At 45.3% G+C, this 126,463-nt stretch overlaps 3 protein-coding genes across 3 annotated transcripts; 1 reads left to right on the plus strand and 2 right to left on the minus strand.

Annotated features, from left to right (window-relative positions):
* The first annotated feature begins 394 nt into the window (after positions 1-394).
* LOC137666045 (solute carrier family 22 member 13-like) lies at positions 395-6,650 on the plus strand. Its single transcript, XM_068405626.1, has 10 exons — positions 395-784; positions 1,965-2,068; positions 2,854-3,008; positions 3,126-3,294; positions 3,666-3,786; positions 4,365-4,459; positions 4,971-5,185; positions 6,019-6,127; positions 6,237-6,446; positions 6,557-6,650. Exons 1-10 carry the CDS (start codon positions 413-415, stop codon positions 6,648-6,650), a joined length of 1,644 nt encoding a protein of 547 aa, XP_068261727.1. The 5' UTR covers positions 395-412.
* A 4,214-nt stretch (positions 6,651-10,864) lies between these two features.
* LOC137665866 (solute carrier family 22 member 13-like) lies at positions 10,865-17,143 on the minus strand. Its single transcript, XM_068405326.1, has 10 exons — positions 16,772-17,143; positions 15,394-15,497; positions 14,900-15,054; positions 14,157-14,325; positions 13,664-13,784; positions 12,950-13,044; positions 12,426-12,640; positions 11,833-11,941; positions 11,469-11,679; positions 10,865-10,960 (listed from the first exon to the last, which is right to left on the minus strand). The coding sequence occupies exons 1-10, from the start codon at positions 17,141-17,143 to the stop codon at positions 10,865-10,867; spliced, it is 1,647 nt and encodes a 548-aa protein (XP_068261427.1).
* Positions 17,144-22,139: 4,996 nt separating this feature from the next.
* Positions 22,140-119,071, minus strand: OXSR1 (oxidative stress responsive kinase 1). The gene is made up of 18 exons (XM_068405040.1): positions 118,906-119,071; positions 99,382-99,494; positions 88,084-88,192; positions 75,947-76,088; positions 59,982-60,037; positions 50,376-50,485; positions 46,775-46,876; positions 44,049-44,182; positions 41,501-41,549; positions 38,239-38,304; positions 37,869-37,991; positions 33,187-33,222; positions 31,371-31,526; positions 28,741-28,814; positions 27,868-27,920; positions 27,363-27,431; positions 25,717-25,781; positions 22,140-24,824 (listed from the first exon to the last, which is right to left on the minus strand). Exons 1-18 carry the CDS (start codon positions 118,973-118,975, stop codon positions 24,750-24,752), a joined length of 1,602 nt encoding a protein of 533 aa, XP_068261141.1. The 5' UTR covers positions 118,976-119,071; the 3' UTR covers positions 22,140-24,749.
* Between the last annotated feature and the right edge of the window lie 7,392 nt (positions 119,072-126,463).

The raw sequence follows: 126,463 nt of genomic DNA on the forward strand, positions 1-126,463 counted from the left end.
TGAGAGCAGCAATTTTACTCTGTTTGCTTCACCACACTTAGGAAAATGAGCCCATATTTGCAGAGTCACAGCTTCATGTCTCAGACAAAAACCTTGTGCTGCAGCACAGTTGCCTTCAGCAGGCCTGGGGAGACACTCCAGGCTGGGACAAGACAAGTTGTCTACATGCTGTCCCCAAGAGTGGCAATGCTCTGGGCACCTTTGTTCTGGGCCCAAGAACAGGGAAGGGAATGCCGGTGACAAAGTACACCCGTGAGGATTACAGTATATCATCGTAACGGATGAACATGCTGATACAAGTGCTCATTTTATCACACCTGATTAGGGCTTTAGTGCTCATATAGTTTAAACATTAATATTTGCCTATTTAAGCAACGTGCCCTAGTGCAGCCTGGCCATAGAGGCAGTCGCCATGACTGAGTTTGGAGATCTTATAAGTGCTCTGGGAGAGTTTGGGCTATATCAGAAATTGCTGATACTGTTCCTCTCCCTTCCACTATTTCTTAATCCTTTCCAAATGATTGGCCAAGTGTTCATGGTTGTGGATGTGCCACATCACTGTGACACCAGCTGGATCCGTGCCATCGGCCCCAACTTGACCGAGGAAGAGCAGCTGAACCTCACCCTGCCCCGGGACGCGGACGGGGAGTACGAGCAGTGCTCCATGTACTCACCGGTCGACTGGGACCTCGGCTCCATCGTGGCGTACGGCCTGAACGCCACGGAGAAGTGCAGCAGTGGCTGGGTGTACCCCTCAGGACAACCGCCATCCCTGCTGACCGAGGTCTGTAATTGCCTTTTGATGTGCTGGGGATGTGGAAGGGAAGGGATGGGCATATTCTGTCCTGCAGTTTGGTAAGCCAGTGCCAGCTGTGGTGCAGTCAGGCTGAGATTTACACCAGGCACTGGGGCCCTTGGCTCCATCACACAGATATGGCAGCTGTAACGCTTGGGAGGTTGTTGCAGGAAGACCATGAAGTAGATGCCCAGGGGTGCCTCAGGCAGAGATGGGGGGGGTGGTGAGTCCAGCACATGCTCTGCCCACTATCCCTCCCCTTTCCAATATCCAGGCCCTTGAACCCATGTTGTGTCTTGCCTGGAGGGACATTTTGGGTCTCCCTGCCACAGTTTCCCTTATTCTTCATCCTGGTTCTCCTCACATCACCTTCTCTGTGAAAGACATTTACCTTCCAAGGGCTTGTCGTTGCTATTTCTGGGTCCTCCAGAGACCTTCAGGCTGCAACAAGACATCCCATGAGCAATGCAGTTGAGCAAAGGCTCTATCTCTCAGCATCCCCAGCTTGTCCCTCTCTGGACTTTTATTCCTCTCTCACCTTCCCTCATTCCTTCCTTCTTCCTCCCTCCACCCCTCCTTTCCTCACTCCCACCTCCAGCACTTTCTCACCAATATCTTCCTCTGAGCTGAAACCAGAGGAGCGAGTGAGTCCAGCCTCTGGCATTTGCAAAGGCTCCTTGGGGTTCCTAGGGCACTCTGCTCATTTCATAGCCAGCTTCTCTAAAGGCTCCTCAGCAGCTGCTGCATCCCTTCCCACTCCTACGCCAGTCCTCCTTTACCTGAGAAAACAGTGCTCTCCTTCCTCCCTGTCCTGCCTTTGCAGCCAGAGAACCAAGATGCTAAGACTCTTGTCCCAAGGTCCCACCTTAAGCAAAACTTGCCAATCAGGAGGCCCCCTCGGTGATGCCTGGGCTGCAGGGGAGTCCTGCAGGTCCCAGTACTCGGGAGATGTGCACCATGATGAAAAGGCAGGCTGAGTACCTCGTACGTCTCTCTCATCTCTGACTTGTGTCCTATGTGCACACCACGGAGACTCGCATTCCCAGGGGCTGCAGTAAGAGCTCGGGCACTCAGTTCCTGGGTCCGCCAAGGACCAGAAGGGCTGCCCACCCTCAGAAAGCAGCTGAGGTCTGTCAAGAACAAAAGTGTCTGTGTTTCCTTCCTCCAGTTTGACCTGGTGTGTGACAGGAAGGACCTGAACGACATCTCCCAGTCCATCTACATGCTGGGGCTTCTCCTAGGAGCCGTGATCTTTGGGCCACTAAGTGACAGGTGAGGAAACACAGTCACCTTCCCAGAGCTATTGTTGAGCACCCAGGGATGGCCCAGCTGAGAGTTCAGGATGTCCATGCACTAAGCATGAAATACTCCCTCCACAGGACTCGATCCCTTTGCCTGAGCAAGGGCATCTGGGGCCACCCGACATGTCTGTAGATGTCTGAGCGTTGAACAGAGAGGGAAGCAGATACAGTCTTATGGGGAGGGGTCCTTCAGGGATCACAGGTTTAGCCCCAACTAGTGTCTCAGCTACCCAAGGGTGTCTCCAGGAATCCCAGAAACCTACATTTGGGCACAAAGTTGGACACAACTTCAGCTGTGTTAAGCAGACCATGCGTCCCTCTTTCCTGTGGCCCTACTCTGCTCATGGTGACCCGGACCAAAGTCCTCAGCTCCCTAAAGGACACGGTCACACAAGGAACACGGAAGGGAGAAGGGCACATCATGTGCACAGGGTGTCTCACAGGGGAACCAGCACTACAGTCCATTACAGTCTGATCCTCACTGCTCTCAAGAGAGGGGACATGGGGCCCTTCAAGGGCTGGTTCTTTTAGCAGCATCTCTTTTTGCCTCTGCTAGCACAGCCATGGGCCAAAAGTGGAGCTACTGCTTTTCCTGCCAGTTGCTTCCTGGGGTGTATAGAGGAGCTTTGTTCACAGGGGTGTCAAATCTCCTCTGGTGTGAATGGTTCTCAAATCACTTTGTATCCCACCTGGGCTCTTCCCCATCCCCATGGGGTCTCTCTAGGTACCAACTATGTCTTCCCTTTTCCTCCACAGGATAGGCCGTCGGCCAATCCTTCTGATCACAATCCTCCTGCACGGCTTGTTTGGTGTAGGAATTGCCTTTGTGCCCCATTTCTATGTGTACATGGCCTTCAGATGTGTCGTGGGGGCTTCGGTGTCAGGAATTATGATTGCTACCTTGGCCTTAGGTGAGTAGGATGCCCTTGCCCTGAGGTAGACAGACGTGGTCTCACAAGATGCCATAAAAAAAGATAGTCCTGCATGTTTTGAAAAGGGTGACCCTGAACCTTCATTCTTCTTCTCAGCTACAGAATGGGTTGGTGTCTCCTCCCGGCCAAAGGCAGTGCTTATTTCTCACTGCTGTATCGCCATCGGACAGATCCTTTTGGCTGGCTTGAGTTACGGTATTCGCAACTGGAGGCTGCTGGAGATTGCAGGATCTGCTCCAATGTTCGCCCTTTTCTTCTACATCTGGTAACCAGGAGCAGGGCAGAGTCCTTGCAAACATGACAGCAGTGGGTATGAGGGGCGGCAGTGAGGAGGCAGCAGCTCAGGAGCAGGCTGGGTCTTTCCCATTATAGTGCAGATGCTGGAGGGGCTTCTGCAGAGCTCAGCACATCTTCCTGGGGCACTGGACTCCTGAGAGCAGCAGCTGCTTTGCTTCAGGTCCTCAAATGTGGCCTTTGGGGCCTAAATGTAGGCCTGGAAAAACTGACCGGGGGAGATATTTAGACCCATCCATCAGATGTAATGCCCATGGTTTGCTGGATGTGGTCGCAAGCAGCTGGGCTGTGGGGAAACTCAGCAGGTCACAGCAGCATCTCCTGATTTCACCTCCTTGGCAGGGTGCTACCAGAATCGGCTCGGTGGCTGGTGACAAAGGGCAGAATAGAAGAAGCTAAGAAGGTTCTTCAGAAGGCAGCAGCCATCAACAAGCGCACCATCCCACCAGGACTCCTTGAGCAGGTACCTGCAAGGGCATGCAGAACTGCTTGTTGTCTTCAGAGACTTTTCTCTGTGTTTGGGTTTGTAACAGCCATTGGAGCCACGTTCATCTGACAAACGTCTTTCCATGCCTGCTGGGAATGATTTGGGCATGGCCTGTGGGTGACTCCAGCTTCAGCTGTGTTGTACAAAGACAAGGTCAGGGAAGAGGCACAGCTTCTGCTGAGGCTCAGCCTGGAGCTTTCTGGAGTCCACCTTGGGATATGGAAAGGACCCAAATGCTTCCCTGGCTTTTCTTCTGTGAGGATTGCAGGAGTGTTGAGGATGAGCACGAGGTCTCTGTTTAGTCTGTGGTTTTCCATGCATAAATGCCTCAAGGGTGGTTACCTCCTTGCCCATCCCAAAGTCCCTACATTGCGGAAATGTCCATGTTGAGGAACCTCTTAGTCACCAAACTACTGCATTGGGCACCCAGAGCACAGGCACAGGAGCCCAGCCCCACTGGGCTGCCTTCCTTCCAAGAGCAGTATGGGGTCACAAGCCTGTCCCGCTGGGTTTCCTTTGCCTGGTTTGATTCTTTGTCTTTCTATGTTTTGAAGTTGACACCTGAGAAACAGACCAAGTCTGGAAGTGCTCTGGATCTCTTTCGGAAGAAGCACCTCCAGAAGATTACTTTAATCATGTCGTGTGCCTGGTAAGAGATCCCCTGGTCCCCTCTTTCCAAACTTCTAGGTGAAGAAGAGATTGCAGGTTGACAAGAACTATAAATTCACTTCATGTTATTTTTGCAATCATGTTTATCTCTATGTGTTCATCTGATATCTTTCTGTTTCCCCATACTGGACCAGATCTACCTTGTCAGAACATGGGGAGAAGTTGATTATTCAAGATGCTGTGGGTTTTGTGAGAAAGGCTGGAGTAATTCCAGCTTTTGGCAATCCCTGGGCCTTGGGGTAGTTTTGTGCCCCCGTAAAAGTTTTGGGTACAGTCTAAAAGTTGCTGACCATATGGGGATCCATACTGCTTTATCTCATGTAACTACGTCCCACAGAATTGTCACAGGTGGACAATTTCACTAGAAGCAAAACAGAGATTGCTGGGAGTTTAAATAAGTTGTGTGTGGTCTAATCACCCTAATATTTGAGGATAAACCCCTGGAAAACCCATGTGGTTACATGTTCTGTTCCACTTTACTTGAATTTCAGGTTTGCAGACAGCCTTGTCTACTATGGGCTGAGCCTTAACGTGACAAGTTTTGGTCTGGACATCTACCTGACGCAGCTTGCCTTTGGGGCAGTGGAGTTGCCAGCTCGAATTTGCTGCATTTTCCTGCTGCAGTGGTTTGGGAGGAGGAAAACCCAGGGCTTTCTCCTGCTGCTGTCGGGCCTGATGTGTCTCGTCATCACTGGCATCCCTGAAGGTGAAGAACCTCTTCCCAACCCAAGAGCACAGCTGGTCAGAGCCCCAGTCAGCTCTATCCTGGTTCAGACCCATCCTCCCAGCCCGGCTGCCCGCAGACCCACACTTGCTCTCGGGGGCTGAGCTGCCTCAAGTGCCACAGCCCAAGGGGCTGCACTCCCAGTGTGCTGGCTTTCTCTCTGCATTACTTTCTTCTCCTTCAGAGCTGTGCCTGGTCCTTCCACAGCTCCTGGCCCTTGGCAGGCAGTGTCCATTACACATCACCACCCACTAGACACCATCACCTCCACCTACTAGACACCTCCACCTACTAGGCACTACCATCTCCTCTCAGAAAGGTGTAGCAGAAGAGGTATTTTAAAAGCCACCATGTCTCCCTTCTTGAGATGAACAAGAAAAGCAAATACCTCCCCCCCTTATCTGTTTCTGCCTACCCATTGCCGCAGTCCATACCTGCACCCCTGCTGCTGTGCTAGTGCTGTGAGTAAGGCTGAAGGAAAGAGAGGGGCTGCATGATGCTTTCAAGCTCATGGATGTGGTATTTCCAACCGAGCACTCCCTGTAGACCTGCAGTGGCTCAGTGGCTCACTCCAGCTGCAGATTTAGGAAATGTCCAAGGCCTCAGGAGAAATCTATGTTGTCTTTGCCAGTTGCCCAGAGGGTATTTTCCAGGAAAGGGTGCTCTAGGAATGATTTCCAATGAGCTGGGTGGTAGATTTGCTTGGTAAGTCCATTAGAAAGGGCTGTCCCAAGAAATTCCACTGCAGAGACCTTTGGTTCCGACCGAACCTTCTCCAGGGAGGTCACAGCAGCAGTCTCTCCTCTTTCCCTCAGACCAGCCCATAGCGACCACAGTCCTGGCCATCATCGGCAAGTTTACAGCCACGGCCTCCTTCTCCACCTCCTATGTCTACACCGCAGAGCTCTTCCCCACGGTCGTCAGGTAAGGTCTCCTCATGCATCGCAGCTTCCCTCTGCCGTGACTTGTGGTAGTGGTGGAGCTGGGCATGCTGAGCCCCGTCCATGCCTCCCACTGCCCCTTCCTCCCCCAGGCAGACTGGCGTGGGGCTGTGCTCGATGTCAGCACGGGTGGCAGGCATCATAGCCCCTCTGATCCACCTCCTGGAGCAGTACCACCGGGCCATCCCCATGGCCATCTTTGGGTGCGCCCCTGTGGTGGGGGGGCTGCTCTGTGTCCTGCTGCCTGAGACCCGCGGCACCGACCTGGTGGATGACACGGGGGCAGCCTCTCCCCAGCTGAGGTGGGTACCTGGAGCTCTGAATTTGAGGTAAAAAAAATCCAAAGGTGCAAATTTAGGCAAAGAGAAATATGTCAGAAACCAGGAAACAGTATCATCCCTCTTGCCTTCAGCAGCAGGAGACCAGAAATTTTGTCCACGAGAGACATCACAGAGGATGGAGTAGACTTGAAGAAGGACGTCTACAGATCCTCGGAGAGCGAGTGATGGACAGGCATATACCAACGATCTAGTCTGATCCAATCTTTCTTAAAGCAGACCCATGAGGCATTGCTGTCTGGAAAACTGGTCTTTCAGAATATCAAAAAAACTTTCATGGTCAGAGGGAGAGGAGATCCCCTGGTTTGGAAAAGATGCACTTCGAACTGTTCCTGAAACCCAGTCTGTTATCCCTGGCTGTGCAAGTCCTCCCGACGTGTTTCCCAGTCCTTTGCAAACTGGTACCCGTGGAACCATCCCTGTCGTGTTTCACAGCAATAAAGAATCGCCAGCAGAGCGGTAGTACTGGGCAAGCGGGCGCCGGGCTGTGTCCCTCCTGCACTAACCGCTTGGGTCGACAGCCTGCTCGTCGGTCCAGGCCTCGACGTCTGATCAGGATGTCACTGAATCCCTGTCACACACGTATTTAGCTTTTCTTTCTATGTGGTGTTGAATTTGAGTTTCTACATGAATAATATAAATTATACTCTGAGTTTGATAAGAGACACTTGTAATGCAATATGTGAATAATAAATGGTGTTGATTTCTTTTTTTTTTCCCTACTGTTTCACAGTTGGCCTTTGTAACTGCTATTGGCTCTGGAGTGTTTTCTACACAGAAATTGTAAGCCTGTAATTTAACACGCAGATGGAAACGTGTTTGGTTTCCATCAGCCACCAACAATGCAGAAACAGAGTGTTAAAGCAGAATGACTGAGTTCAACTAGGACTTTTTGTTTTTTTCAAGTCTTCTGATGAACAATCTGTATTTATTTTCTCTACTAGCAGCTGTGGAAGCTTCCTGGATTGTGTGGTGTACGCTGCAGTTCAATGTCAGCTAAACTGAGTGAGCATCTGGACAGCTTTCCCCAGTCACAGCTCAGCCCTTAACAGTGACCTTGGCTGGCTGCTGCTAGCTCAGCCACAACATTTTAATGTCATCTACTGTCACACAAAAGAAAGAGAAGGGTGGCCTCCTCTCCTACCCTACTTGTTTGCAAGCAGAGAATGTATTTGGCGCCCTTTCGTGAAGCTACCTCCTCAAACCACAGCACAAGTCTTGGTCGAAGAAGAAGGCTGGTCACTCAGATTTGTAGCATCCTTTTGTTTCCAATTGCTTTGTGCTGTAGTAAATGGTGTTTTGAAGGCTGGAGTGTCCCAAGTCTGGGCCAGACATGCCTGGAGGTGATATTCATTTTGTGTGTTGGCTTTGGTGTACAAAATCTCCCCAGTGTCACAAGAGACCTGGCAATGGCTGGAGATGGGGCAGGGCATTTGCAGGATCTGGGCTTTGGCACTGACTCATTGCACAGAGCCATGACAGCAGCATTAGTGCTGCTTCTCCTCACCTCCTCAGCCTTTCCCTGCTGGGTCCCTTTCTGCAAGCTTTGCTCTGTTCATGGACCAGGGGCCTTCCCAGCATGAGGTTGGGAGGAAGGAGAGGATGATATCCTCTAGTCAAAGGGCAAGGTCCAGGATCCTGACACCCCTGCCCCACAGCCAGAAGTCAGGGTTGCAGCACAGTTTGTTGGTGTCACTGACACTGAGGATGTGCTGATTGTCTCAGTGGTCTCTGTGGGGCTCCTCTGGCAACAGGAGTTGCTTCACCCCATAGCTCCTCACCTCGGGGAACAGGGCCAGGCCAGGCTCTGCTGCCCCTCCATCCCTTAGATACCTCTGGCACTTCCTGACTAGCTTCCTCGGCAGTGGGGATGTTCCGATACATGAACCTGGGTCTCCTCCAAAGGGGAAATGGAGGTCAAGAGGTTCTGACCTGAACACAGACAGGCATAAGTGAGGGTGTAAGTGCAGGAGCCCAGCCTTGCTCCCATGTCTGATATAGGAGGGCCTGAAGAAGTCTTGGACATTAATCGATATGCCTTAGTAAACCCTTCCCAGTGTCCCTGGCATTTGCTCACCATGGCCACCTTCGGCACCTTCCCATGACTGGCCCTCCAGTCACAGCTTGGTAAGACACTCTATTAAGGTCTTGCATCTACTCCTCCCAGCTAAACCTTGCTACCCCATTTTGTCCTCACCTTCTCTTCAGCCATTTGTCTCCCTCCCCTTGGCTATGGGGTCATCCTCTTTCTGTTAGTTAAGCCTTTAGGTCACCTGAGGCACTTTTTGCCCTTTGCCCACAGCCTCATCGTGATGAGAGCCCAAAACATCCCATTATATGCTTGCAAAAGTGCGTTTGCATCCTCACATGCTATTCCACCACACCTTGCTTGACTCTACTGTGAGCTCTATTTATTACAATGCAAGACCATGTGTGGCCCAGCTAGTAGTGACATTAAGGCACAGCAAAATCATTGGACGTATTCCCATTTCTGCTGAGCTGGGCAAAACACCATGAGCCAAGCTCTTCAGGTGTTCTTCAGTCAAAAGTGTACCATCCAGTGGTCTTCAAACTAACCAGGTGCAGTGGTCTAGAGAAGAGCAGGTGAAGTGGATCTTCAGCCTGCTGGAGGAAGGAATGAAATCGAAGTAGAAGTACATCAGATGTGTTTGGACACTTTTATTTATGAAGTGAGCTGAAACAGAGAGTCTCAGAGCAGAATTCCCAGAAGGAGCCGTGGTTCACTCAATATCTGTGCATTTTGCTCCAAGCCCTTCCCTCAGCCTTTACCCTCAATGCCTTATTTTCCACAAAAGCCCGAAGGAGGCAGCGCCAGGCTTTGCCAAGAGCGCCCTCGGGCAAAGGACTGAGCTCCTCTATACTCAGGGCCACTGAACAAGAGCACCACAGCAAATCCTTTGAAAAGCAGTTCCAGAGAGAAGATGGCACCACAGGCAGCCCTTCCTGGCGGGGCATTGTCACATGTCACTGATATTATCCAAAACTCTGTCTTCATCAAACTGCATATCCATGGGGTACTTTGATCCATGCAGGCATGACAACAGAGAGAGGAGATAAATTCTGCTTTAAAAGCTTCTTGACACTACCAGAAAACAGCCTTTGGGCTGTATACAGACAAAGCTGGAACACCACCACTGTATAACTTCTGGGCTTCATCTGTACCAAGACAGTGGTAAAAGAAAGTCATCTTGAGGGACAGGAGAGAAGAGGAGGGGAAGCACAGGAAAAGTACATCTTTTTTCTTCATAGTGAAAGACAAAAGTGGTCCTAATTCTTCTAAAGACAGAAATGGATACAGCAAGAACGAATAAACTAGAACAGAGAATAGACTTGATAGTTCCCAGGAAGATTTGCACTTTCCTCTAAGAGACCAGCTGCCACAACATCTCTCAGTTTCCTGGAACAGACAAATTAATGTGGTCCTGCACCACAGCCCGACAGCACAATTTTCTGTGCACAAAGCATCACAGAATCACAGAATCAATCAGGTTGGAAGAGACCTCTGGGATCATCGAGTCCAACCATTGCCCTGACACCACCATGGCAACTAGACCATGGCACTAAGTGCCATGTTCAGTCTTTTCTTAAACACATCCAGAGATGGTGACTCCACCACCTCCCAGGGCAGCCCATCCCAATGTCTAATGACCCTTTCTGAGAAGAAATTCTTCCTAATGTCCAACCTGAACCTCCCCTGTCGAAGCTTGAGGCTATGTCCTCCTGTCCTATCATGACATGCTTTAATTCAAAGCCACCAGCACTAAGGCAATAATTCTGCTGCCTGTTTGTGAGCATCCCTGCTCACTGCTTGCTGTTTCTTCCATCACATCTTTTTTTTTCTCAGCTGAGCACCTCAAATGAAAAAAAAAATAAAAAGGAGTGTTTTTAAGAGAGGATGAGAAGATCATGCTAGACAGTCAAGAGAAATCACTCCTTCTTGCGAGTGTGAGATTGTTTTCAGTGCTGCATCTGCTCTGGCTTTCTCTTTGGTGAGTACAGTACTCTGATGCAAGTCTATTCAATGCTCTAGGAGGTGTCTCACTTGGACAAAGTTTACAGTCTCATGTTCCTGGAGACAGGACAGGAAAAAGGAAGAGAAAATGTTGCCTCCATCCTGGTTTCTGATTTCTTTCTTTTTTTCCTTAAATGAAAAACATCAGATTTTCTCCAGCAAGAGCACTGTTGAACACCAGAGACAGCATGCAGCGCTTGGGGACGTTATAGAGGGAGATACAAGAAGGGAAAAAAGAAAAGGGAAACCAAGAATTGCCAGTGACCGCTTGAGAGGTGATGGTGTCCTGCAAATAGAGACCCCGCCTGTCCTCTGTGCTGGCACAGCACTAGGTTGCCTTCAGCCCCAGCTAGAACTGAGTGGTCTTTGTGTACTCATTGTCTTGGCCACCATCTTTTGCTTTCACGTGTTCATTTTCAGAGCTGCTGTTGGCATTTTCACAGACCTAATGAAAGGGAAAAGAATTTAAAAGCAAAGAAGGACCCACAATGAGCTGATGGCAGCCTTGTTTGAGAAAAGCAGCCTTTAGCAACCTGGCTTCCCATTCACCACCCATCCTCTGGGCCTCCTTGGACACCCTTCTCCCAACAAAAGTTGGGTGCAATTCTACCCTGTCCCATGGGCAATGGGGTGCTGGGAGCTATGCAAGGCTGAAAGCCAGAGGACGTGGCCACATGCCCTTCGCTGGTGTAAGGACAGGTGGGAAGCCAAGAGAAGCACTGGCCACTCCTGTAGTCTTTCCATTCCAAGGACAGGAACGAAGAGATGACCACATGGGCAAGGTTATGGGGCCTCCTCTCCTCCCTCTGCAGTGGGGCCACCCCGCTCCCTGCGTTCCTGCCACTGTAAGCCCTTGAAGAAACCCCCAGCCCACGCAATGCTGATGACCTCCCACAGCAGAGGCACCCCATGTCCCTGCCCAAGAGGCACCACGGGCACCGCGGGGCACCCACCTCAGCTGGGGGGCAGCTGCCCCCTGTGTCATCCAGCAGGTCGGTGCCACGGGTCTCGGGCAGCAGGACACAGAGCAGTCCCCCCACCATGGGGGCACTCCCGAAGATGGCCATGGGGATGGCCCGGTGGTACTGGCCCAGGAGGTGGATCAGAGGGGCCATGATGCCCGCCACCCGTGCCGACATCAAGCACAGCCCCACGCCAGTCTGCCTGGGGGAGCAAGGGGCAGTGGGAGGCATGGGCAGGGCTTGGCCCCCTGGGCCACCATGGGACCAAGTGCAGCCATGGGGACAACCAGGCTCTTGCCCCACCACTGCCATCAACCATGGCAAAGCGAAGCTGCAATGCATGGGGAGACCTCACCTGACGACTGTGGGGAAGAGCTCTGCGGTGTAGACATAGGAGGTGGAGAAGGAGGCTGAGGCAGTAAACTTGCCGGTGATGGCCAGGACAGTGGTTGCCACAGGCTGGTCTGAAGGGAGGAGAAGAGACTGTCGCTGTGGGATGAGGGAGGGCCTAGCAATGCTTGGGGACGGAGGCTGGGGACGCACGGTGACAACTGTGTCTCCTGCAGGGAGCCATCACATCTGAACAGTCCCTGAACGTGACCGAGGAGGAGCTCTGGCCTTGGGGCCACCTTCAGTGCACTTTGTAGCCATCATCTCACCTTCCCACATATTAGTTTTCCTAGAGGACAACTCTGCTAATAGGTGGCCTACCAGGCTCAGCTCTACCCTCTCCTATCGCAATCAGCAGGGAAAGGTTTGCTGATCAGAATGGGCCTTCGGGAGTTGACCAAGTCCCTTGTGGTCTTGGCACCAGGGTCAGCTCAAGCCCTGAGAGATGTGAGCTAGCCTGGTTAGGAGGACAGGACCTACATCAGCAAGGGAAGGGTTGGGGCTCTGTGCCTCCTTGTCCCAGAGCTTGTCCTCTCAGGATGGGAAGAGTTTGTTCACCTTCAGGGATGCCAGCAATGATCAGACACACTAGGCCACTCAGCAGCAGGAGAACAGCCTGGGTTTTCCTCCTCCCGAACCACTGCAGCGTGAAGATACAACCAACACGGGCTGGGATTTCCACTGCTCCAAACGCAAGTTGTGTCAGGTAGATGTCCAGACCAAAATTTGTCACGTTCAGACTCAGCCCATAGTAGACAAGGCTGTTCACAAACCTGAAAGCGGGGCAGGGTGACACTGAGCATATCTATTGGCCATGAGCATAGACAATATTGATCTCCAATGAGAACATTTTCACCAAACCACAGCATTTCCAAGGGGCCATAAAACCAGACCAATACCACAGGACTGCCAAAGCTGGAATGGCTCTAACCATTCCCACAAACCACATAGCATCTTGAATAGCCAGAAACAAAACATCTATCAATAACACCCAAAAACGAGGAGGCGAATTTACAGTTATGACTAACCATCAATCCCTTCTTTTCTTCACCTAGAAGTTTGGAAAGAGGAGAATGACTTACCAGGTACATGACATGATTAAAGTCACCTTCTGGAGGTGCTTCTTCCGAAAGAGATCCAGAGCACTTCCAGACTTGGTCTGTTTCTCAGGCGTCAACTTCAAAACATAGAAAGACAAAGAATCAAACCAGGCAAAGGAAACCCATGGCTGGCTCCTTTTCCAGCTGCGCTCAAAGGAAAGCCTCAGCGGGACAGGCTTGTGACCCCATACTGCTCTGGGAAGGAAGGCAGCCCAGTGGGGCTGGGCTCCTGTGCCTGTGCTCTAGGTGCCCAATGCAGTAGTTTGGTGACTAAGAGGTTCCTCAACATGGACATTTCCGCAATGTAGGGACTTTGGGATGGGCAAGGAGGTAACCACCCTTGAGGCATTTATGCATGGAAAACCACAGACTAAACAGAGACCTCGTGCTCATCCTCAACACTCCTGCAATCCTCACAGAAGAAAAGCCAGGGAAGCATTTGGGTCCTTTCCATATCCCAAGGTGGACTCCAGAAAGCTCCAGGCTGAGCCTCAGCAGAAGCTGTGCCTCTTCCCTGACCTTGTCTCTGTACAACACAGCTGAAGCTGGAGTCACCCACAGGCCATGCCCAAATCATTCCCAGCAGGCATGGAAAGACGTTTGTCAGATGAACGTGGCTCCAATGGCTGTTACAAACCCAAACACAGAGAAAAGTCTCTGAAGACAACAAGCAGTTCTGCATGCCCTTGCAGGTACCTGCTCAAGGAGTCCTGGTGGGATGGTGCGCTTGTTGGTGGCTGCTGCCTTCTGAAGGACCTTCTTAGCTTCTTCTATTCTGCCCTTTGTCACCAGCCACCGAGCCGATTCTGGTAGCACCCTGCCAAGGAGGTGAAATCAGGAGATGCTGCTGTGACCTGCTGAGTTTCCCCACAGCCCAGCTGCTTGCGACCACATCCAGCAAACCATGGGCATTACATCTGATGGATGGATCTAAATATCTCCTCTGGTCAGGTTTTCCAGGCCTACATTTAGGCCCCAAAGGCCACATTTGAGGACCTGAAGCAAAGCAGCTGCTGCTCTCAGGAGTCCAGTGCCCCAGGAAGATGTGCTGAGCTCTGCAGAAGCCCCTCCAGCATCTGCACTATAATGGGAAAGACCCAGCCTGCTCCTGAGCTGCTGCCTCCTCACTGCCACCCCTCACACCCACTGCCGTCATGTTTGCAAGGACCTCTACCCACATCCCACTTACTGGATGCAGAAGAAAAAGGCAAATATTGGAGCAGATCCTGCGATCTCCAGCAGCCTCCAGTTGCGAATACCATAACTCAAGCCAGCCAAAAGGATCTGTCCGATGGCGAAACAGCAGTGAGAAAAAAGGACTGCCTCTGGCCGGGAGGAGACACCAACCCATTCTGTAGCTGAGAAGAAGAATGAAGGTTCAGAGTCATCCATGAAAATGGTTTCCCCTGACACAAGCAGGGTGTTTCCCCTGGAGAAGAGCTCTCCAGGAGGTTAGGAGAGGAGGCCAGCAGTCAGAGCTCTGGCATCAGTCAGACATGAAGTCACCAGTGTTTCATTAGATGCATCAGCTCTCCTTATCATTAGGGTGTCCTGGTCCTCTGCAAGAGGACATGAAGCTCAGGTATGTTACCTCTCTCCAGTCAGCATCCACAGAGCCCCTCACTGGGGCAGAGTTGGGTCCAAATCCATCATGTCACAGAGCCATGGGGCTCTTTCCCTGCACTGACCTCCTGAGCTGGGGGACTGTCCCGTTGCCCTCCTCTGAGCACTGGCATGGGAGAGATGTTTCCTGTGACTCTCACTCAGGGCTGGAGAGATGCCAAAGTGCCAAAGGGCAGTGCAGAGCAAGGCCTGTCCTCACCCTGGTGTTTTTCAAGTCATACATGATGATTTTTATTTCTTTACAGACCTTTCCTATTGCATCTCGTGAGGCCCCGTCTGTCTGCCTCAGGGCAAGGGCGTCCTACTCACCTAAGGCCAGTATCGTCATAGAGATGCCTGTCACTGAAGCCCCCACAACACATCTGAAGGCCATGTACACATAGAAATGAGGCACAAAGGCAATTCCTACACCAAACAAGCCCTGGAGAAAGACGGAGATCAGAACAACTGGCCGGCGACCGATCCTGTGGAGAAAGAGTGAAGACACAGTCGGTATCTAGAGAGACCCCGTGGAGATGAAGAAGAGCCCAGGCAGGATACACAGTGATTGTATTGCCCTCTCTTGAGGGTGATAAGGCTCAGACTAGGCTCTGGGTTGACAGGTGAAGCACCCTGAGCACACACTGTGCTCTTCTTCCCTCCACCCCTCATCTGGCCATGTCCTCACGGGACCTGAGTGGTCAGGGCCCCTGTTAGTGAGGAGCGGTGATGACACACAGTGCCCAGCCAGGCTGGAAGCAGCATGCCGCTCTGCGCACTGCCAGCTTTGCACAGACCCCAGAAGGGCGGTTGTCTCTCCTCACCTGTCACTTAGTGGCCCAAAGATCACGGTTCCTAGGAAAAGCCCCAGCATGTAGACGGACTGGGAGATGTCGTTCAGGTTCTTCCTGTCGCACACCAGGTCAAACTGGAGGAAGGAAACACAGCTGCTTTTGCTCTCAACAGGCTCCAGCTGCTTTCGGAGGGTGGGATAGCCCTTCTGGTCTATGGTGGACCCAGGAGTTGGGTTCCCAAGCTCTTGCTCCAGCCCCTGGGAGCAGAGAATCCACCGCCAAGAATGCAAGTCTCCATGGTGTGCACATAGCACACAACTTAGTGGTGGGACAAGCCCATGGGGCACTCAGTGGTGCCCCTGTCCCAAGCACAGGGACCTGCAGGAATCCCCCCCAAGCCCAGGAACCCTCAGGGCAGCTTCTTGATTGGCATATTTTGCTTAAAGCAGGACAGAAGTCCCAGCAGCTTGCACCCTCCTAGAATGCCTTCCCTCCCAGAGGAAAAAGGATGAGTGCAACACTGATTCCTGGGCCAAGCAGTTCCTGTTAAAGAGATGTTCTGCAACTGCCAGCGTCCAGAGAGCATCTATAGAAAGAGTCACATGGGAAAGAGCATGTATAGGAAATACAGAGAGGTCAGAAAGCACTGGGAGAAGTTCAGCACTGCTCTCTGGAGCATTGCTGGTGCTCCTGGAGCTCTTGGTGACAATCAACTACATCTGTGGCTTTGCAAGCTCTCCTCTCCTCATCAAACCTGGTACCTCCGCACAGAGCGAGGAGCAGTGAGGAACTCGAGCTGTTTGCGACAACCCTGAGCTGGAGTCACCATGCTGAGACCCCGAGGCAGACACCCCACAGCCACTCGCCCTGACAGTTCCGCACCATGCGAGAGAGCAGAAACAGAATCACAGAATCAGTCAGGTTGGAAGAGACCTCTGGGATCATCGAGTCCAACCATTGCCCTGACACCACCATGGCAACTAGACCATGGCACTAAGTGCCATGTCCAGTCTTTTCTTGAACACATCCAGAGATGGTGACACCACCACCTCCCTGGGCAGCCCATTCCAATGTCTAATGACCCTTTCTGAAAAGAAATTCTTCCTAATGTCCAACCTGAACCTCCCCTGGCGAAAACCAAGCGCTGAGCCCTGTTTCCTTCCTCTGGTCAGGGTGTCTGAAGCACTAAGCTGTGCACAGGGACAAGCATCTACTTCATGGTCTTCCTGCAACAACCTCCCAAGCGTTACAGCTGCCATATCTGTGTGATGGAGCCAAGGGCCCCAGTGCCTGGTGTAAAGCTCAGCCTGACTGCACCACAGCTGGCACTGGCTTACCAAACTGCAGGACAGAATATGCCCATCCCTTCCCTTCCACATCCCCGGCACATCAAAAGGCGATTACAGACCTCGGTCAGCAGGGATGGCGGTTGTCCTGAGGGGTACACCCAGCCACTGCTGCACTTCTCCGTGGCATTCAGGCCATACGCCACGATGGAGCTGAGGTCCCAGTCGACCGGTGAGTACATGGAGCACTGCTCGTACTCCCCGTCTGCGTCCCGGGGCAGGGTGAGGTTCAGCTGCTCTTCCTCAGTCAGGTTGGGGCTGATGTTGCGGATCCAGCTGGTGTCACAGTGATGTGGCACGTGTGCAACCATAAAAAGTTGGCAAAACTGGTGGAAAGCCACACTGAGGCATGGAAACAAGGTGATCAGCACCAGCCACTGCTGAAACGGCCCAAAATCACCAACCGCTTTCAGAATTTCCCCGACGTCTGACATTGGCAGCTGCGTCTGGAACAAGACAGTGCTGGGACAAGACTTTCCAGAGGGCTGCAATTAATGTTTAAACCTAAGATAAGCTCTGCAGTCATGAGCAACCACCACAAATACGTAAAGTCAGGATAGACTTAATGCCTGATGTTTTACGTGTCCCAAGTACACCGTGTAATATATTAATCATCCCTGTGCCACTCTCAAACATACGATGTCTGCTGCTGGCTGAAGAAGAAGGGCCCCTGTTTCAGGCAACCTGGGTCACCCCCTCTGCCAGGGCCAGGGGGCATTGACGGGGGAAAAGACTCTTCTCCAAAGCAACTGCAACTGCAGCATTTGCTGAACCGCTGGGACGGTCCCCAGTGGTTCCACTCTGGTAAGCAAGGTTCAGAGGGGCCAAGGCAACCCTGCATGATGCAGAGCTGGGAAAAGTCCAGGAGAACAAAGGGAGTGATGCTAATGGATGGGCAGAGCTGGAGGTAAGGAAGGGCAGCCAGCTGGCTGCAGTCCCAGGCAAAGGGAGACTCCTTTTCCTTCATCTTTTGAAGCTTCCCAGTGCAACCACGAGCAAGCCACACATGGGATGACCACCCTTCCCACCAGTTCTGGGCCACCCTGCAGGCTAATGGGGGCTATATGCAGGAAAGACTTGGAGAAGGCATACAGGGATGGGAGAAATCTGACACAGGGCAATGCCGCTTGAGGGAGGTTTGGCAAATCTCAGCTCAAATGCCTTCATGCCTTAAAATGATCACTGAGAACATGAAACCAACTCTGTTCAGCCCATCCCTGATGTAGGAATAGCAATAGGTGTCCCTGCCTGTGGCAGGGGTGTTGGAACTAGATGATCTTTAAGGTCCCTTCCAACTGAAACCATTCTATGATTCTATGATTTGCCTGGGGTCCCTTTGGGATGTTCGTGAGGCAAAGCTTCCAGAGGTGCCCAAAAGCAACTTGGATGCTCCTTCTCCTGCCCACAGATCTGTGGGAAGAGCATTGTATACGCGTGATGGAAACCAGATCATGGCTGCCCTGTTTGGGTTGACCAGGGCACCTGCACGGGTCAAACCAGGCCGTACACCAGCTCCCCAGGCAGCGGGAGGAGAGATGCTGCCCTCGAGATAAGCCCAGCTCAGCAGCCACAAGCAGGGATAAGCAGGCAGACACTGAACCAGGCAGAGGTGCTGGATGACACAAATTGGGTCTGTTCAAGTCAACTAGGAAACTCAGATGGAGGATGAAATTGAGGTGCCCCTGTTCACCCTGGGCTCTGCGTCATCAGCAGGAGATGGGACAGGCCAATCCTTGCTAAAAGCAGAATCAAGCACATCCAGGAGCTCAGGAGCCTTTCCTAGGCCTGATCCTGCCATCTCCCCTGTCTGTCTCCTGGCTCCATGCTAGAAGGAGTCCCAGGCACAAAGCAGCCTCATCCACTCTTTTCTGTCATGGTTTAAACGGGGAAGCCCAGGAGGGTCAGCCAGTCACCAGTCATGGGTCTCGTGGATCTGGAGAAGCAGGACCCAGAGGACTGGCACAAAACACTGCCAGAACTTAAGACAGGTGAAATGAGGTCTGTTCTGCTCTGGCCAGCATTGGCGAGCCTGAGCTGGGCATCACATTTACAGGAGGCTGGAGGATACTGAGGCCCTAGACCAATGACCAAAGGAAGGAGTGGGAACCCCATTGTTGGAAGTTTCCAACAACAGGTGAGGAGGCAGCGATGGCTGATTGGAGCTGAGTCACATCTCCAGGCTGAAATGATCTCCTCAGGACCTGACCAGGGCACGTATCCATGACACACCTTTCCATGGCTTTTGGTAAAGGTCAGGAGGAATCAATCTGCTGCAATTTGGGAAGACATTCTGCACCAAGGCCAAAGCAGAGAAAGAGCATCACCTCCAGGCATGCCTGGCCCAAGCTCAGCACCCCAGCCTTCAAAACACCATTTACCATGGCACAAAGCAATCAGAAACAAAAGGATGCTACAAACCTGAGTGACCAGCATCACCTCATGCTCTGAGGGGTACACCCAGCCACTGCTGCACTCCTCTGTGGTGTTCAGGCCATATGCCACGATGGAGCCAAGGTCCCAGTCAACCAGCAAGTACATGGAGCACTGCTCGTACTCCCCATCTGCAGCCCGGGGCAGGGTGAGGTTCAGCTGCTCTTCCTCAGTCAGGTTGGGGCCAATGGTGTGGATCCAGCTGATGTCACAATGATGTGGCATGTGTGCAACCATAAAAAGTTGGCAAAACTGGTGGAAAGCCACACTGAGGCATGGAAACAAGGTGATCAGCACCAGCCATTGCTGAAACGGCCTAAAATCACCAACCGCTTTAAAAATTTCCCCAACACCTGACAGTGGCAGCAGTATCTGCAGAGACAGGCTTCCCCCAGGCTGGAATCGGTACTTAAGCCCAAGATCAGCCCTGCAGCTGCAGGCAGCCCCAAGGAGTATGCAAATTTGAAGAAAAAACAATGCTCTGGGTTGGGATTTGTACTCACACTGAGTTCCCAATAAGTGAAACGGACATTTCAGGAGGTGCACGTCCTCCAGGGGAGGTTATTTCCCATTTGGAAACTCATCAGCTGGGAGGAAAGATTGCGAGGAGGTGATTGAGATGCGGTAAGAAGAGCAGGGAAGCCCAGAGGCGTGGGTAGTATGAGACACATAGGGAAACATCCAAGGATGAAGGTAAACGGGGTGGACTTGTCAACCACAGGAGGACTATGAGGCACTGGACTAAGGCAGCATGGAGAGCCTTTAGGAGTATCCATAAGGGGATTTCCTACAGAGGCAGAGATGGGAGGTAAAACTGGGATATAATTCTCTGGGTTTTTTTTAATTAGGGTTTGGCCAAATACTGGAAAGACTGCAAAGAAGTTGGCTTAGATGCAGAGGATGAGATTCAGCAACCCAGAACGTCCCTTACAATCCCATGACTTAAACTTAGAAGTTACATTCACCCGAGATAAACTTTTCCGGGTCTGCGAGTAAAGAGGAACTCCTTAAGAGAAATAAAGAGCCAGAAAATGGCAAACTAAGCCCAAGAGCCTTAGAAAGTGAATGGAAGAAGCAGCTTAGAAAGTGACACCATCCGAGACCACATTTTTTTATTTGTTTTTGTGGGGTTTTTTTGTTTGTTTTTAAGCAAGAACATCCATATTTTTAAGCAAACACAGATAAGTGTATCCCAGTCAAAAGGTCTGAAAAACATGCCTAGAACTGGACCATCCCTACCGCCTCCCAAAAGACACACACTTTGTCCTTTATAGTCCCTGAAGCTTTGGAGAAACTTCTCTGTTCCCACACTCTGAGCAGGAAGACCCCTTCTGCTTCTCTTAACGGAGACACTATGACCTTGCTCAAACAAAACTGGGTAAATCACGTCAACAAAGCTGTCAGGGTTTGAATGAACAGGGCACCTTGGGAACAGAAGCCATACACTAGGGAAGAGTTTCCAAAAGGACCTCCAGTGAGAAATCATAGAATAGTTTTTGTTGGAAAAGACCTTTAAGATCAAGTCCAACCAGCACTGCCAAGTCCACCACTAAACCATGTCCCTGAGCACCACATTGACTCGTCTTTTAAATCCCTCCAGGGATGGTGAGTCCACCACTGCCCTGGGCAGCCTGTTCCAATGCTTGACAACCCTTTCCATGAAAAAATTTTTCCTGATATCCAATATAAACCTCCCCTGGTGAAACTTGAGGCCGTTTCCTCTCATCCTATCACTTGTTACCTGGGAGAAGAGACCAATCCCCACCTCGTTACAACCTCCTTTCAGGTAGTTGCAGACAGTGATAAGGTCTCCCTTCAGCCTCCTTTTCTGCAGACTAAACAATCCCAGTTCCCTCAGCCACTCTGCATAGGACTTGTGCTCTAGACCTAGAAATATCAGGGGTTTTTACTTCTCAGGTAACCTTTGCCTTCATTTTACAAAATTTCCTTCCTTCATGGAAGATGGGCAAGAAATATTGAAGGATGTGAAGGAAAACTCTAGGGTTTCTCCAGTGCAGTGCTTCAGAGTTGGCTCTCCACGAGGGAATCAGGCAGTCTGTTTGCAACCAGGCACTTTCTCTTTTGCATGACATTAGATGACACTAAAGGGTTGTGGCCAAACTCGCTGTTAAAGGATGACCATGACGGGGGAAAGCTGTCTAGATGCCCGCTCAGTTTAACTGACATTGAATTGCAGCACTCACCGTGACAAATCTACTGCCACAACCACGGCAGTGGCTCAGCGCCAGGTCACAGAAGTGTTTTCAATCTCGTGGCAAGAGATTTACTGACAGCCTGCCAACAGCCTTGTCACCTGCACTCTTGGACAAGACCTTTCACTTCAGGCACCTCCTTGCTCTCGCAGCCCGAAGCATGACCACGGGCACCCGAATATGCCGCAGCAGCAGATACTGGTGCTTACAGAGGAACAGCCCAGCTAGAGCTAAAGGCTGTCAGGATGATGAGATGGGGATGTGCCTGGGCTCTACCTCACCATCAGTGCATCTTCTTGAAGTCCTGCCTCCACTACAAATGTGAGGGAGAGACCTCAGAAGCACCTCTGGATCAGATCTGCACTGAAGCTTCAAATTCAGGAAGAACAAGTATTGTGGAGGTAGAGAGGTGGGAGTGCAGTGCATGCTCCAAACGCTTCTCAGGGTATAAATGATCCCACTTTAATACCAGCCAGTGTCACCCTGAGGCATTCCCAGACAGGGGAAGCCGAGCCCCAGCTGCCCAGGGCATGCAGAGCTCAGAACAAACTTTTCAACTGGAGACAAGCCCCCAGGGTACAATCCTAAGCGCCATCCTGGCTCCATTTCTGCACACAACTTCTGCAGAGCATCCCCATCCCTTCCTCACCGAGTCCTCCTGGGGGGTGTCAAACTTGGCACCACCCCAAACAGAAATACCCCAGCGGCTGCAGACACCACTCAGACAAACCCCCTCCCCAAGATACACCATCCAACCCAACGACATGTAAACCACACGCCAAACATGTGGCAATGGACAATTTGTTCTTTATTGATTAAAAATTAGAGACATGCAGTAAAATACAAAGTCCAAAAAAGGAAAAAAAAGCCTGAATATTTTACATCTTTCATTATAATCTACAATACACCAAAGTTGTGGAGAGGATCCGTTTTCATTAACAGAGCATTGTCCTTAAAAGTAGGAACTAACTTAGAATTATCACCCGCTTCCAGGTTCAGATCAGAAATTTGCACAAAAACCAAATTCTTAATGACACTGGAAAACAATTATGAACAGCATTGGCACTTACTGGAACAACATCAGAAAAGACAGGTGTCTAGCACTGTAATAGCCCAAGTAAATTTTGGATCCCTACCCAAAACATCTGGAGATCTACAGAGCAAAACACATCAGTTTCTTCCTTACTTGTTTTCTCCATGAAGAACTAAGGAGCCTTGGGTTAGTGTGAGCTCCAGCTCTCTAAGTCCTGGCTTTGGGAAGGTGGGGAATAACTTAATAAATAGATGCTGCATTGTTCCATTTGAGCAGTTCAAGTCCTACCTGTCTCAGCACCAGTACACAAATGAACAAGGGGGTCCCCACGGCATGCAGGCAGAAGGGAAAATAATACTGTACCAAGACTACCTTGTCTCCATATCCTCAGGGTTTCCAACACATCCACATCGACCACAGGGTGACACGAAAATTGAGATGCCAGCCTGCTCTTCCCAAGCCAAGAAGTTTGACAGGGGAAGCTGTAGGGAGTGCTTTCTGTCAGACAACAGGAAAAAGTGCCAGAGGTGCCACACACACGTGCATGCACGCACTTGGCCAAACCCAGCCACCACCAACTCCCTGGTATCAGGCACCCGCTTCCTGGGCTCTTGAGAGCACCTGCTCAGCACCCTGGGATGCTCTCGCTCCCAAACCCTCTTTCTGCTCTCCCTCCCCTTCACTCACCAGCCACGGGGCTGTAAATAGCCCATGGGGACATACCCACCATCCACCTAGAGACTAAAAGCAACAAGGGCGGTATAAAAGGAACATGCACAATTCAGGAAGCTTCCACAGCTGCTCATAGAGAACAATATATAAATACAGATTGTTCATCTGAAGACTTGGAAATAAAAAAAAAAAGTCCTAATTGAACTCAGTCGTTCTGCTTTAACACTCTGTTTCTGCATTGTTGGTGGCTGATGGAAACCAAACACGTTTCCATCTGCGTGTTAAATTACAGGCTTACAATTTCTGTGTAGAAAACACTCCAGAGCCAATAGCAGTTACAAAGGCCAACTGTGAAACAGTAGGGAAAAAAAAAAGAAATCAACACCATTTATTATTCACATATTGCATTACAAGTGTCTCTTATCAAACTCAGAGTATAATTTATATTATTCATGTAGAAACTCAAATTCAACACCACATAGAAAGAAAAGCTAAATACGTGTGTGACAGGGATTCAGTGACATCCTGATCAGACGTCGAGGCCTGGACCGACGAGCAGGCTGTCGACCCAAGCGGTTAGTGCAGGAGGGACACAGCCCGGCGCCCGCTTGCCCAGTACTACCGCTCTGCTGGCGATTCTTTATTGCTGTGAAACACGACAGGGATGGTTCCACGGGTACCAGTTTGCAAAGGACTGGGAAACACGTCGGGAGGACTCGCACAGCCAGGGATAACAGACTGGGTTTCAGGAACAGTTCGAAGTGCGTATTTTCCAAATGCAGAGTGACACAGCTCTCCTCTCCCTCTGACCGTGAATGTTTTTTTGATCATCTGAAAGACCAGTTTCCAGACAGCAATGCCTCATGGGTCTGCTTCAAGACCAGACTACATCTAAGATGCAGAATGAAAGACGTTTTGAGGAAGGACTGCTTAACGTAAATTAAAAGGTTCAGCCCTCATGCCATGCCTGGCACTCATGTGGAGAGAACCAAAATGGTAAAAAAAAAAAATAATAATAAAATTAAGGCAGTTTACAAAGGGAAGCTGACTTCTAACACCTCAAAGTCAAGGAACTTCTCAAAAACACAAACACAAGGGAAGGCGGCTCTCCCTCCCGTGGGTTAAGACTTGGCTTGCCTTCTCAGGTGCAAGCATTCAAACCAGCAGTTTTAAAAAACACAGCCAAAGAGAAGCAGATTTCTCAGCACTCCAGGTGACCCAAACAACATGTACATTGGTGTTTCAGATAGAAGGAGAAGCAGGTAAAGAACAAAAAAGATCCGTTCAGTATTAAAACTTGTGCAAAAATAGCAAGTGAAAAAAAAAATGAAACCACATGTAAGCAAACATTTAGGCAAGATCATCAGAGCAGTGGAACCCCCTGCTTCGTACTCAGTAGTATTTTTCTTTAAAGTAAGGCAATAATAAAATGAACATGCAGGCAATGACGTGTTGGATCTGCATGTTTTGAGATGACAGATACAAAAACATGAGAGTTGTTTACAAAAGGTGTAAACGCCATCGGTAATTTCAGGAAGGTTTGTGAACCTATGAAGGAAAATGTTAAAGCTTCTAGGAAGGGGGCTGTAGTTCAATTCTTTGGCAGTAGTGGTTTGTTTTTTAGGCTAACAGAAGCATTACGAATATGCACATGTGGGTTCTCGGTTGGGAAACATCTCCTGGGACCATTGTTTAGCTGATGCTGAGCTGTGCAAATCCTATCAGTTTGCCATCATCAGGAATATCTGAGCCTTCGACACCAGATGCCTGAAACACAAGGAACAGAGATCCCAATAGCAACACACGTGCTCTGCCCTCCGATACGTACCGTGCTACACATCACGTCAAGGTGTATCAGGTACGGTCTGGGGAGGGAGCAGTCACAGGACAACTTTGTGCTGTATTCAGCAGCTGTCACTACCCAAAGTTAAAACTGAGCACTATTTTCTTCTTTTTGCCTTTTTTTTTTTTTGAAGCTAGGAAGGGCTGGGACTGAAGTTTTGCTAATGTCTGCTCTGACTAGGGCTACACTCTCTAACTGAGGCAAAATAAGTGAAAACTCCTTACAGAAAGAGTCAAAAAACAACTGTACTTACTGCTTCACTACCAATAAACTGGTTACACTTTCTCTTTTCCTCTGTAATTACCTCTGAAGGATTCATCTGCTGTTCCTTCTCCTTTCCTAGCCTATCTTCTCTTAGTTTTGGCTTTCTTCTTTTGCCCCCCACTCTTTTTTTTCCTTTATTTCCTCATTTCCTCCCCAGAGACAATGTATCTGGACCCTCCCCATTCTCCTCCTCCAAGAAAGGAATCCTGGCATTTCTTAGCCCACTCACCTGCCCTGAAGTATTTCTGCCTTTTCCAGGCAAGTGTACATCCCAAGCCCAGAAAACACCCTTTTGTAACATTCTGATATGCTTATTAGCCAGGATAAGGGAATGTCTGTGTTAGCACATCACCTCACACCGTTATTTAACCCAGGTGCTGCTCAGAGGACACAAGCATTGCCTACTGTTAGACAACCAGTAGGAAGCTTTGGGAAAGAAGGGAGGATTTAGTGTGTACATTAGATGCCTACAGTGGACATCTCAGGCATCTCTATGCGATGCCTTCTCTTTGCAAGTGACAACTTGTTCAATGAGGCAACAGGAATAAATACCAGTTTGAAAGTGACGGATCGGTTTGCTTGGGGCTCTTCCACAATTTTCTGCAAATTAGCTGCAACTGAAATCACACACACAAAGAAAAATGGGCAAATATTAGGACAGGCTAGAGAAAAACATCCCAAACTTATTAGGCTTCTTTCTATTACTCAGCAAACTTAGAACTTTTTAAAATGATAAAAGTTTACATCTCAATTAGACTCAATCTACTTAGATCTAAGCTTTAAACTGCTCAAATGCTCTCATTTGTTACTATGCTGCTTTTTCAGAGGTAGTAATTTTTTCCTAGAAGTGGTGGGATTAGTAGTAATAAACTGCTCAGCTGCACCTGGAAATCCAGTTAATTTTGCACTAGCAGCCTTTCCAGATGTTGCAGCCTGTGTATAAGGAACAGTTTTGCTTGCTGTAGTTGAAATTTAAACTGTCAGCACTCACAGAATCACAGAATGTCAGGGATTGGAAGGGACCTCGAAAGATCATCTAGTCCAATCTCCCTGCTGGAGCAGGATTACCTGGACCATATCACACAGGAACGCGTCCAGGCGGGTTTTGAATGTCTCCAGAGAAGGAGACTCCACAACCTCTCTGGGCAGCCTGTGCCAGTGTTCGGTCACCCTCACCGTAAAGAAGTTTTTCCTCATATTTATGTGGAACCTCCTGTGTTCCAGCTTGCACCCGTTGCCCCTTGTCCTGTCAAGGGATGTCACTGAGAAGAGCCTGGCTCCATCCTCATGACACTTGCCCTTTACATATTTATAAACATTAATGAGGTTACCCCTCAGTCTCCTCTTCTCTAAGCTAGAGAGACCCAGCTCCCTCAGCCTCTCCTCATAAGGGAGATGTTCCACTCCCTTAATCATCTTCGTGGCTCTGCGCTGGACTCTCTCTAGCAGTTCCCTGTCCTTCTTGAACCGAGGGGCCCAGAACTGGACACAATATTCCAGATGCGGCCTCACCAGGGCAGAAAAGAGGGGGAGGAGAACCTCTCTCGACCTGCTGACCACACCCCTTCTAATACAGCCCAGGATGCCATTGGCCTTCTTGGCCACAAGGGCACACTGCTGGCTCATGGTCATCCTGTTGTCCACTAGGACCCCCAGGTCCCTTTCCCCTACACTGCTCTCCAACATAAGCACTGCCTACATAAGTCTCACCTGCTGCACAGAAGGACACATTTATTTAGCAAACTGTTGCTAGAGGTAGCTGTTCATACCCATACAACCTGTGCTGCTGCCCTAGTGCATGTGCACTTCACACTACCTTCCCCAGCCCTATTTAAAACAAAAAAGCCTGGCTGATGCCAGCCCCAGACCTCTCTTGCACAGGACCTGTGAGCAGTAGAGGCTCGTGCAGCAATTTGGCAATGCGTATATGTCGGATAATAACGATTTAGCTAATGCACCAATTAGCCTTCATTTTGTACTACAAGGAACATTTGCTTCATGTTTCCAACTAGATCACGTTCTTCTAGACTAGAGGTTGCCTAAATGTACTGGCACAGAATTAACAGCAGTTCTGTAGAGCTGTTAGGGTAGAGAACCAAGGCCACAGACAACTCACCTAGCACTGACCAATCAGGTCATCTTAAACATACAAAAAATTACTAAAATGGTCAGAGCAGAAAAAAATAATATGTAATTACCTATTACCAGATCTCTGCCATCAACAAGACCTGCTGAAATGAGTTCTTGAGACACACCATCAGCAGTATCTGTTGGGGAGAAACCCAAGAGCCAGTTACCACATAAGAGAAATTGTCCAACTGATAAATTGTGACATGGCATCACATAGAAACCTAAAGGACCTTGTAGAAACCAAACAGCAAAAGTGTTGTTTACACAAGACGGATATTAGGGTGTACACCAGGTACAGCCAGACAGCTCTGAGCTATGCTGTCAAACTCTGAGCTGGAATTCATTGAAGGGCTGCACTTTGGTTGTATCCATGATAGTTTTACAAGAGGGGTCTTCTCACCAGCAGTGCCCCAAGCACTGGTGATCAGCCCAACCACAAGGCAAGCCCTTTAGGAAGGCACTGTGGACAGACACTCATAGAGGGTCTCCATACACACAACTGCGCAACACCAAACACAAAAGTTCCCCGTCATCAAAACCACCTTCATGCACTGGAATTTCCCATCAGCTCACCTCTCCCTGGGGTAAATTCAAATCGAATATCATTGAGCTCTTTTTTTGAATTCCTGTGGAAAGAAGAGAATTTTATATAGAAGAGACCATTTCACTGCACCAAAAGAAAGTGCTGCCATTGAATAATCAGTCTGTGTAGAGAAGTGAATTCACTGCACCCCTCCCCCTCAAAGGGCAGAAACTGATCACTTGGGCGTGCGTCTGAAGCAGGGTTCTCAGCACAGTCTGCCTCTCAACTTGACGGAGTCTGAGTGGGCTGAAGTCCATGATAAGTGAGTGCCACCTCCCTGGTATAAAACCATGTTGTTCCACTGTCTCAGCAACTCATATCTGTCAGCAGATATATCCTTGGAGCACATCCTTCAGAGGAAGGAGGCACTCACCGACTACAGATGCACACACATTATGCAGCCATCCAGGAATGACTGGGAGGTGACACTCAGAAGTCACAGTCCAATGCCTATCAACATCCAAGATGTCTACAGAGATGAGAGGCAGGTTCTTTAAATGAGAAACATCAGTATGTGTAATGATGGTAGAATGCACTAACAACACTTTTTCTGCCTATTTCTAGGGACATAGACCAGAATCCATGTCTTGAATTGGGTAACAGCTCTTCATTCTCAGAACTGGCTGAAGTCTCAAGTAGGGCCTGACTAGTAAGATGGTCCAGCACAAGGCCAAAACCCCTGGATCACTGATCCCGTTTAGGCAACCCAGCTAATTCCTCCTTCCCACCCCATTACAGTTGAGGAATATTAATACAAATATCAAAACCTCTTTCAGTCTACAGCTCTTGCACTACAGAAGTCTTCCAGTGTCCCTCTCTACAAAGGCTCACTTTGACAGAACAGGTCAGGTTTGTGTCCTTACCGTAACCTTAGTACGAGGCTGATGGGGACTTTCGTATCTTCCTGCACCGGAGCTGCAGCAGGGACAGGTGGGGCCTGCAATAGGATTACACCATTTTAAAGCAGATCAACACTTCCTTTCTCTGGTTTTAAAACTAGAGAGAACCTTGATAAACTACAAATACAAATAAAAGTTTAACTCTGCATTGGAATCATGACATGACAGTGAAAAAGAGGACAGACTAATGAAACAGGAGAACTTCATGCTCAAATAGTAACCCAGGAGGTTGTCTCTGCAATTGTCTTGAAAAGAGTCAAAGCTACACAACTTTGAGAAACGCTAAAATGGCAGGAGAGTTCAGAAGAAGTGCTAAATGTAAAAAAGACTGCTTGCTTTGCATCAAAACTTAAGGTTTTTGGGCATTCGTGACAGCTTCAAGACCTCATGGAGTTTTAATCCCTGCCCTAAACATCTGATTTAAAAACCTGATACAATTGTGAAGAGTACGTAGGAAATAATTTAATTGGCAGATTAGCATATACTCTCAGTTACTTCTTTGTGAAATCAAAGGCTTTAAGAGCATCTAGCAGCAATTTTACAGCTGCCTGTTTTCACTTCTAAAGTACTTCTGAGTAATTATTGGAACATGTGATCAAAGCATTTTATATTGATCAGCAGCAGATTTCCATCAGGAAAGATCCAGGACACGTCCTTCTTTATAGCCCTTGTGGTACTTCCAGTAAAGGGCTAATTGTTAATGTCCACCAAAAAAAACCCCAAACAAAACAGAGAAGGGTCGGTCACTCTTCCACTGCACAACTCATCTGTACTTCACATGCTGAGGCAGGGATTTTAAATCTGCAGTAATGACAGACACAACGTTAGGCTGATCATTTAAGGCTAGAAGTCTTGGCCAAGTTTTTTCATCTAGATCCCTTGCTTTTTCATGAGAGAAAAAAATAACTCTTTGTTTAAGACTAGTATTTTACTCCATTTGTTGGTGCTCTTGTGTCAGCAACGCAGCTCAGGACTTCTGATCACAATCTTGTTTCTGCTGAAGCTGAAAGCTTTCCCAGGTCAGTGAAAACAAACAAGGGTTCATAGAGAAGCCTACAGGTCTGCAAAACAGTAACCTACGAGCTACAAGAACCAGAGGAGAGCCATAAAGAAGAACACACTGATACGAAGAGCTGTAAAGAAGAACATATTGACAAAAACGAGCTGTAAAGAACATCATATTGACAAAAAAGAGCTATAAAGAAGAACACACTGACACGAAGGTGAAGTTCACCTTAGGACAAGCTACCAACAAATAAGCTATTGGGCACTAATGGCAGGGAGCAAGATACTCTGCTAGTGCAAATCAAAACACTAACCGAGACCAACACTTGGTACTTCATTTTACCGAACAGAGTGCTGGCCTTCACTGCTGCTGGTGTTTCAACTGCTGCATAAAATTCAGGGATTAAACACTGGCCCTTTTTCAAGAGATTTGAAGGGGCTTGATTTAAGTATTAAAGCTACTTTTAATGTAGCCAAGAAGATGTCAGACCCCAACTCCACTATTTTTGTTTAATGACTAATGCACTGTCTTTAACAGTACTGTAAACAGGAACATGAGCTGACTGCACTGAAGTGATATATGTATCTTTCTACGTTCTTTAAAATAGAAATAATGAAACATTTCTAGGAAGGAGTAAGCCTAAGAGTTATTATTCTGACCAACACTGCCAAGTCTCTTCCCCTTGGGTCTGCCAAAGGGTGATGGTAGCTTGGCCCCCTCCAACAGTGACAGCCTCTCCCCATCAACACATAGGAGCATTAGTGTCTTTTATAAAAGAGGTGCCACCATTGAGGAGTTTGGCAAACTCCGCAGTGCTTTACTCCAGCAAACCACAAGACCTGTTCCAAGTGTCTCAGTAATGATCTGGGTTGGCCATTTTTCTCTTTTAACACAAGTCAGAGCTCTTTACTGACTTTGCTATACCTGCCTATCTGACCTACATCCGACTTAGGGGTGATGTAGCTAAGAATTAAACACAAACCTGTCAAGCTTTCACATTGCCTGTACTTCCCCTCAAAGGTCCATTCTCCCCTCTCTGCTTGAAATGGAAGTGTTTGAAAGCATCACAAGGTTCAGAGCTTCCCAAAGATGGAGTTTCCCCACAATTTTTGACTGCCACAAGGACAGTTTTAACCTAGGCCTCCTGTCTCTCTCTTCTGAAGCCTGGAGAACTTGCATGTTCTAGTTTCTTCCTCTCACTTTTCCCTCCACTCTTATCCCATAGATGCCAATGATGCCAAGAGACACAATCAGACTCTATTTGTACTGCACCTTAAATACCAGGAACAAGCAGCTGCCGCTTAAATGAGACTCTTTTTTCTTACCTTTAACCTTGCCTCAAACCAGAGTCCACTCCCCAGCATAAAAAGTCACTGCTCACCCACAGAATAGGCATGAAAAACTGCCGCACCCACGTTGACTGTATTCCTTTTGCAAGCCACTAGGCCAGCTGTCACTTCTGCATAAGGAGCAGCACTAAATCAACTCCAGACAAGCAACCTTCACAGCTTCAGATCATTTTAGCAAGTCTTGAACAGAACGGCAAAGTGCAAGGCTGGAAGCTGGTGTGAAGGGTTTCTGATCTTACCTGGGCTGCTGCTGGGGCTGCTGGAGGAGCCTGACTAGGTGGAGGTACAGCAGTTTGAGGTTGTGCAGGTACTTGTCCTGCAGCCTGAGGTAGTTGAGTAGGTGCCTGTGCTGGAGCATTGAGTGAAGGACCTGGCGGCTCAGCTGATGGGAATAGCTGCAAGCAAAAAGGCATTTTAATGAGAAAAGGAACTAAAGAATTCTGATTCAAGCACCAGCTTTCCAAAAACTGATTGTTTGCTGCATAAATCACTTAGAGAAGTTCAGTGCCAAGGGCATTCCTAGGCCTTCAGGACACTAACACTGAACCCAAGTTGGTGTTCAAGGGATTTAAAGTTTCCTTGTGTCCAGGGACCCTTTCTGCCCTGGTATTTTCAAGTTTTACTCACCAGTAAAGAAGGATAAGAGATCAAGATAGCAGCATGACTGTAGACCTTGGGAGAAAAATTACACTCTGCAGCTAGCAAGGCTGGATGCACACAGCTCATATCCTAGCTTGGACAAGAGCACCCTATCCTTTGGTTTCCCCCCTTCTCGGAATCCAAGTCCTACTTATATTTCCAAGTAGCCATGCAGTCACAGCAGAGCAACTCTGCTTTGACTTGTAGTGCCTTTCAAAGAACACAGTCTAGCAAAGCATTAAGGTAACTATCGACAATTTATCCACTCGTAAAACAAATGTCAGTCAGAGCAATACAGACATTCAACTGAAAACGGAATTCAGAGCTTAAGTTCTTGAAAACACACAAGACCACTGTTTAGGATTGGACTTAAAGTTAGTCCCTTGCACAAAAAAAAAAAGCATATGCAATTAATTTGAGGGTGAGAGAAAAGAGTTAAATGAAATTTTAACCTTTTTTACCTCTTGTGCAATTCAGAATAGAGAAACTGATTTTGGCATGGTAGCCAAAGAACCGTAAGCTTGATGGCACTTCATTCAGTGTGCCCTCCAACTTACTCTGCTAAGTTGTAGGAAATATAAATCACCTTGACTATTGAAAGTGTGGGCAGCAGACCTCCAAATCACAATGTATATTAAGGGATGTGTCACAATGGGGAAATTCACCCCAAAGGGATTCTGGTTTTCAGCTTTTTAGAGCTTACGTCAAATTACAGTGCCAGAACTGTAGTCTTTCTTAATCTCTCCCTTTATAAGCAATCCTTGGAAACAGATGAAGGAAGAGCACGACAGCCTAACCCAAGACTAATTTCTAGGAGACAGCTCTGTTTATCTTTCCACACAGGTAAGGAAAAAAAGACATAGCACAGTCGCTAGAAGATAAGCAGTCTCTTCCACTGAAAGATTAAGATATTCTAATATTCCTAATGTAAGAAACACAGGACAGAACTGAAGGCAGATTATAAATTGCAACTGAAGTTTTGTTTGCTATTAAATACTACTACAGATTTATTTCACAGTTCTGAGCATAGGTTCCAAACCAGTTTATTAGACTATGCAAAACAGACGTTTTAAAGTTGTGTTTTGTTGTGGGTTTTTTTTTTTAAAGGGGAAATCAGAACACAGTTGTTCTGCTTAGGCTGTTCTTGTGATCAGTTCATTATCTTACAATGAACAGACTTTTGCCATAGCAAGTAAAGTTGAAAAGATATACACAAAACTTACTTCAGAAAGACCTCTTGGCATTACACAGCCCATGATTCCTTTTATAGGGAAGTTTTCAAGCAGAGGTCAGCTAGGTAACTAGCTTCTACTTCACACAACATTGTTTGCAAAGGCTAATAAAAACATGTTCCTTGCAACAACAGCAATAACTAGGAGCCATCATTTCGGGAAGCCATTTGCAATTATAACTTACCTCGGAATTCTGTAAAGGTTCTTTCACTCTAGGAGACTGAAAAACAGAGAAAAAGCTGTCATTGCCTAGACAAAAGTGAAACTTCTTGACTAGAAGGACTTGTCAGAACCATATTGAACATCTGGAATCTACATAATTGCTTTCAAGTTACATATATGTATTAATCAGCATAATAAAAGGGACACCACAAAATCTGTTGGCAACGTAATCATATCATACCACCCAGAAACATACAGTCATGTTTCAGAACTTGCAGCTGATATTTACACAGTGCTATACAATACCTTAAGCTGCTATCATTGTTAACCATTAGCAAAATCCACTACTCTTGAAGATCACTCAGATTGGATCAAATTACCTGTGCACCAAGATGGCAAAATCCATTTTAAGCTACCCAAGTCTGGCAGAAAAGGATAAGCCACACAAATCTGCCTTGCTGAATTCTGCTAGGAAACAAATCCCCTTCGTATACTTCGGGAACTAGTTTGCAAATCAACTTGCTTAAACCATACAAAACCTTGGGGAGGGAGGGGAGGGGGGAAAACTTGTGCTGCTTTATAGAAAGGAATCTCTCGCCTGCTCTCCTTGCCCTTGGACTCTGCATTGTGCTATGATCTCCACGACAGAAAGCAGAAAACTGACAGCTGTACACAAGTTCAGCAGTGAAACAAAGAGATCAGTGGAATGAAGGGGAAAGGGCAGTCAAAGTAATGCAACCATCTTCGCTTATCGGTAAAACAAAGATAACGTGCATGAGCTATTTCACATGTACAGGAAGGAATCGCCAAGTGCTCCTGGAGAGCCCTGCAGTTAAGAGAGCCTGCAGCTTTGACTTCTAACACGTCCAGTTTCCATGTGGAGATGGACAGGTGAGATGGCTTGGTCCATGCTGGGATTAATAAAATAGATGTTCCTTCTCCACACAATGGTCTAAAAGACAGGTTGCAATTAGGACGTTTGACAGAAGAACATAAGTCTCATCATGCCGCTATCTTAACTTCAGCCAGTTTATGCCCCAACCAATGCCACTAACTTAACCAATGCAGATCAGAGCAATTTGTAACCTATGACCCACAGGTTTCTCATGAGAGAAAGTAAAAGCTCTTCTTCTCAGAACAGCAAGTTGCAAAAAGCCCTCTGGACAGGAGGAGAAGAAACAGTTCCTTCATGGTGACTATGTGCAGACAGCGTCAGGAAAAAAAAGTCACGCAGCTGGAAAGGTAAAGCCTGAAATCCATCTCAACATGCTGAGCCTTCACTTGACAGTTACCAGGCAAGATGAAAAAGGTGGCATTGCTCCCAGAGATAACCAGCCATGCTCCACAGCTGCAGGCCACGGCTGCAAGCACAAAGCTCATATCCAAGAGTACCAAGATGCCTCAAGGAATAACCCAAAAGGCACTTGTCTGAAAGATCAGTGTGCTGGACACTGTACAGACAAGTATGGAAACACTGGCCCTGCCCCACAGCTAACAACTAACCCAGATAAATGGCACACAGAGGGAAACTAAGGACAGAAAGCAAATAGGACAAACATTAAAAGATGTTTACCTAATTAAGGCACAAATAGGATGACTTGAGAGATGTGCTGATATATATCTTGGTTTTAACTCACTTTTGCTTGTGTGATCAGAGGTGATGTGAGTAACCAGTGAAACGTGACCACGCAGCAGGCCACTGCACAGATTTATTGAGTAATGGAAGGTGAATGATTTAAGAGCCCACATAGCACAATTGCCCTAATTTGAATTCAAGGTTTTATATACTGAGAGCAAAGAAGTTCAACCTCAACATGAGGAAGAACTTCTTTACCGTAAGGGTTACAGAGCACTGGAACAGGCTCCCCAGAAAGGTGGTGGAGTCTCCTTCTCTGAAGACTTTCAAGACCCGTCTGGATGCGTTCCTGTGTAACCTGCCCTAGATTGGTCCTGCTCTGGCAGGGGGGTCGGACTCGATCTCCAGAGGTCCCTTCCAACCCCTAACATTCTGTGATTCTATGATTCTATGAAGTTCAGTAAGTCTTTATATCCAAAAGGTAACGTTGAGCCGGCAAGTCAGCTTATTCAATGAACTGGGCAGATATTTCTGGTTGTTTGTAATAAACACTTGTCTGCTTTCAGGTGCAGTCCTAGCAAGAGACTTGTAAAATACAAGTTTGTACATAGTAAATTCACCCTATTTTTTTCTGTGGAGACAAGCGAAAAATAGAAACACTTGACATTTCTGCAGAAACTTTTATGCAGGATAATACTGAAGTATATTAGCAAAGTAAGTCAATCTGCAAGCTGTTCTTGTACTTCAAGGGTGTCAGCAATAAAATGCAGGTACAGCCGGTATCACAGAATGGGTTGGGTTGGAAAGGAATTTTAAAGATCCACCTTGTCCAACCCCTCTGCCGTGGGCAGGAATAAAAGATGACACCTAGTTAATGTAAGTTATTCTATCTTACAATTTAGTTAAAATTGCAGAAGGATTACAGGCAGGTGGAATTTACACCCTGTGTTTGAAACATGGCCAAAACACAGGACTAACACTAGTCCTCAATAACACCACCATATTTGTGGCAAACACTGGCAGTTTGGATACAAGTCTTAAGACTGCTTGAAAAGGAATCAAACGGAGGAGGTGCACAGGCATTTCTATCCTTTCATCTTCAGGTAGAAGAAAATTACTCAAAAGCTATACAGAGAAAAAGACACCCAGGGCAGGATTCAAGTACATAGGCAGACATGCAGTAAGGCCTAAGATGCCACGGTATCCTTCCTGGTGTCCAGAAAAGTAGAGGTCTCCTAAAGTTCTGTGTTATATCTACACAGGGTGCCTCCAAAACGACAATATACATCTACATTTAGGTAACTGAATTGAGACCTACTGCTCCAACACCTATCCTAAATGTTTCTTGAATGGGAGACCTAGAAGTCTATCTTATAGTAGCCTCCAGTACCTGAAGGTACTGGAGAGGGACTTTTTACAAGGGCATGAAGCGATAGGACGAGGGGGAATGGTTTTAGACTGAAAGAGGGGAGATTTAGATTAGCTATTAGGAAGAAATTCTTTCCTGTGAGGGTGATGAGACACTGGCCCAGGTTGCCCAGAGAAGCTGTGGCTGCCCCCTCCCTGGCAGTGTTCAAGGACAGGTTGGATGGGGCTTGGAGCAACCTGGTCTGGTGGAAGGTGTCCCTGCCCATGGCAGGGGGGTTGGAACTAGGTGATCTTTAAGGTCCCTTCCAACCCAAACCATTCTATGGATCTATGAAGTAAAGGCCGAGCACAGCCCAAATTAGAGCGATCAGAACAGAGAGCAGCACAAGGAAATATGCCAAAGCACCAAGAAAAAAAAATTGGCTCAAAAAGGAGCTTTTAAACATGTGTGTCAATCTGCTTTTTTCTGCATAAGAGGAATGAAACAAGTAAGTACTGTTCAAAACACAGTAAACAGTGTTAAGTCATAGTACCCTGAGCTTAGAGGCAAGACAGAACAAGTTCTAAGTAATCTCCAACATAGAGTTAGGCCTTTTACAATATTCCCTCATAAAATTTGATTATATTTTAACCTACAAAAGGGATTCAGAAGATTTCAGCTTATAAAGGATCAAGAATTAGTATCCACCTGTTACCAAGTGATCCTCCTTGACTGGGTAATATGAAGCTGGATATAGTAAGCTCTTTAGAAAGTCACAATAGCTGTTGCCACAAAGTATGGAATTACTACATCAATAGCGACCTTTAAAAACCCAAGCACTTTAAATTATGTTAAAAAGATGCAAAATTTTGCTTTTAAGTGTCTATACAGATGACCAGTAGAAGGGAAACCAATGAAAGAGAAATGAGAAAAGTTAAAGTTGTAAAGTGATAAATGACTCAAAAAACACTTGTTTTCCCTTTCATATTGAAAAGCTTCCTCTGAAAATCCTTCAGTGTCTCACTAATTCAATTCCAGAATGATTAAAACGCATAGTCCACTTCAAGCTTCCTGCTGCAGTGGAAAGGGAACAGGCAAGCCATTACAGCAAAAATCCACACTGCTGACTACTGGGGAAGACAACCTGGAAATTTATTGTAATCTTTTAGTTGATCATTACGCATTACTCCTCTGTGCTTCTGGGGGTTAGTCTGGGTTTGGGGTTTTCTGTGTATGTGTTTGGGATCGGGGTGGGCTGTGCTCTTCTGAGGATTTTCAAGTGCTAGACCAATCACTCCCTGTGACTTCGGGGATGCCGTAACATTTTCTACGAGCACTAATCGATTTCAGTGTAACTGAGGGGACAGAACCAGGCCCTGTGTGTTTTAGATATCAGCCATAAGCACGGGCCCTACTGATTTCAGCTCCATCCTGAAGAAAAGCATCTCAGACAGACAGCACCCTTAAAAACAAAGAGAATATCCTAGCTCAAGTGAATTAGTATGCTGAGCTGGGAGCAGACTGTCTGAATTCATGTTCCAAATTATGCTCAGCCTCCCTGAATGAGACCAGCTGTGCCTCACAATGATGACAGAAAAGAGATCAATACAGTTTCTTCAGCCTTCAGTCTGCTTTCTCTGCTACAAACTCAAGGGGAGGGATTATAACTTACTGTGTATCATACTTAAAACAAGGCCACATGCTTCCCAGGGGTATTTAGACGTACCACAGTCAGAAAACAAAACAGAGACAGTAGAGCTACCGGAGTTTGAGGACCCACCCTGAGCTGTGAAATTGCTGCTCTGCCTTCCTCACTTTCTTCATCAAGTTCATCATCACTCCATTCCCAGCCACCATCTTCAGTCTTATGAAGACGCCCGCTGGAACCTGGGACTCTCCGGACCTGCTCAGCACAAAGACAGAGAACAGATATGTCAAGCAGACAGTTTCTACAGTTGATCTTTTTAAGGAAATCAAGAGCACCTTCAAGCTTGCACTGTCTGCCAGCGTGCTTAAGTGTTTTATTGAAATGTTTAGTGCTGTACCTAGAAAATGCTGTGCTACAATAATGCTCATTAAAAATGTGCACACAAGCATAAAAAAAAACCTAGCATAACTGTAACAGCAAGAGCCCAGGAGGTTTTCAGTACCTTTTTGGATCTTTCAGTGATTGTTGGTGCTCTCTGCAACATCTTCTCTTGTAAAAATTCTTTATTCTGCAAAAGAAAAAATAGCGAACGTTTGCATTGCTGAAAACGCCCTTTGATTCATCCAGAGTCTCTGATAAAGAAATTGTTACACTATTTCTAGCAGAAACTGTTTCACTTGTTTCATCCCTATTCCCCCAAAGATAGTAACCACTTTCATCCTTTGGATTGCATCCTAAATACCTTCTAAGACCATGGTTGCGCTTTCCCTATGCAAAGTGATACGGAATGAACAACCGAGGATTTGTATACTATTCTGTCTCATTTACTGGAGAACATGCTTTATGCTTATATCGCAGCATCTGATACCCTGCTGAGACACTTGGCGTTCTTCCATTCGTGGATACTACACCACCTGGATCCAGCCACTTTGCTTTATCTTGCCCCTAAATTTATGCCTGTCCAACTGTCAAAAGCAAACTTCAGATGACAGGCAGGCCGGGATGCAGGAATCAATATATGCTGGAGTAATGAGACCCAGGAATTAGGGCAAGAGGAGTTAGAGTGGCTGAAAAAAAAAAGTGACATGGGCAGTGGGATTGAGTGCGCCCTCAGCAAGTTTGCCGACGACACCAAGCTGTGTGGTGTGGTTGACACGTCGGAGGGAAGGGATGCCATCCAGACGGACCTGGACAGGCTTGAGAGCTGCGCCTGTGCGAACTGCATGAAGTTCAACAAGGCCAAGTGCAAGGTCCTGCATGTGGGTCAGGGCAATCTCAAGCACAAATACAGGCTGGGTGGAGAATGGATTGAGAGCAGCGCTGAGGAGAAGGACTTGGGGGTGATGGCTGACAAGAAGCTCAACAGGAGCCAGCAGTGTGTGCTTGCAGCCCAGAAAGGCAACCATATCCTAGGCTGCATTAAAAGCAGCATGGCCAGCAGGTCAAGGGAGGGGATTCTGCCCTCTAATCTGCTCTCGTGAGACCCCACCTGCAGTGCTGCATCCAGCTCTGGGGCCCCCAACAGAAGGAGGACATGGAGCTGTTGGAGTGAGTCCAGAGGGGGAACATGAAGATGATGAGAGGGCTGGAGCACCTCTGCTATGGAGACAGGCTGAGAGAGTTGGGGCTGTTCAGCCTGGAGAAGAAAAGGCTCCAGGGAGACCTTAGAGCAGCCTTCCAGTACCTGAAGGGGCTACAGGAAAGCAGGAGAGGGGCTTTTTACAAGGGCAAGTAGTGATAGGGCGAGGGGTAACGGTTTTAAACTGAAAGAGGGGAGATTTAGATTAGATATTAGGAAGAAATTCTTTCCTGTGAGGGTAGTGAGACACTGGCACAGGTTGCCCAGAGAAGCTGTGGCTGCCCCCTCCCTGGCAGTGTTCAAGGACAGGTTGGATGGGCCTTGGAGCAACCTGGTCTAGTGGAAGGTGTCCCTGCCTGTGGCAGGGGGTTGGAACTAGATGATCTTTAAGATCCCTTCCAACCTAAACCATTCTGTGATTCTATGAAGAAAATGTACAGCATATGATGTTTAGAAAGGAAGTAAATGCAGTGAGCACAACAGATTAAATATTGGGAAACTGCCATGATGCTTTATGATATTAGATTTCCTCTTCAGCGAGCTACTCCGGGCTGGCTAACGTGTGCCCTCCTGAGCGTACAATTTTCCAACCACCTGACTGCAGAGCCAAACTGCTGGCTGCAGGGGAAGCAGGCTGGGTATTTCACACCACACGAGTGAGGTTGGATAGCCCTGACATCCTGCCCATGAAGCGCTCCCAGAACTCCCCCGTGACGGTTTCTTGCATGCAGGATGGAGAGCCTCAATGCACACACTGTCGCTTCCCTGTAAGTGGCTCTCAGCATTATCAAAACATACTTTTACACAACATAGATTGTATCTATATATATAGTTCAACATAGATGTGTAGAAGTTGGACTCTTCCATCCTCAGGTTACAACTGTCAGTTTGGCAGTGGCCAATATATGGAAGTAATTTAACACCGAGTGTTAACTGGCACACACTTGCACTCCGGGTGCCGGTTTAAGTATTGCCTCATTTACAATAGTGTTAATTTTCTATCACCGCATATGCTAATATGTTACTCTGCAGCAGCTTAATGAAAGCATGAAGGAGATTCTACACACAATGAAGTATAACATGAACCAGAACTCGCATAACCAAATGGAGAAAGGTCAGCAATGTGTAAACCATCTTGTCACTTTGGACACCAAGTGTGTATCCTGTGTAGAGACACAGACTATTCAGTTGCCTAAAATCCCATCACGGACAATGAAAACCTAGTTAACACTGCCAAGAGCCCAGACAACAATCAAACTTGCCCTGAATCAAACTCCTACATTTCATAAACTGGATCACTCTCCAGACTTCCTTGGTTGCACTTGTTAAGATTTCTGTCAACTTTAATAGGACCTCCAGCTCCTGTACAGACACCTAGGTGTGACCACTTCCACTTAAGCATCTTAATATCTGGGAGCTGAAAACTACTTTGATTAATTGGTGATGCTGCTGTGCTATCCCAGGTATCAGGTATCTTTTTGACAGTTTAATCTGTGTTCTGCTATAAAACCCATGTATTTTGATCACAAACATGTCACAGAAAAAATAAGCAAACAGAACACATTTCCTCATTCCCATGGAAATATAAATTCTCCCTTATATTATTTCTGTCTGTCTCCCTCAATAAGACCTTGCACATTGCATATGCACTAATCTCCAGGCAGTAATTACAGAAATGCTCACTGGCAGTTCACATCAAGGCTAGAAATGGGAGCTTCCTACTATTTTGGATCACAGGATCTTCACTTTCCATAAGGCAACACAGGGTGAAATAGTTTTAGGTAGCCCTCTGCACAGTGGGCCCCATTCACTGCTTTGCATACACTGATTATAGAGCTTACTAAAATATAAGTTACGCTGACTGCCACAGAGACCTTTATGGCTGGACAGGCAGCCAGAATGGCACCATTACGAGAGAAGAAAGAAACCCCCAAAGCCACTGAAAGACATTTAAACGCTCAAGAATTTCTAGATAATTTCTCTTAATAGCAGCATACACAAGGAGGTACAGAAGAGGGGTTTCATTCGGGTCGTTCACAATGACCCATTCAACTCACTCAGCTACGCTGGCCCTCAGTGAAACAGCCCACACTGACGCCAATAAAGCTGTCACCATACCTAGCATACTTCTGAAAAGTCCTCTCCACAGCCTCTGCACAGATCTGGTTAGGAAGTGTTTTCTTACCTTTGCTTTCGTGAAAAATTTGTGTCTTAAGAGTTCTGCTGCTGTCGGTCTGTCAATAAAAACAGATGTAGAAAAGACAATTATAAATGCTCCCTTTCAACACAACTGTCTTCCAGGTCGCTGCAGCTTGTTGTAACATGGCATCTCATAAGGGCATCAGCTTCTCCTGCACAATTCCCCTAAAAATCAGTCAATGTATTCCAAGTAAATTTCACACCAGCAGTCTTTTAAACACTCAGAGTATTCTGATCAAAGCCTATTCTGTTCAAAAGCAGTGAATAACGTGGGGGCAGGGGGGAGAAGTTGCTCCCATTTTGATGCTGAACTTAAGGCTCTTAGAGCCAGTTTGATAGGATCACAGAAACAATTTGCTCAAAATTGAAATGAAGGACCATCATCTACAGCAGGAGGGCAGTACTCATCATCTGCAAGTAACAGTTATTTCAGAGATACTTGATTATATGTGTGTAATTAGTTCTGTTAAACACAGGTGGGACAATCAACCTTTGTCTAGTAGAATCATAGAATCGTTTTGGTTGGAAAGGACCTTTAAGATCAAGCCCAACCGTTAACCCAGCACTGCCAAGGCCACCACTAACCCATGTCCCTCAGCACCACATCTACACGGCTTTTAAATCCCTCCAGGGATGGTGACTCCACCACATCCCTGGGCAGCCTGTTCCAATGCTTGACAACCCTTTCCATGAAGAAATTTTTCCTGATATCCAAACTAAAGCTCCCCTGGAGCAACTTGAGGCTGTTTCCTCTCGTCCTATCACTTGTTACCTGGGAAAAGAGGCCAACACCCACCTCGCTACAACCTCCTCAGGTAGTTGTAGAGAACAATAAGTAGGAAAATAAAACAGAAAATAGAAAATAAGAAAATAGAAAAGGAACAAGTACAAACTATTTCCCCCTTTAAGTCAGACTTTAGGATAAATATTGGGAGGTAAAAGACACCCTTTGGTCACTTTAGAAGGAGCTCTCTAAAGACTCAGGCCTACATGAGAAAGGACCAGCTTACAGCATTTCCCACACTGCAAACTGTGCTTAAATAGTAACAGAGTTTAATTAGTGACTTGCAAAGGCCATTCATCACAGGGCTTATTTTACCTCAGACTAATCTAACAAAAATCATCCACCTTTTAGCAAGGGAGCCCCAATAGTAATTAAAAAGTAATTGCACTAAATTCTCCTCTTTGAGAACCCACAGGATATGCATAAGCATCTCTGATTCTGCTAGTTGCTCGTTATGGGCCGACCTCCTGCTCCCATAGTCAGGATGATGACAGTGGCTGTTAGTGGTGCTTGAGAAGAGAGAAGGGGTATGCCACCACTCAAAGTGATTATGTTTAATTCTGATCAGCACACATGCTAACCTGCAGGGATAGGATACGCTTTAGAAAGGAGAAAAAACATCATGCTGGGAAAAAACCTTGCTATCAGCATTTATCAAGCACTCCACTGGATTCATTAAGCATTTCAAGTGTAAAGCTCGTTAGAAGATAGAGATCCCCTCTCATGATGCGCGAGAAGCCTTTGTGCCTGGATCTGTCACAAGAGGGAACTGAAAAATGTCTTCATTATTTTATAAAGGGAGTTCTTCCTTTCCAGAATTAGTTTGCTTACTGAGGAAAAAAAAGAAAACTAAGAGGTATAAAAACTGATCTGTGGGAATGCTTGTGTTTTTACTTTTGCATTTTAAGGAACGCTATTTTTAATGCAGGATGAACACTCCTTTAAACAGCTTCACAGACTGGCAAATGCTATGACTGTCCTCCACAGAAATACATCTGAGCTATCCTATGGGACAGGCTGTGGGTTTTAAACAGTGCCCTAGACAGACGGACCCTCGTGCAGCTTTCAACAACGCCGTAACATAAAGATACAATGCTACCCTGGGAACCACAACATGTGCACCACCCCCTCGGTAGTATCTCTAACATCACTGAGTAGTTACAAGCTACTGTTACATGGACAACTGAAAGTGTTATCGGGTCACTTCAGCAATCTGTATTGATGAAAACATGTTAGTAAAATTTGCCAGTGTTTCTCCTGATTTCCGCCCCCCAAACCAAATATCACTTATAATTGAGCAAGTCAAAACTACACTGAAAGCCTTCTTTGCACTGGCAAACTTTAAAAAGTTTATTTATGAAGCTTCGCTAGTACAAACATATTGCCCAACGTGTAATTTCTGGTTTATAAACACAGAGCAGTTTTGACTGGGAACAAAACATGAACTGCAGTCACCTGCTGGAGGTGGCAAGGGAGAATGGCACTACACAGGCAGTGGACTGGGATGCACTCTCATTAACCCAAATGGACGGTGTGTGCCCTGGCCAGGCACGATGCCAGACATTTATCCTTAAAACTAAGGAGAGCCAAGAGAATTTGCAGGCACACAGCAAGATCGCTGTGTTCATTGTGACTGAAAGGCTGGACGGGCAGAGAATGTACTGGCTTTAAAAAATATGGAATACAATGACTTTTGTGGGTTTGTTTTAGGGTTTTTTTCTTAATTTATTTTGGTGTTACCTGTTCTTACCTTTTTTCAGGGTCTTTTTGTAGGCATGATGAAATCATCTTCCTAAATGATTTCCCATACTTCTTCAGCATCTCCTTATCTTGCACACCAGTTTCCAAAGACGGAGGATCATTTTGTAGCGTCAGCATTAAAACCTGAAAGAATTATGTCTATTGGCAATGAGATTTTTCTTGGCCTTTGTTAGAGACAGATCTTGGGAACACTGTACTTTAGACAAGCATTTTAATCAAGCGTCTGGTCAACAAGGACTGTTTCATTACAACGGCTCTCTGAGAGTAGCCTAAGCTCAGACTGAAGTTTCTTACAATTTAGACTGTTTCCTTGCACTCACCAGACAGCAAAAACTCACCTAACATTTTCCTCAAGGCAGTTACAGGGTCTCTCCTCTTCCCTCTGTTTCCCGCATTCACTAACTTTGTAGAAGCAATTATTTTCAAAACCTTTACACCTCTGCAAATTCTGTCAGCTGAGAGGTTCAAGACTCATATGTCAGGATCTAGAGATAGTTACCTCCATCTCCTTTCCTTGAGAAGCCAGGCTAATTTATACTCAACAGCCTCTGCTGCTGTTTTCCATCACATCTCCTGGCCCATGGTGCAGTCTGCGAGCCAAACACAAGGTCGGGATGTGCTTTCAGGCCTGTTTGGTGTGATTAAAGGTGTAAGCACAGTAGAACTTCTACCAGCCTTCCTCATTTGAGACAAGCATTTGCTTCACAGGCTCTGTTTAGATCTCCCTGCGGGTATTTCTTAGATAGAAATTAATGTAAAAGTAGAAGGGCAACATAAAAAAAATACAAGGGTTCACTTCCATGTACCAATGCGACAGCAGGTGAAGACATTTCTCACACAAGTGCCCATCAAGCCAAACAGATTATTTCCTTCACACCACTCCTATTCTGAAGGAAAGGAAGTAAGTTACTCATTTTCATATTCACTTGTCACTGACATACAGATGAATATCTATTTTTAGAAAAGGAAGCAGCACATTGCACATTTAAATAGCTTTCAACAGCTATATTGCTTAGGGCAGCCAGAGTCCATCAATCTAGCTGAAATTATACAGTCCATGACAGAATTCCCTGCTGTTTTCCCCTCTCCTTGGAGGGTCACTTAATGCATTGGTCATTTTTCTGCATGACAAAATTAATCTGCAGTGAAATACAATTACATTCAATAAATAAAACACAGAGGTCCTCTTGCAGGCTGCACGACTGGAACCCACACCTAACAGAATTGAAGACTCATAATTCTACCTACCACATGACAACAAACAATACTAAACAGGCCATCTTTGTATCCAAAGCTACAACCCGTGCATTCAGAACACAATGAACAGAAGTACAGTTTGCAGAAGCTACTGCAAAATGCTACAGCACAGCACAGAAGGAAATATCAATGAAAACAGCAACAGCTAAATCAGCAACAAATCTCCCTGAACTCCTCGCTGCTCTGCCACAATCACTGAGATGGTACAAACTTTAATGGCATTTCTAAACCACTCAGCTACTCAACAGTCCCTGCACAGAGATGACAAATCTTTAAATGAATTCTGTTCTACAAGAGTTAAACCAGTGCGAAGTCCTGGCGTTGAAAGCAATACATGGATGTGCCTGTTCTAACGAGTTAGGAGCTACTGGACTCCCAAACACTACTGTAATTGCAGGGTGGGAGGGGATACACCCAGGTCCTAAAGATACACCCAGGTCCTAAAGAGATGACACGCAACTTGCACAGCACTCCCATAGTTAAAAGACTCAGAAAAGGAAAGCCTGCCCCATGGTTTGCCTCAAATTGAGCAACTTGGCACCCACAGGCCTCATATTGCAGGTAACTAGTCTAACCATAAGCTATGGAGTTACTGAAAGGGCTCTCCATCCTCTCCTGTTCAGTCAAGGGAGCACACATTCCAGGCTTAGAAGCAAAGTGGCCTTCAGGAGGGTGGGCCAAAGTGGCTCAAAGTTTTGTGATTGAAACAGGGCCCCATCAGATCTCACAAAGGGCCTAAGGAAGAAGACCTCAAAGTTTAGTAGAAGGACAGGATGCTTCAGACCTCAGCTGATGGGGGCATGTTGGAAGTAGCTCCTGGTTCAAGAAAATAGGTCAGGAAATAGGGAAACTTAGCCAAACTATAAGGCAATCTAAAGTTCAAGATATTTTTAAAAATATTTTTGAAGTGTCAGTGTTTAAACAAGAACACTTCTTCCACCTCAACTTCAATAAAATATTAATGTTGCTGATATCACACCGTTTCGTACTGATGTGGCACTTTCCACTGGTTCAGTGGAAACAAAACAAGACATTCTTTTGGATAACTCATAACAGGATTTCTGAGAGGTACCAAGAACGATTACCAGTGCAGGAGAAGAAATGGCTCACCATCCCAGTGTCACTGGATGCCAGATAACATTTTCTGAACCATTATTCATAGCTCTAAAAACATCTGCTGCCTTCAGAGGCTCCAGGATTAAAACATACAGCACTTTCCTCAAGAATGGTGACCCCGGTGAGACTCAGGATCTAAATAAGAACTGTGCAGTTTCAGACAATGCTGACTAAGTGGCATATTTTTAAAAGGTGACTTCAGATAAATCCAAGAACATTGTGATCCACACGTGCAAGTTGAGAGGACAAACTCTTCAACAAAGCATGCTGGCCAAATTCTTGGAAACACCCACAGAACGCACTGGTCCTTTATCTTGCACAAGTATCTGAAGACTTGCTCACCTTCATTGGCGGGTATTTATGGTAAGGAGCTGCCCCTGTAGCCAGTTCAATAGCAGTGATGCCAAAACTCCAGATGTCTGCCTTGAAATCGTATCCTCTGACCTGAAAAATATTAGAGGACGTTAGCATGTGCCTCTTGCCATCCTACACTACAACCCTTTTCTTTAGCCTATTACACATCCTTTCACCCTTTCCTTCCTTTCCCCTCGAATTTGGAAAAGCCAGCACTATAGTGTTAAAGAGATGGAAAGAACACTTCCTCCTCTCCCCTCCAGCTCCTTATACCTTTGAGGAGGTGTTTTAGAAGTCACAGTCTGATGAAAATTATGGTTGTGAACTGTGCAACTAGGACTGATCTGCCATAAACCTCTCCACGTGTAGAACATAAAGGGGCACTGGGTTAACCCAGGCTCCACCTTCTACACATAGACACAGAGTCATTAAACAGTATAATGAAACTCTCATAGTTAATAGATGGACTGTTATCCCCCTGGGACATATGCCTCACTACACTTTTAGTCAACCGCTTAATCAATCTGACTGCAAATATGCTCAATCCTGAAACTTCAGTACACACCAGCTCAGTAAAAAGCCCCTCATTCCTGTCTGCAGAGTAGTATTTCCCTCCACTAATTAATAGTAGCTTCTGTGCTTGACATTGAAAACACAGACTTGTTCAGGAAAATTTATAGCATTTACTTCCCCTCATGCACAGGAAAAAATATTTCATATGCCAAAGCAGTTACTTCCTCATTGTCATTAGGTAATATTTTGGCACTTGCTCTCTCCACTGTAGGGGAGAGACATTATGTACTAACTTCAAGAGCAGCTACAAAAATCAAAGTGTTTTGGCTGCTTAGAACGGTTTGTATTTCTTCTTGCTAGATTATGGAAAAATGAATATTGAATCAGAGCAAAGCTAATAGGGATATTGTGTTCAGCTAACCTAGCAAGCTTTAGAAAGACACTCATTGTGACGGAGCCAAACACGTTCCCCAAACTACCTTTAAGATGATCTTGAATTTTGGCAAACAAACAAAAAACCCTCTTGCACTATTTTTCATATAATACTCTAGTTTAATTGAAATTTATTATAGCAACAGGAGTTTATATCTTGCATTAATTTCTTCCACTCTGTAGGCAGCATTTTCATGAACATTAAAGGTCTGAGAGGTTTCTTGAAGTGCCTCAGCTTATGGATGCCACCATTATGAACAGATTTCAAGTCATTTAACTAAACAAGCACAGATATCTAGTATAATTTAAAAGAACGCAGTGTAGGAAGAAATATGCTGTAAGGGTGTTTTTTTCCGCCCTCACACTATTTTTAGGTTTTGAGAATAACTTTGGGACATTTCTTAGCTTTATCTTTCAGTTAGTCTTGCAGCACATCTATCCACTGTACAACTCCCCATTCCCCACTGGGATTTTAACTGTTTAGTGTTCTGTTTTTTTTAATTATATCATATAATCCTGCTTGCAAATGAAAGCTATGAAGTTCAAAACTCTACAGCAGTTCATCTTGACATCTGTCCAATATATATCAGTCACTACCCTGCAGTTAGTTTATACCAACAACATTTATTTTTCTCATCAACTTTTTTTTTTTTTTTTTGCCATAAATCTGTCAAGTGAACATACATTATAAGTCAATGCCAGGCTATCATGTATTAACATGCTAAAGGAACTTAATGATGCTGAAATAAACCAGATGGACCTGGGCTGATAATATCTACATATGGAAAGTTAACCTACAGCAGAGCCTTGGGCTGGATCTAGCGGCTCAGAGTGACACCTGCTGGAAGACAGCAAGATGATATAAAGGGACACGGAAGGATTTCACATCAGCATCCAAAACACCTCCTCACCATCTAATATTTGCAACACATTAGATGTGCACAGCCTTCATGGAAGTATTGGACTCCTTAGGAAATCTGCCTCCTTTGGAAATGCATCTGTTGCACCAAGAACCCCACCTTTGTCACTAAAACCTTCATTTCCTCTTTTAGCACTCTCCTCAAGATCTTTTTTGACCTGTTGTCCTGCAGATTGCAGTCAGCCTAACTGCAATGAGCCTGGAGCAGCACCGTTAGCTCCTGGCCAGCCTGCTCTGCCCTTTGCACCCAGACGGCACACAAAGGACAGAAAAGCAAGGGACAACTTTGATCTAGTTTTAGAAACACCAAATACTCTATTTTTAAATCAACATAACAAAAAAATCCAGCAGTATATGACTGTGAAGCAGTTCAGAAGCAAGTTCACAAAGATGGCTCCTGACTTGGGGAATGTCTTGTACTCTACGGCGTTAGACTTGTACTCTGAGGAGGTTGTGGGAGTGCTGTAATGCACCGGCCCCTCGGTGCCACCATGGGGAGCCACTGAAAAGGCCAAACATTGAAAAAGCCTTTCATCAATAATATATTTAAGCTATTCCAAAATTATCTAAATCCCTCAAGAAGTTTTAGATACAGGAAAAAAAGGGTTTAAGTTCTACCACTGTTTTAGCTGCATTTCATTTTAGATAGATATATATGTATGGGAGTCTTATTGAGGTTCCTCCTAAACTTCAAAATATTTTATTGTGAACGGCAAGGGAAAAAGTAAAAAGGTGGGTTTACTTTAATAAAACAATGTTTTCCCAAAATATTTTTGTTTTGAAGATTTTTCAAAGGAAAAAAGGAAAAATGGAAAAACATTTATAGTCAGTTGCATTTCTGCTTGGCACACTGGCCAAAAATCAAACCCTGAGTCCAGCCCTCTGTCAAACTGTGTTTAAGGGGATAAGGGGCAATCTTCAGAATGCTTATGGCACTGAACATCAGTGCAATAGATAACTACTCCAAATGCCCTGTCAGGACTGCAGCATAACTTTGTTTGTGGATCTTGCTCAGAAATGGGCAACGACATTTTACATTAAACAAAGTTTCCAGGTGGCCTTCCTCAGAAGTCACGCAGATAAAGCTTCTGTAGTTTAGTCTGGAAGTAGTAGAGGACAAATGTGACGTATCTCCACCCAATGGGAAGAAGTATGGCATCTTTTAGCTAGCCAAAAAAGCAGAGGAGGAAGGTGGAGAGGGGGAAGCATTCCTCAGTATTTACAGTCTGGATACTCACAAACCAAGAGAAACTAAAAAGCTGAATAAAGTCAACTACATGTTATTTTACTGTAATAACTCCCCTCTCTGACATGTTGCAATTTGCTACCCCAAATTCTTGTATTTGCAAACACAGAAGAGCACATTACCGAGTTGTATATATATGTGTATATATGTATGTATGTATGCGTAAAGCTATTTATATTCTACCTGACATTTAGCCAAGAGGGATGGGCAGATTAATCTTCTTTATGCAACAGCTGAGCTGTCTCATCCTTACCTTAGGTAGGAGTCTGAAATGAAGCAACGGGGCAAAAACCTACTGAACACTTGATATTCCCCAGTACAAGCCTGGCTGCAACAGGCAAATCGAAGGAAATGCTGTGGTTTTATGAAAGCCTTACAGGATGCCAGATTATCATCTTAGTTTGGAGTAAATACGGCCATAGCTGACAAAAGAGAACAAGCGCAGATCAGCTGAGAGGATACTAAGAAGAACAAGTCACCTGTTCCATAACTTCTGGTGCCATCCAGCAAGGTGTGCCCACGAAAGTTTTCCTGACCTTATTTCTGGTAATGTCACCACCAGTGGCCAGAAACGCGCTAACGCCGAAGTCTGAAAAGAAAACAAAACCAGATTTTATTAAGGACACATCCTGAGCAAACTGAAGGGCTGTCCCCCCTTATCCCCTCATATTCCCAGCCATCTATTAAGTACAGTTACGCATGAGGAGTTTCCTAATGAACGAAGAATGATCAACAGCTAGCTAAGAGTGCTGGTACAGGAGCGGTCTGTAGTCCACCATCCAATTACCGGGGACAGCAGAGCTTTCAGCGCTGGCCGGCAGAGAGGAAAATTCCACTTTCCATCACGGCCCGCTGGTCACATTACAGCACGCCGGCGCTCCCCCAGCAGACCTGCTACTGTACAGACCTGCCTCTGACAGCCTGTGCTTTATTTACGTTTGCATAGATGCGTATCAAGTAATAACCGACCTTCAATTAGCGTCCTGTTCATATTTGCAGCAATGAAGTCAGGTACATAAGGACTTACTAGACTTTATACCATTTAACTGTCCTAACTGCATCCTGCAGACATCAGCCCCTTATTCTGGATGTCTTATTCCCAGGGTATGCTTTGCTCGGTAATCTTCCATCGCTGAGATGCTCAGAGCTTTAACAGGAACTTGGACTGGTTCCCAGTGATACAGCAGCGTTACCGAACTGGGCAACACGTGCCGCTACCCAGCCCGACCAGCCCAGCAGAAGCCTTGCAGACAGTTATTCACAACCTGCACAGCATTACCCTGCTTGAAGCATTTTTCTCAAGCTGAAGAATGTTCAGGGATGCCCCATGCACTGACTGGTAATTTTATTACTTAAAGTAAATCATTCTTTTTCATGAGAACCATGCTTTCAAAGATAACATGTTTTATGCAATTAAGAATGACACGGAAAACGGGATCTGTGAACAGCAGCAGTAGTGTGCAGGGACAGCGATGGGATACAGTATTGTCATATGTTTGCTCAGAGAAGAGCATCACAAAAGATTTGGCAACCAAGCCATTCAAGAGAGGATGGCAGACTTCCCTTGAAGAAAAAAAAATAAATACAATAAATCAGGTGACAAGGAAACTAAACATAAAACTGTATTTCTTCCCAGTTTGCTCTGAACTACACTGCTTATGTATTGCAGAATTATAGACCTGCAATTGGTCATTCTCCGTAACTAAATTTTCTCTCCTGCTCCCCCTTTTTTAAAGGCAGTACAAGCAATCAAAATCTTGAATGTCATTTTTGAGATTGATGACAGGCTTCAAGGATAAGTCTCTGAAATTCAAGGGCGATTTCACATAAAACCAGAACATTACTGACCACAACTGCGCTGAAAACTCTTGAAACTCAGCTGCCTGACATAGTTAACTATAAATGTAGAGGACTTTTACTCAGAGGTGCCACAGAGTTACTCCATGGCTTAAGGATGTTATCCTAACTGAGGCATCAACTGTAACAAAAGATTCCTCTTTACAATTTGCAAGCAATGGCATCCACATGTGGACAGTCCCAAGCTCCCCTCTGCCTCATGCCAGCAGTGCAATGAGCCCCTTCTCACCAGCCTCTCAATATTTGAGAAACACCACTGAAATTATCATTCAGAAGAATAAGATGCAGAAAGCTTCCAGCTCACTTAAGTTAGAGGCTTCCAAGGACAGGAACTTAGTGCTCACTAAAACACAAGACAGGGATAACTGAAAGTAGCATAGAAATCACAGGGCTAAAACAAGCACCAGCAACTGCCTATCATTAGGGTTCAGCTTCTTCCAGATGAGCTGTCCTGTTCTCTTCCCTCTTCCCAGAGATAACTCATCTTGCTGTAAACCTTGAAGTTTTAATATTGTCTAGATGGATCACTATCGCTGTCAGCACTGCAATCTGTATTTTCCTGGATCTGCTTTTTGCAGCAGTCATTTTGCTTTGAGATCTTCCACGTGTGTATCCATCCCTGCTTTTCTCAGAAAACTGAATGAGCTTCCCAAAAAGTTCAGAGTAAAATTACTCACACTTTACCCCTCATTACGAGAAGTCTCGCAAGATCTATTGTTCTAAACACAAAAGCAATTAGAAGTTCTTTTAAATAAGATAATACTGATAGAAACTTGTCCAAGTGCCATCAGCATATTATTGTGATGTGCTGTATTTGAACTTGTGTATATTATGTTACCTCAAGTTTCCATGCAGTCATTTTGAGGGTAAAGGAAATGCCATTCAAAGCAAAAGCATTCCAGCAGTAAAAACACAAGCCCTTTACATAGCACATTTCATATCAAACGTGGGTTTAATAAATTCCAGTTGGAAACTGTGCCCCTACATCTGCCATCTGAGGTCAGCAGAAAGCTTAAACAGAACTAAATTGTATTCAATGGTTGATTTATTCAATGTTTTCCCAATCAATTTCCCCTCATTTCCAGCGGGCTAAAACAGGCACAACCAACCTGTGCTACTGTGCTGTAAGGAATGGCTTTGAAACACTCTTCTCAAAAGTCATCTTACTGACTTTGTCCAAGTCCCAGCTATTAAGATAAGAATGTGTCTGCTCTCAGGAAATACCTGTAAAGCAATAAAATAAAATCCTAACAACAAGTTAGGGTTGAATTCTTAGCTCTAAGCAGCTGGTACGATCCGTGTCTTGTTCTCTCTGCCGCTGTTAGCTACCCTCAGAAAGGCTAAACCAGAACTAGGTTATTGCAAGTGAACTTAACTCTAGAAAATGGGGAAGTAATGAAATTCAAGAGGTACAATAGCTCAGAAGTGTTTACATTTGTACTCTTCTTTGGCAGCTTGTACTTTATATTGGCTCACTATGGTGATAACTGGGAAGGACTGCATCACCAGAAACAGGGAGGAATTGGAAGTGTTTGGACCTGGCTTGCAATACCAGTAACCACCACTGCTGGGAATCCAACGACTGTCAGATACTCTAAAGGAGCCCAAAAATTGCAGACTTCTAGCAGTCTGCTAGCAAGTAATCGTCTCCAGGATGTCTGGATGCAAGTGGTAGGATCATTTTTTTATCATTTTTCTGAAGCAATGTAGAAAAGATTCATCTGCTGGACCTGTTTCAGTGATATAAACTAAAGACTTCTTTAAAAAACAAAAATCTCTCCAGACTCTCATATCACAGCAAAACCAATGCAGAATGGAAATGACAATTTGCTGATGCAGGCTCTGCAGAAAATATGGCCAATTTTGTCTTTTTCAGTAGAAACATAACGTGTTGCAAACCACATACCCTACAAAACGCTCTACAGTAGCCATGAAGTTGCAGGCTAGTGTTTGAAAAACCATGGTATTAGGCAACAATTCCTGCTATTAAGGTACCCAAGTTGTCAAACTTGAAAACTATTCTGGCCACTCAGGAAATGCAAAAGCTGGAAGGAAAATCTCTTCTTACTATTCAGCGTTGCAGAAAAAAAGACCCAGTTTAAACAACTCACCAACGCACGAATGCTGTGGCAGGACCACATCACAATAGGCACCATCGCTGCTGTGTACCTCCGGAAGATACATTTCTACAGCATCATAAGTTAGACTGTCTATAGCAAATCTAGAAGTCACCTGTTAAAAATCATCTTTCCTTGGCCATCTCATATTGTAACACTACCTTAATCCTAAAAAGCTTAAGTACCTGATGCTGTAGGTAGCTACCTACAAGGTAAGTACAAGAGAAGGAAGACTGTGCACTAACTAGGAGCCAGAACCAAATGACAGCAGAAAGGCTCCTAAGTTTGGTGGGTTTGGATCAGACCCTAAAGCAGTTCCCAACTTCAATGGGGGCAGAACAACAGAATAAGTCAACCTTGACTTCAAACCACTCAGAGCTGTTTTTAAACTTGGGTAGCCGAGATATTATCCCTCCTCAGGCAAAAATAAAAGTATTTCAGAAGACAGCACTGTTTTTTTCACTGGTGACCTTCCTTCTTGTTCAGTTGTTCACCATCAGAAAACATCTGCCGTTGTACTTAGTGTTTTTCTGCAAAACTTACAGCTTTTAGAGCACTGAAGATGAATAAAGCCTGGCAGTAAGAGGAGGAAGGCAGTGGTAAATAGCAATTTTGTGCTGAGAACGCAGTGGGTAGTAAGACATTATGGAAAAGAAAGATTAGTGAAGAAGAAGAATCAAAAACTTCTTTCCTTTTAAAGACTGTATGATTATACAGTGGTATGGATCTATAAATACACACTTGTTCTCCCAAATTCTCGTTTGGAAAGGTAGATCTCTACAGTCACATCTATTTCTAATCAATTCACATGCAGAACAGCAGCTTTAGCCTTTTTCCAGTAATGTCAAGGCACATAAAAGACGTATGAAATCCCTTTGCCGAGTAAACGTAGAGATCACATCTGAAACCAAGCCCCAACAGCATGTTAATAAAGATACACTAATACTGCACAAAGTAAGGATGACAAAGCCCAGGCCAGGAGAAGCCACCGCCCTTGGAGAAGTTCACAAGCGGTTTCAACAACCAAATAGCGCAACATCTCTTCAGGAAACGCAGATATTGCAAGTGACACAAAGAACAAGTTACTTCACATCGTGCTGCTGCAGGGGAGGCACCAAAACTCTCCTCTAACCACAGAGAAAAATACTTTTGCCCCTTTTTCGAAAGAGAGAAGAGGCTCAGAGGTGTCCGTGATACAACCCCGGCTGCTCGAGTCAGCCCTGCAACCGGCATTCCTCTCCAAGTTAAAGCAATTTAATCTTGTCCCTTGTTAAAGCAATTTAATCTCCCAAAGTTACGAGTTTCCTAAGGGAAAGTAGGGGAATGACACTGCCTGCATCATAGCTCGATGTTTATGTAGAGCGCTATTTTAGTACAATGAATTAAGAGCAGTCAGGAACACAGCGAACCGGTGACAAGCTGGCATGGATTTGTGGAAAGTTACACAAATTCGGTTACACAAGTTTTGCCTGGCCTTAACTATCCCCATTTTATAAATAGATAAAGCGAGAGGGGTTAGGCAAGTTGCCCAGTATCAATTAGCAAGTCCCGAACGACTTCGTGAAATCTCAATCTACTTCAACCGCTTGGCAACACATGCCCTGCCTGGGACACAGCGGGCACACCGAGTGCCTCTTGGGGCACGCGTTAATAACCCTGACTGCTCTTAAAACCTGAAGATATCGTGTTATTGTCCCTACATCAGAAAAATCCCACACGTGGAGGGACGTGAGCCTTTCAGCCTTCAGTAGACCCTTGCTTCTTCACATCCAGTCATGGAGGGATATGTGACAGCATTATTTAATATCCCAGTGGAAAAAAAACAGGGGAAAAAAAAGATTTAGCCTGCACCCAGTCTCGGTAGGATGCTAATACTGTGCCATGGTTGGAGCATGGTTTGTACTGAGCAAGTCTCGTGCACCTTGGGAGAGTTTCCCTCAACCTCTCCCATCCCTTCCCAGCCTATCAAGACTCTCACTTCATTTCACAATAATTTATAGGGCCTTCACAGTTAAATAAACTGAAGAATATTAAGCCCTGCTTACTGTAAGAAGTAGCCTCCTGGTTTATGCAGCAATATTGGTGCTGATGCAGTTTATGCTGACAGAGGGCTTTTACCCGTGCGGCTTTTAGACTCCAGGGAGCCAATAAATGCCAGGGCAAAGAGGTTTTATGCTCTGATTAAAAAAAAAAATTACAATAATTGCCATGGAGAGGCTGGAGCACAAAAGAACGCAGCTATCTCAATTTACATTGCAACCACCGTCAGCACAGCCCAGAACAATGGTATCTGGGAAAGAGTCCTGCTCTCTCCAGAAGACAGATTAATTCCATGTGCAGGAAAACACTTCAAACTGAGAAAGCGATACTCTCTGAATTGTAACAGGCTCCAGAAAACTTGGAGCCAAACCACAAGCCCAAGCTAGTGCCCTTGGGAAAAAAAAATATAGATATATTTTAAGATAGAAGCAAACAGCCTCAGTTTAGGTCTCACCGGTCAGCTGAATCTGTTACAGGCAATTTTATGCCTTGGTTCAGTGGATGCACATTTTCAAAGCAAAAGGAGCTACAGAGTTAAAAATAGACAGAGCCATGAGTAAAAATACCAAGTCCCAGGACTCGGGGAGGAGTCTGAGGCTGGGGTTTGTGCAGGCTATTAGAGGAATTTTTAGAATTCCTACTTCCCGCAAATGCCCCCAGCTCACAGATTGCTCCTCCATCCTTTTACCTGTGCCCGCCTCAGCTCCCAGCGCTCCCACAGCTTCCACGTCCGACGCCCAGCCACGGACTGGGAGTTACAAACAGAACCTGAGACACGTCGGACACACCTTCATCAAATTGCTTCTTCTGTTCAGCCTTAACAGAATCACACAGCCCGAATTAACGAAAGAGGCTTTAGTTTTCCCTGGTTAGAACTGTACAATGCTGCAGCAAAATCACTGCCATGAATTCTATACAGTGAAAGCTTCCCAAGTCATTAAAGTCATTGAATTCGGGGTTTCCTCCACCACAGGGTGGAGTATTCTTTTTCTAAACCTTGAAAGTAGCTTTGGTTTTTAGCTCCAAGGATTTCCAGTTTGAGATTGACATTCCTTACGTTTACATTTAAGATTTACATTTCTCCTGAGACAAGAAATGTGAATTGTTTCAAGCAGTAGGAAAAACACAGGAACACAAGGTTGCAAAGGTCAAACATTGAATAAGACCTTCTTAACAAGCGTTCACAGCCAGTTTTGATAGAGGGATGGCAAAAGGGAAAGGAGTTATTATAAAAGCATTGAAGTCATTCTTTCCTACTATATTATTTGCATTTTTTATGTACACCAAACAGCTCCTTCAAGGGAGGTGCCCTGTTCACTCTAACCCTCAGGCTTCATTCCACAGTTGATCAATCTTTTTTCCCTCGTGGTGTAACTTTCCAGCGAAACTTAAACACATTTGTTTCATGGGAATGCAGTGATGTCATCCAAGGATCAACAGAATTATTCACAATAAGCATTAATATTATTGTCAAAGGCAAGTGCTTTGATCTCGCTGAAACAAAACTCACTTTATTGGGATTGGTTTGCTTCCAGCATTTTTTGCTCCTCAAAAAAATTCACAAGAAATTTTGCGATTTCATCCTGGGTCAGGAGGAAAGGAAGCTTAAGTGTCAGAAATTCCCACAGAAACAAAATCTCATGTTATGACCAGGTCAGGCTCTTCTCTACTATTCAGTCATTCATTTATTTTTGTTTCTTTCAAGTCCTCAGCTGCGTTTGCAGAAACGAGAGTGCTTCCTGCCACCATGGTGAACTTGCTGACCTTGGTTGAGTTCAGTTGCTCTGCTGCGTCTCATGAGAGGTTGCAGCGTTAGTCCTTGTGCATGTTCAAAGACAGAATTTGCAAAGAGGGAACTTCGCACATCTCGCAATGTTGCTCTTGCAGGATATGCAGAGGGATGGATTTCATCATTTAAATGTTGCACGTATAAACCACTAACAGACAGTTCAGGCCAGGGGAACATGCACAAATCACAGACAAAATAAATCCTCTGAAATTCGTACAAGTAAGACTAGTCAACCTTAAAACTACTTATCAACTAAAAATTATTCAGCAGAAAAAAAAAAATGCATGAACAGGTACCTATTACCAGTGAGCCTTAATTAAAAAAAGCCAATCCCTGGCACCCTTGCACAAGAGAAACACAAGCAGCTTTCTGCTAGGCTGGCAGAAACACTTGGAATAACAGTGCATTGCTCTAACACAACAGCTATTTGCAGCCTCTCCCAGAACATCACCTAAAGCTCTGCACAATTACAAATTCAAAATGTTACATCTTGGCCCCATTATGGAAAAAAAAAAAACCCACGTAGTATTTCACTGTATAAAGTTTGCTCCTTTGAGTACTTGAGAAGCCACTCCCCACCTTCCATCAGCTGCTACACAGGATGAATTATTTACACCTCATTAGAAATATAACAGCAGGCATTAAGAGCACTGGGAGACTTAGAAGGGAAAATAAAGCGACTTCAGGTTTTAAACAGAAGTCCTGTATTTTAGGTGTTATGTCCTGTAAAAGGGCTTATTGCCTTCTGCAGAGGGAGAAGAGCTACCTATAAAAAACTGTACATTGCAACGCGTCTGCTTCCTGGTGGAAAATCTACACCTTTCATTCCAAGATGCAAATCCAGGCATAGATATACCAAAGGAGTCCGTACCTCTCGGTGCTACACAATGCAACAGGAGCTTCTGCCTGACACAGTCATTGCCACACAGCTGGAAAGTCCTGTCCCTTAACCCCCAGCACACTGGCTTGACCCACTGCTGTGCCTCCACCAGCAGGACAGGGCACCAAAAAAAAAAAAAAAAAAAAGAGACCTTATCACAAACAGATATGGCTCTTTCCAATTAAATATGAGACTGAAAAAGTTAAATGTGTACAAGGATGTTTGCTAAGACAGCAGGACCAGATGTGAGCTCTGCACTCCAGCTAGAGGTGGCACAAGGACTGGAAAGGCACCGCAAGAGTCATGGGAAGAGCACAGTCCTGAGGGAAAGGCCAGTCGGAGAGGAATCGTGCTCAGGATAGGAAAATGGCACACTGGGAAGAAGAGGAAAAACAAGTCTCACAGGTTCCAAATGTACCCTCCAAAAATCTTGTTTTACTTAATAGTCTACAATAATAATTATTATTATTATTATTTCTTGATTTCTGGAAAGAAGAGTGAAGTCTGTAGGAACATGTACTAAATAAAAGACCAGAAGAGTCTTTGACAGTAGGGGCGGAGGGGGACACACCACCCCCACACCACACAACACCCTTTTCCACAGACACGTGATCTGTCCACACCAAGGACTGTTTCCAACACACCTGTGCTGATGCAGCTCGTGACAGCAGTGACTACAACAGACACCTCCTCCAGGCACATCTGTATCACCTAAAGCAACTGTCTTAACAGTCTTCCCTACCCTGTCTCTCAGTTTGCACAACTGCTTCCAAGACTTCCAGTTCACCCCACTTTGGGCTGGGCTGAGGCAGTCAGTTAAACACACACTCTGCCACTCGGTTCAACTGCAGCAGACTAGGGAGCACCCACATGAGCAGTTTGACCGGCAGATCTTTGGTCAAGGCAAAGTTGCAAGTGACTTTTACCATCAGACATAGCAATTTCTTTCTGATGAATCTATCCACTGTTCAGCACAGTCCTTTTGAAAATCACCTCACACATCGATGATAAATCAGTGAGCTCTCTGCACTCCACTTCCTATGAACTTGCTGTTTTAAAAATCTGACAAGCTTATGCCAAGAATTTTATCTAATCTATTGATTCCGAGAACTTAACAGTCAAAGGATTTATTCATGCTGATTGTTATTATTCCAAAGAACAGTATTTCATGATAACAAGGTGTAATAAACTCTGGGTTGTTTTTTTTGTTGTTGTTTTGGTTTGTGGTTTGTTTATTGTTGGTTTTTTTGGTGTTGTTGGTTTGGTTTGGTTTTGTTTGTTTGAAGAACTGTGGGGATTCTTCACACTAACATTTTTATGTAGGTTTCTTCTTGATCATTAAACCATCTCTTTGGATACACAGTTACACCTAAAGTTTATTCAAAGCTACCAGGAAAGTTACCTGCAATTTGCACTGAGCCATCTTCTCCAAGAAGAATATTTCCTGCTTTCACATCCCTGCAAAAAGATAAAGTAACAATAAGTGCAAGTCATTAAGTGTTTCCTTCAACCAACAAAAATACATTAAAAGATTATTATTTCTTATATTTTGTTTCTTGCATTAGCACCTCCTGCTTGCAATCATGAAGAAGCAGTAGGGACTTAACACCAATTGTAACTTCAGTAGACAGACACTAACTGGTGTTTGTATGATTTATAGCTAGTAGCATTTTAAGTACTTTGCACAGAAAAAAAAAAAAAACTTATCAGAAAGTACACTCAAAAATACAAACAAAGTGGTTCGTCCCAGGTTCTTCAGTGAGCCAGAAATGTGAAAATAGAGCCTAGCACTGGTCTGATACTCATGTACCCTTGTAGGGGGGAGACTTCAAGATACTGTGGGTTGACCTAGTCTCACTACTGCTGAATGCATCCCATTTTTCCCCATCCCCAAGTCTCGCTGCTCGCCAGCCCTGGAGCAGTTCACGTGCTTCCTCAGGACGTCAGTTTAGCCCCATACACTGGTGAAAATCCAGACAGAAGAAAAATGTTGTTTGCTCGTGGCTTAATAAACTGAACCACGTTACCATGGGTCAGGTGAGCAGAGCTGGTACAACAGAGACTGTGAGAATGGGAAAGTGGGGCCACAACTGTCCTGGGAAGTCTCAACTTCAGTGAAAAAGTCTCCCTGATTTTTTTTTTTTCGACCAAAGTCAATGAACACAGAAGAACATCCATCTATGAAAGTTACTGTACTATCCTCTTTCTACCCCAAAAAAGCTCTGGTTTGTTAGGGGAACAGCAGCACTTCTCCACCCTCGAGGGGAACACTACTTTCCCTCCAAATATGCTTTGAAGTTTTACAGCTTGTTTTCACAGGCTGCTCCCCACGCAAAGCCAAGAGAAGCACCTTTCTAGCTGACACCCGCGTTCATCAGCACGGCTGCTAAGCTTGCACTGGCTAGGAAACCACGCAGACCCAGAGCACGCGCAGGTGCTCTCTCAAGAAAGGCTGCGAGCAAAGCAACTGCCTGGGGAATGGATGCCAGGGAACAGACAGCAATTCACAACACACCTCACCTTAGTGGCAGCCACCTGCACAGAAGAGGGGGGAAAAAAAAAGGAAAAAACAAAAAAAAACCCCACAAAACAAACCAAGTAGATTCTCCCTCCACCGTCCTCCACAAATATTCCAAATCCTTTCACAGACACAAAAAAAAAAAGTCAAAAGCTATTTTTGCTCTCCTCCCTCGTGCATCATGAGAACAGAACTGGCACGACGGCCTGGCCAAAGAGCCCCGGTCAGGCCCTGGAAATCTCCTCCTTCCTGGCTTTGCTCTTCTGAAGAAGAGCCTGGGCCACTGCCAGTTCTAGGCCAGGATAATTTTAAATACATCCTCTCCAGCATTAGCGTTTGTTAGATTCTTCCCAATACGCAGGCCAGGACACTGGCATAGCAGGGCTTTCCCCCAGCATCCAGCAGACCAAAAGCGAACACAGAGTGTCCGTAAGACAGTCCCACCAAAGATTAACAGCAAACCACAGCTGACAGCAGCCTTTAGCCTCCAAACAAGTATTTCAAGTCCTGCCAAATGTATACCTCTTGCTAGCAGTGACCATCCTGGAGCCTAATCCCTGTTTGAAGCACAAGTGTAAGAGTAAGTACAGGAAAATACTAATTTGCTCTAATGATCAAGAGCACTTGGATAGATCTATATGGAAACACTGAAGTTGTATGGCGAGATGGCCTTGAGAAGCTGACTTAACAGCAGAATGGGCTTCAAAGCAGTAAGAAGCTGTGACAGTGACACTGGAATAAGTAGACAAACATAAAACAATCGCTGCCGGGCAGCTCCGGTCCTGCTCGTTTTACATTGGCCACATACGTGAACACACATTCGGGGCGAGTCAGCTTCCCCTCCAAGAAGCATTATTCTGTTTTCTTCCTGCAATTAACAGCTGCAGCCGTTGCAGACAAGAAAGCAGCAGCACTGCAGTGGATGGAGACTCCTAAGTAGCCAGAGGGACCTGAAGGGATTAAATATATTAAGCGTGTAGCTACGCTACCCCCCTTAGCATCCGTTGGCCAAATCCAATACAATCGTAACTGTAGAGAGTTAATTGCCATGAGATACAAACCTGACTAACTCCTGCATTCCCACAAAGCGTTCATGGTCCACAACAGTGAGGGAATGGAAAAGCTCCCTGCCAGTATCCAGGTAGAAGACGCCGTAGGGACCCAGCCCCACGAGCACACAGAGCCACAAGAGCCCAGCGCCCAAGCCTGCTGCTTCCTAGGTAAGGAGCTGGCTCACACGGCACGAAATGTGCTTGGCACAGGCGCAGCCATCTCCAGGAATCCCCCCTCGCACCAGGACTAATTCAGAGAGAACAGAGGGTGTTCAGGAAACTCTCTGATCCTACTGGAAATGTTTATCCAGCCAGTCGGTTCTCCTGCGACAGCCAGGACGCGTGAGGCCCTTTCAAAGCTGCCTGCCAATTCCAGGTTACGGGGAAAGGAAGAGCGTGCACCGAGGCTGCCTGCCGAAGTTATTGTTCCTCTTACTGAAGATGGACACAAGCTACAGTAATTTCTTCTTCCACCTGTACTCCAAGGCAGCCCAGGACGCTGGAGCATTTCCCCAGTAAGCTGGACCATGTGGTATTTGCAAACTTCCAATGGCATGTGCAGCTCACCGAGCCCCGAAGCAGACCACACTCAGCATTGAAGGAAGTGCCAGGGAAGTTTTTAAGCAGAACTAAGGATGAAGTCTCAACCATTGTGCATTCGAGAGTCCCAAAAAAAAAACCAAAAAAAAACTGAGGCAGGTTTCACTGATGTAGCAACAGCAGCCAGAAAGCAGCACGCGTTCAATACCACCAGACCATCCTACCATAACTGAGCAAGTTGGACAAGCCTGGAGTGCAAAAAGCAGTGAAACAAGCACTCAGATTGAATCCCATAGGAAAAAAGAGCCAAAGGACTCCAGTCCCTTAACCCCCTCCAATGCAGAGTCTTGTTTTCTTAGCTTCAGCTTGGATTAATTAAACTTTACATATTTTCTCGTTGGAAACAAAAGTCAGTAAATATGGTGCTTCAAGCTGGTTCAAGAAATTAAAACAAATCATTGCTACAATAAGAAATCCAGGAGGCCAACAAGAGCCACTGCCAAACATCCAAGTGAAGCTGCAGAATTAAATCACCACTTGATGTGGCATTTCCTCACGGTGACCAACCCTCTGAAAAGGCCATTCCTCACCCCAGCATGGTATACTCCACCCCGGAGCAACAAAATGGATGGCCAGCAAGCTGTTTGGGGACACCAACTCCAGTTTCGGAGTTACTGTACCATAAAGGCAACTTCCAGCTTTCCCATTCCTCACCCCGGTGTACTGGTATCACGTCACCCACTGCAACAGCACCAGGTGAACATCGAGCAGCAATAACGCTGGGTGAACACAGATCCCTTTAGCACATACTGGTGTCACCAGCAGTATCTTCAAATTAGGTCCTCCTTTAAAACCATCTTTAAGATTAATTAATTGCATTTAAAGCAATGGGGCAGGGGAGAGAGGAACGGTGCTTTCCTGTTTATTCTCATCAGGAGATGTTTATAAACTTGCAAGCTGAATGGCAAGAAGTTTGTTACTCCAGGATATAGTTATTGCCAAGTGTAACAATTTTAAGGTACTTCCTATTAATGTGGTAATGACCATATCCTGGGCTGATACACTGGGAATAAATGCTGTGCCTCTGGCATAATTACTATAGTGGAAACAGGAAGCAGCTTTAGGCTGCAGCGTAAATAGTAATTATATCACATTTTAAATGAACTTACAGAAGGCTGGAGTAAACTCTTTCTTGCCAGTACCTTAACAAATGTTACCGTAGTTCTGGACACTCCCGCTCCGTAGCTGTCATATTCCTCTCTCCTAAAGCCTCCAAGAGCCCTTCTGCAAACTAATGATCATGTTTTTATTTACCTCATACCTCAAAACCAGAGTGGGAAGAGGGGTTTGGACTCGCTCCAGTGCAACACTGGATTCTCCACATCAGCCTTGAAAGGTTTTGCAGCAGGGCAGAAATCCCTCCTCATCTGCATTCCAAACTGGTTTAGCTTCCCAGTGTGACCAAATGTTAATGTACCAGTTACATCACACTAATGCCTCCAGGTTAGGGCTGGGCCGTAGGCATTAGATGCTACATAACCAAAACTGATCCCCGATCCAAATTACAGTCAAGCATCCAGCTATAGGAGACTTACGAGCACAGGAAGGCAATGAGATGATGCTCCCTAGTTTCGAGTGCAGTTCCCACGCTCCCCACGACTAATTTTTCAACAGAGGGTGGTAAAACTACAGGAACTGTACTCTAATGGCTTGTTCCCACTATAAAAAGCCCACACAAGTCCTTAAAATGCTGCTAAATGATCAGATCTGCCCTCCCTCATAGCCCTCAGTCCTTGGCACCACCATACAGTGTTGTCATTGCAGTGACGACACCGAGGGAAACAAGCAGGACTCGCTGGTCCATAACGGAGAGCAGCATTATCAATAACCAGCTGCAACTCTGCAATCCTGGCACATGCAATCAAACCTCAAAGGCTTAAAAGAACTGGTGTTTGCAAGAAAAGCAATAAAGCATGTTAAGTTATTGCTTTTTTGAACAAGCCTCAATATTGTTTGGGAATCAGAAAGGATTCCCTTGGCTTGTGTTCAAAAGGTTACACCGGGAGCAACAGCTAGAACAATTTGTTGAGGCCACTGCAACCATGATACAAGTGACCTGAGCAAAGAGCGGCATCCCAGGACTTCTGTAGCTGAGCACAGAGAAGAAAACACGAAGAGGGAAATGGAGATAAGCCCTGTTTGTTATGCCTTTGCTTCCAGCCTGCTCGGATGTGCCTTTAGGATGCAACGCTGGCTGTCAGCACAGCCATGAGTCATCTGCCCATTAGATGCAATTTACATCAACTGTAACAATAAATTTTCATGGACTGAACTCTATAGTGCATAATTTGGCATGAGGAAGAGGTGGCTGGTCCTGCCAAGTTTCATTTAAAAAAAAAAGAGAAGGTGCAAGAGACAAGAATTACTATTTTCTGTTAATGGTAATGAATAACTCAAAATATTTATACTGAATGCAACCAATGGCTGGAGTTGACATTGTTCTGGGTAATTTGCAAAATACTTCCAGAACAGTATCTCTACCTACAGTTAAATATGAAGTAATTTGTGACATTATACACCAAATGAGCACTATTGTCCCTCTACTATCAAACATTACTCTCCCTTCAATGATATGCTGTTACCTGTGTCACCTCTTCCCTTTGCCTTATAAGCCAAGATATAAGAAGCTGGCTATATGAAGAGCTTTACCATTTGAGACAGAGCTGCAAAATGGAAACTAGGCTTGGAACGGGCAAGCAGAAGAGTATTTTTACACCCTCAAATGTCAGCACGCTCAATACAACATAGGAGAAGGCATCCAAGACAATTGTATTAGAAGTGCTGTATGTTAGCATGCTCCCTGTTCCTGCTCGGAAAAGCCCCATGTACTAACATTTTTGTGCCACAGGGTTGAGCCTTAAGTCCCAAACTCTCGGGTGAGATGCAATTACTGTCTGTTACAGCGCTGTACTTAACTCTCCAGAGCTGGACTTGGGAACACCTCCCAGAGCTTGAAGGTCTTCCAACAGCAGAGAGCTGGCAAAGCAGCTTCCCTACTCCTCTCTCCAGCCTCCCTGCTGAGGCAGGCATAAGCAGGGAGAAGAGAGGGCCAAGTCCACAGCTTGCTTCATCCCTGCTCATCCCCAGCCCTCTCAGCAGGCTCTTGCGGCCACTGGCAGCCGGGACCAGCGGCAGCAGCCAGGCTGCTGTAAATTACAGCGGGGGACCAGCCCAGCGACACGCTTTATTGCCTGGGATCAGGGAAGCACAGCAACTGCTTCTACCCTCCTCTCCGAGCCGCTCCGCTGGCTGCTGGGCCGTGGTGAAAGATCAGGGCCTCAACGCAGGAGTTAAATGCCAGCAGCACAAGGCAACTCATGATTTACTCCGAGTCTCATAAATGGTAGAGGCATTTTTAAAGCCCCAACTTCATGGGAGTTAGGTAGGTAAGAATATTTAAGGGCTTTTAAACTGTCATTTTAATGTCTGGAGAAAGTTAGATGAATAATCCAGTATTATCAGGAATTTTAAAACTTTTTTGGTTCTTTTAAGCAGCGTGAAGCAAGGCTTTGAAAGGCAGAAGTGACTGACAGACCGTGCCTTTGCAAACACAGGGGTGTGTAGGCAAAGCCTGCTGGAAAGGATTGTCAGCTTCCAACAAGACGAGCTATACGAGTACATCGAGTACTTGTGTTCTCCGTGCCCTACCCTTAACATCCAGGCAGCTCACACTCTGCATAGTGAAGAGACCTCTTGGGAAAGATAACTGCATCCAGTCTCCTGGCACAGGCAAACAGCAACCAAGAAAGGGCTACACAAGAAACCAGTATCCTGTTTTTTAGCTAAAACATAAAACACCTTTCAGAGGATCCACAATGCACTTACTAGGTACAATTCCTCCTGATTTTTTGCCCTCCAGTGCTGCAGAAGTGGACTGCTGCTTTAAGTAGAATTTGATTCATTTTAGGTTAAGTCACTATGTCAGCTCAGACAACGGAGGGCTCACCAAAGAAAGCTGCAGGAGATCCTCCTGAAATTCACTGTCATCTTAGTTAACTGAATAGCTCCAGGGGCTGGTAAGACGCTGAGGCAGTGAAGAAAGAGTTGCAGACCTTGGGCTAACTCGGTGCGAGTCTCCAACACGAAGCAAGACAGCAAGCGGTGTGTCACATCACTTCCTGCGCTCCTTGTCTGTCACACAGTCACCGTTACCGCAGTGCCTGCGACTTTCCGTTATCTCAGCAAATTATGTCCAGCTTATGCTTTTTGTTCCTCTGCCAACTTCATCTTTGATGGTTTTGTGCTGTCATTAATTCCTTCTCTTCCCACGTGTTTACAAGCCTAATGATGGTTAAAGGGACACGCAGTTCAATGACAGATCCTGTCTGCCTTGGACTTTACCTCCCATGCATCACCATGCCTCCAGCCCGGCATCAGTGCTCAAGTAACCTCAAACGCACATCAATGTCAGGGAAGTTGCTCCAGCTAAAACCAAAACCTTAAAAAACAGTTTCCAGACAGATCAGCTCCTTCAGCCAGATAATAAAGTGCTACAAACACTATCTCCCAACATGGGAGACAATCTAATGATACCAACCCTCACAGCCCCACTTCTTCCTCCTATGAAAGAGGCTGCTGCTTCACACATTCACCCCAACGCACATCTCTGTTGTAGTCTCAGCTTATGGCAAGGAGGATCTGCCAAGCAGCGAGGGCTTCTGACAAGCTGCAGTCCATGCAAGACTGAAGCTGCATCTCTAACCTCATACACCACTTTTTAAAGTTTCCCCTATTCAGTCAGAACTTCGGGGTTTTTTTCTCTCGTATCCCCCATAAGGAAAGGGCCCTGCCCAGCAGGCTTTAAAATCAAGTTTCCCAACCACTGAACAGCAGCTAAAAATGTACCAGGATTTCTTCCCCAAATTCATCTATTCAGCCCTTCCATTTCCTGATCCTGCTTCCTAAGGACTGCACTGGGGACAAGGCACAAAGCTCCTTTAACAGCTGCTGCATGAAAAGCAACACACACAGCAAGCTGTGGAGTCACAAGGTCTGCCTCCTACCCCTGGAGGCCCAGATATTTTTGGGAGGCCCTGCCTTAGTCTTTGGTAACAGACGAAAATAGTCAAGTTACAACGCGGCCTTATTTCAATGTTTCATGTCAAATTATTTAACGTGCGGGGAGGTGGGCATGCTTCATGCGGCAATACTAACGATGCACGCCATCAAGCTGTGGTATCTCCTGCATGCTAAAACATGTTCCTAGTGGGCTCAGAAATAGGAATTTCCCCAAAACTACCACATGCAGATCACCCCACTTTGAGCACAAGGTGGATCAGGTATCAGAAGAAACAGTAAAGTCAGTGATTCACGCGTCTCCCCACCTTGACCCTGCCATGACGGAGAGATGAAAGCTCATTCCAGTAAACACATAATCAACTGTCCTGGTTTGGCCTAAACCAGGCCAATTTTCCTTTCAGTGATTTTTACTTTCAGCTCAGTCTCCTCTAAGTAACTGCACTTTCTGAAACTAACTGCATGTTTTGCAGACAGTGTCTGCTTCCAGGACTGATAACGCTCGAAGTTTGTAGTTATCGCTGAGGCACCGGTAGGGATGTTGTGCAGTAAGGCTCTTGCTGTACTTATTTCTAGAGAAACCAAGGTCACTGCTGAATTCCTCACTGCTTACGAGTGAAGAGCCGAAGGGGGGTCGCAGCTGCAGGGGGGAGTGGACAGGACAGGTGACCCAAAATTGACCAACGAGGGTATTCCATCCCATACACATCATTCTCAGTATAAAGCAGGGGGATCACGAGGGTCTCGGCCCCTTTTTCTGCTATGGCCGGTGTCCAAGGAGGACTCCGTCTGTTTTCCTGCTGCCCCCGATCCCGATCCGTGCATTCCTGAATCCAGCTCTCGACCATCGCTAGGCCCAGTCTGGGCCTTCCCGGAGCCTGCCCTGCAGTGCCGGTGGGGACGTAGCTGACTTCAGGGGAGCTCAGTCTTGGTTTTGTATATATATTTGTATATACTTGATTATTTCTATTATTGTTATTATACTCTTTTTCATTATTATAGTTTATTAAAACTGTTTTAATTTTCCAACCCAGAAGTCTCTCTCCCTTTTCCCTTTCCCTTTGGGGGGGAGGGGGGGATAACAGAGAGCATCTGCCACAGGTTTAATAGCCGGCCCAGCTTTAAACCGTGACATCAACTTCAATCAAATAAGGCCCAAAAATTTTGGTATGGGGCCGCTCAAAAAGGTCTTACTTCCCAAAAGGCAATAAGCACCCCTGTTCTGGAGAAGTGCTATGTATGTCTATACACACACAAGGTCCAAGTCATTCCACTACGCAGCCAAGAGCCACCCATATCTATGAAGCCACCCACAGCTCTTGCTCAGCAACGTTTGCAACGTGACGCAGAAGGAGGAATTTTAGACGATCAGGGCTCGCTAGCGACTTGCCAGCTCAACTTCCTTCTCCAAAATCTAGAATACAGTTTTAAGCATGGCCAGCACAGGAAGAGGAAAGGAGCTCTCCTTATCTCATCCAGCTATTCCTATAAAACAGAGAAAGCAGTTATAAAATCAGGTATCTGTACAATGGAAACAGTCCTCTTGGCACTCCCAGTCTAACTTGGTGATGCTTTCCAGGCTGCCATGAAATGACAGATTTCTCTGTGGCAGTTCACTATTTGTTGTCCTAAATGTGTGTCGGTTTTGTCTCACTTTTGTTTTTGAAAGTATTAAGCTTTACTTTTTAATGTTAAAGTTCCATAAGAACTCTGCAAGACAGGATACAATTTGATTTATTAGTAAACATGCAAAAATAATTTCTGATACAGCCTCGCAAAATTTTCAAGTGTGTTTAATACGTTACCACATAAACTTATCAAGTGACCTTTTTCTCATGCTTTAGCATAAGACATGAATGAAAAGACTGCAGTGGTCTGAATAAATGCTTAAGGCATCTCCACATATGCAGCTTTTAGGATCTATGAAGGCCAAAAAATTTGCTGCATTACATCAGCGGACAAAATTCAAAGCCATCTTCACTTGATGCATCACGGTAGAATGGATGAACACCAGTGATTTAAACAATTACCCTACTGCTGGAGAGATGCTGAAAGAACCTATACTGGGTGATCTACTCCCAGTAATCTACACCAGATAATAGCAGTGACATGAGAAGGATGTCACGAGCAGAGTGGTTGTACGTACACGTGAATGGCACTTGGCTTCTTCAAAGTCGAAAGCTAAGAGAGTCTGTTTCATTTTCACCTGATACAATTAATGCTGCAGACAGTGCATGAAGACTATTCCCCCTGAAAACACATCAAATCCAAATACTCCTGACAACTCAGGAATTGCTAGAAACCGTATTAGTTGAGTGTGCAACTCAGTCATGGATCACTGACCAAAACCTGTCATTGCTGTTGAGCCTTTCAGAGATCACCCCGACCTCTACGTCCTGCTCTTCATGGTACTTTTCCTGCTTCTCATCTCCATGTAACAAAGTGGGGGAGAAAAACCTAAACACTCCCCTCCTTTTTAATGCGGTGCATAGCGGTTGTACCAAAAAAGTTGTTCTTCCCTTGGACTAAATTGAAGTTACTTTGAGTAACTGCAGGACACCCAGAGACAAAGTCCAGAGGCAGCACCCGGGTCCGAGGAGAGTGACATGGGGACAGACACCTGAACTTAACAGTCATACAACAAGCGCTTGGCTTCTGGCATCCCCCTGCTACAAGGACCCTCCTAACACGTGCAGCCCCTGAGGGCTGGGGCACCGGCGTTAGCCTGGAGCCACTGCAGAGCCCCCCCAACGCTCCTCTGCTTTCAGCAGCAGCAATATTTACCATCAGATGTTAACTGTCAGGTTTTTAGGCTTCAGAGCAGAGACTGTCTTTATGCACCTCGAGGAAAACTGTCTCCACAGGAGCTATTGTTTCTGGCTGCCTGCAGATTTGGGATTTACATCTGGTTCGTATTTTCTCTCTGCAACCACAGGGAAACTTATTTTTTTAAAAAAACAATGAATTTCTGGATGATGCAGTAGAAGAAATAGGCACCAGGAGAACATGCTGGTTCGCCAAACCACCCCAGTATGCCCTGGTCTGACTGCCGTGCAGAGTGGAGGTTCGGTGGTCCTTGAGCCCTTGATGCTGCACAGCAAGGTGTTTAGTTGAGAGAGTAAATTTATATAAACAGCTACCTCTAAAGGTTCTTTCTGCCCATCCTTTACTATAAGGGAGAAGAGACCAAAGTACACTTCTCTGAATATAAAATTCCCCTTCCCACGGCTGAGCAATAGCTAGCTTTGAAATTACTGGTGTCCTGACTTAAAATCAAACTGGCAATTAGAGGTGAAAGGCTCCACATCCCATTATCCATCCCGCAATCCTCCCCTACCAAAAGCACTCCCCAAAACAAGATTATAGCACTGTGGAAAGGAGGGCTGTGACATTCTTCCACAGTATTGCTACAGAAACAAAAAAGTACAGTATTTCAGTTGTCAAAATAATCATAGTCATACTGGAATCCAGTTTAACCACAATACCTGACAGCAAGGCTATCGGTGCGTTAATCAGCTACAGGAAAATTAAGCTTGAATCCTGTAGGACAGCTGAGTTCTGCCAAAATATAACCATCAGTCCTTCATCTTAAATCTGAAACTCGCTACTGGAGGAGGCGCTCCTGCAACACCCCCCCCCCACAAGTGTTGGTGATGTGTATGTGCTCACATGCAGACATCCTTTTTTCAGAAATTATTTTCTCTTAATATAGGTAGAAAAGGCAGACAATTAAACATTGATCCTGTGTCAAAACCATCCTAAGGTCCAAAAATCAGCTAATACGTTTGATATAAAAACACAGCAAGAATATTGTTTCCAACATGCAAACAGCTGCGACAGCACCCTGCCGCCCCACACTCAGAAAACCAATTTTGAAAACACACCAAAAAACCCTCAAAACATTCTGTATGGGGGCACAATCCAGTCTAACTTAGCATATCAAACGTGTTGTTGCACCACTTACCCCCTAAGAAGCAGAGCAGCAAACAAATTAATAGCTGGATCACTGCCATGCCAGTGTTTCAAGCGCAGGCAACCCTAAACCACTTCCTAAGCTTTTTTGTTTTTACAAAAAAAGTATGAGTATCACATTTATCATGCTGCAATAGGAGAATCTGATTATATTTGAGCAGTGTATCATTTCACCTGGACTAACTGAAATATTCAGTTACACAACAGCTAATCATGAACAGAAGATAAGCTCAGAGATAAAAATAGGGAGAAAGACAGAGAGACCTTGTAACAGTTAATCAGCATGATTCATTTGTCAGACCATAAAGAGCACCACCTGAAAGCCTTGAACTTCCCTCCAATGAGTCTTTTTAAGCAATAAAACCTCTTGGGTTGATTTTGCTTTAGTTTTATTTCCAAGTCATTCATAAAACTCCTGCTAATCCCCAAATACGCGGAGGAATCAAGAGTCCAAATGGGGAAGAGGTGCAACATACCCTGTGTGTCACCCAGACAAGATTAAGTGCGGGAATGACCCCTGGCAACACGTCGATCTTAGAATCATAGAATGGTTTTGGTTGGAAGGGGCCTTGAAGATCATCTAGTTCCAACCCCCCTGCCACAGGCAGGGACACCTTCCTCTAGACCAGGTTGCTCAAAGCCTCATCCAACTTGGCCTTAAACACTGCCAGGGAGGGGGCAGCCACAGCTTCTCTGGGCAACCTGTGCCAGTGCCTCACCACCCATCTCATCTTGCTCGACTTCCATAAAAAAAACCGTGTCCGAGGAGATTCCTGCAGGACAGCTTCATCCGAAGGTTTCCCAGTCTGGCCCTCCATCCTCAGGATCACCAGGATTTCAAACTGTCTTTGGGACCACCGTGCTACACAGAAAACCACAACAGGGACAGTGGCAGCCGGCATGGGAGAGACGGCCAGGGACAGGCACGTGGCAACGACGGCAGAGAGCTGCCAGCGCCGAGATACGGGAGGCAGTGGTGATTTGTGGTGATTTTGGAGGAAGATGGGGATCATTTGTAATCATCACCTTGGTGCAGAGTGTTTCATGAAAATAAAACTGATTCTGCCTCCTCCTTTGTCTTTTCCGTAAGGCCTCAGACACTGTTCCCAACCGCCCTTGTAAGACGAAAGCAAAAAAAATATCCCAAAATATTGGACAATGTGGGAGTCTTAAGCATTTGTTGCTGAACAATGGCGTCTATTCAGCTCTCAGCCTCGCCCTGGCTGTTAATTAGGAAAGTAAACAAAAAAAAAAAAAATAATTTAAGCCTTCACTAGATACTTGGCTTTCTAATCTCCTCTAGAGAATACTGCCAAACTACTCTTCTGTCCAAAGCAGGGATTTACACTTCCACACGAAGCCAGCTCCCAAAACCTTAATTGGAAGTGGCACTGAGCTCAAGGCGGGCTTACACAGAGTAAACTTCAGCAGCAGCAGAATTTCATTAAGCCAGTCTTCCACGTATTAACTTAATTTACCCATTTAAGATGATCCATATTTTAAAAGTATCGAGCAGCTCCACTGTCAGACATATATTCTCTGATCTCACTGATGATTTACAGCAGTAACAAGCTGTCCCCACGTCAGGTCAACGGCACCCACAAAATTACATTTGGGTCCAGATATTCATCCTCATGGGCTTTGCCACCAGCCTGGCTCTCCAACTTCTGATGTGCTAATTACATTCATTCCACCCATACTGCGTCCCTAACTTTATCAAGTCATTTTCTTCTAGTTTTAATACAAACAGAGTTGGGGTACTTAGTGTAATCAGCTGAACACTTTGCTCTGCCGGATGGCTGCTGGCTTTGGGTTGGTTGTTCCAGGTCTAGCCAAAGCCCTTCAATATTGACCCTCAGAGCTGACCTTGTTTTGGCCTAAAGTTCACCCCAACCACAGCTGCCCCCCATCACAGACACTATATTCAGCAGTTCAGCCATCACCTGATGCTGTTTCCTTTAGAGCCAGATACTTTAAGCTGACCCATGGGACCAAAGTTCAGTTATTTTAAACACTTCCTCTCAGAGCATCTCTGGCATGACTGCAAGATTTCCACCTGCCTTTCCCATCAGGCATGACCAATACTATGACCCCTTGCATTAAGCAAAATGGGAAAAACATACAGAGATTCCTATGTATGAGGAAAGGTCCCATCTGCACTACAACTTTAAACTGTGTTTTCTCAGCGGTGCACACACATCTGGATAAAACACAAGACAGCACGATTAACTCCATTAAGAAAACACATTTCAGCCCTCAAAGGCGTGTAAGCTTGCTTTCTGTCAAGTCAAAAACCCATCCTTTGCGTCCCAGGTAGGAAACTACACAGCTTTCCTTCTGTATTGTGACTATTACCACTTCTCCAAATCTCCCTGACTGCTGTGCCCCTACACAATGAGGTAATCCAAACACTTTTTCCCTGATAAAACATTACGCAATTGTTGGAGCAGACCCAAAATATAGGGATGCAACACACGCAAAGCAGCTGACACACAACCGCAGCCTTAAGCTGCGGCAATGACACAGCTTTGATTTCTTTGTTGAAGTCCCCTAAATAAGGGCAAAATGCTTCAAACAAGCAGGATGAGAATGGTTGCAGCAGGTTTGGTTCAGTCTGTTTCCGAATGATTCAATATGAATCACATTTTCTTCAGACCAAGCAGTTTGAACCTTCTGTGAACATCATATTTTTGCTGAGTGCAGTAAAAAAACCCAACACATGAATCTATCCTCTACAACCTTTACCGCAATTACTAGTCTTGCTGTTTCATTACAGCAAGTCAAATGGAGAGCCATCTCTCTTTCAGTACAGAAATCACTATGTGACATCTTCAGAAAAACGGAAATATAACAGATTACTGCTGCTTTAACACAGATATTTGGATTTCATTAGACCAGATGATGAACTAAATAAGTCAAGCAAATCAACTGTAAGTCACAGATGAGCATGGTTTTGTAAATTACTTTGTAGCAAGGGTGAAAAATTACCTTGTACTCAGTGAGTTGGTCTGTTACTTTAACTTCACAGAGCTGCCTGAAGTCTTATCTCTAAAAAACAAACCTAAGCAACCAGCTGTGAAATCAAAACTGTCTTCAATGAAGACAGCCATTCTTGTTAAATCAGAATTTTAACAGAGACTGGAAACCAAAATTTGAGACTTCTTTCAGGGAAAAGAATCCCACCAGCATTGTTTCCAACCATTTCTTTCTTTTTAACCCAAAACAACCTACAAAAGCCAGCCAGTTTGACCCAAAATATGAAATAAATACTTCTTGAATTTTTCTAATTAAAGTAAGATTTTGGCAAAAACAGTTACCTCTTCTTACGCAGCTATCATAAGAGGACAGAAACCTACTCCAGCACAGCAGCAGCAATACTTACAATGGCATTGCACCAGAAAACAGCCAAGCTCACAAAATTCCCCAAAAGAGGAGGCTGTTCCCAGCAGCAGTCTGTGGCTGGGTGATGTATATTACCCACAAGCGGTATGTTCTATTTTCAGCACATCTTTAGGATTGCAAATCTCATTCTTTTTAACGGCAGAACATACTGACTTAGTATCCACTCTTCCTGAGCTAAACACACCTTGACTCCAAGGGAGAGGAAAACATGATTTAAAAATACGACATAGCAGCACAGAAACACACACGTTTCAGTGATCCATCAAATCACAGGCCATTAGTTAACTGGGTTTTGCCTACAGAAGAAGTTTTTCCACTAGTTTTGTTTCCATCTTTTTTTTCCTTTTAATCAAATTACCCAAATTCAAATTCCATTATGTTGATCTTGCAGCTAGCCTTAAAAACAAAAATAAAGAAAGAACAGGGCTTCAAGGACTCCTCATTAAATTGCTCAACACTTCTTATGCAGTGTTCTTGGTGATTTGTAGCTCTGCAAGAAAGAAAACCAGCTGAGGTTTTCCAGCTCCAACAACTACACTTTGCAGCTGGATGTTGACATTTGAAAAAGGTTTTCTACATCAGAACTTTCAATACCCCAAAGTTTACCCAAACCTGGCCTAGTCATAGTATTTCCTAAAGCAGCAGCTACTATGTAGACATTTGAATTCTGAGTTTTGATTAAGCTCACACCTCTATTTTCCTCTCTCCACACCCTCGCAGCTTGTTGTAGGATGAGACTGCATGTGCTCAGCTGCTCTCTTTCAGCAACACACATTTTGGGACAAAGATGAGAAAAAAGAAAAATACCTGTGGATTTGTCCATTTTTATGCAGGTAGTCCAGCCCCTCCAGCACCTCCTTAAGGATCGTGGCTATACAGGCTTCATCCAGGACACCAGTCTTGTGTTCTCCTTTGGCCACAATGTGCTTTATAATATCCAAAACAGAGCCTAGAGAAGAGAGTTAAACACATTAGTTTAAACTAGAAGAACTGATTCACAGCTAAGTGTACTTTACAATCACTTAATATACAAGTCCAAGGGATTTATTGGGAGGGGAAGCAATGATGGTCAGGATCAGAGTCAGTAGCTGAAGCCTTTGCTGCAGGAAAGCAGAGGGAACGATGTACACCTCGCATGCATGAGCCTTACAGAGGTGCAGATCCTCAAGGTGGGCTGTAAAATTACTGTGATCACAAGTAACTGAGAAGTTATTTGAACAAGCCAAAATGTAAAGCGTACATATGCAGGACCCTTGGAAGGGTTTTAAGTCAATACTGACACTACAGCTGTTTTAGTACTGAGTACTGGAGAAGCAGGAGGGGGAAATGGAAAAAGCAGGGGGCTGCCAGGACTCACAAACTGAAGGCAACAAGCTCGATAAAATCAGACTCTCTTTTTCAGCTCTGATAAACTCGATGCAGAAGAATAGCAAGAAAAATCTAATACATTAAGGGATGACACTGCCCTAAAATAAAAAAAGTGGGAATTATTAAATAGAGAACAAATGAGGCTGAATTCTGACAATAAGTCACTCCTTCACTGCGTACAAAACTGGAATAGCTTAGATCCTTCCCTAGAAACATCACACTTAGTCTCTCTCCCAACCATGGTGTGAATTACATCATCTTGCATGGCAAACCATGCTTTATAGAGCAAACCACCTCTTTGAATTGCACCCAGGAATAAGCAGAGTCAATGACTAGTAACATACCTCTTGTGCAAGGTCCTGTTTTCATGATATATTACATACCGTATTCTTTGTATTTGCATCTGGACTGAAAACAGTCTTCTCAGAACTCTATTTTTATTGCTCCAGTATAGGATGTCTAAGCCTGTTTTCCAGGCCTGTGTTATTTAGCCCCTTCAAACTACGGTTTAATGACTGGAGAGTCAGCTCATAGGATTTTTACAGCTATGGACACATAGAAATGTCAGCAGTACTGGGAAGTTCTTAAAGAATGAGAAAAGCAGGCACAACTGCAAAGCACAAATTCCAGCCTTGGTTGTCTTTGAACACTAAGCTTACAGGGAAAGAACATCTCAGTACTAACTCAGCTAGTTTAGAAAAGCTGAAAGTTCATTCTTCCTAACTTGCAACCAAAAAAAACATAAGAAAATCAAAACATTTTTGTATCTGAAGAACTGTAAAAGCTGAGAAACTTACTCTCATTAATTTGGTCAATGGGGAAATCACAAGTTCCACCTTGTAAATTCTTGAAGCAAGCAGAAAAATACAATGAAAGTTTTTGGTTTTTCTTTTCATCCTTCAGGTTCAGGTTGACAATAAACTTCTCCTCCTTTAAAATTTATTTTATTAACTATCCTATTTGCATTTCCTGGCCAAAACAATCATGCAGATAGGTTTTCACTTAGCAAAGTATTTTCCTTTTGGATTCTCACATGAAAGCAAAAAGGCTGCAAGGTTGGAATCCGAACACCACGTGGAAAGGCTTGTTTTGCACAATTTGAACTGCACAGGAAATAATTACACGGGTGCACGGTGTCCCTTAGTTTGTGGGAAACGGTACGTGCTGAGTTCATCTAACAGCTTGCTGCAGTCAGGAGAGTCACTATTCCCCACTCTGCCCAGCAGCACACTTTCCATCTTCTCGGGCCCACTGGCATCGGTGGACACCAAGCTGTCCACTGAATCCATCAAAAAAATAAACTGAGGGAAAAAAAAAACAACTATGCTTGGTTGGTAGTGAGCATAATCTTAAACAGGTGAGTTTCAGAGCCTGGGAAAAGGAGGATAAAAAGAAGGAGGGAGAACACATTTGCCTCCCCCCGAACATTTTATGCAAGAACACTCTTAGTGTTCAGCCTTCCTTCACCCTGTCCGAGCGTGGAAACACACTCATCTTCAGTGAGCTTTGACGTGAGTCTTAATTAGCGGAGCTTTGACATGGGTCTTAATTAGTTAGCTAAAGGTTTCACCTCGCTGTAACTCAGGTTGTTTCGACATCTGTTGCACTTCCCGCACAGGAGCAAGATTATCTCTACCGAAGGAAACTGTAAAACCCCGGACATCAGAGTATGCTCCCCTTCGCTGAAACCTCATCTTTAGGTTCTAGTGTTTACGTAAAGGATCCTCTGCCGTGTGTCACGAGGACTCACCTGGGATTCAGCCTGTCACGTATTCATATTTTAAAAATATGTGCTTACAAGCCTCGATGCTTCTTATTTTGGACACGATTTTTTGTGACACCTAAGAAAAAACCCACCAAAAAAAACCCCTCCACTTTCACTGTTCACGTTTTTCCTCTCAAATGTGCCTTCATCTGGAGAACAAACTGTCACTTGTTTTAGAAGTCCAGCGAAAATTTGTGGTTCTTCACGTACTCGTTTTGTCCTCTTGCCACCCACAACTCTGTTAGCAGACTTTGTTCAAAAACATTTCCCTTCTCCTGCAAACGGCTCAGGGAACATGAGGAGGCAGATCATATGGTGCTCAAATTCATTTGGTCAAAAAATTCCTGTATTTAGCCAAGTTAGAGGTTGTATTTAACCCAGAAAAGGGGGTGGGGGTTAGACAGACAAGAGGGCACGTACAGAGCCAGCCTTCATTGTGAAAGGGCTGATTCACATACGAAAATATCTGCTCCCAGTCCAACCTGCCACTTTTTAAGTACTTTTTTAAAAAAACTCTTTCACATTGAGATGTTCAAAGAAGTGGAGGAATTTGCCAGTCTTCTACAGAATGAACAGCAAAAGGCTAACAGCAAAATGTTTAGTTCAGAAAACAGCAGAAAAGCAACCCAAGAGCCACCTTCCTGTTGAAGAGTGTTATTTGGATCATCCCCACTTTGTGCAGGGAAGTTTTGCTACTGGCACCACAACACAATAAAGTTGTGATTTTTCCACCTCACAGGTCAGTAAATTTGGGAGGTAGGTACTGACTCCCAACTCAATTGCACCTTCATAAAGCACAGCACCACAGGATATGGAGAACAAAGCCAAGGTGCATTTCCATACACTTCTTCCTGCCGTGTTCGAAATCTTCTGGCATTCTGGCTCAGAAAGCCCGACATGGAGCAACCAAATATCCAGATCTCTGAACAGAAACCCACAGCTAAGCATGGAGCTACTTTGAAAGCAGAAGTCATGGGAAATTCACTACTGAGGGAAACGCTTTCTGCTACAAGGTAGATACTGCACTGAATTTAGCAGGCTGATGCCAAAATGCAGTTTTTCCCAAGGATCTCAGGTAAGCGTGTGACTCGTTCATGAGGGTAACACCTCCACTGCCTTAGGATGTAGACAAATTTTCTCACACCAACTGTATTACACTCAAACAACAGATTAGTAGGTCGGAGGCCCGTCCTTAGCCTAAGTGGAAGAATGACCCTTTTGCACAAAGTGGGCTGTTCCCAAGCCAGCGATACATTAACTGCTAGAAATTAACTGTAAATCAATTCAGCTGAACCAGAACCAAGATCCAATCTACACAAGAGCATATGCTTCACAAACCAATCATCCTGTTTCAAAACACCAGCATCATTCCAGATACTGCCCATTTCTGAGCCAGCTTCCAAACCAGTTTAAGAGTAACTGGGGAAGTTAGGAGTACATCCGAACATAGTTGGATCTCTGCTTAAATGTGATTTCAGTATGGACTTGTGCTCCATGTGCAAACCGTTCAATCTCATTGTCTAATACAAAAGTCTCTCATAATCTGCTGGCCAGAAGATGAGGTTCACACTGGAAGTAAGACACCCATTCCGTACTACGGAACAGTTATGAGATTTTCAAGAGGAAAAAAAAAAATCCACAATGTCTTTTAAAAAAATACTCCTCCCTAGAATAAAACTTCTATTTCAGATAATGCTGTGCAGTACTCTGGTATGTGTTATACATGGTACTACATTTGATTACAACAGTTCCCTCCTGAGTTTTCCGATTCACAAGTAGAAGCTACAGATTCACAAAACAGGGGATCAGGCTTAAGCTGAGAGAGAAAGAAATGCAGTTTGGCTGAGGCTGACTGGAAAGCTCTTCCAAGCCCAGAAGGAGAAGCAGATCAGGAAAAGACAAAACAAGACAGAGCGAAGAGCCAGAACTGGAGCCTAAATGTAAATAATGCTGTCATTAATAAGGATGTTTAAAGAAGACTAGTGATGAGCAACCGATCTCAAAGCCCAACAGAAGACAAAAGAGAGGACATTTAGAGATTGATGTGGAAAAAATGCGGCTATGAACAAATTCCTGCCCATCCAATACTCACGGAGCAGCACACCAACAGGAAGCCTACAAGATATTGTGCAATCTGATAAAGTATTTAGCATTATTTATCGTTCATCATTAATTAGAGTATCTCAGTATATTCTGACGCCAATCGCAAACTGTATTACATCTACTTAGTAAAGCACAATCTCTCAGTGCAAACTGTACAGTAACTGAAAGTTTAGTGGTTTTCAGCTCAAACTCACAAGCTTCCCAGTCTGCTCTGAAAGCTGCTAATGCAATAGCTCCTAATGAGAGCGGAAGTCCCCTGGAACTAGTTGTACATGGACTTACCTGATAAAACCAAGCCTGTAACTATCGCAGCTCAAAGACAAACATGCACTGAGCAGCTTTTTCTGGAGTCCTTATTGCTCACATCACTTCTGCAGCAGACAAATTAATGTCTGTCCAGCTGCACAAACGGAACAGACATCCCGTTGCTCCCTCCAGTGCCCCCAGGAGTGAAGAGCAGGAAGCCCCACAGTTCACCTCTCCTATTTTGGCATGGCCACAGCTTATCTGACTAGGCCTGACTCGATCCACAGAAGCCAGTTCCAACTTTCCAGAGGTAAGCAGTTGACTTTCACCCATGACAGCAGTATCTGAGCGATGAAGACACAAGAAACCCAGGAGGGACCAATAGCCTGAATTTGTAAGAGAAGGATACTCAGATTTTGTTAGTGATATCAGGCAGACCATTTGCAATGGACTGTCTTGAAACCTAGTAAACGCAGTCCTGTCTTGCACCCCACACACGTACCCGATAAAACTGTCTCCTGCAACACCCTGTACTATGTGGTACTCCAGTGTTTTCTTCGGCAGCAAAATGAGATTAGAGAGTTCCATGGTTCACCACCTCCCTCTTGTACCAATGTATCTGCTTACCAAGCCATACTGTGAGATCACTGCAGTAACTGGTAATCCAGTTTTCCAGGCAGGGTGGAGACCAAGCAGCCAGGAACTTCTTAAACCAGCTTCGCTGCTGGAGAGCACTTTTGTGTAATTGCACCCTCGGGGCAAGAAGGCCTAATTGTTCCACTGATTCATTTTCAACAGCAAGGCACTGCAACTATCAGATGCTTCCTGTTCCAAATCCAGAGTGCATTTCTTTGACCTGCCCTCCATCAGCAAGCACGCATAATAGCATTTAGGAAACCTGCTTCTGACGTTCCTTCTCAGGAGAGGAAGAAAGTATCCACGTGACAGTCGTCCGTGACACTGCTTAATGCCTCAGCACATGGGGCTGAAGCAGGGAATGGAATGAAAACCTGAACAGAAAGGGAAGCTTGTTTACAACAAGATTACAGATAAATGCAGGAGTATTACGGCTGGAATTTTACGTGTCCCCAGAGGCAAAAGAAATGTACAGCAGAGCTAGTTGCTGTGAGAACCATGTCTTGCATGTTATAGTATAACCTAAGTGACAGGACAGATACAGGATAAGTTAAATGCAAAGAAAACTCCTCCTTTAAATTCATATGGCAAGAAGAACAAGAAAATTTAATACTCCAACTTAATTTCCAACCAAAACAAAGCTGGTAACAGTACCTGCACTGATTTGCCATGTAGAGGCCTGGCATAAATAGGCTGGAGAACAGTGCTGGGAATCACCACACAATTTTCTGAGAATCAAGATCTGCCCCAAACCTGATGGACACAGATGTTGAATATGCTGCATCTTGTGAGAACTGGGAGCTGGCAGGATTCACTGCTGCTTCTTTTAAGACATCTCAGCAGAAGCCAGCGGTTTCGGTGAGCCTGCTTGGCATCAGAGCCAAGAATTAAATCTGCATCTTGTCAGCCTCTGACAAACGGAGGAAGAAAACACGAAAGAAGAAGGAACAGCTGCTTGGATCCAGTACTTCTGGGGCTGAGGAATACAGATACAGCAAAAGAGCACTGAAGTAAAGGAGAGAAGTTACACAGAACAAAGGAAAAGACATCTAAGTAGACTGCTGGGGCTTCTGGTTTTGAAGTTTCTTCTTAACCCTGGTTAAACCACCTCAGCACAGAGGAAACTTGCACTTCCTGCCTCCTTCCCTCTACAGCACTTGTTTTATTTCTTACACATCCAGGCAAGATTAAGGTAGGAAGCAAGATAACACAATAAAAGGGGCAAAACAGCCTATGGCAGTTAAGATGGACATTTACAGGAAAAAATCCAAAGACAAACTTTTTTTTTCATGCTTTTCCTATTATAGCTAGGAGTGGCAATGTATCTACACACTTCATGTTCTGCAATTGTGTACAGTCCTTACCTTCTGCCTCTGACTTATCCCATCTTTAATTGTTTAAAATCAAGTTGTGTCTCTACAAATAAAATTAAAAACCCTCTAGATGGACTCAAAACAGCATAGCTCTCTCCTAACAAAATAATTCAACATAAACATGAAGATGTCTAAGAACCTGTGGCTTACACTTTGATCATCACTCACTGCCAGAATTAGAAGTGGCCAGATCAGAAAAGAACACAGCAGAAGTAGAACAAGACGTCCTGTCTCCCTGGTGGAGACCTAAGATTTGCCATACCTCCTTCTTGGTCAAGCTTGCTGAGCTGCTGGTCGAGCACTTCATCAGATAATCAAGATCAAAGGTTGAAGTAAGAGGTTCATTAGATAATCTTAAAAACTTTTGGAAAATAAAAGGTTTAACTATTTTAATACAGTCACCTCCTTAGCAGATTTAATCAGCAGCCTTCACAAAGGCAGAAAATCCGAGAGCCCTATCTGGAAATGTTTCAATATTTAAAGGATTTATACAGTTTAAAAATATTTTGAAGGTCTCATCTGGTGTAGGGCAGGACAGTAAAAATTGTTGTATGATGTAGCAAGCCACCACAGATGGCTGTTTCACACGAGCAACTGTTCCCTAGGGTTAGCCATGGCCTTGGGTCACCTGTGAAACAAGAGCTCTTGCTAAAACCAGCAAGAATTTAGAGGAGCAAACAGGTCACATCAGAAAAAGCACAAGAACAAAAGGACAGCTGCTCCTCTTCCTACTAAAAAGCCGCAGGAGTTAAGAGAATAAGACTGGGCTTCAGATGGCTTTAAAAAGGCATGAGTAAAATTCATGACAGGGGAATGCCAGCGAGGCAAAGAGCAGGTCAGCAGCTGTCTAGAAATAGCCACTGGAGTTTAGTTTGGAGTAACCCTGGACCCAAAGGCTGGGGCGCCAAGTTGACGCTGCTAAGCTTAGATCCCTACAAAACCCTTTTGGCGGAACGAGTCCGAAATTTCTACTGAAGGGAACAGAAACAGCAGGTACTTCACAAACCTGACTCAGACACACATCACCAAAGAGGGTGTCAGGGTGACTGGACACACCAGCATCTCCTGTCACTACCAGCTGGATATTATCACAGCCCCATTTCTACCATCGGCAGCAAATACACTCTACTTCTGCTCTGGGGTCAAATCTGCCAGTTCAAACTGCTTTCAGCAGTAACTTCAACCAGCCTGTCTGACTTGGCTCTGATGCAGATTTTAAGTATTACTCCCCAATAGCTCACCAGTACATTACCTCTTCACTGCTGATGACTCTCAAAGATGGAAAACTGTGTCCTCCACCAACACAGTACTTGCAAAGCAGAGATCATAGAATCATAGAATGTTAGAGGTTGGAAGGGACCTCTGGAGATCATGGAGTCCAACCCCCCTGCCAGAGCAGGACCAATCTAGGGCAGGTTACACAGGAACTCATCCAGACGGGGCTTGAAAGTCTCCAGAGAAGGAGACTCCACAACCTTTCTGGGGAGCCTGTTCCAGTGCTCTGTAACCCCTACAGTAAAGAACTTCTTCCTCATGTTGAGGTTGAACTTCCTGTGCTCTAGCTTGCATCCATTGCCCCTTGTCCTATCGCAGGGCACAAGTGAAAAGAGGTTGCACCTTTCTTCTTGACACCCAGCCCTCATATTTATACACATTAATCAGATCCCCTTTCAGTCTTCTCCAGACTAAAAAGCCCCAGGTCTCTCAACCTTTCCTCATAAGGCAGGTGTTCCAGTCCCTTAATCATCCTCATAGCCCTCCGTTGGACTTTCTCCAGCAGATCTCTGTCCCTCTTGAACTGGGAAGCCCAGAACTGAACGCAATACTCCAGGTGAGGTCTCACCAGGGTAAAGTAGAGGCGGAGGAGGACCTGCCTTGATCTGCTGGACACACTCTTCTTAATGCACCCCAGGATACCATTGGTCTTCTTGGCCACAAGGGCACATTGCTGTCCCATGGATAACTTGTTGTCCACCAGGACTCCAAGGTCCTTCTCCACGGAGCTGCTCTCTAGCAGATCGCCTCCTAACCTGTACTGGGGCATTTTATTACTCCTTCCCAGGTGCAGGACTCTGCACTTAATTCTTGTTGAACCTCATTAGGTTCCTCTTTGCTCAGCTCTCCAGTCTGTCCAAATCACACTGGATGGCCGCACAGCCTTCAGGTGTATCAGCCAAACCTCCCAGCTTCGTATCATCAGCAAACTTGCTGAGAAGACACTCTGTCCCTTCATCAAGGTCGTTGATGAAGATGTTGGACAGGACTGGACCCAGCACTAAATAGTTCCATTTCAGCGACAATGCCAGTCAGGGAATTAAGTTACCTTTGAGTGTACCAGCTGGCTGCTCAGAGGAGCAAGGCACTGTTATCAGACAATAACGCTTCATGGATTGACAGTGTTTTCCCTTAGATACATTTCTATAATACTTGCTTATATGACTAGCTTAAGATTGCAACAAAATGACTGCAACCAGAAAATAACTCAAATTACACTTACAACAACAACAACAAAAGACTTGCATTACAGACTGGTCTGTCTCATGGGGTGTTTATCAAAGTAATAAGGTCTGTGTAAGTTGACTGAAATTTAAACTAGTTTCAGTCTGAAAACACGTGCCAGCATACACTGACACTGATGGAACAGAAGCAATAAGAATCTGAACTTTTACCCAGAAGAAATTCTCATGTACAAAAGCCACATCAAGATACAGAATGGACATCAAAACAGATCTGATATGTGCTTACTGGGATGCACAAATCTCAGTCCATGCTCTCTGAATAGTTAGATGGAATAAAGGAGTTAGCCTGCACCCTGTTATTTTTTTTTTCTCCTTTCTGGTTTATAAAAACAGCTCAAAGGTTTTTCCTGTTGAGAAATTCAGATCATTATTTTTCCCACTGGATGACAGATGAGTACAAAACTGGCCAATTTATTACTGATAAGAAGTAAACTGAAAGGAATGAGAAGCAGTTTTTAAAGTGTGTCTTGGTACATAAATCACTGAGCCTAAAAACGGGAAATAGTCTCATTAAAAGTGAATGAAAAAGCTCTTCAGTCAGAAGACTCCAATACACAAGTTACTTCACTCATCCTCAAGACTGTCCTGTAGAATTTGCCTACGAGATCTAAAATGAGATTTCTGAAGTACAGCCATGAAAAAAGTATAAAGTGAAAACAGCTGAAAAATACCTCCCAAGGTACCTTCCTGCATAAAAAGTAGTGACAGGTCATTCTCAAAGTCCTTCCGTCTATTTTAGCAATTCCCCCAGGCCCCAAATGTTTCATTTTAAGTGAATTTAAAGCTGGCTCACAGAAATGTTGGAGGCCGGGGGATTACACTGTTACTAGTCCATCTTCTACTGTATGACCCTCATCTTCAACATACGTAACAGAGTAAGAAGCAGTGAGATTTCATAGCACCACCTTACTGAAAGTACCCCACTTAATGCCAGAGCTGCACAAGGGTCAGTTATGAGTCTGTATAACAGAGAAGCTCATTCAAAGTGAGCATTAAACGACAAACAGGTCATCATTCACACCACCAAGAGGCTGGTTCTGAAGCAATGATTATTTTTCCAGAAATTTTCCAGTCCAGGCTTTACATTTGTGGTATCTTGATAACAAAAAGACAGTCCATAAAGAGTGTGGTTTTTTTTCCAGCTTTACACAAAAAGAAAAAAAAAAACACACACAAAACCGAGGACAAACAAAAGCAACATTTGGAAGTTCAAGGATGAGCCTAATCCTGACTTGGTTCTGACAGAAAGCCACTGTGACAAAACCAGCTAAGGCAGCTGTGCATTTTCTTGAAAGAGATTGTGTGCTCTCCTGAAAAAGGCCAACATGGCTGCTGCCTCTCCTGCGCCCCTGGAATGCCATTTCCTCATGCTGTGGAAACCTTCTCATACTCGCAGCAAAACTACTTGCACTAAGCTGGCAGGGGATTCTTTCCTACAGACAAACAGCAATTCTGTCTTTAATGACCTGTTACACGCCCCTCCAAGAAAAGAGAAGGTATTGCTTAACGACACATGAGCACATGAGACATTAAAAACCCTTTAAGACAGACTCAAGTTGGCATGAAATTTGATTGTCCCCAAGAGAGCTGCTAAAATTCTCTAAAGATGATCTTCAAAGACACATGTTTTATGGTCATTGTCGAACTCTTGCGGAAAAAGGCAACAGGTTTAGCCAGATTTTTCCACATCATCTTCTGGCATTTTACAGTCCTCAGTATTAAGCCAAGACCAGAGAAGCCAAGAAGTTTTTTAAAAAAGCAAGAAAACAGTTGGGTATTTTTCAGATTTCAATTCCTTTTCACTAGGGTGCCAGGAAAATCAAGTCTTCCTGAAGACAGGCCTAAGATTTAGCAACAGTCCTCTGTTACCATCCACAACTTGATTCCCTTTCTTTTCTCTACTGCAACTTAAACAGAGATCCTGGAAAATACTATAACATCCAATTAAGCATTACTGATAATAAGTTTTCAAACTCTCTCTCTCTCTCTCAAAAAGCTGTTTCTCCAGTGTGAGAGAATAAGTCCAGAAAGGGGAAAGCTTCCCTGGCTCTGTGTTAACTAGGCAGTAATTTGAAATTGCCCCAGGTATTCCCAGTTCTTTTGTCAGCTGGAACAAGTGGGCAAAGAAATCCAGCTCTGAGCAATGACATTATACAAATCAAGCTGCACCCACACTGATGTTCTCCTTTCTTAAGGCCATACACTGACATTATAGAGTAACTCTGCCCAAAATAGAGGTGATTTAAAGCTCCTCACAAAGGCAGCCAACACGTAAATAAGTTAAAATATCAATAGACTGGCTGGTTCCCAACAAGCCATCAGCACCATGCCGGCCTTCAAGCTGCAAGTGAGAAAAACGTCAAGGAACCAGCCTTGCAAGAGGAGTTGCAATTCTCACAATAAAGCCAGTGGAAATGGTTGGGCTCAGTGGAGTTAGATGCACACTTCTCTAGTTCAAAAGCTTATCCTAAGCTTACAGATAAAGATGAAGAAACTTTTGTAAACGTGACTTGAGAAATATAATTTCAGATCCATCATTTGAGAAGATGACAAATTTATTTCCTGAAAGTTTAGGATGGTTTCAACTACTACATCTGCACTTAAGTTTCTCTTGTCATTGTCTGAAGTCACACGCTCCAGTTTTCAAATACTCAAGTGAGTTATTCAGCAAACACACATAAAATAACTCTACGAAATACTGTGAAATATACAAAATAGGAGGGGGGGAGATAGCACAGTCACGTAGTTAGGTGTTGCTACTAATGTACACATCACATGAGAAGCTATTTCTGAGCTGAATGGGTTCAAGTTCAATATGGTTATTCAACTGTCTCAATCCACAAGTGGGAAGCTTAGGAGCAAAACAAGGGAATGGGTATTACAGGAAGACAACATTTACGTTGCCTTTTAAGGTAAAGAAATTGGACCACTCACCTCCACTAAGTAACTTCATCACCAGCCAAAGCTCATCTTTCACCACGAATGATGTGTAGTAAGATACAATGTTGGGGTGATGGCACTGACTCATGGCTTGAATTTCTTTCTGTAGAGGAAAACAAAGCATTAGCAGTTGGACCCAGTGACTGTTATTCCTCAGGCACAGAAGTTTTCTTTCTCATGACACAATGTTCAGAGAGGACGCGAAGAAAAAGGATACCTAGAAGATAAACAGAAAAACCCGGGAATACTCTTAACACTCAGCCTGCATCATACTATGTCCCAAAGGTATTTTAGGGTGCTCTTCCTGTCTGTCTAGAAGAAAGAAAAAAGTTGACCAAAAACGCTTTGGCAAGAGCAACAAAGTGGTCGTAACCTGAAACACCTGCATGCAGCTACAACAGAATATTCCCGAAAATTCACACCAGTTTGTTACCTAAATTCATACTGACTCCTCCTTTCAGTGAGACATTACGCAACAGATGCTTAATCAGTTGAAGACTATAATTTGGATGAGAAAGGGAAATATTTGCCTTTGGGGGAAAAAAAAGGCCTCTTATTCCTAATGTTTCTTCCCAGCAGGAAAGCAGATGGCTTAGCTCAATCAGGTTGAAGGCACAAAGGACAGCTATCTTTTGTCATACTGGAAAAAGAGGGAAACCAGTTTGAGATTAGAAAGTGGTTAGCTACTACAGATGGAGTACAATATGAAATACGCTCAAATATTAAATTGAGTTTTGACCGTGCTTATTCTTAGATTTCATTATGGGTTAAGGGTTGGTTAAGGATTTCCAGGATATGGGAGGAACAACACCACGGAAAACATTGACTGATTTTCCATTATACAAGCACAAATCACCAGTTTGGACAGAAAGCCTCCCAGCTTCTTGACTGTCCATAGACAAAGGCCATCCATTAAGCCAAGCCTGGCACCCTGCACTACACCCAGCTGGGCCTTTGTGCTTCAGCCAAGCCCTCCAACCTGCCAAGTTGTACCCTCTGACATCACCCACGCCAGACACTCATCCCCTGATATCCTCAACTTCTGCTCTCAACTAAGACATCCCTTCACTGAACACACGGATGCCACTGACTTTTCAAAGGTTTAATCACTGCTCACTGTCAGCCCCCTCCCCATGCCACCAACTCAGCAGAGCCCCAAACATACAAGGAAGGAGAAGAGCAAGGGCCCTTCACACCCTGATCCTTTCCTCTTTCTAAGCACAAGACCTCCCTGGTCCCAAAGTACAAGAGAAAGCTCTGAGAAGGATTCACCCATGTCTAGGATGCCCCACGGATGCAGCATATTCTTCTGCTGCTCATGTACAAAGCTCTGCTTGTGACTGAGCACAGTGCAAAGGCACACTGCTTCCCTCTTGGCAAGGGTTTAGCTGGCAATCACAGCTACAAAGAACCACGCTAGTGTTGATTTATCCACTTTAGTATTGCTTTGCAGGGAGTAGGTGCATTTGAGGAATCAAACACAACTGGTTTCTCTTTCTGCTTCCCCAGAAGCAGCACCAACTTTCCAGGAAACTCCAACAACCAGATTAAAGAAGAATCCTTCTAAACAGGAAAGGATATTTGAAAAGTGGGGAGTAGGCTATTCACCTCGGTGTAGCATAGTCGTCAACTAAAAACCATTCCATGAAAATAAATACAGCCTGAAACAATATCCTCTGCTTACTCCAACAGCTCCAGCTCCCTTCCTCGCAAACACTCACTCATGTCAAACTATTTTTCAAAAAGGAGATCAGTCAGCACCTTTGGGGTTTTCTAATGCCTTCTAGTCAGGTTTCTTCCCTCGACAAACAGAAAAACCCCTCGACAAAGCTGCCAACAAAAATGTTCTTTTTACTTCCCTGCTTCAAACTTCCACCAAGGGATGGATGGGACCTGGGGCCCTGGCTAACAGGTCAGACTCAACGCCTGGTTTGTGTCCTGTCACACTCCTTGCACAAAACCTGGCTGGTTGGGAAGCTCTGGCCGGCTGTCCGTACGCCTAAATGCAACGCTTCATTCACACAACCTTTCCAAAGCTCACTGAGCTCAGAGTTTGGAACTCATTTGCTTACCCTGGGATCTTTCTGGACTTGATCAGAACACTGGACTGAGCCCCTAGTTAAGGGATCCATAAACCTGACACTGGGTTCTTGAGCCTGAAATTAGTATTCAGCCTAAGGCTTTAAATTCATTTTATGTATATTTTTTCTTTTAAACATGCAAGCAAATGCAGGTGCCAAACTTCGCTCTCCGACAATTTAAAAACGCCACATGTGTGCAAGTGGCACCAGAGGAAACACAGGTGGAAAGCAGCAAGCAGGACACTGACTAGTTAATCATCACATCAGCCAGACCTGCCCCAAATCTACCATTCTCAGAAATGATCTAGAGGAGCTGGTTTTATCTTTTCTTAGCTAGACCACTCAAAATATTTTGAACCAGCTCCCCAGGAGATCAAGGCAGTAGTACAAGAAATATAGACAAACACTGAAAATTTTATATATATTAGTGTACCCCATTGGAATTCAGGATACAAAGTCTGGACCAAGTGTGCTTAAGATCCTAGACCTGGATCAATCTTTGCCATTCCAGCAGCTCTGTACCACAGCATTTTGCAGGTGTTCCATGATACTTAGTTACTATTTTATTATTTTCCAAGAACTTCCTCTCTCATTCATCACTACAGCCTGCTCCCCGGGCTAGGAAGCACTGTTTAAAAAAAAAAAAAAACCCACAACAAAACCAAAACACAAAACAACTAGCTCAAGTCTGTCATATGCTTTGGTGCACAAAGAGGGAAAATAATCACAAACCTGATCTATGTCATTAAACACCTCATCAGCTATTGGACGTGTAACACAGGCAGATTAAACCATTTCTCACACAGTGTAGCACAGCTCTCAGTAATTAATTGCATCACAACCCCTGATTTCTAGTGGTTTTACATTATTACCAATAAGAGCGAGCAGCAATCAAGCAGACTGCCCCTCTCAGCCACAGACCTCCACCCCATTTTCAATAGTTTTCTAGGCTGATCTCACACCAGCTACATGGAAGCTTCGTTCCTCTTCACCCCCAGAGGGTACCAACGTCCTGGAGGGTCAACATACACAATTGTTTCAACTGATTGTGGCAAATCACAGTGGGCTTTGTGGTTACATTTCCTCCCTTAATTGAAACCAAGTCAATTCTGTCGTACACACAACAGTCTGTGCCAGGGCAGGACAAATGCAAGGGCTGAAGAGCTGTAGTTAAGGCAGGAATCACAGTCAAGGATCACCGGGGAGCTCTGCTCAAAAGCAAACTTACAGAAAGGAGGAGCAGGAGGGGATAAAACGCAGCAACAGCCCTTCTGTGTGTAGTAAGCGCAGCTTTTATGTTTTCCAAAGTTTTCTGGAGAGTTCGCTGCTCTTCAAACACAACAAAGTCATAGCAGGCAAAGATTTCCTTCTCCCTAACAAGACTGCTATCCCCAAATTACACAAAGACGACATAACCAAGTTACAACTGTGCTCCTCTCGCTTTCACTAGCATCGAAACTATACTGGAAGACTCCTAATAAAAATCTCAGCAAATTCTACACCTCTGGAATAATGTCAGTGCTGAACATCAGAATTAATTTGGGCTGCTATACACAAGTTCTAAGCTGGAAGCGTTGCTTTATTCCCGCTCTGCCAACAGTCACGGGTCTCAAACCAACCGCAGATCAGCTCTTCCATCCAGTGGCTTATGCACAGACACCCCCCACACCAGACGGCTTCAGTTCTGAGACACAGCCTTACTGCCAATTCCCCACTTGAGGATCCGTAAATTACGCTGCCTTCTGCTCAGCTACGGAGAACGAATTACCGATAAAAACATGTCTAGACACAGGCAATGGTTTGGAGATGGTTACATGCTCACCCTGGGCTAGATATTAAAAATATCTGTACTGTCAGATACCAAAAGCAAATAGCCTGGGATTAGCTATAAAGGCCTCTGTGTCTTCCATTAAGGGTTCTGATGAATGTTTTCAGTGCTTCTGCGGGCAATAAAAGAAGCATTTCAAGGCTTGCAAAACACTAATAAAACTGCTGTGAAGTATAATTTAGAATCATGAGAACCCTATTAGTCTCCTGTAAGTCAGACATGCTTCTGGAGATCTGCTGTTTTGGAAGTGGGTTTATTTGTCCACTGACATACAACTGAAGTCTGAGTTAATAGGAGCAGAGATACAAAGCAGGTAAGGCTGCGCTTAAGCTACCAGCTGAACTCTCCTACTGCTATTTTCTGTTCACATCATCACCTTCTACTCTTTGTGTTTATCTGCCCCTGAGGCACGTTTCAGACACTTGCTCTCAAATACAAGGATGAAAATCATGCTTTATTTAGTTTTACTTCCTACATGTTGACACGAGCTCAAGAGATACAACACAGCAGCAGTATACTTTTATGTGGCTACCCACAGCTTCAGAGGAATCCAGAAGAAAGCTGTCAGTGTGGCTACCCTATTTGAAGGCAATCACGACCACAAGATAATTGGGGGGGGGGAAAGCACACCTCGGGGGGAAATCAAATCAGGTCAGATGTGATCTCCCCCTTGAATACACCAATGCTCCAGCCATGGATGGCAAAGAACTTATCTCTCACCTGAAATCTCAAAGCACAAGGCGTTAAAGCTCTTATTCAGCCTTTTAAAAAAGGATTTAGAGCTACACGCAGCCATAACTGTTCAACTTTTGTTCCAAGCGAAACTCTAATGGTTTAACTAAAACGCTGTAAAATTGAGAATATTCATTCCCCTTTTTAAACACAAGTATAAAAAAATCCCATGTTCCCCTACCACAACCAACTTGATAGGCATTTTTTGAAGGAGATGAGGAAAGAGCACAGAGCTCAAAATAGAGATAATGATCCAACTTCCATGTCCAGTTCCTTACCCCAATATGTGGATACAGGAGAGAGACTGGCACCATTAAAAAGAGGTCAGATTAGCCCATCCAGAGCAACAGCAGAAAAGAAATAATTCTGAAAGGGATAAAAAGCTGTCATCCATAAATTAATCTTAGCTGATGGGAACAAACCACCTCCATGGGAAGTCATTCAGTGGTTGCCCATTTCAATGGCTGTTTCAGCATCCTTCAGTGGTTGTTCTCCCTTCCAAGGTCTGCAGTATTAGCGACAACGTACTGAAGGAAGCAGATGTTCAAACTGTTGTGGTGGAACAATTCATATGCACCCATTTTTTCCCTGGTTTCAGCCACAAAGCAAATAGGCAAGTGACTGATTCATCTCACAGACACTAGTGAAGTAAGCTTTACTCACGTTGCCAACCAACGTATCGCTGACCCTTACAGCTGTTCAGATCAATACCCAGTGTTTATAGATCAACAATGCCTTGAATTTGCGATCAGTCCCTGCAGTCAATTGCAAACTCTCCAAAATTATTTACATTCACCATCTCCTGCTCATCCAGTCCAAGTGGAGGAAGACAATATACCTTCAGGATTTCACCTACCATTAATCCTGATGTTCATACTGAACTTTGGTAAAGAAAAAAAAGTAAGACTTCAACCAGCACAGTAATTAAGATTTCTGTTATTGCTGCTGTGAGAAACAATACAACCAAGATGCACCCAGCTTAGGTTTAAGTCTTCTGTAAAGCTGCAATCCAATCATGCAAGAAACACGTAACACAGCATAACAAATAACCATGCAGAACCCATCTATTATACATCAGACTCTCTGGCACTGACACTTGGGGACTTTTTCCCCTGGAGCAAGCGTAAAGGTCCTCAGGACTGGAAATGGAGTTATAATGGCAGTTCCCATAAGATGACAGGTACGGATGAAACACCTGTACTACTACTACTACAGCAGTCTGCTGCTCTGTTCCCAACCACCTTATAGTCTGGTTAATTCACTTGTAGGAACTGCTCTGTCAGATCAAAGCCAGTTCAATATCCTGTCCAAGCCTTCAAAAGAAGGTGTAAAACCCTATAACGAGCAGTTACACAATTACCTGCCCAGAGGGAAGACTTCTGACTAAGCCTGGGCAGATAACAGTTGGCGTATGGGTTAGACCAGGGGAGTTCACAGTACTTTTTTTAAATCCTATCTAACTTAACCTTCTCAGCTATAGGTTGATTTATTCAATCATCTCATGCAATGTTTGATCTCCATATTACCGGCAGCAAGCTCCCCAGGTTAATTCCATGAAATTCAAAAGGACACTTCTTTTTATTGCAGTTACAACTTGTTCCCTCTGCTTCTTTAACTGCCCCTCTGATCACAGCAGTGGAAGAGTAGTACCTTCACTTCACTCCTCGTGTGTGCAGACCTGTCAGACCCAGTCCTATCAGCCTCTGGACTAGGAAGAGTTTGGAGTCTCTTCCTAGGAGCAGCAACACCACATGCTCCTTCCTGAACCTGTCTCCTGTTGAATCACCCTAGGAACTGAACAGGCAGCAGTTCCCCCCAGCTGGGAAAACTGGATGTGAAATTCCCCATAGTTTCTGTTCCCCTCTCTGTCGTTCAACATTTCTACTAACTGCTAAGTGTACAACCTATATCATCTGCTACTCTCAAAGCACACAGGAGAAAAAAAACCCATCTGGATGAAAGAAAGCTAACTCAGTTTTGATTGCATGAAAATGAAGTAGAGTTTGCTGGATAGAGGGGAGATTTAAGGCTATTTAAATCAATAATTCTTTAAAACACGGAAACACATGTAAGAACAAAGCTTGAGGCATGGTTATTGTGAGGCAGATGTCATACTGCTGTGTTTCAAGGACTGGCAACAGCACCAACACAACCAGCACTCCACAAAGCAGAGGAGAGGCAAGAGCAAAACACAACGGTGAACAGTGTCCAGCTGTGAAATACACCACATGAGCAAACTGTTTTCAAACACACACCAAAATGCTGCATAAGTTTCTTAACTATTGGGGCTTGCAAGACAAGTAAGAAGTGGAACTTCAATAACAAATCAACAAAAAAGTCCAAGACCAATTGTGGACTATGCTGTACTTGACCACCTCGCCTTACATTCCACTTCCAGTTACACTGGTCAGCAAGAGCCATTATAAGCTGTACTGTACTTCCCTTCCAGCTGAATCCCACAGGCCTCCTAGGAAAGATCTGGGAGCATTCAAAAATATACAGGGGAAAAAGATAAAAAACAAGCACTGAAATCAATTCCTGATTAACATCACCTAATTCAGTAGCTGGGCTAGAAAGAGCCACATCTCTGAACTGCATTACTCCTGCCAAAGTTCTTTACGGCAGTTATCACTTCTGCTGACAAGCTAAATGCCCTCGACTTGGTTTGCTCACGAGGCAACAAAATTGGTCCTTCCTACATTTCCGTACTGTGTAGCAGCAATAAATTAATCCATTGCATTAACTTAGAATGTCATGCAGCATTTGCAAAGTGTGCAGGTTATCCCTGACCACCCACACAGCTCAAGTGTATGTCAAGATATGAGGATCAAGATCAATACCTTTAACAAGTCATACCACTTAATCACCCTAAGCATGGCATCTCCACAAGCTCTTGGATTCCCAGGCCACCAGACACCTGCTGCTGCAGAAGCTTAAAGAAAGCTCAGGCCATCCATTCAGCTAGTGATAGAGCCACTTACCATCCATTTCTTAACCCCACTCCAAACTAACCTTCCTCTTCTCCATCTCAAGACACAGAAGCACTAGCCACTAAGCAACGTGGACATTGAAAGAGTCATAGAAGAAACAAGTCATCCTTATCGATGGCAGAACTGTTTGCCACTTTCCCTACCCTCTCCCCAGCAACGTGACACTGGTTTACCCTCATTGCTAGGCAGATTCTGCGAATGAACAGGCTTGCTTCAACAGAGAAGTTTATGGGGCTGAAGCACTGTCAGAAAAAAAAATTAAAACGTATTTAAGCACAGCTTTCCCTTTTCTATCCCATTGCCTGGTGACTGGGCAGTGCTGTAACACAAGAGCATTGTCCTGTCCCCAGGCAGTACATCAAAGTTCACCATGAGCTGACTATTGTGCTTAGATATGTTCAGTGCAATGGAAGGATAATGGGTCTAATAAAAGCCAAAGTTCATGCTTTTAACTGCACTGGGGGATAGAAGAAAGCAAAGAGGGGGCATAACATAGCCCAGTATGCACTCGTCATATTTCTCTTTGCACTTGCTTCTTAAAAGCACTGTAATCTGCAAGGACTTACATTTATGGGTTTTGGAAGAAAAAAAAAAAAAATCCTGCAATAACAAGTAGTTGCTCAAAAAAGGTAATTAAACTGATCAGGGAAACTGCCATGAAGGGAGACTACAAGACTGAAAAGCTTGAGAGAAGCAAATACGGAGACAAGATAAAAAGGAGGGAAGGTAAGGGCACAGAGCAGGGAAATGGGGAACTTCCAGCCTTTCGGCTCTCGCACTGGAAAACGACATCCAGTCAACTGACAAACTGAGAACAAACCGAGGAAAAACCCTTTTTCACACGTCTACCTTGGCGACCACTGCCCCAGAAAGCTGCTACAGCTCAGAACCATCCTCTTACCCCCTCCACCTCTGCATGATTTTATTAAGTTCAAGAATATCTATAGTTGCATTTTTAAAGAGCTTTCAAAAATAATTAAGAGATCAGCTTAAATCTCAATAAGTAAAGCTCAACTGTTACAGGTCCAGACAAGAACTTGTTTGGTGAGAGATTATCCCAAAACTGCCCACAGCTTGATTCTTCCTCTTTCCTCTGAAATATCAGATACTAATCACTTACCCGTGTTCCTTAAGTCACACACAAGTTTTCTAGAGGGGTTACAAAATTTGGGATCACAACTAAAGGCACGGCACAGAGGCTTACTTCAGAGATCAGGCCAAGAATCTGCTTTCTGGGGTACACAGAAAAGGAAAATCACTCACTGACTACCACATCTGAGTCTGAAAAGGAAGGCCTTACCCTTCTAAAGGAGCTCTCCGACACTGTTAGAATAAAATCTTTGGTATTCTTCAGCCTGAAACATGACTTCTGTGGAGAGACTGCCTGGTTTTGGTTGGAGAACAGTTTATCATCAGGTTCTCTCTCCATTTTTGCACAGCCTCCTGGCCTAATTTGTTAGTCGCTTCTCCCAGGTAACAAGTGATAGGACGAGAGGAAACAGCCTCAAGTTGTGCCAGGGGAGGTTTAGATTGGAGATCAGGAACAATTTCATCACCAAAAGGGCTGTCAAGCATTGGAACAGGCTGCCCAGGGAAGTGGTGGAGTCACCATCCCTGGAGCGATTTAAAAGACGAGTAGTTGTGGTGCTGAGGGACATGGTTTAGTGGTGGACTTGGCAGTGTTGGGTTAACAGCTGGACTCGATGATCTGAAAGGTCCTTTCCAACCAAAACGATTCTATGGTTCTAATGTTTCACTACTAAAGCAGTTATTTTTATAGACCATGTCCAAGTTTGTCAGTTGGAGCCATTTAACGCCTGTGTTGCTGTCTACATAACGCTATAAGGCAAGACATGAAAAGTCTGTTTACTGACAGCAGGTATGGGAAGATCTCAAATTCCTATCTTCATCCCAGACATTAATGAACAGTATTTGATACATGATGTCAAGACATAAACATTTGCTTTCACAACAGACCTATACACAAGCCTTCAGAAGGCCCCACACTAGATCTGGTTAAAAAATTGGAAGCTTAGGAGAGCTGACAACAGCAATTCATTGCAGTCCTACCCTTAACAAGAAAAATCATTGTGAGGAACAGGTCAGCCAGAGATTTAAAATATGCAATTAGAAGTACTTATCTAAAATTACATGCCAAGTCTCCACACCATATCTTCCTGAACCTAACCCTTTTAGCTGGAATTGGCAATTACTCAAACGCTACCAATCTCAATTACTACATCACGACAATACAGTTAGGAATACAACTGAGGTAGAGTAGGAGGGGCAAGCCACATAAAAGACCTGAGAAGAGTACCAAGGGTTGGTATCAGGACAATAAGACCAACCATGAAAGGGATGAGATCTTGAACTCCTACCCTAGCATGAGCCATAAGAGGATCTGAACGCAGGTCATCTTAAGAGTCCCACACATAACTCTCCACAGCTGCACTAAAATGTGACAGCTTGGATGGAGCCTTTCCTCCTTACAAGGGCAGATACTTATAATGATAAAAATAGCATTAGTCACTAGATGGGAACTGGAACTGTGGTTCAAGTGACTTGCTGAAGATGGTACAAGTGTAGAGCTAGACAGAACTCCTGAATTCTGTCTCTGTCCTAATTGCAACCACTGGAACAAGTGCCTGAGTTAACACTACAGAAGTTGTCAAGTTGCAAGTGGAAAGAAAGACAGGTAGAATTAAAAAAATTCTAGAGAGTTGCTTTAAAAGGAAAGATGCTACAAGGCCTCATCTCCCCACCTTTCCTCAACCCCTGCCAGCCAATATTTACTATGGAAAGTTTTACTCAAGAGAGCTTTCACACCTTTAGTGGAGACACCTCAATGTTCACTGGAATGCCTGTTTCTACCTGGCTTAAATCCAGTGACCCTCCACACGTGAGGTGGATGTGACAGCTGCTGCACTACAGAAGCACCAGCTCACACACACATAGAAAGGAGAAAACGAAGCAGCTCATCAACATACAAGCCAGATGAGAAAAAGGAAATTTTCATTACCACGGCCACCTGCCAGAAGCTGTTTTCCATTGAGAAAAACTTGAGAAAAGAGGCACACAGCAGAAGAAAATTACAGAGCTACAGCTCTAAAGGACTCTGCCTACTGTCCTGAGCTCAGAATTAGTTGGGATTTCCATATGGCAGCCTGCAATATGTCAGTGATCCCTCAGCCAGCATCAGTACCAGAAAGAGATTAGGAACAAGAGCTGGTTTATTCAGTTTTTCTCTGTACGGGGGGCAGGAGGGTGGGCAGGGTGGGGAAGAACTGCAGGAAAGTGAGAGAAAGCAAAACCATTCCCCTAACTTTTAAATATTCTGGAAGCACATAGCTGTGGATCCCCCTCAAACTGCAGAGCTCTTGTGGGTACAGCTGAGCTCCACACTTGCACATTAACTCTGCTGGAAACAAAGGGATTATACAAAGTGCTTAGCTCTAAACAAACAGCCTGAAGTTCTCCAACAGTTGATCTTTTTAACATTTTAAGTCCTATGTCCCACAACCAGGACAACCAAACTGCCTCTAGTGAAATCAGTCAAGTCCCCTCACTCTCACACCGTCTCAAGAAAGGCTGTTTAAGGCACTTAGCAAACAGGGATGATGCCAGCTGAAATACAACTCCCCAGATAATTTTGATTGCATACCAGGAGTTCATCCATGCTCGTCTGACACTTCTCAAGATTGATCCGTTTAATTGCCACTTTCTCCTTCTTTGGAGTGCAGAAGGCTGCCTGCACCACTGCAGTTGCTCCACTCCCTGTGGGGACAAAAGATGGATAGTTAGCAATATCTTACGGGACTTCAGCAGAAAGGAAAGGACGTCAGGCAACGAAATCACAAGTGCCAGCTAATAAAGACAGCAAAGCCAGGTGAAACCCCAGTGAAGACAACCCCACAGGCACTCCCCACTCCACATCTGTGCAACTCAGCGGGCCAGCTCAGCTGCAACATGGAAGTGCTGGGCTAACCGAACGAAAACAAGTAGATCTTTATGAGGGATCATTACAGCTCTGCAGACAAAAAAAATAAACCTCCAGATTCCAGCTTATTTATAACAGAGGAGTGGTTCTTCTCGCATGCTTTTAAAAGAAAGGCCACTGAGGTCACACAGACTTTTAATCTGATATGTTCACCCGAAGTGTCAAAACAAGCCACGCTCTTTGCTACCAACACTAATGAGATTTTTCAAATATTTTTATGTACTAATTGCTGTTCTCGTCTCCCCTCATTTTATGCAAAGACACGAGGTAGGCTTCATGCAAGCCTGTTCAGCTCCAGTTCTCACACAGTAGCACATCACCTTGGTGTCCGGGTTGAAAGCCACAGCCAGAGAACGTTTAAATTCAAACAGAGAAAAAATAGTTTAATGTACAGTTGTTTGACTGCTAGATGTAGGGATAAGAGTTCTGGATTTCAACTGCTCAGCAATATCATACCCTTTGAAATCAAAAGGAGTTTGCAACAGCGAGACTTCAAATCTAGTTGATATTTAATCCTTATTTTTTGGCCTCCAGAAATAGCTACAACATTCAGATCTCATCAATAGGACACCTTGTTGCTTTACTTTCTACCCTGATCTTGGTTCCCCGCATTTACACACTTCACTGAAAAGGAATAAATTTGAATTAATAAAAAATGGGTAGCGTAGGTAGAAAACAGCTCAAGAGGTCCCTATAGCCAATGTTCAAAAAAACACTATTAAAAATAAAACCACACCTATTTTGTTCATTATCCCAGGCATAACTCTTGAACTCATTTGGGCTGATGAGGGAGACAAGAACAGCTATTCTGCATTTTGGAATAAAACACCTATTTTAACAGATTCTCCTTTTCTTAACACCATAAAACCTACTTCCAGATTCTACAATACAGGTCAAGCACAACATTTTTGCAAACTATTTTTTTCTAGTATGTTCAGATAACCTGGGGGCAAAAGCTTTCAATCTCATCTTCAAACAGAGGTTATTGAAGCTCGCTACAACCACCACCAATAGTCTTCTCACAGCGAGTTGCACAAAGTCACAGCCAAGCTCCAATAAAGTGCCAGGTGGGGAAAGAGCTTGTAACCCAGCCCTTAATGATATGGGAAAAACTACTCCATCCAAAGTCACACTGACGTAAATTACAAAGCCCTGAACTGTGGGACTCTGCTCCTCTAATCTTCAACCAGTACCCGCTACAGTGGAGCTACAGGAGTTTCACTTCACTTTATATGGCATTGCAAGTGTACCCCGGTCAACAGCTTCAGCTTGCCAGTTGATTCCCTGCACTGAAGAGTTTACAGTTTAACAGCAGAAGGCAGCAATATGCAGAACACGACATGGTGAGGTTGCTAAAGCTGCACTATTTCATGAAGCAAATGGGTTTTTAAGAAGTTCAAGACTGACGCCATTTATTACTTGCACACATATTATTTTTCAGAGACTATTCATAGCAGAGAGCAAAACAAAGCTACCAGGAGAAGCTTATGTGGAAGAAAAGGATAGCAATAGGGGCAAGAATATTTACAAGGGACTTTGAAAATGAAGTGTAAGTGCCATAAGCAGGGTCTTGAGCAAAGGATGGAGATGATGGAAGAGTCTAGGCAGACATTAACAAAAAACACTCAAAAAGGAAGGGGAGGAGGTTTTGACAGCTGAGTTTGCCTAGACTGACAGGAGCAGGGCTGAAATACACAATATTAAGCACGGGACAAACATCCCAATAGCAAACCTCCACATACACTCCCTGTGGTCACTTTGCCCAGAAGGTACAAGATGCAGGACTCCCAACATGAAAACAGCAGCCCCAGCACAGACGTATTCTCACCCACCGAGAGTCCTGGGTTGTGCTGACCTGACCCTCTCCACCACCCAGTACCTGCTTCTCCAAATTTTTCTGCTGCTTCTTTGGAGGGAGAAAAGTGAAAACACACAAAGTGACTCAAGATAATGGCACCAGAACATGCAGAAGTGGTGACAAAAGGCAAGACAAAGGAGTCTGCATTTGCTAGCACTGCTGTCTCCCTACAGCAATAGCCTTTTGGAAGTCAGAACAAAAAAAAAAAAAAACACAAACATTTGTGCCTGTATCATTCCTTTGGAAAGAGTTAGATCCCAGAAGAAATCTTGCTGCTGACATGTTCAAAGCACCAGTATGATGGTTTCTTTCATTGGATGTCTTGGTGCACAGTAATAGATGGAGGCTGAAAACACAAGCCAGATGTTCTAAGAATACACGACTGTGCACCTCGGAGGACTATCTTGTCACACAACCCTTTTCACTCTTCCGTTCTGCAGTGTATTCTTCTGTCTCTAAAGCTCCTTGCATGGTCCTCACCAACACAAGAGTTATCTGTACTCGAAGACTCTTTCTGGATATCTCAGACAATCAATAGCTTCAGCATACACCTGCTTCCCCCCTCAACACAACACACGGGGATTTCTGTGCCAGTTAAACCCAGTTGGTGTAAGCATGACTGGCAGAGATGCTTCTTACAATCCAGACGTGATACCACTACTGTAGAACAAACCTTTCACAAGAGGACAGTGCAGTCCAGGGTTTTATAGAAGTGACTACACAAAGAATGGCTTTGTGTTTAATTTTTTTTTTTTTTTTACCAGAAACAATAGATGCTAACTAATTCAAAGCAAGACCATGCATGCTGCAGCTCCTTCCCAGTCCTCAAGCCTGCCTGATCGATGCTCGCAAAACTGCTTTTCACTAAGTGTTTGGACAATGCCCCAGCCCACAGGGACCCGATCTGTTATGAGTGTATGGCATTATCTGAACAGTAATGAAATCCCAAACTAAATCCTTCTGGGCACATGGCAGGGAATCATCCGAACTCAAGACTCCTCCCATTTAATTCCCTGCTGCTCCTACTTCACTGGCAGCTCTCTTCAGTTCGATCACCACCTGCTCTCCCCGCTCCCCCCTCTCCCGCTAATTCGTCGTTTCTTTCAGCTCCTCTGTAGCACTTAATTATAGAGAAACAATGAAATCTCAAAAGCGTATCAAGCAAGGATTAAGCCAAGCTGCAGCACGATGTGCCACAAGCAAGCTGCTCTTTGGTAGCAGCAGCGGCGTGCCATGCTTCTGAGACTGAACAAAGACGGGCTTCCATGCTTCTCTGAAGAGTAGAGAAAACATAGCAACACGGCCACTTCGGGCTGTGCAGCCACACAGTTTCTTTATGAGATTCCAGAGTGGTAAGAGAAGGAAAGGAGAGAAGCTGCAGCAAGGATGCTAAACACATTGCTATGTGAAAACAAGCATAGATGGAGACTGACTGAAAAAGCCTGGCAAGGAAGTTTTCTGAAGTTTAGGAGCATGTAACAAATATATGGGAAAGGTGGGGAGACAAGTGATTTCTCTGGCTGCTATGAACCACCTTCAGTGAGGAAAGAAACCATAAGGGCAGTTTGTGCGAGGGTGGCACAACTCGGACAAACCGACTGCGCCTGCCAGGAGAGATCTGCTGCAACCGCAGCCAGCTGCGACCGCACGCTGCCCAGCTGCAACCAGGCAGCACTGGGTTAATGTTCCCATGCTCAGTTCATGCTTGCTCCCCACCCCAAGACACTCTGATCAAGGTCAGTGCTGGGGCTCTTCCCTCCGCCTCCCTCAAGATCAGCTTTCGGAGAAAATGTGCTCCCTGGTTAATCTCTTCCAGCATAACGGCTTAGCAAAACAATGAAAACTGGGCATGGCCAAATGCTTGCTGCTTTATTCCTGAAAAGCAGATCATTTTGTTGAGGGCTGAGGGGGGGGGAAACAGACCCCAAGTGAGTATTAGGATCTGTTTAATATCCCCTGCTTTCGCCTCTCTAGGCTCTCAGATACAGTTCCAACCCTCAGGATAGCAGCTGCAAAATTCCTGTGTAAGAGGGTCAGGACCGGCTTTAGGAAGCACTGCCTAAGGCGGAAAACACACCCTTTCTAATCCTTGCTTCTTTCATGTTTCTGTGATTGAATGGTTCTTTCTGAAATAAAACCAACCTCTGAAAGGATGAAAACAACCCAAACCAAAGAGTCCCCAAGCACTTGGTCACTGAAGCCTCATTTCCCAGGGTATCTCCTCTGGATCCATGTTCCCTGTACCCTCAGCATCCAGAGCTCCAGCTTGAACTTCTCCTTAAATTGAGACAAACTCTCTGCAGAAGTCCACTGCCAGCCTTCAAGGGAGGCTGGACAACATCCCTTCTGCAGTCACTTGCTGTCACATAACTTATATGAAGCTTGTTTTTTTTAGAAAAATAAAAACAAACCCTCTGAGATCTCCGTTAAAGTTGATGGAAAACAATGAGTTCCAGGATATTTGGAGCAGTGACTGGCCTGAGGACACAGCATGTTCAAATACACTTTGTTTCCAAAGATAACTGAATCTTTGCAGCCACATAAGGACGTTGCAGCTCTCCCAGTAAGACTGGGATGAATTGCACTGATGCCTCCTCCCAGGCAAATGCAATTGAAGCCAGAGGTCCTTTTGGCAGAGCAATCTGCTTAAGCAATGGGAACAGTCATGCCAAATGGTCACAAGACAAGCGTCAAATCCTCGCTCTAGAACAGTATTCACCCACCATGTGCTACAGTAATTTAAAGTAGCTACATCAGGAAGAGTGCTCACCAAACAGTGCTGCCCAAGCTTTAAATCCTACTGGAAACTGAGTTTCAGGTACCCTGGGAGATGAGAAAACTTCCCTTCAAGGTAACTCAGTTGCTCATACACCTGTTTCAATCAACAGGGGACATCTTCCATAACAGCGTTGGAGCACCAGTCTTTATCTTAATGTGGTAACAAATCCCCTCCATAGAGGAAATATGCTCTTCCAGAGTCAAATGAACATCACAAGCAGTCTAGGTTGGAGGGGACCTCTGGAGGCCTCTAGTCCACTCTCCTGCAGAAAGCAGGGCCAAATCCCAAGTTAGATCAGGCTCCTCAGCATCAAATTCAGTCTAATTTTGAATATCTTTAACAATAGATATTTCTATAACCTTTTTGGCTGTTCTTGTGTTTGACCACATGCATGGTAAAGCTTTTTTCACCTATCTAATCGGATTTCCCAGCATTGCTCACAAGTGCATGCCTTTCACCACGCATCTATGCAGAGTTCAGCTTCACTTCTTCTATACCTTCCCACTAGATAGCTGAGGACAGCAACAACATCCCCCCTTAGCTCACCCTTCTAAGGCTGAAGAAACCCAGCTCTCCCAGCCTGCCCCCGTAGGTCATGTTCCCAAGTCTCCTCTAGCATTAGACCATGCTCAGCTGAACACCTCTGCACAGCCCTGCCCACTCCTCTCACCACTCCCCGGCACACACACACAAGCTCTCTATTTTTAAGCGAGATCTGGAACCCATCCTCCACTATCTGGAGCGCAGTGCCAGAAAGCCGCTCGTGATGCAGGCTCTGTTTGTAATTGTGCCCCTGGGTTTTCCTCTTAGGAACAATGCACACAAAACACTTCCCTGCAAGGCTGCTCTGGACCAAGCAATGGCTTTCAGGCTCCAGGTATCCAGTTTCAGGTAAAAAAAAAAAAAAAAACAAAACAGATAAAAATTCAGAACTGTGTCCTGTGGGCTCTGGCACGGTCTCTCAAAGAGTTTATCTTACACTCTGCTGCTTACACCAACCAAAGAAATCACGTGTTGTGATTAGCTGCAGAAGGAATGAGAGAAGTAGACAGTTTGCTTCGCTCCACAGCTTTTTATGGGATGACACATCCATAACAACGAGTAGAAGATCCAGCCGTGGAATCACACACATCCCCCCGCAAGGTCTCTTGGTCAAGGATGTGACATTAACAGTCCTCACTCCAGATCACGCAGACAGGACACCCAAAGCCCAGGAGACCTTTAATGCTTTATAACACAGACTCTGTATTCAAGCCTGACACTGCAGGCACGGGGACAGCAACCTCCATCTCCGGATGCTTCAACTCTTTGACAGCCTGATGCCAAAGAGCTGTGAGAGCCCTGCCCTGCGGTTACTCGTTCCAAGGACAATACAGTAATAAAACAAGAAGCTACAGGACTGGGAATAGAATTTCTTAAGCGTTCTTACAGAGCACAGGGCAGATACAGATCTAATTAAACCAGAAATTAAACACCAAATTGCAAACTTGGACTGATCTTGCATTGTTTGGTCCATTTGCTATGAAGGCAAAGTTATGCCTCTATTTTCTCAACCTCATTTGAGGTTTCTGGTGAGAGGAAAGTCCTCTCACAAAGAATGAGCCTCTTCTAAGAACAAGCTAGCAAGAAATCTTACTCTTAGATTTGTAGCCAGCTCAGTATGGGGTGCGAATACTCCTTTCCCCAAGCAGGACTTTATAAGAAGTGTCCACTGGATGTCAAAAGTCTTCCTGGCACAAGCCCCACAATTCAGGAAGAGTGAAGTAATGCAATGTTAATGGTCCCTGAATATGGTCATAGTTCTTCAAGCCATCTCCCCACTACGTGTCAAATTCCTACTACAAAATGGAAGATGCAATCCACACTGACAGTTACAAATAGCATTAATAAAAGCAAAGGGAATTCATAATGGGACTCAGACATATTCCTAGTATTGCCACAGAGGGGACAAAAAAAATCTGCTCACCCATGATGAGGGGAAAGCTTTCACGTCATCTACTCACCCCAGTACTGCAGGAAGAGTGTTGCAAACGTTAAGGATGCTAGAAGTGAAGTCACAGACCTGAACCTGCAGGAAGATCATGCGGGTGCTTCCAGCCCTGCTCAGAGCAAACCCAAACAGCAAGCAGGCTCTGACTGCTGCTGTTAGGAACACTGCAAGCAGCAGTGAAACCTGTAAGGGAGAAGCCAGTTGGTTTTGCACTGTGCCTGGTTGGAAAACCTGTGGGAAACTAAAGCAGAAGTAGAGCAATCTACGGCCAAGATGACAAAAAAGGTACAGAAGCACAAGAGTGAGCGGAGCTCCCCTCCCACAGCAACACGGGGAGTGCAGACACACACCTACCCCCAGGAAGCTCCCAGAGCTGCACCAAGGCAGCCATGCTCACTCCCAGACCTTTCCACCACTCGTTCCTGATGTGGATTTACTACGAATAGTATTTCCCATAGAGAGAGGAACCAGGGCTTTACATGTATTTCTCTGCAAGCTAAAGGACAACACATCCACAGCACAAGACAGCAATGCCCTATTTAAAACCCCGGTAGAAGCAGTAAGAGGCCAGGTTTAACTCAGTGCACCCTCTCCAAACTCCAGTCATGCAGTATTTGATCTACAGTGGAGGCGGAAAGATACCAAGTAGAAAAGAGGGAAAGAAATACTTGCTAATACAGTGCAGGGAGGAAATAAATCATCTATTACAACAAAGAAGGATAAGCAAAGCCAGAAAGCGAAACCAGATTTAACTGAACAGTCGCAAGGAAGACAATGTTAAAGCTTACATTGAGGGGTGGAGGAAAATCAGCAATCCCCACTGACTATATATCACAGCATAAGTACACACCATATACGAAGACACCTGCACTATGCGTCTGCAGTGGTCCTACAGGCAGGCGTAATAGCTGAACTCTCACATTTACAAGAAAGTAGCTACCCTCATACTTCTGAGGAAAAGGCTTTAAAAAGAATAGCCTGGTTTAAATAAATTATTCTAAAGCTTTGCATTTCCATGTGGTCAATGTCAAAATGTCACCCAGCCCTTCAACAGGGCGTAACTCCCATCATTGAATGCAGCACATTCATTCCTCTTTCAGGCTCACCTTGAGCATAGCCAAGTGCTGCGAACATTTAGCTGGGTTCAAGCCAAAGGTGACTGCACGTACATTAAGACGCAGGGCATGTGCTGGACAAGACATTGAGAAAGGGGGATAATTGGGAAGTAATATGTCCAGGCACAGAATGAAGACTTAAATAGAAATAACTTCTATTTCACACCAGCGCGTCTGATGACTACAGTCTAGACCTTTCATTAAAAGAACTGGAAGGAGGAATGGGACAAAGTACAGTTAGTACTTGTGAAATCCTATGTTTGTTCCATTTAAATTGCAGGTGTATCTCTTTGTCATGACCTCTGGTCATTTATTCCTGTACAGCCAGAACCCAAGTAGTTTGCAATTCTGTGCAAGCTGCAAGGCCGTTTATTTCAAATGGTACTCACAAGGATTTATGTTGTTAAGACTCAATTACGTGTTTTCCCCAAAGCCTGAGCATCTTTGCTCAATCATTTCATGTTAGTACCTGCAGTGTCTGACAGATAATATTCCACCATTAATCCAGAATGTTCAAAGAACTTCAGAAAATAAGCAGATTTCTGAAACTCAGCTATCAAATTAGAAATACAGCCAAAATATTTGAACTGCACGTAAACTTGCTGACAACGAATTATTCACCATCTTGACGGGAGCTCTCGCTGCTGACAATACCACCGCAACCCACACATTGTGTTCAGAGTTCAGAGGTTTCTGCCCATGTAAGACAATGTCTTTCTCAGGACTCCTAATGCTCCGTGTACAGCAGAGAGCAACAATAAACCAGCAAAGATCATACAGAGCTGCCAGCACTTGTTTAAACACGCTGCCCCTCCAGTGGTCCATCAACACAGAAACACATGACATTGCAGAGTTATTGCCTAGGTCTTTAATTCAGTTCTCAAACTCGAAAGGAGGAATACAAACCTGTAACCAGTCACTTGTAAGAAGTCCGATATCATTTTCAGAGCCATCAGCAACTGATGGGCAATAGCCAGGGCTGGCTACGTCTCCCTGCGGGCCCATCGAACTCCACATTATAAATAAACGACTCTCTGATTTATACGCTGCAGAGAGATCTAGTTACTGGGAACGGCACGACTCAGTGCCAAGGTTTCTGCAGAAAGGAAGGGGAGTCTTATGGAAATTTTTACCCCACCCCACGCCGCATTGTTCTCTCGAAACTCTTTCGATATCTCTTAGGCCCTGGACATAGAAAAACGTCATCTGTTTTCCCACCTTCAGCAAACATTCAGGTTGGGAATCCTTACAGGCTAAGCACAGAAGTGACAGTTTTAGAGAGAGAACAGTCTGTCTGTCAGTATAACACAGGCCAGGACTGGAACGGAGGGTGAGGAATAGGGTTGGCCACACAAAGCACGTCAGCAAGGTATCTGACAAAACTGTCACCGGGTCACTTTGCTGTTTGATTTCCCCAACGAACTGCTTCACCTGCAGTCACCAGTTCATGGTGCACGCAGCTGAGCCGGGCTTTCAGCTGCCTCCCGACGCCAAGAGGTGCTGAACACAGCAAAGAGCTGCAGCCGCCCAGCCATCGGACTCTACGCTACAACAAGAGATGAAAGAGAAAAAAAAAGACAAGAGGAAAAGCCACGGGTCACAGATGGTATCAGCAGAGAGAAGAATTAACAGGGGCAAGTATCAGCCCATCTGATATTCTCCTCAACCTTTTCACTGCAAACACCAAAGCATGGAGGAGAGAGATGGTCAGAGGGTGCTGCTCTGGACTCTGTGCCTAACCCCCTGCAGCCCCTAGGACACCCCAAATTAGTTCAAACTAGCATACACCCCCACCATACCCTTCAGCAGGTATGATTTAACCTGAAGCCCACCTTGAAAAGGACAGAAACACTCCTGACACACTGACCGTCTGACCAGAACCTCACCCGAAAACACAACCACCCTCCGGTTACGCAAGGTGCCCGGGTGATTTGGGGAACACCTCTGAGACTGCTTTCCCCATGGCAGTAACTGCAGTAAGCTCCAAGGGCCAGTTACACAAGTCCTGCGTGACCTGCCACATTTACTTAAGATGCTATTAGCATGCCTAAATTAGATTTTCAGTTTGAAACCAATTGTATTTATTTGATTTCGTGCCAGCATCTCTGGCTAATTTAAAGGGCACTGCAGCTATGCAGTGTTAATTCTACACGATGGAAAGCAGGCTCAAACATCTCATCTCCAAACACAGCAATATTACTGGAGAAGGTTTATCCTCCCCTTTTAATCACTGTCACTTGCCTTTATGGTATATGCAGCAATGTAAATATCACGCTGGCTGTCATCAGGTGTTACCAAGGCTCGAAACACAGCCCTGGTACAGTAGCCAAGCCAGCCTTCTCCTTTATTCCCTCACAACCTTTATCTCTGAACTCTGTTTCAACTGTAATTGTCAACTGTAGAGGATATTTTATTTGGCCGAGATTCCACTAAACAGAACAATCTGTCTGCATACAGCGCAGATGTTTGATAGTACAGTGGTTATTTTAGGTAAATAAGCTTTTAAGTATCAGATATGTCCTCTCTTGAAGGCTATTATCCTTTCTTTTCAGGGAATAGCTTGATCTAATAAGTCTTTTCTGTGTCTATTAGTGTGATCAGCACACAAGATTAGCCCACTGGTTAAAAACTGCATTCTTTAACTAAGAGTAATGAGGACCATCCCGAGCCTTAGGATCTGGACAAGTAACTACGCTCAGGCTGTCAGTCCATCAGCCTCTCAGCTGTTCAAATAAAGATTTGCATCAGCAAGTCGTTCAACAGGAAAAGAGTTCATGCTCAAGACGCTTTTTCCAGTGAAGTACAGTTTGCTGGAAGTCAGTACCCAGGTAGTTTTTAGCTGTTAATACCAAGTTATTTATTAGACAGCATTTGGCATCCCCAGTGACAATTTTTACTTTAGTGAAGGGATGGAACTTACAGCCTCAGCTTTCGGCTTGCTTGGTGCGCTACCTCGCAAGGTCAGAGACAGAAAGAGGTTCACAAAGAAGTGGCCGAGGAGGTGAAGTTTTTACAGGTGAGGACACTTAACCTGTCAAGCTTCCAAAGGACTCAATTTCCACTGGCAGGTCTTAAGGAATCACAAATGAGAGACATTTGTGGCCAACACATTTAAGGTTTGGAGAGAGCACAAACACCAAGCTGCAGCTCTGCCGCACCTTCACTAGGAAGGGTCCTTGCAGATACAGCCTGAACGTAAAGCAAGCAGCATAAGAAAAACACTGAGCTCTCAACACAGGCTATAAAAGAGAAGGCATTGTTATGTCCCACTGTCACAGGGAATCCATTAAGCAGCTGTTTCATACAGCGATGACAGGGTCACACAGGGGTTTGAGTGTTTAATAGAACGTGTGCCTGTAATTCCCCCATGCGCCATTTCAAACACAAGCGCTCATTAATTTGGTATAGGGATTATACAATTTAGCATCAGCTATAGCAGGGAACCAGACTCCCTGACCCGCGGAGTCCTTTCTAGCTCTGCAAAATAAGTGACAGTAGCTTTCCATTCATTTCTGAAAATTGACATAATGAAATCCATCCCTGGGGATTCTGCAGGAAAGGTGTTTACTCTGTGACAAGAAGCATCTTTATGAGTTCTCAAATCATCAAGATAACCTAATATCATGTTGTCTGCCTGAAGCTGGAGATGGCCTGAAATGCCTGACGGCCGTTTCAGCTACCCCACTTACCCCAACAGGTATCAGCTCTGAGAATGGCCAGCTCATTTTCTTAAGAAAAATATTCTTTAATTGCTCTCACTCCACAGCTATTAACTTGCTCTCTCACTTTTCAAATGCTGTCATTTTCCACTACTCTCTGCACAGTTTTCAAAGCTTCCTTTTCAGAGCTGGAACGAACCCTGAAACCCAAGAAAACGGACTTACAGTCCACTGAAAACCAAAAACGAGCAAGAGCCTAACTTAGACCAAATAGAAAATTAGAACACGCAACCTGTCCAACAGTAACTACGCAGCTTTCATCCAACGTTTAGAAAAATTTCAGTTTTACAAAACACACGCTGAATTGCCAGAAGATGCAGTAGTCTCACACCCTGACCTCAAGCACATCAATACAATTCCATGTTTACAACCAGTTTTTTAGAACATTTTCCTACTCAACAACACTCTCCCCTCTAACGAACTGCAAAATTTGTCAATTAACTCTGCTCTAAGACGAACGGCAACTTAACTTCTTCCACACAATAAGCTAGCACAGGACAGCCACATGCTCACTTATATCTCACCAGAAGACTCAGTGGGGTACTCAAGGTCAAAATTTTACTCTGCAGTTTTAACTTAATGAACAATTCTACGGATGGATGAAAAGGAAACAGAGCATCCTCCCACACAGCTTTATTAATAGCAAGGTGCTAGCAGTAAAAAGCATAAAGTTTGTGCTTAAATTACCATTCATGACTATGAAGCGGTAAAATTTTGGCAAAACCCAAGGAGGATTTACTACAGTAAGAGACGATCACTGAAGTATTTCAACTCGCACCAGTCGTCTTTAACAGCTGCTCGTACCTTTCTCTCCAGGATGAATTTACATAGGCTCATTTCCTGCCTGAAGGAAATAAAGTCAGTTTAGCATGAAGCAGGGAAATGAAACAAAATAAGAAATTTCTCTCTCTTCCCCGCCCCCTACCCAGTAGCTCTCAAGACAAAACGGATGAGGAAGAAAATTGAAATTTGGCAAGAAATTAAAACTTAATTCAGAAGAGCTTTTCTGTATTCCTCCAAAAATGCATTTTAATTCAACTAAGTTATAAGAGTTTGAAAGTGTTGTTTCACAAGCATGCGGGACTAGCGGTATAAAACTTTAATGGATGGGAGATGGAGGGAGATTTGGCTAATTTGACAAGAAAGCAAATCAGTGCTCTGAATTTACTCTGTACTTCATTCACAGATGGGATTTGTGAAGCCTTTAAGTCCTGAAGACAGCTGTCCCCTGCAGAATTCCCAGTGTGCAGAACCAAAAAGGTCTAAGAAATCCTTGCAAAGCATGTTAGACTCTGGTTTGGAAGAGGTTGATACATAATCAAATTTTTTTTTTCCAGGGTAGAATTTCTTTTAATTGCAAGAAAAATCTGCGTTAAGCGAAAAGTCTGTGTGCAGTGATGCACATCAGGAAACAATGATCTCAAGAACCCTGGGGAGCGGTCAAAGAAAGGACTTAGGAAAAAACTGTTCCTGGATGTTGTAAGTATCGAGTAGGAGTGAAAAAAAATACTGGATTTTTCCTTTTTGCATTTGGATCACCACAAATCCCTACCTGCTTGTACAACGTGACAGAACCACGTAACCTGGTTAAAAACAAGGAATATGCAGTCTGTGTTGATTAACACGAGAACCCCACGCACAGGCGGTGTTTCAAGGCAAACAACACATCCAGACAACCTAAGGGATCAAACTCACGCTTGACAGAACCCCACACTAAGGTCAGTCTCTTCATTTGTATCCGTGCACAAGAAGAACATGAGAAATACAGAAGCAGTTCTATGGACCTAGTCTGGTACCTGTAACCCTGGTGTCATTTAGCTGTATTTACACGATTTGCTTCAGTGATCTTGCCTTGCTCAATCAGACAAGTCTGATTTTGTTCTCAGTACAGCTCCCTTCATCAGCATGTGCATTATTTTGCACATCAGAGGTACCACATCTCCTCTCATACACCAGGAGCGATGACCTTCTGGCAAAGAGCCTGGACCGTCTGTCAGCCAGGGACCTACCCCTGCCTCTGAGACTTTCCCACGTGACTGCCAGAAAGATAGATGGTGTCTGATGGGTTTTTTTCTTTTATAAATGTCAAGGCTGAACTCCTTTAGGTGAAGTCAGGGGAAACTACAGCAACTTGGAGAGCCAAGTTCTTTGTATCTGCGTCTCTGTTGTTTGATTCTAAAGGGAATGCAAGGTAATAAGCTAAACTCATCTGGAAAGTCCCAGGATCCTGATATTTCAAAGATTTTGCAATGCCAAATTCCACTGCTCTGACAGCTATTCTTCTACACCCACAAAGCTCTCAAGTCTGTCTCTCCCTATTAAGAAAGTTTAATAACACCAAGTTTACCAGTGCTCCATTAGCATTTCCACAGCTAAATTTACTGCTACAGAGATTTACGATGGATATCATGCATTTTCGGGGAAATCTTCCAAGAAAATTTGACCAAAAAGCAGTTTTTCACAATTCACTAGCACAATTAGCAATAAGAACCAGTGTTATTGCCCATCATTCTAAATAGCTCCAACTTTTATTAAAAGATTACATCTCTAGACACTGACTTGGTGGGCAAGCTGCTAACACTCAGAAATAAAATCGATGTTGCCAAGTTTAAATAGACAAATGTTCTGACGAAGAGTTGATCCTCTCCAAGATTTCATCAGTTGCAGAAGGAAGGAGCCCCCAAGGTGTGCATTTATCAGCCAGCTTATACACCCCTCAGGTGTACTCAGAGGCACAGCACATCCAAATTTCCCAGCACTAGTCAAGATATTTGCATTAAATTAAAACTATTTAAATGGTATTCTTAAGAAACGAAAGTGTTGAACATTAGTCAGTCCAGAACCTAGCAGTACTGGAAGTAACTACCATACAAACCAACCACTGGAAAGTGTGAACTACTTCCACATGAAACACCCTATATGGTTTTTTTTAATACCCCAGACTAGCTGAAAGCAGGAGAACCATCTCTGCCCTCCCCTCAAATCAGCAGAAGCAGCCACGCCGCTTCGATAACAACGATGTATTCTTCCCAGCCAGCCTCTTTCACCACTGTTTGTCTCTGTGTGTTCTCAGTCTGCTTCCTTGTGCATTTCATCCTTTGTCCTAGCAGAGAGCAAACGACAGAAACACTAAGCAAAGACACATGCACAACTAAACACCTTTTGCTTTCACTTCCCAAGAGGTGAAGATGGACTCAACTTAGCCCTATTCTAGTAGATCAATGGTATCAAAGGTCTTAAAGAAATGAGCTGTGCCAGGTATTCAAAGGAAAGGCAGCCTGGATGCAGGAGTAACCTGGCTAGTCAGTCTCACTCCGGAATACACAAGAGGATATATTTGTCTGTGTCCAAGCAGCTGAGAAACTGCCGTACTGAGCATCACCCACTTCAGTGCCCAAGCAGACCAAGTACTACGAACGACTGCTAACATTTTTTTTAACTGTGGGCAAATGCAGATCTGTTAATTTTATATGAGCTTTAACATAATATAAAACAACAAAAAGGCTCTTCTACCAACTTGAAGCAGAAAAAGTTTACAAATGAGCAAACAAAGCAAGTCTTCAAATGAATTAACCAGCCTGAATACTGGGAATAGGCTGTAGGAATCAATTTTGTTTAGCAAGGCTGGGGGGGAGGAGTGGGAATCCGCAAGGAAATGCTAAAACAAAACATATGGCACCAAGACTGGAGTCTGAACACTCAATTTAGTTCTCAAGCGGTTATATTTTGCACAGTGTAACATTTTTCTTGAATGGTTTTTAAATAGTTAGGCATATGAAACTGGCTGCAGCTCGTACATAAGACTCACAGGTAACAATCAACACCAGGCTTCAAAAAAAAAAACCTAAAAAGTTATCATTGGACAAGAGCCTCCCCTTCCAGCCTGGATCTTACATCCAAAGACTTTGATCGTGCCTGGTGAGTACTTACAGGCTGCTCTTTTTTCAATGGCAGTGCTTTTTCAGTACACGAGCTAACTATAAGATGGGTGACCACAGACATTTTGATAAAATTTGGGGAAGCGGAAATCTTAATTCTAAGAAGTTCCTCTCTACCTGCAAAAGAAAATTTCTCCCTCACAGGCATACATAGGCTCACACATACAGCTTGGGAAGAATGTGGCTGGAAACTGAAATATTAACTCCAAAAGACCAAAGTGTTCACAGGCAAAGCCCAACTCAAAAGCTACACAAACCACAGTCATTAAAAAACCTAATCATTCCGTAAATGGTGACTTCAGTTTTCAATTTGAGCTTGATTTCTGAGGGGAGGAAAAACTCCCACCACATCTGTTCGCGCAGCCTGCGTTCTCCTCATCGCTACGAAGGAATCTGCCAGGGGAGAAAGGGCACAGGAACAGAGCAAGTGAGCACTCCCACTGCTCATTTATCTTCTGTTTCTGGCACAGACTGTTCGCAGCGAAGAGGATGCTCCTAAATCAAACAGCCACAGCCAGCACAGGTCCCATCTTTCCAAAAAAGTAGCAAAATGAGAATGACCCAGTTCCAATCAACTTCACTACCACTACCAGCATTTCCAACAGGAATTGAGAGATCCAAGGGAACCCACGTGTGCAAGGATCTGATCAGCACAAGAAGCATGAGGTCGAATTTTTTTTTTCCAGGCTTCAAAAAGACGACTGCCATGATTTATATGCAATCCACGCCTGGAAGACCACCTTCACAACCACCAGCACAGACTACATTTTTCTTTTTAGATGAAAATTTAGACGTCTCCAGAGGCAGTACTCACCTGCAAAGACTATTGCTACTCTGGGGGTATATTTCATAGAAATGCCTTATAAATTGTTTCTTCTACCCCACCTCCATTTTTGTCCTTTTTTGAAATGAAAAGTCGGGTTCTGACCCTGAGCAAGGTTCCCTGATTCAGTGGAACAGGAGTTATTTAACCTAAGGAGGCTACTCAGCAGTTACTAACACTAACCAAGCATAATAAACGCAGGCATTAATCCATACCTTTACAACGGCATGAGTCATCCCCAGTGCTGAGTAATCCTTTTTTTAGTATTAGCCAGAATGAGGAGGGCAGTTTTACAGGTGAAGTTCTCTTTGCAGGTAGAAAACTTGCTCTTTCGATTCCTGCACCAAAAGGGTAAGGAGCCATCCATGTCAAATGAAAGCCACGCTTGGCTATTTTCAGGCAAAACCAGCACAAATTAAGAAATTGGACTACACATGGATTTCCTTTTTTTCTGATGTGGAAAAATAGCTGAGCAGGTAATCTACTGAATGTTGGAGCCTAAATGTAAAGAGCAACATTTTTCACCAGGAAATAAGTTAAATCCTTTAAAAGCACCAGTGCAAGGTTCATCTCTTTCCACACCAGGACGTCTCTTTGTTCCCTGCTGAAACACTTTTACAGCTCTACAGAAGTAAAGAGAGCTCAAAAAAAAAACCACAAAAAAAAACACCTTGAGGTTTACAGGAGACATGAAGCAGGAGGCAAGGCAGTCCAGCTCAGTTAACACAGTGACATTTTGTCCCACAAATCATATACGTGCTAGGAAACTTGCGTCACATCTCCATCCAGGACACTGGCAGACACACCAATGTTTGAAATGAGTAAGGGTGGGGGGGGCAGGGAATGGGAAAGTTAAAAAGAGAAACCATATGTTTGCAATATACACATTTCAGTGTATGCTCCATTACACACCAGAATGCCAACACAACCTTTCAGTGAGCAGGTGACATCCAGAAACTGTTTACAGAGGGACAAGGAAAAGATACGGAAGAAATTAAATAACTTCTTTCCTGATTTCTTCCCAAGTTCTGCCAGTTAAGGTGAGACAATGACAGATCTCTGCTCCTCCCAATACTCTGAGGCTGTAGGACGTGGTGTCTCCGGCAGCAAGTTCTCCTAAGAGCACAAGTGCATTTACATTCCCTTTTGTTCCCACCCCACCCTGCTCCCCAGCTACAAAGAGGCAGATTGTCCGCTCGCTCCTGTCGCTGGATCCTCAAGCTCAAATCCTTGCTTTGTGCTCCCAGAGCACCCTTTTGCAGGCATTTCCTACACACACGGATCCAGTTCCTTTTCCCTGGGAAATGGGTGGCATGCTCTCCCCCTTCCTCCCTGCACCTTTATCTCCTGCTCCTCAAAGAGGCTGAACATCATCCTCCCCAGGGCGCCTTTTCCAAAGAAGGTTTAAAGGGTTGATCTGCAAGATTACTGCCCTCCCCGTCTTTACGGGGAGTTTGTCTCCTTCCTAAAGCACTGCTGCTCCCACTGAGCAAAGGGAGAGGACAAAGCCTGATCCCACAGAGCAACAGGGATTTCCAGACGGATTTCCCCCCCCTCCACAGCTTTAGTTCCTTCCTACTTTTAAACAATGCCAAGAATTTAATCTCTTAAAACAGCATTTTCACAAACTCTCCCACCCTCCTTAACAGAAAACAAGTCTCCCCATGAGGCAGAGATGGAAGGCCTGGGCACGATAGCGCTACGTCATTTATAAACTTCAAATAAAAGCGCTCCACAAAGATTACTCTAAAAATTAACCTCCTTCCTAAAAGCCTTTGGCCAGGAGCCTGCCCTGCTGCCTCCTGCTTTATTTCGTGCCACCGGAGAGGAGCGAGACGGGAGGCACTGACCTTAGAGTCACCTGTGGCACCACCTCAGATGTGTCACATACTCGCCCTAGAGCGATATATCCCTCAAACACACACCCCAACAAAATGGTTGGGACAGTCAATAAATCAGTACAGCGGGAGGCCTTTGGTAACTGTGCAGTTTAAAGCCAAGAGAGAGTGGGGGCGGGGGGGGTAAAAAAAAAATCATTTAATGGAGAGAGCAAGGGCCGGGGCCTCGAGCTGTGAGGACAATGAATGAAAATTCACAGCAGCAGCAAGAACCCAGGATAAAAGGCTCATTCGGCGGCACTACAAAACCCCTGCACGGACCAAAGCGACGCGGGGCTCTGAAACTGCTGAGAGAGGAGTCACCTCCCCAGAATGAACGGGGTGCCCTGGAAGGAGAGAGCCCACGTAAGCTGTGGGGTTTGCTCCCACACGAACTCGCACGGTGACGGGCAGGCAGCGGAGCCCCCCGGCCTGCACCCCGTCCCGCTCTGTGCCCGCACCCCGGCGTGAGGATATGCAGAGGCTGGAGACGAGCCCCCTGCCACAAGCGTGCCCTCCATGACCGCCCCGAGCCTCTCCTGGGGCTGGGGCAGACCCACACCCCCCTCCGTGGGTCCCACACACGCGTGAGGAGGGGGAGCGGCTCCCCCCGCACCCACGGACAGGCTGCAGAAGTGGAGCCCCAGGCCTCCCCCTGAACACCCACACCCCACGGCGGGGGGAGGAGGCCGGACCCACAGACACCCCCCCGGGAGCGAGGGAGGGGACAGACCCCCACACCACACACCTCCCTCACGAGAGAGGACAGACACCCCCCTCAGGAAAGGGGTCCCCCAGATCCCCACACCCCTCGGGGCGGGGGGGGCAGACCCCCCTCACACCCTCCCCACACACACACATCCCTGGGCGTGGGGGAACACACTCCCACTCCTTGACACGGGGTGTGTGACAGGATCCCCCTCAGCTGAGGGGGCACAGACCCCCCCACACGTCCCTCAGCGGAGACACACACACACCCCCATACCCCTCGGCGAGGGGCGCCCCACACACCCCCCCCCCCCCCCTCCGCGGCGCGCACAGACACCGGGCAGGAGCCGAGCGTCCCCGTCCCCCCCGGCCGCCGCTCACCGATGACCTCCTGCAGCTCGTAGTCATCCTTGTTGATGGACCAGGGCAGCGCGCTGGGGTCCTCGGCCATGGCCGCGCCGCGCCCGCCGCCCGCCCACCCTCCGTACCGCGAGGGGGAGCGCCACGCAGGAGCGAAGGAGCGGAGAGGGGCTGCGCTGCCCCTCGCGGCCCGGCCGCCCCGACCCCCAGCCGAGCCCCCGCCGGCAGCGGCACCCGCAGCCCCGCCGCCTCCGCCGCCACCCGCCGCTACCGCCGGCCAAACTTTGCCTGCTGCCTCCACCTGCCCATGCCCAGAGCGCCCTCACGTCACCCGCGCACGCCGCGCGAGCGCGCCCCGCCCTCCGCAGCGGGGGAGCCGCCCGCCGCCATCTTGAGCGTGGCGCCCCCCCCCCCGCCGCCGCCGCCATACCACCTCACCACGGTTTACTAGGCTGCTGCCGCCGCCCCTGGGAGGCGGGCCGGTACGGCGGGCTGCCGAAAGCGGGCGGTGAGGGAGGAGTCCTTAAGGAAGAGAAAGGGAAGGGCGGGGATGCCACACACAAGATGGCGGCTGCCCGCATCTTCCCCTCCCTCAGGCAAGAAGAGGGAGGGGCTGCGGGGCTTAAGACCCACTGCGGGCTGCGATTGGCTGCCCACTGCCAAATCGCCAGCTCCTATTGGAGAAGAAGCTGTCAATCACATCTTGTCCTTCTCCAGGGTCCCTTCGCCTGCGGGACCTCTGCGAAGGCCGGGGAGCGGCGGGACGGGGCGGCCGGGCCTGGGCCTGGGCCTGGGCCTGGGCCTGCGCCTGCGCCTGCCATGAGGTGGATTCAGAGCCTGGCGGGTGGGAGCAGGCCCCGGGCGCAGCGTGCCAGCAGCCCTCCTCCCAAACGTGGTAGCAGATGGCCGGTGCAGCAGCCCTGTGGTGTCCCTGGTGTGTCAGACACAGTGGAACCCACCAAACGGAAGGGTGAAAAGCGATGGCGCGGCCTTGCCCGGATTTGGTCCAGGAGGGACGTTTTAATCCCGAGCCAAAGCGAGCCAAGCCACTGTCTCCTGTCTCCATTTCCCCACCAGCTGCAGCCCTGCAGTGAGCAGGTGTGGAGTCTGGCCCAGGCGCTTCAGGGATCCACATTCCACGTTTAAAAATACGTCCCGGGGTTACGATGAGTATGGAGGGGTCAGGAGGTCCAGTTTTCTCCTCACCGCCTCCGAGGATGAGCAGTTCTCCAGTTTCCCAGCTGCCGGATGCTTCTGCTTGCTCCAAACTGCAATTTCAACATTCATGTATATGTCCAACACCCTTATCCTGTGGTTCATGGCACGCAAGTCAGTAGCTGGAGCTTTGTTGATTTGGATGCATTCAGAAATACATCTGGTGGTCAGCGGGGAAAAAAAATTCAGACTAAAAGAGGAATACAAGGCTAACTGGGACCATGAACTCACGTAGGCTGCTGTCTGTATATTTACGTTTAAAGCATTTGCAGTTTGGGGTTCTATTTTTTATTCTGACATAAAATAGATAAAATGGTGCGTCTCTTGCTATCACTAGGCAGGATAGTAACCATCAGGAGAATTGATTGGGAATTTCTGTATCAGGTTTCATTCTTCTTTGCCGGTTACTGTTCTTCGTGTAGCTTGATGTCAGGCACTACTGTGAGTCAAAGAACAGTTATACATATTTTTAGCTTATTAGGACAAATTCCTGAGATGCCTCTGATGAACCAGGCTTTGTAGAGGGCCACCGTACCCTGCCAAATGCATGGTCTGAATCCAGTATTTTCACTTGTGCTACCTAACGCAGGACACTAACTCCTTCCTTCTACTCTTTTTTTTTGTCCTACAGAAGCAAGAGGCTGGCAGTCCCATCTGGCTTGCTGCTGCTCATGCACTCTGCAACAACGATGGTCTCTGTCAGAAGGCAGAGCTTCCAGCTGAAAAGCTGTTTGTTTTTCCTATTTGTCTGTGTTAAACATTCCTCTGCTGAGAGATTTTTAATATTTGCTAAATATGCTTTAATTACTGTTCGGAACTGTCTCTGTGATCTTTTAACCATGTTATAAAAGGAGTTTATATAGCAATTAAAAACAGGTTTTACCCCAGAGCGTGCACTCGGGTAGCTAGTGTCATATTTCTGATAGCTAACAGCATGTTAGCAATGGATCTGAGCCAGGCATCAGCAACAAAAAGAGACTTCTATATGCTTAATTTTACCACAATGTTTTTAAAGTCAGAACCATATTTTGAACTCTCTTATTTTGGGCCAAAAATCCTCCCCCTGAAGGCAATGCTAAAACTCCTATTGAATTAGATCAATGGGGCAGGATTAGGCCCACAATGAGGCTTGTTCTTTAAGAATTAGCGCAGACTTTGATCGAAATTAAAATGTAAAATGTGCACTGAGAAGACGGCCAGTGGCCACATGAGCCTACACAGATGAATGCTGTATTTTAGTTTTCCAGCTCTGCAGTGAAAAATGCATTTCCACATTTTTAAACCAGAATCTCTTATTCACACAGAACCCGGGTCCCACAAATTTTCTACTGTTTTTTAAATGAACTCGGCTTTTTGGTTCCCTCAAAAGTCAGGCCTTGCTGTTGCACTCATTCATTCAGCAGGTTGTTTCAACCTGAGTCCAATGAGGGCTGAAAAAATGGAGCTGGCTTCCACGAAGATCTTAATCCTTACCCCACTTCAGGTCTCCAAGCAGCACCTTCTCCTGTTTCATCGTTAATATTCTGCTCATCCTGCTTTTCCCAATTTGCTTTATTTTGTCTGTCTCATGTATGTTGCAAGCTCTTCAGGGCAGAGGCAATGCCTCTGTTTATAAAAGAGCCAGTGAAGTGGTGCTGCTGAATCAAGTGGTTTGTTGTAATAACAAGGAATTACAGTAGAAATCTGAAGTGGAAAAAGCAGTTTCCTGGTGTATCCACCTCCGCTCTGGACCAGGCTTTAGGGGAGACTGAGAAGTGGAAAATCTCCAGACATCTTTCAGGTAGGAAGGCTGAAGTCCAAGAAGAAGTCTCAGGGCTGGCTTTCCCGTTTTTGTTGCCTTCCAGTAAAACACCACGGTGATGAGAGCAGGCAGTGCCCTCCTCCCATTGATTCTGCTGCGGAGTAAAGGCTTTCCTCTGACACCTGCATTTCACTGATGTCCCCGGGGCTCATGTTCCCCAGAGAGTGGCTGGGAGCCTTTGCACAACAGGCACACAAGGCATGCACGTGCACAACACGCTCTTTTCTCATAAGGCACGGGGTTTCCTGCCTTTGTGGGTCAATTACTTATTGTTTCAATGAAACTTACTGGTGCTATCCAGCTCTTTGCCTTTTTTTTCCCCCATTCATGTGACATTGGCTATCATCAGACTGATGTTTAATGCACAGACAGGTGATTTGAATCCTCAGCGCACAGATGTTACTGGCTTTAGTACCTGTAAAGGGTCCTTGGCGGCTGGTGTATTTTATCGTCATCGCAAGTGTGACCATAAACCAACTTCATTTACACTTGGGTTGTAGAAAACTAGTCTAAACTCTAGTTTGCTTATCGAGACACTGCAGATTTCATGTTACTATTCGTGTAGACTCTCAGATCTGTAATTTTCTTCTTGTTACAGTTAAAGTCGAAGTTGCTCTTTCAGAACAGCCACGCAGAGGCATTTGCAGTCACAGTTCAGTAGTGTTTGGGGCCACCGCATTTGTTGCCGTGTTTCTAGTTAAAGGCTTTTTAAGGCATCATAAACGGCTGTTTGTAAGTGACTGTGCATTAGCTACTACGAGTCTTGCCAACGATAGCAGTTAATGTGCTCATTGAACTGCTTGGTACGGGCACCGTTTGCTGAAGCGAGGGGGAGCCCAACAATGCCTGGCCCTGCGTTCAGAACAGGGCAAGCGCGCGGCGGCAAGCAGAATGCCCAGCCTTGTTTCACTACAAAATTTGCCTGCTATTCTTTCTTCATGGAAACACTCCCAGGTTTATTGAAGGGACCTTTCTCTATCAGACAGCAGGTGATTATTTAACAAAGTACGCGGCAGTTTCCTCTCCAGCCAACAAAGGCAGGCACTGCACTTGATCTCCGGGGATTTCTCCTGGCAGCTTTGCTTTGGGTTTTGAGAAATAAGGCAAAGACCATGCAGTAGAGGAAGGAGCGATGATTTAAAACCCTCCATCTGGAGCAAGTTTTTAATAAGAGTTGTTTTCAAAACACAAGTCTAAACCACACGGGCAGGTTTTCCTAAGTGCTCCTGTGTACTACCACATATCTCCGCCCCGTCATTGAGTGCTAAGTCATTTTAAATTCGCCTTTGAGGTCACTTTGAAGTCAAGTAGCTGAAGGCCCAGTTTTAACAGGTGAATTCTGGTTCTCACAGTGTGTTTACTGAAAACAGCTTTTGCTCTGCAAGCACACTTCTTATCCCATCACCACTGCCTCTCAACAGAAACGCTGCGCTGTTCTCTGACTTCCTCCACCAAAAATATCCCCCAGATTTTAAGCTCCAGGAAACAAGCAAAGAGCTTATGACCAAGACAAAGTTTTTTCTTCTTACTCTTTTCTTCTAAGTTTATGATTTTTTAGCATACAAATTGAAAGCCAGTTGACCCTCTCTGTAACAAATTATAGCTTTGCTGCCTCCCTTAAATCAAATATAAAATCGATGCTAGGTTTCAGAAATAAGTGTAACATCTTGATTACGACATACCTGTACCACAGTTTAATAATCAGCTCTTGCTCTGCTCTGGTGTACAATAATGCTTTCTTCTTGCTGCTTTGTCTTTACAGAAGCTAATGAAATACACTTCACATGCTCGTACCTCTTTTCGCCCTGGGAATGTCCCAGCTTCTAAGGACAGAAAGGTTTTCCCACTGGCCTTTTCTGTGGAGGGTAAATCTCCATCATAAAACATTTTCTAAGCAGCTGAGCAGGATGGGGGCGGGGGTTGAGAATGTGTTTCAGAGCTTTTCCCCTCGTTGTTGAAAGTGCAAACTAAGCCTGCTGCAAGCATCCAGACCCTGACAGAGAGACTCCTCTTTTGCAGTTGATGAAGGGTGGCCAAGGACTGTTGGGTTTATTACATAAAGCTTTGTGTGTGTATTTAAGACTGTTTCAGACGTTTTATTACCCAACAAAACTCTTTTAGAAAAATACTCAGTCTGGACACAACTCCTGACAGAAATCAGCTTAGCAATGCCAGAGAAGATCCCCTCCTTGCCACTTGCTGTTGCAGCAGAGAAGTCCTGATTGTCCCTGGGTACTCAAATCTCCTTCTGAGGGCTGGCCATGGCAGGACTGAACACAGAAAGCAGCTTTTGGAGGAGACACTGCTGCTCTCAGGTGATACAGCGTGGATATTGTGTCAGCTGGGAGTGCTTGGACCCAATTTATAGCTGGCAAACTTTGGAGAAATAAAATAAAACATCTTTTGTGACATTACAATGAAGCAAGATGAATTCTCTTAAAAGGCAGCGAGAAGAGAAACTTGAGGAATATAAAGATAGGGTTGAATAAGATTTCATTCATTTCTTGCCATCTGGGAATAAGATTTGTGAAGGGATATTGTTCTTATCCTTATAAACAGCCGATATCTTCCTGAACCCAGCTAAGCTGAGGCCAGGCAAGGTTTGTGGTTCACATTAGCAGAGTCTAATGACATGAGTTTACAATAATAGTGTAACAGTTCAGTGTAACAGTGACTCATCGCTTATTACTATGGCGATAGGAATGTAAAGAGATCTCATTTGAAAAAAAAATCTATTTGGATAGTTTACATCCTTTCCTCCCTACTCATGAATTCCTGTGTCATTGACTGCTGGCTGCTAAAAATAGGGTCCTTTTTGTGTATCTAAAGGAAAACCTAGAATCAGAGAGACAGCAGGAGGGACCAAGGTCCTTACATACAGAGCCTTCGGGAAATATTTGTAATGAAAACCCTCTGAGAGTGCAGGAATGTTTTCAAAAGATGGGAACAATCTAAGTCTAAGAAGATATTTTGCAGGAAGAAGACGAGTTAATGAATCGCACCAGCTCCCAGCTTTCATATTTTGCACCAGGGGGATGGGAAGATTCATCTCTCTATCAGATATAGGACCAAACTGCAGTTTTGTCTTGCTGAAGTGTCCCACTTCAGCAGCAGGAGAGGAATCATAGAATCATAGAGTGGTTTGGGTTGGAAGCGACCTTAAAGAGCATCTAGTTCCAACCCCTCTGCCATGGGCAGGGACACCTTCCACTAGACCAGGTTGCTCCAAGCCCCATCCAGCCTGGCCTTGAACACTGCCAGGGAGGGGGCAGCCACAGCTTCTCTGGGCAACCTGGGCCAGTGTCTCACCACCCTCACAGGAAAGAATTTCTTCCTGATATCTAATCTAAATCTACCCTCTTCCAGTCTAAAACCGTTCCCCCTCATCCTATCACTACATGTGCACAAGCCCTGGTCCTCATGGGGGACTTCAACCACCCCGATATCTGTTGGACGGACAACACAGCTGGGCACAAGCAATCCAGGAGGTTCCTGGAATGCGTGGATGATGATAACTTCCTTCTCCAAGTGACAGAGGAGCCGACGAGGAAAGGTACCATGCTGGACCTTGTTCTCACTAACAAGGAGGGGCTGATGGGGGACGTGAAGCTCAAGGGCAGCCTTGGATGCAGTGACCATGAAATGGTGGAGTTCAGGATCCTTAGGGCAGTGAGGAGGGTGTACAGCAAGCTCACTACTCTGGACCTCAGGAGAGCAGACTTTGGCCTCTTCAGGGACCTGCTTGGTAGAGTGCCTTGGGATAAAACCCTGGAGGGAAGAGGAGCCCAAGAAAGCTGGTTAGTATTCAAGGACCACCTCCTCCAGGCTCAGGAGCGATGCATCCCGACCAAGAGGAAGTCAGGCAAAAATGCCAGGATGTCCCCATGGATGAACAAGGAGCTCCTGGACAAACTGAGGCACAAGAAGGAAACTACAGAGGGTGGAAGCAAGGGCAGATAGCCTGGGAGGAATACAGAGAAATTGTCTGAGCAGCCAGGGACCAGGTTAGGAAAGCTAAAGCCCTGATAGAATTAAATCTTGGGGGACTAGAAGGATAGCGCAGGAGCAGCCCTGTGGGCTGACAAGGAGCCAGAGAGGAGCCAGGAGAGGAGACTCACCAGGAGTCACCTGAAGTCATGCACATCTCCTAAGGACAGCAGTAGGAAAGGGGAACTGGGAAGATGTGAGCAAGGTATCTGCAAGTTCAATGGATCCCCACCACCCCCACTTTGAAAGAAAAAAAAGACCGCATGGCACCTCAGAAACAAACTGCTGAGGTGTGAAATCATGTGGCAGGGAAAGCTGTCACAGAGGATCAGGAATTGATTTAATAGAGGAAAATCAACTGCTGGATAATTTGTGCGGATTGCTCGCTGAGAGAGAGATCCACAGCTCCTCCGGGCTTAGCTGTGGGCACCGTCTGGCGAAAGGTGCAGCAAGCAAGATTTCCTCGTTGGGAATTCAACGTGTCCGGAATGCTTCCCCTTCAATACCGAACAATTAAAATCGATGACAGGATGGTCGGTAACGAAAGAAAATGACTGATCAATATGCATGGCTTGG

Source organism: Nyctibius grandis, chromosome 7, assembly GCF_013368605.1.
Source record: "Nyctibius grandis isolate bNycGra1 chromosome 7, bNycGra1.pri, whole genome shotgun sequence".
Classification (NCBI taxonomy): Eukaryota; Metazoa; Chordata; class Aves; order Nyctibiiformes; family Nyctibiidae; genus Nyctibius; species Nyctibius grandis.

Excerpts from the sequence above, each read along its gene's own strand:
- LOC137666045 (XM_068405626.1), top strand. The coding sequence starts at position 413 with ATGACTGAGTTTGGAGATCTTATAAGTGCTCTGGGAGAGTTTGGGCTA. Across the intron at positions 3,295-3,665 it reads GCCCTTTTCTTCTACATCTG|GGTGCTACCAGAATCGGCTC; the intron begins GTAACCAGGAGC and ends CCTCCTTGGCAG. Across the intron at positions 4,460-4,970 it reads TTAATCATGTCGTGTGCCTG|GTTTGCAGACAGCCTTGTCT; the intron begins GTAAGAGATCCC and ends CTTGAATTTCAG.
- LOC137665866 (XM_068405326.1), bottom strand. The coding sequence starts at position 17,143 with ATGTCAGACGTCGGGGAAATTCTGAAAGCGGTTGGTGATTTTGGGCCG. Across the intron at positions 14,326-14,899 it reads TATGACGATACTGGCCTTAG|CTACAGAATGGGTTGGTGTC; the intron begins GTGAGTAGGACG and ends TCTTCTTCTCAG. Across the intron at positions 11,942-12,425 it reads CATTGCTGGCATCCCTGAAG|ACCAGCCTGTGGCAACCACT; the intron begins GTGAACAAACTC and ends TCCTCCCTTCAG.
- OXSR1 (XM_068405040.1), bottom strand. The coding sequence starts at position 118,975 with ATGGCCGAGGACCCCAGCGCGCTGCCCTGGTCCATCAACAAGGATGAC. Across the intron at positions 50,486-59,981 it reads TGGCTCAGTGCAAATTGCAG|ACTTCGGCGTTAGCGCGTTT; the intron begins GTAACTTTCCTG and ends TTTTCTTTTCAG. Across the intron at positions 28,815-31,370 it reads CAGCCCCAGCAGCAGCCCAG|GCCCCACCTGTCCCTGCTGC; the intron begins GTAAGATCAGAA and ends ATCCTATTGCAG.